Source organism: Lithobates pipiens, unplaced genomic scaffold (genome assembly GCF_037356315.1).
Source record: "Lithobates pipiens isolate NorthernLeopardFrog02 unplaced genomic scaffold, aLitPip1_a1.2 Scaffold_30, whole genome shotgun sequence".
Classification (NCBI taxonomy): domain Eukaryota; kingdom Metazoa; phylum Chordata; class Amphibia; order Anura; family Ranidae; genus Lithobates; species Lithobates pipiens.
Genome location: NW_027507791.1, coordinates 5910653 through 6028463, shown reverse-complemented (window position 1 = coordinate 6028463; position 117811 = coordinate 5910653). Strand labels below are relative to the sequence as shown.

The 117811-nt window shown below is 44.5% G+C and overlaps 2 protein-coding genes and 1 non-coding gene across 8 annotated transcripts; 2 read left to right on the top strand and 1 right to left on the bottom strand.

Moving 5' to 3' along the window:
- Positions 1–15896: 15896 nt before the first annotated feature.
- Positions 15897–40777, bottom strand: DORIP1 (dopamine receptor interacting protein 1). 2 transcript variants are annotated; one of them, XM_077463566.1, is made up of 6 exons: positions 40652–40777; positions 34436–34960; positions 28608–28697; positions 24270–24404; positions 20396–20598; positions 15897–16432 (listed from the first exon to the last, which is right to left on the bottom strand). In XM_077463566.1, the coding sequence occupies exons 1-5, from the start codon at positions 40702–40704 to the stop codon at positions 20415–20417; spliced, it is 987 nt and encodes a 328-aa protein (XP_077319692.1). In that variant the 5' UTR covers positions 40705–40777; the 3' UTR covers positions 15897–16432; positions 20396–20414. The 2 variants fall into 2 exon arrangements, with proteins under 2 accessions (XP_077319692.1, XP_077319693.1); XM_077463567.1 differs by lacking the exon at positions 15897–16432 and having other exon boundaries at positions 19762–20598; positions 40629–40753.
- Positions 40778–40802: 25 nt separating this feature from the next.
- Positions 40803–108584, top strand: PRPF39 (pre-mRNA processing factor 39). 5 transcript variants are annotated; one of them, XM_077463561.1, is made up of 14 exons: positions 40803–40952; positions 44603–44915; positions 52794–52919; positions 53526–53644; positions 54341–54508; positions 60677–60830; positions 66100–66207; positions 73107–73271; positions 73589–73715; positions 81829–82097; positions 85898–86082; positions 86164–86238; positions 101074–101203; positions 107971–108584. In XM_077463561.1, exons 2-14 carry the CDS (start codon positions 44625–44627, stop codon positions 108031–108033), a joined length of 1980 nt encoding a protein of 659 aa, XP_077319687.1. In that variant the 5' UTR covers positions 40803–40952; positions 44603–44624; the 3' UTR covers positions 108034–108584. The 5 variants fall into 5 exon arrangements, with proteins under 5 accessions (XP_077319687.1, XP_077319688.1, XP_077319689.1 ...); XM_077463562.1 differs by lacking the exon at positions 40803–40952 and adding an exon at positions 41101–41119; XM_077463563.1 differs by lacking the exon at positions 40803–40952 and having other exon boundaries at positions 44884–44915; positions 52794–53397.
- On the top strand, positions 85749–85823 carry LOC143950498 (small nucleolar RNA SNORD127). The gene has a single exon (XR_013265860.1). It is a non-coding gene; the product is annotated as a small nucleolar RNA SNORD127 (small nucleolar RNA).
- Positions 108585–117811: the final 9227 nt, after the last annotated feature.

The window sequence follows — 117811 nt, the reverse complement described above, 5'->3', positions numbered from 1 at the left end:
CACTGTCCTAAGTCCCCTTCGGGTGGCAGACAGGGTAGGGTCAGCATGGCTTCAGAAACTGGTGTTTCTTCCCCCGAAGTCCAGGCAGTTGCAACCGGGTCACCTGCGGACTGCGTGATTCCCATGGACACCCTGATGGCAGTCCTCAATTCCTTTTGTTGCCAAGATAGAGGCGGTGCGTGGGAAGAAAGGTGCTAAAAAGCTCTGACACAGACTGGGTCCTGCTGAGGCCTGTGACCCCTGCTCTGTCTTGTCATTCACCTAATGTGCTCCCGTATCTGACTTATTTCCATTCATTTACAAGGAATGTGATCGCCCGCAGCGGACCTTTTCGGTCCCCAAATACATGGCGATGATTTACCCCTTTTGAGGAAAACCTTCTCAAAAAGTGGTCGGCTCCTCCGGTCGTGGACCCCCCAGTATCCATGTTAAATAAAGTAACCACGATCCCGGTTGAGGGGACTCCTGCATTCAAGGATCCCATGGACAGGAAGGCCGAGGCGGTGGCTCGTTCCTTGTTTACGGTCATGGAGTCAGCCGTGCGACCTGTACTGGCATCCGCATTTGTGTCGCAGACACTGAGTGGGCAAAACTTTTGCACCGTGAATTGGGAGAGCAACAGGCTTCCCCTGTCTGCGTGGAACTAACAGACCAACTAGTGCAAGGCCTTAAGTACGTCTGTGATGCGGCCCTGGATACTCTCCCTCTGTTATTCAGGGCTTCAGTGTCAGCTGTGGTGCTGAGGTGCCTAATTTGGCTAAAATGCTGGTCTGCTGACCAGGCATCCACAAAAGCCCTGACGGATCTTCCTTTCCTTGGCGACCAGCTCTTTGGAGCCTCGTTAGAGGACATTATTAAAAATGCCACCGGTGGTAAGAGTACCCTACTCCCACAGGCCAAGAAAGCTAAGGAGCCACGCCGTAGGCAAGGGCCCTCTTTTTCCGCTCACAAACGGCTTTTTCATCCGCCCGGAGCTTCGACTAAACATCCCCAGCCTGACAGGACACCCGCATACGGTCAGAAACGTCCCTGGAATCACAAGCCTGCGAATAAAAGTGCTACCGCATGAAGGTTTGCCCTCACCCTTGTCTCGGGTGGGGGGTTGCCTTTGGGAGTTTGCAGCCCGGTTGTCCTCCTGGTTATCCGACCAATGGGTCTGCGATCTGATTTCCACAGGCTACAAGATAGAGTTTCTATCTTGGCCGCCAAACAGTTTCTTCCCCTCCGGCATACCCGTATCCCCGACTCGCCGGGAGGCCCTTTTGGGGGCAGTAAGGGACCTGCTGAATTGCGGGGTGGTTGTACCGGTTCTGGACTCGGAGCGCTTCCAGGGATTCTACTCAAATCTATTTGTGGTTCCCAAGAAGGAAGGGTACGTCCAATCTTTGACTTAAAAGCCCTCAATCACTTTGTGAAAGTGCAGAGGTTCAGAATGGAATCAGTTCGCTCAGTAGTCGCTGCGCTCCATCAAGGGGACTCCCTGGCGTCTTTAAACATCCAGGATGCGTACCTGCACATACCCATATGCCTTCGGTATCAAAAGTTTCTGCGTTTTGCAGTCGGGGACGACCATTACCAATTTGTGGCTCTTCCCTTTGGTCTGGCATCAGCCCCCCGGGTCTTTACCAAGGTACTGGCTCTAGTATTGGCATTGCTGCGACAATGTGGGATCGCGATCGTGGGCTACCTAGACGATCTCCTCTTAAGAGCATCTTCTGCCTCAGAATTAGAGGAGGATTTGGCGATCGCCATACAGACCCTGCAGGAATTTGGGTGGCTGTTGAACCTAAAGAAGATGGTGATTGTGCCGACCCAGCGTCTAGAGTACCTAGGTTTGCTGTTGGACTCCAGAGAAGCGAGTTTTTCTCCCTTTAGACAAATTGCAGACTCTTAGATCTGCGGTCAAACTACTGATGAACCGCAAGTGGTCGTCGCTCCGGTTTTGCATGCGAGTACAGGGACTCATGGTAGCCTCCTTCGAGGCAGTGCCTTACGCCCAGTTCCACACCAGAGTAATGCAGAAGGAGAGCTTATCAAAATGGGACAAATCTCAGTTGTCCCTGGATCGGCAGATCCAGGTGAGCCAGCCAGTCAGGGACTTGGTGATCTTGTGGTTGAGGTCCCCGCTGATTGAGGCTGGAAAATCGTTCCTTCCTCTGAAACAGGCGGTGATCACTACGGACACCAGTCTATCCGGCTGGGGTGGAGTGATGGGGGTTCAGTTGGCTCAGAGCCTCTGGTCGATGGAAGAATCCGAGCTGCCGATCAATCTGCTCGAATTGAGAGCGATCAGGCTGTGTCTCCACACATGGTCGATGCGTCTTAAAGGGCGCCTGATCAGGATACAGTGGGACAATGCCACGGCTGTGGCGTACGTAAATCACCAAGGGGGAACAAGAAGCTCAGCCGCTGCATGGGAGGTCGCTCACATACTTCGGTGGGCAGAGCGACATGTACCGGCCCTGTCGGCCATTTATATCCAGGGAGTGGAGAACTGGCAGGCGGACTATCTAAGCCGCCAGATGCTGGACCCAGGAGAATGGGCATTGCATCTGGAGACATTCAGGCTGCTGTGCCTGAAGTGGGGCACACCAGATGTGGATCTACTGGCCTCCTGTCTCAATCGGAAGGTGGCAAGATTCATGTCCAGGACAAGAGATCCGTGGGCAGACGTGTCGGACGCATTGGTGGCCCCGTGGGATCAGTACCAGCTGATCTATGCCTTTCCATTGAAACTGTTGCCACGTCTGCTTTGCCGAGTGGAAGCCCAGGGGGTCCCAGTAATACTGGTTGCCCCGGATTGGCCTCAGCATCCTTGGTACGCAGACCTGGTGCGTCTGGTGGCAGACACTTCCTGGCGACTGCCGTTGCGAGAGGACCTCCTATCTCAAGGTCCAATTCTCCATCCTGCTTTACCATCGCTGGCTATTGAGAGCTAGGTGTTGAGGAATCGGGGTCTGTCAGACTCAGTGATTCCAATTATGTTGCGGGCACGGAAATCTTCTTCTCAGAAGATATACCATCGTACCTGGAAGGCCTACATTTCCATGTGTGAGGAGAAAGGATGGCATCCGCGCTCCTTCCCAATATCCAGGATCCTGCTGTTTCTCCAGCAAGGAGTTGACCAGAGATTGTCATTAAGCACCATCAAAGGGCAAATCTCAGCCTTAGCTGTACTTTTTGAATGACCCCTGGCATCGCACTCCTTAGTGAGTACCTTCATTCAGGGGGTACGACACGTAGTCCCTCCGGTGCGTCCACCGTTACCCCCATGGGATTTGAACCTGGTGTTGTCAGTGCTTCAAAAACCGCTGTTTGAGAATATCAGGGAGATTCCCCTTTTCACTCTTTCCCAGAAAGTGGTCTTTCTAGTGGCCATCACCTCAGCCAGGAGGGTTTCGGAATTGGCGGCCTTGTCCTGCAAGTCGCCCTATCTGGTTATCCACAGGGATAAGGTGGTGTTGCACGTGTATTGCCTTGCTACAGAACTAAGATACTCCCAGTAGTGGGGGGGGGGGGGGTTATATAGGGAGGCAACTTCCTGTTTAGGGTGTCCCACTGTCCAGCACCTGAAGTTGGACTATAACCTATATAGTAACTACTATAGCTCTGTGTCCCATGATGTACTTTAAAAAAAAAGGATGTTACAGGTAAGCTGTTATCAAAATCCAATTTTTTTATTTTTTATTTTTTTTTTAGCACAAAAAGGCCTGAAAAAGCATCTCGGTGTAAAAGGGTTCTAAAAAGGAAATTCAATGCAGCCACCACATCTAATGATTGTTAAGCTGCAATATATTATATTATATTTATGGGTTTGGGTTTAATACTGGTTTAACATGGGGGGGGCAAATGTTCAATCTGTGCAATAATTTTCTCTGCACAAATTCATTGAAAAAAAAAAAAAAAAACCCACGTCCTCTCTGCATGCTTGTGGATTAACAAACGATGAAAGTGAAATATGGTAACTGGTACCAGTTTTCATCTATATATTTTTTTTTTTTTTTGTCTTTTCATATGGCTGAATATAAACAAATATATTCACCGGCCCTTATATTAGGTACACCTTGCTAGTAGCGAGTTGGATCCCCTTTTGCCTTCATTCTTCGTGACATAGATAAAACAAGGTGTTGGAAAGATTCCTCAGAGATTTTGCTCCATAGTGACATGATAGCATCACACAGTTGCTGCAGATTTGTCGGCTGCACATCCATGATGACAATCTCCCATTCCTCCACATCACAAAGGTGCTCTATTGGATGAGATCTGGTGAGTGTGGAGGCCATTGGAGTACAGTGACCTCATTGTCCAGTGGTGAGATTATTTTAGCCTTGCGCCATGGTGCATGATCCTGCTGGAAGGAGCCATCAGAAGATGGGTACACTGTAGTCATAAAGAGATGGACGTGGTCACCAACAATACTCGGGTAGGCCGTGGTGATTAAACAATGGGGCACTAAGGGGCCCAACGTGTGGCAAGAAAATGTCCTCTACGCTATTACACCACCGCCAGCCTGAACCGGTGATATAAGGCAGCTTCATGTTTACGCCAAATATTGACCCGACCATCTGAATGTCGCAGCTGAAATCAAGACTCAGACCAGGTAACGTTTTTCCAATCTTCTATTGTCCAATATTGATGAGGAAATTGTAGCCTTCATTTCCTGTTCATAGCTGACAGGAGTGGCTCCCGGTGTGGTCTTCTGCTACTGTAGCCCATCAGCTTCAAGGTTCGTTGTGTTGTGTGTGCAGAGATGGTATTCTGCATACCTTGATTGGAACGGCTGGTTATTTGAGTTACTGTTGTGTTTCTATCATATGGAACCAGTTTTCCCATTCTCCTCTAAACTATGATATCAACAAGGCATTTCTCTCCATACAACTGTCACTCACTGGGTATTTTCTCTTTTTCAGGCCATTCTCTGTAAACCAGAGAGATGGTTGTGTGTGAAAATCCCAGAAAAATTCAGCTGGCGCCAACAACCATGCAACTTTCAAAGTCTCTTAAATCCTCTTTCTTCCCCCATTCTGATGCTCAGTTTGAACTTCAGAAAGTTGTGTGTGTTTATTATAATATTTGTTTATTTTTTTTTAAATATATCTATAGTATAAATACATGTGGTCATGTGACAACACTGAAGAAATGACACTTTGCTACAATGTAAAGTAGTGAGTGTACAGCTTGTATAACAACAGTGTAATTTTGCTGCCCCCTCAAAATAACTCAACCCACAGTCAAGACATAAGGATTACCATATATACTCGAGTATAAGCCAAGGCACCTAATTTTACCACAAAAAACTGGGAAAATGTATTGACTCGAGTATAAGCCTAGGGTGGAAAATGCAGCAGCTACTACTGGGTAAACAATGCCCATTTGCAGCCTCACTGTGCCCATCTGTATCAGTTCCCATTTGCAGTCTCACTGCGCCCACCTGTATCATCAGTGCCCATCTGCAGCCTCACTGTGCCCATCTGTACCTTGGATAACCAAAACAGTGGGTGTCTCCCGCTGTGTCATGCAGTATTAACTGTTCGGCAGCTGTCCACTGTAACAAGGCCCCGTCTCCTCGTCCATGATAGATGGAACACTGATTCAGTTTCCCAGCATTGTATCAAGTGTTCAGTATGTTCTACATATGCTTTTAGTTTAGAGAGAAAAAAAAAAAAGACTAATGATTCTTATATAAAAGTGTGCATGTGTCGTATAAGTTGTGGGTCTTTGATGGTTAATATGGCTGTTTATAGGCACTTTCCTGTAGGCTGTTTTGACAACTTGCTGATCAGGCATCTTCTGGAGCTTGTTTACAAGTTTAAACTAGTATTTTTTGCTAGAAAATTACTTGGAACCTGCAAAAAATTTTATATATATTTATTATATATATAATATCATTTTTAGCACTGATTGTGAACCTTGGCACACCAGATGTTTTGGAACTACATTTCTCATGATGCTCAACTACACTGCAGAGTGGATGAGCATCATGGGAAATGTAGTTCCAAAACATCTGGGGTGGCAAGGCTTGCAATCACTGCCCTAGACAATAAAATGTTTTTTTTTTGTCATGCTGTATTTGCGCAGCTGTCTTTTTGGGGAAAGAAATACACTTTGATGGATTTAAAAAGACAAAAAAAAAAAAAACACGCAATAGTTACCCCATTTTTTTCCATATAATGTGAAAGATGATTTTACGCTGAGAAAAGGGATACCGAACATGTCATGCTTTAAAATTGCACATGCTCGTGGAATGGCGACAAACTATGGTACATAAAAATCTCCTCAGTGGGCAATGCTTTAAACATTTTTTTACAGGTTACCTGTTTAGAGTTAGAGGAGGTCTAGTGCTAGAATTATTCCCGCGCCAACAATCGTAGCAATACATCACATGTGTGGTTTGAACACCGTTTACACATGTGAATGTGCCTTATGTATGCGTTCGCTTCTACGCACTATCATGCAGGAACGGGGCGCTTTTGTATTTTTTTTCTTTTTTTATACTGTCCCTTTTTGTTTTTGATTACTTTTATTCCTACCGGTATTACAAGGAATGTAAACATCCCTTGTAATAGAAATAAGCATGACTGGTGCTCAGGGTCAAAAAGACTCCAAATCTTTCCATTTACCAAGATGGGCCCATCTTGCTCTCACTTGACTTCCTGCCTAGCCATTTTGCGGGAGAGGACGCCCCCCCCCCCCCCCCCCGCTGCGCTACAGTGCCCTCCGCCCCTTACTGGAGCCGTCGGCATTAGCAGAGGTGATGGGATCCTTCTTCTGGCCTGACATGGAGACAAGTTCGAGGAGGATGACCCCCACTCATCTCCATATCATTGCAGGGCAGAAGCGACGTCAAAACGACACTTCCACTCATAGCTCTTAAGGGGCTTTTTGACATTTTTTATTTTTGTGTAAATATGAGTTGTGAGGTCTTTTTGATCCCCAGATCTCATATTTAAGAGGCCCTGTCATGGTTTGTTTCTATTACAAGGGATGTTTACATTCCTTGTAAAAGGAATAAAAGTGACAGTGTAAAAATAAAAGGTAAAATAAATAATTTTTTTGAAAGCGCCTGAAAAACACCTCAGTGTGAAAGGGGTCTAATGCCGCATACACACGATCAGAATTCTCGTCGGAAAAAGCTCACTTGGTTTTCCCGACGGAATTCCGCTCAAGCTGTCTTGCTTACACACGGTCACACCAAATTCGAATAGTTTATAACGCGGTGATGTACAACACGTACGAGGGGACTAGAAAAAGGAAGTTCATTAGCCACTAGCTTCTGTCTCATAGTTGAATCTGAGCATGCGTGATTTTTGGCGTGTCGGAATTGCATACACACGATCGGAATTTCCGATCGAAAGTCTTTCAGTCGGGAAAATTGAGAACATGCTATCAATTTTTGGCTGGTGGAAATTCGGACAGCTAAATTCCGATGGAGCATACACATGCATTTTCCGATGAAAAGCTCTCATCGGTCTTTTTCTGTCTGGAATTCCGATCGTGTGTACGCGGCATAAGAGTTTCAATTTGTATGCAATCAGGAAGGCCCTTGCACTACATGGTTGTAGTAAATATGAAGACAAAAATCCACAGAAAATCTAATAGTGTGTATGGGGTTTTAGTGCGTAGGGTTCAATATTGAGTTGGCCCACCCTTTGCAGCTATAACAGCTTCAACTCTTCTGGGAAGGCTGTCCACAAGGTTTAGGAGTGTGTCTATGGGAAGGTTTGTCCATTCTTCCAGAAGTGCACCTAATCACTGATGTTGAACGAAAAGGCCTGGGTCGCAGTCTCCGCTCTAATTCATCCCAAAGGTTTAATCATGTCTTATATTGTATGCTTTCCACTACAAATGTGTTGGCTGGTAAAGCAATGCCTCTATATGTAGCATTACAGCGGGAGAGAGTGTTGTGTCAAAATCGAGGAGCCCGGAAGAACCACTGGAGAGCGGGAGAAGAGCCCAGAAAGCGGGAGAAGAACCGGAACGTGTGGAGAAAGCGGAAGAAGACCCCCGGAGCTGCCAAATAAATTGCTTTAAAAACCTGTGTAGTGTGTGTTTTTTTTTTTTGTTGACACTTTTTCCCCCAGGTGAATGGGTAGGGGTACGATGTACCCCATACTTATTCGGACGGGTTTCCCGCTAGGAACTGGGTCCGGTGGAAAAATTTAAAACATTTTCTATTTCTAAAGTCTGTCTCATTGTTGGCAAGTAAAGGTCCGATGGAGCCCACCCATGATCGAATTGTCTGACGGATTCGTTCCATCGGACATTTGCTGTCAAAAAGTCCGGTCGTGTGTACGCGGTATAAGGCCCCATATGCACTATTTGATTACCTGCAGATTTTTGTCTTCAGATTTACAAAAACCATATCATATGAGGTCAAACCTTAAGAGTTTTAATTTGTATGCAATCAGGCAGGCCCTTGCACTATGTGGTTTTGGTAAATCTGAAGACAAAAAAATTGTCAGAAAATCTAATAGTGTGTATGGGGTCTAATGCAGACAGATTTAGTTGTTTTGGAAGGAAGTTTAAGTGAGGATGTCTTAGCACGTCAATGTACATGCAGTGATGTACTACAAAGGTCTGAGCGCTGGTTCACGCTGCACACAGCATGTGATTCGCACAAAAATCGCCCCGCATTTTTGTGCAAGTCACATGCGATTCTGTGCGGTGCAATTTGAGCCCATTGATTTTGAATGACTCAAATCACACAGCAATTGTATCAAAAAGGTGCGGGCAGCTTTTTTTCTTTTTTGTTCGCACTGGATTGCATGGGTGTTTAAAGGCAAACGCTCTGCGTTGTGACCTGCTTTTGGGGTGTTGTCACTTTTAATTGACATCTGCAGCAGATCAAATGAACACAGTGCGATTGCTATGTGGTGTGGGAAGCGCATGGCAATTGCTGTGTTTTCTGCACCACATCAGTGTGAACCAGGGCTGAATCTGGACTGATAAAAAAAAAAAAAATAGCACAGTTTGTGTGATTTTCAGCAAATTGATGCAGACAATCGCATCATGATTTCCGTATCAAAAGTTCGATTTTTTTTTTTTTTTTTTTAGCATCCAGTTGACTTCTACAACCCCAATTCACACAAAGTTGGGACGCTGTGTAAAATCTACATAAAAATTATTGGGGGTTATTTACTAAAGGAAAATCCATTTTGCACTGCACGTGCACTTTGAAATAAAGTCACTGTAGATCCAAGGGGGACATGCAAGGAAAATAAACAGCATTTTAGCTTGCACATGATTGGATGATAAAATCAGCAGAGCTTCCCCTCATTTCAGATCTACCCCTTAGATTGAGGCCGCGTACACAGGACCAGACTTTCCGGCAGAAAAGGTCAGACGGTCTTCCTGATGGGCTTTCGACAGACTTCCCCACACACGAACGGACTAAAGTGCATTCAAAAGTCCGTTTGTTTTGAACTTGATAACGTACGACAGCACTAGAAAAGGAAGTTCAATAGCCAGTAGCCAATAGCTGCCCTTGTGTCGTATTTGGTCCGCCGGACCAGCATACAGACGAATGGGTTTTCCCGATAGGAATTGAGTCCGTCAGACAGATTTGAAACATGTTCTATTTCTAGGTCCGTCTGAATTTTTTAACCACTTACAGACCGGACCATTTTGCTGGTCAAAGACCAGACCACTTTTTGCGATTCGGCACTGCGTCGCTTTAACTGACAACTTGCGTGGTCGTGTGACGTGGTTTCCAAACAAAATTTACGCCCTTTTTTTCCCCACAAATAGAGCTTTCTTTTGGTGGTATTTGATCACCCCTGCGGTTTTTATTTTTTGCGTTATAAACAAAAATAGAGTGACAATTTTGAAAAAAACGCATTATTTTTTACTTTGTTATAATAAATATCCCCCAAAAATATATATATATAAAAAATTTTCCCTCAGTTTAGGCCGATACGTATTCTTCTACATATTTTTGGTAAAAAAAAAAAAAATCGCAATAAGCGTTTGATTGGTTTGCGCAAAAGTTATAGCGTTTACAAAATAGGGATAGTTTTATGGCATTTTTATAAATTTTTTATTATTTTTTTTTTTTTTACTAGTAATGGCGGCGATCAGCGATTTTTATTGTGACTGCGACATTATGGCGGACACATCGGACATTTTTGGGACCATTGTCAGTTATACAGCAATCACTGCTATATAAATGCAGTGATTCCTGTGTAAATGACACTGGCAGTGAAGGGGTTAAGTGTTCCTAGGGGTGTGTTACTAACTGTGGGGGGCTGGGCTTTCATTTAGTGAACACTGATCTCTGCTCCAATCACATGGAGCAGAGATTAGCGTCACTAGTTGCTAGGCAGAATGGAGAAATACTGTTTACCGTAAGAGGATTGCGGGTATGCCCGCGGCGATCGGGTCCGCGGGACCCGCGACTGGACTCACGGGGGTCCCGACCGGCATGCAAGCGCGCCGCCGGCGCGCTCACGATGGCAGGGCGGCATTGAAGATTGGACGTACCTGTACGCCAATATGCCTGCCCATGCCATTCTGCCAACGTACATTGGCGTGCGCTGGTCAGGAACCGGTTAAAGAAAACCGATCGGATTATCCCACACACAATCGGAATATCCGACTGAATGATTCCTTCGGACTTATTCTGCCGGAATGTCCGGTCGTGTGTAAGTGGTATTAGAGCGACTGCACTTCTAAGTGCTCTTGCAGTGCAAAGTGGATTTGCTTTTTGTAAATAACCCCCAATGCGATGATTTGCAAGTCTAATAAACATATATTTATTTTTCACAAGAGAAAATAGAAAACATCAAATGTTCAAACTGATAAAATGTGCCTTTTAAAAAAAAATAAAAATATTAAGATAATTCTTAAATTGATGGAAACAACGTGTCCCCAAAAAGTTGTGACAGAGCAACAAAAAGCTGGAAAGCAAATGGTACGAGCAAGGAAGAGCTGGAAGAACGTTTTGCAACTAATTAGGTTAATTGGCAACAGGTCAGTAACTTGATTGGGTATTGTAAGACCATCTGAAAGAGTAAAGCCTCGTACACGCGATCGGATTTTCCAACGGGAATTGTGCGATGACAGGCTGTTGGTGGAAAATCTGACCATTTGTACGCTCCAATCGGACAATTTTTGACTGATTTTCCACAGGTGAATGTTGGATAGCTGGTTCTAAAAAATTTTGCGGACAAATGTCTGTTATCGGATTTTCTAAGCGTGTGTACACAAGTCCGTCAGATAAAAGTCCAAAGTACAAACACGCATGCTCGGAAGCAAGGATGAGCCAGAAGCGATCGGTCTTGTAAACTAGCGTTCGTAATGGAGAATTAACTTTTGTGACGTGGCAAAATATGAAATCTTGAAATGCAGCGCACATCCTCTTCTTTAATGGGATAATAATGAAGCTGCTATGCTGGCGATACTGATGGAATTATTGCAAACTAATTTTCAATGGCTTTTTTTTTTTGTGATATCAAGAATAATGCGGTGTCTGTGTGGGGTGGCTCTCGAAGCACCGACACCAGCCGTAGTCCACTCCCACAAATTCTTGAATGGGCTTTGCTTCACAATCCTTTCAAGGCTTCAAATACATGTTGCTTGTGCACCTTTTTCTACAACACTTTTTTTCTTCCACTCAACTTTCCATGAATATGCTTGGATACAGCACTCTGTCAAAAGCCAGCTTCTTTAGCAATAACCTTTCATGACCCACCTTTTGGAGGGTGTCGATGACTGTCTTCTGAACAAGTCAGCAGTCTTCCCCATGATTGTGATTCCTACTGAACCACACTGAGAGACCATTTGAAGGCTCAGGAAACTTCTACAGGTGTTTTCCGTTAATTATCTGATTAGAGTGCGACAGCCTGAGTCTACAATATTGACCTTTTTCACAATATTCTGAGATACAAAATTTTGGGTTTTCACTAGCTGTAAGCCACGATCATCAAACTTAAAAGAAAGAAATGCTTGAAATAAATATATCACTTTGTGTGTAATAAATCTATATAATACAAGTGAGTAAATTTTGATGATATTCAAATTTTTGAGATGGAATTGTAGAAGTATAAAGGGGGCCAAAAGCCTTCCCAAGGTAGGCCAAAGCCATCATGTTCATAAAAAGGCTAAAGGCCCCTTTCACACATGCGGACGATATGTCCGTATTTCATCCATCCGTTTGCGGATGAAATACGGGCATACATTCATCCCTATGGGATAGCGGGTGTCTGCGCATGAACATTCGCAGACACCCGATTTCATCCGCCTCCGCTACTGTCCGATTCTACAGACGGAGGAAAATCCTATTTTTCTATACGTCTGCAGAGCGGATCGGATGAACACGAACAGACGGTCCGTGCGCATCCGATCCCCATAGAGGAGAGCGGAGAGCTGACAGGGCGGTCCCCGCACAGTGTGCGGAGACCGCCCTGTCCGCAGCCGGCTCAGCGGGGACAACGGAGCGATCCCCGCTGAGCGAGCGGATCATCACGGGGCGGATCATTACTGATCCGCCCCGTGTGAAAGGGGCCAAAGACGTACCTGCTATGAAAAATAGAGCTGGTCCAAGAGCCAAGCAGCATTTCCAACAGCAGCCCAGACAGTCCGCATCATTACCACTGTCACAACTCCTCTTGCATAGTAAAGGATGGCGGGTAAGAAGGTGGCGGGGCGGGATCCAAAACCGCGGCACCCGAATCCGACTGGCCAGAAATCTGAGATGATGCATAAATGGGTGCCACTGGGTGCAAAAGGCAGAGGGGACACCGCAGAACAACAGGCTCAACCCTGCCAAGGTCCAGACTAGAAACCCCAACCTTGAAGGTCCCCCACACACATGCCACCCAAACACACACCTGAACAAAACCAACCCAAATAAACCAACAACCAAGACAAACGCAAAGACATCCACACCACAGCCTACTCCAAGGGGGACCCAGGATGGAGACAGCCAAAAGGTCCGCACCACATACCCAATCACCACAAAAAAAACAAAAAAACAATTATATATATATATATATTTCCTGTGATCATCAGCTCCATCTGGTGGCCATATTGTGATATTTTTCTGACTACAGTTTCACAGGATCAAGGCAAAACGCTGTGAACACTTACAGTATGTACATATACAAATGTACAAATTTGCAAAGATTTAAAACTCATGCTATTTTTGACATACAGTATATGGCAACTCGACCTCCCCTCTTCCTTAATTTTTCATACCTGTAAAGTGTGTACTCTGGTATAGTTATTTCCCGCTCTCCACTCTTCCCCTACTGTTCATCCCAGGTGCTTATATGCGACATCACATGGGATGGACAGTATTGGAGGCAGGGCCAACAGAGAACAATAAGTCAGAAAAGGACTCAGCACAGCCGCTTCCCTGCTTAGCTCTGCATATAAAGCAGACCACTGACCTGCCACATGCCCTGATCCCATGCTCCCTACTGTCCATCCCTTTTGCTTGTATGTAACATCACCTGGGATGGACAGGAGAAACAGGGCCAGCAGAGAACAGCAAGTCAGAAAAGGACTTGTCACAGCCGCTTCCCTGCTTAGCTCTGCATATAAAGCAGACCACTGACCTGATCCCATGTAAAGTGCTCTGGTGTGTGCCCTGATCCCATGTTCCCCGACCCATGTAAGGTGCTCTGCTGTGTCCTCTGATCCCATGCAAGGTGCTCTGATCCCATGTGCCCTAATCCTATGTCAGGTGTCCTGATCCCATGTAAGGTGCTCTGTCGTGTGCTCCGATTCCATGTAAGGTGCCCTTATCACCTGTAAGGTGCCCTGCCGTGTGCCCTGATTCCATGTAAGGTGCCCTTATCTCCTGTAAGGTGCTCTGCTGTGTGCCCTGATTCCATGTAAGGTGCTCTGCTGTGTGCCCTGATCCCATGTAAAGTGCCATGCTCTGTGCCCTGATCTCATATAAGGTGCTCTGCTGTGTGCCCTGATCTCATGTAAGCTGCCCTGATCTCCTGTAAGGTGCTCTTCCATGTGCCCTGATTCCATGTAAGGTGCCCTTATCTCCTGTAAGGTGCTCTGCCATGCGCCCTGATTCCATGTATGGTGCTCTGCCGTGTGCCCTGATCCCATGTAGGGTGACCTGGACCTCCTGTAAGGTGCTCTGCCATGTGCCCTGATTCCATGTAAGGTGCTCTGCTGTGTGCCCTGATCCCATGTAGGGTGCCCTGGACCTCCTGTAAAGCCCCGTACACACTATCAAATTGTCTGCTGAGTTTTTCCTTCAGATTTACCAAAACCATGTAGTAGAAGGGCCTGCCTGATTGCATACACATTGAAACTCCTAAGGTTTGACCTCATATTATATGGTTTTGGTAAATCTGAAGGAAAAACTCAGCAGACAATCTGATAGTGTGTACGGGGCTTAAGGTGCTCTGCCATGTGCCCTGATCCCATGTAAGGTGCTCTGCCATGTGCCCTGATCCCATGTAAGGTGCCCTACTGTGCACTCCATAATGTGCCCTGCCCACATGTAGAGTGCCCTCCTGACCCCCTGTGCTGTGCCCTGTTTATCTCAAGTTTGACCCACAATTTATCTCAAGTTTGACCCACCCATGCAGAAAAAAACAAGAACAGATTTCACAATGAATAGGGAATGTTTTAATATATTATTTAACCACTTGCTTACTGGGCACTTAAACCCCCCTCCTGCCCAGACCAATTTTCAGCGCTGATGCATTTTGAATGACAATTACGCGGCCATACAACACTGTACCCAAATGACATTTTTATCATTTTTTTTCCCACAAATAGAGCTTTCTTTTGGTGGTATTTAATTACAGCTGGGAGTTTTATTTTTTGCTAAACAAACAAAAAAAGATGCAAAAAAAAAAAAAACATGTTTAATAGTTTGTTATAAAATTTTGCAAACAGGTAATTTTTCGCCTTCATTGAAGTGCACTGATGAGGCGGCACTGATAGGCTGCACTGGTGGACACTGATAGGCATAGTTAAGGCGGCACTAATAGGCACAGATAAGGTGGCACCGATAGACACAGATAAGGCGGCACTGATGGGCAAAGATGGGCACAGATAAGATGGCACGGATGGGTGGCACTAAGGGGCACTGATAAGTACCACTGATAGATGGGACTGATGGGCACTGATAGGTGGCACTGCTGGGCACTGGTAGATGACACTGATGGGCATGGATATGTGGCACTAGGGTGCAGCACCGTTGTTGAGGCAGATTGTGGGCACTGATGGGTGGCACTGTGGGCACTGATGGGTGGCACTGTGTGGCACTTTTTAATTACTGAGGTGGCACTGGCAGGGGGCAGGTGGGCACTGGTAAGCTGGCCGTGATCGGGACTGATGTCTCGATCGCGGCCGCCGGTGATCGGCTCTTTTTTTTTTCTCCTCGTGCTGTCAGTGCGAGGAGGAAAAATAGCCGATTACTGGCTCCATTGTATCACATGATCAGCTGTCATTGGCTGACAGCTGATCACGTGGTAAGGGGTCGGGAATCGACCCCCTGCTTCGATCCGTGATCAGGTGAGTCTCATAGACTCGCTGATCACAGAGCGCGCCGCTCGTGCATGGGACGACGTCAATAGACGTAGTCCCGGCAAAGGAGGTCCAAGCTGTAGCCGTCATTTGGCTATAGCGTGGATCTCTAGTGGTGAAAAAGAATTGTTATATCAACAGCTCACTGACCACACCAATGTTCTGTGACCTGTAGGCCTAAACATTATTTCAGGGGTTCCCCGAGAGCTCAAATTTCTTTCAACAGGTTCCTCCAAGGTAAAAAGGTCGAGAAACCCCTGGTGTAGAACAAGGCATATAAGTCAGTAATGGGTTTCAGAGAGCCTTTAGCTTCTACTTTATCCTCCGTTTACCTTTTTGGGCACAATCTTCACATTTCAGGTCCTTTTTAAGTAAAAAAAATAACCAAGACAGCATTTTCATAATAAATTTATTTCTGTAAATAAAAAGTGTACAAAGAATTGCATAGATTTTTTTTTTCCAACCTAATCATCTTTGCCAAGAAAATTATACATTTATATTATACATTGCAGAACTATCATAGTCCAAATATTCTTCTTGGATGCCAAGTGTGAACAAGCAGCAAGCCTTTAAATAAAGCCAGTGAAAGAACTTATTCATTACAGACATTATCGTAAGTAGAGTCGTAGAAAAATAAGCCCAGTGTTGATTGAGAGCCAATCATGTGAACACAATGGAAATTATTAAAGAAAGAAAAAATACTAATACCCTACATGGAACATGGTCATATCTCCAGAAGGAACCCCGGCACTGAGAGAAATACAAGAAAAAAGGCTTCAATTCTTTTATTCACTGTTCTGGGACAAGCATGCGGACCAGGAACGTCAGAGTGACGTCTGAACGCTTATCAATTTTCAAGTCAATGGATCTGCATGTCAGCCAGGGATCTGGTATTTTCATAGGCAATGACAGCTTCTGTATTGCAGATTTCCTTTTAAAAATAAATAAAAATTGTTTACTGTAGCCATTGTTACAAAGATGCATTGATTTTCTGATCTAAAATTTTTATATATGGGCCAGTGTGTGCCATTGTATTTTTGGATACTGTCTCTTGTTCTATTTAGCTAAACTTATAATAGAGATATATATATATATATATATATATATATATATATATCTCTATCTATCTATCTCTGCCATATATAGGAAAATTTTGAAATAAATGTAACACTCATGGCCATCATCCATAATGTACACAGAAAAAAAAGGGGGGGGGGGGGGGTAAAGTATCCGACTGTACAGGCCAGAAAAGGAGCATATACTAAAATAGTAAAAAGAGAATTTTTTTTTTTTTAAAGAATTGTTGATGCCAATGTATACATCTTAAGAACACAAGAGCTAGATGAGGAAATTTCCTCCATATAGTTTAGTAATAAGAATTAGAGTACTAGTAAGGTAGGTCCTAATGTGCCAACACGTTTTGCCAATATTTGCTTCATCAGGGCTTATGAAGACCATATAGTACTCATCTATGAAAGAAAACGATATCATTTACAACAGTATTTGTTGGAGGTGGTGGGACCCACCTCGGTGACAAAGCACACCCGCACACAAAATCTCCCTGGAAGGGAGCAGCAGCAGAAAAGGAGAGATCAACCAGAGAGGCATTGCCCTAAACATTCAGTAAATAAAATAAAAAAATGTATATGTGTGTGTATATATATATATATATATATATATATATATATATATATATATAGTGATTAAATTGTTTACTCTGTATTTTGGCCAGATAGATATAATGAGTTTAGAGCAACACCTCTCCGCTTGATCTCTCCTTTTCTGCTGCAGCCCCCATCCAGGGAGATTTTGTGTGCGGGTTTGGTTTGTCACTGAGGTGGGTTCCACCACCTGCAACAAACACTGTTGTAAATTATATTGTTTTCTTTCATAGATGAATACTATATGGTCTTCATAGGCCCAGATGACGCAAATAGTGGTGAAACGCATCAGCACACGGACATAGCTTACTAGTACTCTAATTCTTGTTACAAAACCAAATGCAGGAAATTGCCTCATCTAACTTTTGTGTTTTTAAGATGTATACGTTGGCATCAACAATTCTTTTTAACCACTTAAGGACCGTCCACTGTTGTTATACGTCGCTAATTTGATATTAATTACCATTGTTATGGCAGCAGCTAGCTGGCATAACCCTGGTATTTTAAAAAACATCTGGCAGTCCTCTTTCAGATAAAAGTGGTCTCGGCAGTGGATTACCCGCGAGATCACTTTTTTTGGGGGTGGGAGAGCCTCCCCCCCGATAAAAGTGAACTCACGGCGGACGTCACTTCCGCCCAAATGCTCTTAAAGGGGAATTTTTTTTTTTCTGTGTAAATATGAGATGTGATGTCTTTTTGACCCAGATCTCATATTTAAGAGGTTCCGTCATGCTTTTTTTTTTTCTATTACAAGGGATGTAATAGGTATAAAAGTGACCCAAACATTTTTTTTAATGGACAGTGTAAAAATAAAAAAATAAAATGTAGAAACTTGTAAACGTTGCCTATGAAGATTAAGGGTAAAAGTTTGTCGCCATTCCGCGAGAGAGCGCAATTTTGAAGCGTAACATGTTGGGTATCAATTTACCCAGTGTAACATTATCTTTCACAATATAAAAAAAAAAAAAAAAAATTGGGCTAACTTTACTGTTGTCTTATTTTTTCAAGTCAAAAAAGTATTTTTTTCAAAATAAGTGCGCTTGTATTGCAACGACCACCATTTTATTCTCTAGGGTGTTAGAAAAAAATATATATATATATAATGTTTGCATGCGTCGGGGCACCTATGCATGACATAAATCAATTGTGATAAACGTTACATATCGCCGTACATGCTGGAATGAGAGCAATACTTCTAGCACCAAACCTCCTTTACTAAGACCCCTTTCACACTAAGGTGTTTTAGTGCTAAAATCAGCGCCTGTAAAACACTTGAAAAACGCCTCCCATGCCTCCCCAGTGTGAAAGCCCGAGTGTTCTCACACTGGGGCGGTGCTCTTGCAGGACATTAGAAAAAGTCCTGCAAGCAGCATCTATGGGGTTCTATATACAGCGCTCCTAAACTGCCCCTGCCCATTCAAATTAATGGGCAGCGCTGCCGAAGCACCTGCAAAGCATTTCGGCAGCGTTGCAACACAGGCGCTTTTAACAGTTTCTTCGGCTGCTAGTGGTACTTAAAAGCACCCTACTAAAGGCCGAGAAGTGCCGCCATAACTAGCGTTTTTTTACCACTGATGCTAGCCGCTTTCAGTGTGAAAGTAGAGTTAATAAAGCTTTGTTTGTTAAAAAAAAAAAAAAAAACTGAGGGGGAATGGTTAAGCGTTAGGGTCAGCCCAAGTGTTGAGTTGTTGATCATGTTGCTCTGTCCAAAGGAACATAGGGGGAGTAAAAGCAACATATGTATGTGCAACTGGAGGGGGACGGGGACTGTTAAGTAAACCCGTTTCTTTGCCCGACATGAGCAATTTGCACAACATTTCTGGATCTCTGAAGAATGATGGTGGCACCATTACCCCCCCCCCCCCCCCACTTCCTTCTCGCCATTTTTGCTATAATTCTCCTTAAAAGTCTATCTTTAGTCAAACTTTTATTTATTTTTTTGCTTTGGATAGCATAGGGCAGTTTTAGAACTCGTTAGATTCTTTAGGGAGATTTCCCTTCATTTCCTGAAAAGGAAATCACTCCAAAATATCAAAATATCCAGAAAAATCCAAAATATCACCAGGACAAATAGAAGAGGAGGAGGTGAATCTCCTCAATGAGGACACAGCAACAAAAACCTGGCAAAGGTTGTAACCCTTCTCCATTCTATCTAAAACTAGAAAAAATATTTTTTTTTTAACTGATTGTTGCACAATTTGTTGTTTTCAGGTGCAAACAGTTTAGTATAAGGCCCCGTTCACACCTGAGCGATTTTCTGCTCTAAGCTTGTAGCTCTAAAATGCCCATTCATTTCAACGGCCCCTGTTCACATGAGTGTTCTGGCAACTAAAGAAAGCCACCTGAGCTTCTTTTTGGCAGATTTCAAGTGTTTTTGGCCCCACAGACTTCAATAGAAATGCCGGACTTGAGCGTTTTAGGTGTTTTGTTGCTCTTTTTCTGCTTAAATAGCAGCTCTCCACCCCTGTTTTCCTCTTTAATTTCTCCCACTAGTGCTTTCTATTGGCTAAACAAAAACTGAAGCTGTAAAATGCTTCTGAAACACTTTATATATAAAAAAAAAAACAAAAAAAAAAAAAACATAAACCCCCCCCCCCCCCCGCCCGAAAGACTCCAGTAAATTGTTACGCTCAGGTGTGAATGGAGCCCGAATATTCAAACTCAAATTTATCAGCACCAACATGATAGAAACCTGTACAGTGGAACCTTGGATTAGGAGCATAATCGGCTCCAGGAGAATGCTTATAATCCAAAGCACTCGCATATCAAAACGAGTTTCCCCATAGAAGTCAATGGCAACTAAGATAATTTGTTCCGCATTGACTTCTATTGCATGCAATACCACATTTGGCCAGAGGTGGGGGGGGGGGGGCAGAGAGTCATGGAAATACTCGGGGACAGCTTGGCTATTTTCGAGGATTTCTGAATAGCTCCGAACCGTTCCGAATGTCACCAGCGCCCCCTGCATCTCTGGCCAAATTCGGTACTGCACACCCCATTAGCTTGAATTCTGCTCGTTTTGCGTGACGACACTCGTAAACCGAGTCAGAATTAGGAAAAAAAAGGTGCTTGTCTTTCAAAACGCTCGTTAACCATGTTACTCGTTAACCAAGGTTCCACTGTAGTTATTATACTTAAGTATATTAAATTATTTTTCTTCAAAAATTTCTTTTTTGCCATCCGTGTTAATAAAAAAAAAAAAAAAAAATGTACATAACTAATTTGAATCATACCACAATCACACTTGGTGGGTTATTTTTCTGCAGCTCTTACGTATACCAGAGAAGACAACAAGAGGAGTTCAGGGGGTTTATTTAATAAGATTAAATTGACGTTCCTCAGGCCGTCGTAATGCATCCAATAACCGTCGATCTGGAAGGCTGCGGAGTAGTGATGCTCCTCTTTGTTGAAGAGAGTGGCACCTTCCAGCAGGTATCTGAAAGCAGGTCACATGACAGGGGTTAGGTCCGGTTCACCATCGCTCCCTGGCTTCAATACTTTGGGGGTGGATTTATCAAAACGGACTGTGGTGCGGCTGCACTCCTTATTCCTGGAGCTTGGAGAATATGGTAAAGCTCTGCTGATTTCCATCATCAAATCAGGTGCAAGTAAAAATTATGTTCTTTTATTTTTCTTGCACCTGATTGGGTATTCTATGGAAGGCGAAGCTTTACCACAATTACTAAGCTCTGGGGAAAATGAGTGCAACTGCACTTTCAAAGTGCACAGTCTATTTGCCTTTAGTAAATCAACCTCTTTGAATTACTTAAGTGCAAGTGCGTATAAGTTTGCAGTTAAAGTGTTACGAAACCCACAACAGTATAATCAGTCTGTATATGCAGTAAAGCATGCTTGTTATAATCACTATGGAACCTAAGGGGTTAATCCTCTGCATTGTGCAAAAAAGGCGGTTTGATCCTGTCTTCTCTGATCCTCCCCTTCTTCCACTGTCTCCAAAACAGGTCCACATAATACAGAGTCATGCTGCACATGCTTTTTTTTTTTCTTGGGAGAGTGCATGTGATCAGCACAGGGCCAATGAGCACTGTCCAGACAGAGGGTCAGGGGCCCTGCATCCTGATAGGACAGCCAATGAAGAATGAAAACTCCTCCTACAAGTTTTAACCAGACACTGATCGAAGTCACAAGACTGCTATTTACTGCTATATTTACTAAAATACTTGCATTTCCATGTTCTGTGTACTGTGTTATAGCAGATATAGTGAATGCAGGGTGCTGGGTTTAGCAACACTGAGGACAATACTTCAGCTTTCCTGAATTTTTGTTCCATATCAGTGACCTAGAAAATGCTGATGCTAGTAAAGCATTATAACAGCCAGGTAACTAGCATTTTCAGATGTAGGTTAGCAACCTCATGCAACCTTTATGGCTACAGTCGCTCTCTGTAAACCAACACAATATGAAAGTTTTCTATAATTTGTTCTAAACTTTATATACAGTGCCTTGAAAAAGTATTCATATCCCTTGAAATTTTCCACATTTTGTCATGTTACAACCAAAAACATAAAATGTATTTTATTGTGATTTTATGTGATAGACCAACACAAAGTGGCACATAATTGTGAAGTGGACGAAAAATGATTTACGAATAAATATGTGATAAGTGTGGGGGGTACATTTGTATGGCGCCCCCCTTGAGTCAATACTTTGTAGAACCCCCTTTCAGTGCAATTACAGCTGCAAGTCTTTTTGGGGATGTCTCTACCAGCTTTGCACATCTAGAGAGGGACATTTTTGTCTCATTCTTCTTTGCAAAAAAGCTCAAGCTCTGTCAGATTGGATGAAGAGATACTGTGAACAGCAATTTTCAGTCCTTGCCACTGATTCTCAATTGGATTTAGGTCTGGACTGTGACTGACATTCTAACACATGAATATGCTTTGATCTAAAACATTCCATTGTAGCTCTGGCTGTATGTTTAGGGTAGTTGTCCTGCTGGAAGGTGAACCTCCACCCCAGTCTCAAGTCTTTTGCAGACTCTAAAGCCCCCATACACACTATCAGATTTTCTGCTGATTTTTTTTCCTTCAGGATTTACCAAAAACATGTAGTGGAAGGGCCTGCCTGATTGCATACACACTGAAACTCCTAAGGTTTGACCTCATATTATATGGTTTTGATAAATCTGAAAGAAAAACTCAGCAGAAAATCTGATCGTGTATAAGGGGCTGACCAGCTTCCCTGTCCCTGCTGAAGAAAAGCATCCCCACAACATGATGCTACCACCTCCATGTTTTACGGTGGGGATGATGTGTTCAGGGTGATGTGCAGTGTTAGTTTTCCACCACACAGAGTTTTGCTTTTAGGCAAAAAAGTTTACTTTTGTTCTCATCTGACCAGAGCACCTTCTTCCACGTTTGCTGTGTCCCCCACATGGCTTCTCCCAAACTACAAACAGGACTTCTTATGACTTTCTTTCAACAATGGCTTTCTTCTTGCCACTTTTCCATAAAAGGTCAGATATGTGGATTGCAGGACTAATAGTTGTCCTGTGGAGAGATTCTCCCACCTGAGCTGTGGATCTCTGCAGCTACTCCAGAGTTACCATGGGCCTCTTGGCTGTTTCACAGATAAATGCTCTCCTTGCCCAGCCTGTCAGTTTAGGTGGACGGCCATGTCTTGGTAGGTTTGCAGTTGTGCCACACGCTTTCCATTTTTGGATGATGGATTGAACAGTGCTCTGTGAGATGTTCAAAGCTTCGGATATTTTTTTTTATAACCCAACCCTGCTTTAAACTTCTCCACAACTTTATCCCTGACCTGTCTGGTGTGTTCCTTGGCCTTCATGATGCTGTTTGTTCAGCAAGGTTCTCTAAGAGCTCTTTCACACGTGCGGGGACCGTTCAGATCCACCTGTCAGTTTTTTCAGGGGATCTGAACGGTCGCTCCATACATCTCTATGGAGCGACGCATGTCAGCGGTGACATGTCTGCTGACGTCCGATCTGCCCCGATACGATCTGCAAAATCCAGATTGATGCAAACCCTATTTTCCATCCGTCTGGCAGATCGGATGAAAATGGACAGGCAGCCCATAATCATCCGACCCCCCCATAGAGGAGAGCAGAGATCGGACAGGTCCGTCCCAACACCGTGTGCAGAGACGGACTTGTCATCCGCCGGATCAGTGGGGATCAACGGAGTGAACCCCGCTGAGCAAGCGGATGGCTGAATATGGATCTGCATTTGTAAGAAAGGGGCCTAACAAACCTCTGAGGGATTCACAGAACAGCTGTATTTATACTGAGATTAAATTACACACAGGTGGACTCCATTTACTAATTAGGTGACTTCTGAAGGCTACTGGTTACACTAGATTTTAGTTAGGGTTCTCAGAGTAAAGGGGCTGAATACAAAAGCATTAATTATTTTCCTTCCACTTCCCAATTATGTGCCACTTTGTGTTGGTGTATCACATGAAATCCCAATAAAATACATTTATGTTTTTTGGTTGTAACTAGAGCTGGCCAATTTTCTCCAAAATAAAATCTGCGATCTTTTAAAAAAAACAAAAATTCAATTCACGGTTCAAATCAAGTTTTTTTTTCTTTGATGGACACTGCACCGTTCCTGAGGAGCTGTGGGCAGGAGTTTTTAGGCAAGGAGGCGGCTTCGGCCTAGTCCGCGGGTCCGGTCTCGCGGACTAGGCTTTTTTTTGTTTATAGCGCAAAAAACAAAACAAAAAAAAACAAAAACGCAGAGGTGATCAAATACCACCCAAAGAAAACTATTTGGGTATAGCATCGCATGACCGCGCAATTGTCAGTTAAGGTATTGAGGTGCCGTTTTCGCAAAAAATTACCTGGTCATGAAGGGAGGGGGGGGTAAATCTTCCTGAGGTCAAGTGGTTAAAGCAGGCACTGATCTTTCCAATGTCTCAGTCGGTTTCACCTTTCTGTGTGCTCAGCTTGTTAGTACATGTCAAAGCATCGGTTATATTGTAGATATGCAATCTATTCTATTATTAGATGTACAATCCATTCTATTATTAGATGTACAATCCATTCTATTATTAGATGTACAATCCATTCTATTATTAGATGTACAATCCATTCTATTATTAAATGTACAGTTACTTTGTACTCACTTGTGATCAGATAAATCCAAATAATAAGGTACATAGGCCAGGTCTTCTGACTTCCACTGTTCCATGTTCAATATAACAAATGGAGGAGGTCCGTAACAGAAAACCCTCTGAGAAAATTCCCTCAAGCATCCACACCTAGACAAGACAGACAGTTGATATCTGTCACCATCCTGTGCAAAAACAAGACAGGCACTGACAGAACGCACAGTAATTTACAGTTACAATAGTATCATTTAAAGTGTACCTGTCACCAACATAAAATGAGCCATCTAGCATAGCTTTCCCATAGCAGGCAACACAAAGGCACTCACATGATTCTGATCATCCTCAGAAATCTGGTCATGTATTCATGTACGTATTCACATGACCCAAAGGACCAGATTACACAGATTACAGGGGAAGCTACATATAAAAGACCTTTTGGTGCCTGCTATTAGGCTATACAGTTATTCTAAAGCTGTTTTTTAATAGACATGTTATTACTTAGCTGCCATGTACAGTTGGTTTTGCACAGAGCAGCTCTGATCCTTCTCTTCTTGAGTCCCCCATCAAGTGCCTACCATAGGAAGCTCCTTGCTATGGGGACACTCATGCAAGAGCGAGGCCCCCTCCCCCCATTATACTCCCCTAACCCCAATCCCGTGATATATACGAAAGCCGAGGCTCTCCCACTTCCCATTGGCTTAGAAACAGCAGCGGGGGGGGCAGTACTGTAGAATGCATTAAAGGTGAAAAAACTTTTACCTTTACAACCCCTTTAAGCCCCTGACCATTTGGCTGGCCAAAGACCAGAGCATTTTTTTTTGCGATTCGGCACTGCGTTGCTTTAAATGACAATTGCGTGGTCGTGCGACGTGGCTCCCAAAAAAAATTGACGTCCTTTTTTTCCTACAAATAGAGCTTTCTTTTGGTGGTATTTGATCACCTTTGCGTTTTTTTTTTTGTATTTTTTACTTTTTGCTATAATAAACATCCCCAAAAAATATATATAAAAACATTTTTTTTCCTCATTTTATGCTGATATGCATTCTTCTACATATTTTTGATAAAAAGCGTTTATGGATTGTTTTGCGCAAAAGTTATAGCATTTATAAAAAGGGATAGTTTTATGCCATTTTTATTAATAATTTCTTTTTTTTTTACTAGTAATGGCATTGATCAACAATTTTTATCGTGACTGCAACATTATGGCAGACAGATCGGATACTTTTGCCACAATTTTGGGACCATTCACATTTATACAGCAATCAGAGCAATTAATAATGAATTGATTACTGTGTAAATGTGACCAGCAGTGAAGGGGTTAACTACTAGGTGGTGCTGTAGGGGTTAAGTGTCTTAGGGAGTGATTCTAACTGGGGGGGGGGGGGCTGTGTGTGACAACACTGATCACCGCTCCCGATTACAGGGAGCGGTGATCAGTGACAGTGTCATTAGGCAGAATGGAGAAATGCTTGTTTACAACAGAATTTCCCCGTTCTTCCTCTCCATGAGATGATCGCGGGTGTCCCCGTGGACATAGAGTTTGCGGGACCCGATATCGCGTTCACACTCCTTCAACCCCTCCTCTTAAAAAGGGAAACATACAGGTAAGCGATTCTGGCTGTATGTGCCTTTCTGACGCAGTATATCTGCATGAGGTGGTTGGGAAGCGGTTAAGGGCAGGTTTACATACACTGTATTACCAAAAGTATTGTGAAGCCTGCCTTTATAAGCACATGAACTTTAACCACTTGTTGACCAGCCGCCGTCTTTATATGGCAGCAGGTCAGCTCTCCTGTGAGAGTCGCCGCACCTGTACGGCAGCCCACGCAGCTGCGGGAGCATGCCCACATGTCGGGCAGACTCTGTGTCTGCCAGCCACCTACGACCGCCTAATACAGAGGCAGAAAGGGGGGGTCTGCCAGTGTGATCTCTGTCATGTCCCAGTGAGCCCACCCCCCCCCCCCCCCCCACAGTGGGAACACTCTTAAAGGGGTTGTAAACCCTCATGGTTTTTCACCTTAATGCATTCTATGCATTAAGGCGAAAAACCTTCTGTAGTGCTGCAGCCCCCCCGCCCCTCCGCTTTACTTACCTGAACGATCTGTCAACCTCCGGCCAGGAACGAGCATAAGCATACAAGCTCTAGCTGGTCTCTCGTGTTCTGATTAGATACATTGATAGCAGCGCAGCCATTGGTTCCTGCTGCTGTCAATCAAATCAAAAGAGTCTTGCATTCTGTGTGAATGGACATAGAGGGAGGACTCGGGAGCACACCCACATCGGTGTCCACCTTAGGAAAGCCTTCTCCGACGTGGACACTCGATGCAAAATGAACGAGCCACCAGCGCCGCTGAGGGACCCCAGAACAGGAGGATTGGGGGTTGATAACCCCCTTCCCTGCCAGTGTCATTTTTAGATTGATCAGTGTATTTTTATAGCACTGATCAATGTAATAATGTCCCCGGTCCCCAAAAAGTGTCATTTGGGGTCAGATTTGTCCTCCGCAATGTCGCAGTCTCGCTAAAAATTGCAGATCGCTGCCATTACTAGTAAAAATAATAAATAAATAAAAGTCTCTAAATAGATCCCATAGTTTGTAGATGCGATAACTTTTGCACAAACCAATCAATATACGGTTATTGCGATTTTTTTAACCAAAAATATGTAGAAGAATACGTATCAGCCTAAACTGATGAATAAATGTGTTTTTTTATATATATATTTTTTGGATATGTATTATAGCAAAAAGTAAAAAAAAAAAATATTTTTTTAAATTGTCACTCTTTGTTTATAGCGCAAAAAATAAAAACCACAGAGGTGATCAAATACCACCAAAAGAAAGCTCTATTTGTGGGGAAAAAAGTACATACATTTTGTTTGGGTGCAGCACAGCACAACCGCACAATTGTTAGTTAAAGCGATGCAGTGCCGTTTAGCAAAAAATGGTCTGGTCATTAAAGGGGTCAATCCTTCTGGTCCTTAAGTTGTTTATGACATCCCAGTATGAGTCCGTAGGGTTCAATATTGAGTTGGCCCACCCTTGCAGGCCAGTCAAGTTCCTCCACCTCAAACTCGATCAAACTCGCTCTGGTCCAAATCCTTTGCTGGAGGGGGGATTATGATGTGGAGTTGTTATGCAGGGGTTGGGTTTGGCCCCTTAGTTCCAGTGAAGGGAACTGTTAAGGCGTCAGCATACCAAGACATTTTGGACAATTTCATGCTCCCAACTTTGTGGGAACAGTTTGGGGATGGCCCCTTCCTGTTCCAACATGACTGTGCACCAGTGCACAAAGCAAGGTGCATAAAGACATGGATGAGCAAGTTTGAGGTGGAGGAACTTGACTGGCTTGCACAGAGTCCTGACCTCAACCCGATAGAACACCTTTTAGGTGAATAAAAGCGGAGCCAAGCCAGCCAGCCAAGCCTTTTCGTCCACATCAGTGCCTGACCTCACAAATGCGCTTTTGGAAGAATGATCAAACATTCCTATAGACACACTCCAGCCAGGTGTCCCAATACTTTTGCTAATATAGTGTATGTGGGGCTGCGGTTTGCAGTTCAGGGTCTGGGGCATTCCCGTTGACCGGTTCAGGTGCAAATTTCTGCCTAAATTCGCACAGGATCCTTTATGAAACCCCACCGCGGCTTCCCCGGACGTGTGTGAACCGGCTCCATTGAGAGCCAGTCACATTCATGTGTCATGCAAATTGGATGCAGTTTCAAATGCATCCAATTTGCATATATATGTGAACCCAGCCTAAGGCTTACTTTATGTCAGTTACATCATTTTTAACGGCATCCCACCCTTCCTTTCAAAGTCAATAAATTAAGACTTCATATACAGACTGCTGGTCATTTTAGCTACTCTGGTCTACCAAGGGCCCAGCAGTGTTCCTCTATATGTTTGCACATACCTGGGAGACAAAATAGAGAATAATGGTAACCATGAGCCCATGCTCCAGGCTGGGCACAGCCAATGTTCGCTATGAGGTCTTCCAACACATGAGCAAGTTTATGGAGGACACCAGATCCCTGCATGAAGATAGACATGACCCAAGCCTGGCCAGGCTGGGGCAGTTCAATGAGCCGTGCGTGTGTACTGGAGGTCTGTAGTATTTAATATGCAGGACAGGGATAAGAGAGAAATGGAATGCTCAATCTAATTTTAATTATGTTCACTTTCCCTTTAATAACAGTGAAAAGTGCACAGTAACTCATAGCAACTGGATTACAACTGTCAGTAGTCAGGATGTGTGTGGTTACACTTTACAGTAAAGTATATGAGAGTGCAGAAAAGTCCATCCTTGCAGTAGGACAGTGTTGCCAATGCCAGTCTTGTAATGGGTTTCTTACCCTTTCTGTTCGCACACTTCAATCCTAGAGCAGAACAGTTCATCCACTGCCATCTGAATGAGGTCTCCATGAGGTATGTCATGAGGGGGGCTGTAATTATGAAAAAAACAGCAAAGTCAGACTCATCTTTTACACATGGAAACCCGACCATCATCATCATCTCTCCTTAGTCAGCTGAGGTAATCTCCTTTTTCCTGGGTCTCCCACTTTATATGGGGGAATCAAAGATCCTATCAGCCAGCAAGAACCTGAATCTGCCCCAGGGCCTCCAGAAGAGACTTCGCAAAAAGTATCAGCCCGAGATAGCTTACAATCTGACCCAGTGACCTTGAAGAGGAATTCCAGGTATGGATATTTTATACAATGTTACATTGGTTCAGCATGGAACTATGTATATACCATACCCTGCTGATGCCCCTGGATAGGGTTGCACCAATACTAGCATTGGTGCTGATACCAGGTATTTGCACAAGTATCGGTATTCGTGCAAATGCACCAATACCTGAAACCGATACTTTCAGGATCGGTTCTTTGAGCGGTCAGTGGGTCTCCCCTGTTGCCAGCTGAAGTGTTAAAGAAACCCGGTAATTGGAACTGTCAAAAAAAAAAAAAAAAAAAAAAAAAAAACAGCTGGCAACGTTTATTAACATTGCTCAGCTTCTGAAACATTAAAATAAAAAGAAACATTATTTATTTTTGGATCTTTCGGTTTCTTCATCTGCAGATTAAAGGGATGAACAGATGTTTCTGTTTAACCCCTTATTAACCCTTAATTTACTCTAAAGCAATATGTTGGATTTGAGACTACCTAGGATTAAGAAAAATTTACTCTAATCAGCCTTAATTAACTAACTCCCCATTCTCCTCCTTTTAATTATTATTTTCCTGCTTTTTTTTTTTTTGTTCACATCTATTTTATAAACAATTAAAACTTTTTGTTTGCTTTGTTAGTGAATATGTTTACACATATATTAACATATATTTTACACATTTCACATTAAAAAAAAATCGCAAAATGAAACAAAAAATCTATTTATTTCATTTGTAAATAACTTTTCAATGCTTTGTACCATTGCTGACAGCTGAAGTGAAGACAAAACAGTTGCAGTAGATATCGGTAATTGGTATCGGCGAGTACTAACAAAAAAAAAGGATCGGTACTCTTGGTAAATAAAATGGTATCGGTGCATCCCTACCCCTGGAAGTTGGAAATCACTGACATACACACCGCTACACCAATGATCTCCACTACCTTCTGGGTCCTGTGCCAAGCGACTGGCATGCTGATGTCCACTGCTCAGCACAGGAACCATTCAGACAGACACAGAGCAGGGAGAACTTGGCAAAACTTCTAAACCTTCCCTGCTGCAAAAATATGTTATTGATGTTGTGTCCCCATTTGTAGATTTTTCCCAACTTCCTGTCCTAAAGACAGTAGAAAAAAAACTGACAGAGGCTCTAATGCCCACCCTCAAGGCTGTCTTTCATTCTAGAATTCTAGCTGTGGGCTTTTTCCTCAGCGGACTCAAAACCTTACTATTAGGGTTGCAGCGATAGTGATATCAGTATCAGTGCTGATACTAAGCATTTGCACGAGTATTGGTGCTTGTGCAAATGCATCGATACCTGAAACCGATACTTAAATGCTCAGTTCTTTGAGCTGTCAGTGGGATTCTCCACTAAAAAAAAAAAAAAAAAAAAGGTGGAGCAGTCATGTCCTTAACAACTGATGACTCATTCAGCTGTCAGTGGGGTTCCCCCTGTTGACAGCTGAAGTGTGAACCAAGTTCCTGCAATTGGAGCTGTCTAAAAGGAAAGAAAAAGCAGCCCAATATTTATCAACAGCATTGCTAAGTTGAAACAGAAAGGTAAAAAGAATTTATTTTTTATTTTTGTATCTTTCCGTTTCTTCATCTACAAATCAAAAGGATGAACTTCAGTCAGTTTAAAGCAACCTTGTTTTTTTGCTTTTTTAAAATTAAATGTACCTCTGTTTTAACCCCTTAATTTGCTCCAATCAGCCTTAATTAACTTCCTATTCTCATTCCCCATTTAATTATTATTTTCCTGCTGTTTTTTTTTTTTGTCCACTACTAGTTTATAAACTATTAATAATTAAAAGGAGAAGTCCAGCTGATCTTTTTAGGCTGGGCTTCTCCTCCAGGGCACAGGAGTACAATTCGTTTTGCACTCCTGTGACCAGTTTTTAGTGGAGAGCGGTCTGAAGTCCACTCTCCACCGACGTCAGTGCCATCAGCCGAGGCACCGCATCATCCCGACTTCCATGTCTTGATCTGCCAGCTGCCTTGATTGATGGCAGTCTCAGAGAGCCGCTGAGACAGCTTCTCCCCGCCCCTCCACAGCTCAGTGCTCCAATGAGGGTGGAGAAGCAGAGCGGAGAGACGCTGATTGACAGCAGCTTTCCTCTCGGGGATCTGAGAGAACCGAGCCATCTGCGATTTTCGGTGGCTCGGTTCTCAGTGCAGAGACAGCGGGAGACAGATGCGGCATTGGTCTGATGCTCCATCCACCGAGGTAAGTATGAATAAAAAAATTAATAAATAAAAAACTTAAATTTTTTTTGTTTCCTTTGTTCGTTAATATTTTTACACCTTTAATATATAATTACACGTTTCACATGGAAAAAAAAGCGCAAAAATTTTATAAAAATAAAATTTATTGAATTTGTAAATAACTTTTCAATGCTTTGTACCTTTGCTGACAGCTGAAACCAAACAGTCGCGGTAGGTATCGGTGAGTACTAAACAAAATGTATTGGTACTCTTGCTGGTAAAAAAAATTGTATCGGTGCATCACTACTTAGTATACAAAATTGGAGGCCACATGCTAAACTCGCATAATAAACTTGCAGTGATAAAGCTTTATTGTTACAGATATCACTCGCCATGTAGAGTTGATGATTAAGCTCGCAGTTGAATGAAATACATTGGCAGAAAGACCTTAGGTGGGTGGAGAGTGTTCACCGGATCAAAACGACTTGGAAGCTTTGTGTGCGGTCTACATTTCTTGCATATTATGATATAGATATATCTTTGCCGCCTGTGGTTTATATTTTTGTATATTTATGGTATATACAGTGGTGTGAAAAAGTGTTTGCCCCCTTCCTCATTTCCTGTTCCTTTGCATGTTTGTCACACTTAAGTGTTTCGGAACATCAAACCAATTTAAACAATAGTCAAGGACAACACAAGTAAACACAAAATGCAATTTGTAAATGAAGGTGTTTATTATTAAAGGTGAAAAAAAATCCAAACCATCATGGCCCTGTGTGAAAAAGTGATTGCCCCCCTTGTTAAAACATACTATAACTGTGGTTGTCCACACCTGAGTTCAATTTCTCTAGCCACACCCAGGCCTGATTATTGCCACACCTGTTCACAATCAAGGCATCACTTAAATAGGAGCTGCTTGACACAGTAAGGTCCACCAGAAGATCCTTAAAAGCTACACATCATGCCGAGACCCAAAGAAATTCAGGAACAATTGAGAAAGAAAGTAATTGAGATCTATCAGTCTGGAAAGGGTTATAAAGCCATTTCCAAAGCTTTGGGAATCCAGCGAACCACAGTGAGAGCCATTATCCACAAATGGCGAAGACATGGAACAGTGGTGAACCTTCCCAGGAGTGGCCGGCCGCCCAAAATTACCCCAAGAGCGCAGCGACGACTCATCCAAGAGGTCACAAAAGACCCCACAACAACGTCCAAGGAACTGCAGGCCTCACTTGCCTCAGTTAAGGTCAGCGTTCATGCCTCCACCATCAGGAAAAGACTGGGCAAAAATGGCCTGCATGGCAGAGTTCCAAGGAGAAAACCACTGCTGAGCAAAAAGAACATCAAAGCTCGTCTCAATTTCTCCACAACACATCTTGATGATCCCCAAGACTTTTGGGACAACATTCTGTGGACCGATGAGACAAAAGTGGAACTCTTTGGAAGGTGTGTGTCCAAGTATATCTGGCGTAGAAGGAACACTGCATTTCATAAAAAGAACATTATACCAACAGTAAAATATGGTGGTGGTAGTGTGATGGTCTGGGGCTGTTTTGCTGCTTCAGGACCTGGAAGACTTGCCGTGATAAAAGGAACTATGAATTCTGCTGTCTACCAAGAGATCCTGAAGGAGAATGTCCGACCATCTGTTCGTGTACTCAAGCTGAAACGAACTTGGGTTCTGCAGCAGGACAATGATCCTAAACACACCAGCAAGTCCACCACCGAATGGCCGAAGAAAAACAAAATGAAGACTTTGGAGTGGCCTAGCCAAAGTCCTGACCTGAATCCTATTGAGATGTTGTGGTATGACCTTAAAAAGGCCGTTCATGCTCGAAAACCCTCTAATGTAACTGAATTAGGACAATTCTGCAAAGATGAGTGGGCCAAAATTCCTCCAGGACGCTGTAAAAGCCTCATTGCACGTTATCGCAAACGCTTGGTTGCAGTTGTTGCTGCTAAGGGTGGCCCAACCAGTTATTAGGTTTAGGGGGCAATCACTTTTTCACACAGGGCCATGATGGTTTGGATTTTTTTTCACCTTTAATAATAAACACCTTCATTTACAAATTGCATTTTGTGTTTACTTGTGTTGTCCTTGACTATTGTTTAAATTGGTTTGATGTTCCGAAACACTTAAGTGTGACAAACATGCAAAGGAACAGGAAATGAGGAAGGGGGCAAACACTTTTTCACACCACTGTACCTGACTAAGGCCACTTTTATTATGCAAACATAGAAATTAATGACTTTATACCTTCCTTTATTGCTCTTATTTATTCATTATTATTTTTTTATATAAGTTAACAATATTTGTTCTCCCCTCCCCTTTTTTCATTCTTTGTGGTAGATTGGAGTGAGTACCCATGTTGTCATTTGATATATAATTTATATTATTAAATCCCCCATATTACTGTATCCTTAATGGGATGGTTAAGTGCAATTATGGGGTGCCCTTCTTTAAAATATATATATTATATATATACACACACACTTACCTAGGAGATATATATATATATCTCTAACTATTTGTTTTTGATTGGATTTTTCAGTGTGCAGCTATGGGCGTTCCCTATTTTTGGATGTGTGTATTATAGTGTTATTAGTTTTTGTTATTCACATCCATATGTACTCACTCTATGGATCCGCTCATTGCTTTGTATGTCCTCGGTCCTTTATTGTTTGGGGACATTTTGGGGTGTGATGTTATACGATTTAAGATTTTACGCCTTGAGAATCATGATCGTTTTATTCTAAGCAAAAACAATTGTGATTCTCATTTTGGCTAGAATTGTGCAGCTCTAATGTTTAGGGGTTCTGAGTAATTTTCTAGTAAAAAAAAAAAAAATTTTTACACGTAGGAGTGAAGTGCCAGAATTGGCCCGGATGGCAAGTGGTTAATACACTGACCTTCTTTTCCTCTTCCAGCTTCTGCTGGCATTGCTCTCTAAGCTGCTAGAAAGGTCCCAGGCAAAGTGCACTTGGTATGACTCTGCCTGGGACAGGAGCTGGCACTACAGAGTTAGTATCTGCCTATGTGGCACCTGCTCCCTCCGCGGCCAGCACTCCGATACTCTGGGATGGCAGGTCGGCATGCCTAGATCACGATCAATTAGTTGCTGACGCTGGGCATGTGCTTCCCTGGTTTGAGGGCGTGGGCCACATCAGCGGGCTCCGAGGGCCACACTTTGCACAGTTGAGCACTCTGCCATGCTGTATGTAGGGTTAGAACCTATTTATTCGTTGGCTTTGTCTTGTAAATTGTGTTGCCCTCAAAATTTTGTGTCCACCCTTGCTTGAAAATGCTTTACTTACTTGATAAGAATAGTCTCCATATTACTCTCCTGCAAACGGATGGGGCACTGCGAGTTGGAGCAGTAACTCTCCTGTATAGTGGCCATCAAACGCTCCAAGTTTCTGGTGAAATTCTCATGTTCATTCCCAAACAAGTCAATTTCCAGAGATGTTTTGTGTATGCCGGATTTGTACTGCCTCTTTTCCATCTTGTCCCATATCCAGAGCAGTTTGACGGAGGTGAAGCTACAGGTGTCCATCAGATGGAGGAAACAATCGACAAACTCTCTGCCCAGGTAGTGGGACAGCTCCCGGGGAAATGTGTTGTTTTCACGCAGGATAACATAAAGAAGCATCAAAAAGCCATCGATCGTGCAGGTGTTTTTCAGGGTGATCTCCACATATAGGGGCATACAAGAGATGGCTTTACGGCCAGCTTTTATGGTGAACACGCCTCCCCACGGAAGTACTGGCCTCCAGAACGAGCGTTCCTGATCAACGTTGTTTTTGATAGAAGCTTTGATTTCCTGAAACAATGTCTTCATCCTAAACAGAGAAAGACATAAAATGTTACTAAACCCAGGAGCCTGCATTCACTATATCTATATATCTGGTCTCCCACAGTACAGTACACAGAACATGGAAATGCAATTATTTTAGTAAATATAAACTGCTAAATATCTTTTCTCATCAGCAGTATAATAGCAGTCTTGTGACTTCAATCAGTGTCTGATAAAGATTGTAGGAGGAGTTATCATTCTACTCTATGAGGCTGCAGGAACCCTGACCCTCTGTCTGGACAGTGCTGATTGGCCCTGTGCTGATCACATTCACCCTTCCAAGAAAAAAAAAAAAAAAACTCTGTAGCAAAACACACCAAACTGAGCGCCCTCAAAGGCTCTGTTCTATCAGGAGATGGATTGGGGACAGTGGAAGGAGGGGAGGATCAGAGAAGACAGGATCAAACAGCCTTTATACACAATGCGCAGGATTAACCCCTTAGGTTCCACAGTGAGTATAACAAACATGCTTTACTGCATATACAGACTGATTTTAATGCTGTGGGTTTAGTAACACTTTAACCGCTTGCCAAGCAGCCGCTGTCAGACTGCGGAAGGTCGGCACGATCCCGCAAACTGTCGTAGCTATACGTCGGCTCGCGGGATTGGGATAGCAGGCACGTGCCCACTGCACTGCGGGGTGCGAATGCTCGTGGCAGATGGTCGCAATGACCGCCGGCCAAGAGCAATCACGAGGCAGAACAGGGACGTGTGTGTGTAAACACATAAATCCCTGTTCTGTTCTGGGAGGAGTGACAGATCATGTATTCCTAATAGCTAGGAACCACGATCTGTCATTTCCTCTAGATCAATCCCCTCCCCCTACAGTTAGAAACACATAATAGGGAACACAGTTAACGCCTTGATCGCCCCCTAGTGTTAACCCCTTCACTGCCAGCGACATTTTTACAGTAATCTGTGCATTTTTATAGAATCGATCGCTGTATAAATGACAATGGTCCCAAAAATGTGTCAAAAGCGTCCGATGTGTCCGCCATAATGTCGCAGTCCCGATAAAAATCGCAGATCGCCACCATTACTAGTTAAAAAAATAAAAATACTATAAATCTATCCCCTATTTTGTAGACGCTATAACTTTTGTGCAAACCAATCAATATGCCCTTACTGAGATTTTTTTTTTTTACCAAGAATATGTAGCCTCAACTGAGAAAAAAATCTCTTTAAAAAAAAAAAAATGGGGATATTTATTATAGCAAAAAGTGGAAGTATGGAGGCTGACGCTGCTGACCTGCTTTTGAGAAATAGTTGTCAGGCTGTCCCACTGACCCAATGTCTTCAGAACTCTACTGATCAGATACCAATATTTGTCACTTACTCCAATATTACTGAAGCTGGAGATCGCAAGCAACCTGCGTTTTCGGAAGGATATCAGCAATGGCAGCCCCCTTGTTTTTACATTTCTTTAAAGAAAGCGATACAAAGGCACGCTGAAAGCCTCTCTCAAGTCCCTGGATATTGACCCCACCTCCTGGGATACCCTGGCACAAGACCGATCGACGTGGCGCATGCTGATCCACCAAGGCTGTCAGACAACTGAATCCAGAAGGACAACCATAGCACAAGAGAAGCGAGCACTCTAATGCCAGAGCTGCAAATGCTGCAACAGTGGTGCCAACACATGTCTGCCCGCTATGTGGCAGAAAATTCCCTGCCCCTATCCGTCTTAACAGCCACCTGCAGACACACCGTGGACAGCCAACAGCCTGTTAGATGTCAAGGTCCTCTTCAAAAACAACGGACGAACATTTCTTTACTGAAAAAATAAAATAAAAATTCATCTGTAAAAAGCTAAAGGAGGAAGGTGGTTAAGTGGGTGATGAGAAGAGTCATGAGACTCTCTAAGGCTCTAACTCAGTTGCCCTGGCACTGCTTAGATGTGCTTCCAGATTCAAATAATTTGGTCACCTATTAACTACTTCTGAGCAAATAGAATTGTCTGGTATGTGGGGGGGAGGGGCTATTCATGGAACTTATTGTATCACCGGGGGGGGGGGTAAAGCAGTCCATTGCCTAAAGTCCCATACACATGGGCTGAATAGCAGGCGACATAAGCCGGTTCAATAAGAAAAAACATTTGACATTTGGCCTGTGTGTATGGCAGCCGATCTGACAGAAGCCAGCCGTTTGGCAAGCTTTTGTCAGACGTACATGCTGGAAAACCATCAGCCGACCGGCTCCCGATCAACGCTTTCAGCCAATCGCTAGAGCGCTGACCAGAGTGGTCTGGCGGGGGGCCGCCCCCCTGTCAGAACGCAACAGCTCAGTGGGGGGAGATCGCTGTAATGACATTGGATAGTTAGTACAGTGGCTCCGATCGATAAACTGATAGTTTGTAATGGGATTAAAGACAGTTTTTCCAGAGAGGTCCTAAAGTTTGTGACGCATTATTGTACTTTTAAACAAGTGTATCCAACTAAAGCCGGCCATAGATGGATCATATCTTGGCTGGTTCAGCAGGGACCGGAAGAGAGCTACAACCAGCATGTCAGATTTTTAGTATGCTATTATTGCCAGTGGCCTATACCTGCTAGAAATAATCATTGTCTTCTCCCAGCAGGGATGGCTCCTCACGTATCCCCCCCCCGCTGGGAGATAATCAAAAGCTCCATGTGAAGGATTCAAATTGTAGACCCCCCCCCACCCCCCGCACAGCTTTTCACTGGGAAGACCGGTGTACTGCTGTTTCTCCACCCTCACTTCTCTATGTAGTTAAGAAGAGGGAGAATGTGATCACTTATAAAAAAAAAAAAGGAAGAAGAAACACATACATACATATACATATATATAACAACTATACACAAATATTTTAACTTTCTTTTCTATTTTATGGCAAGGATATGCAATTAGCGGACCTCCAGCTGTTGCAAAACTACAAGTCCCATTGTGCCTCTGGGTGTCATGCTTGTGGCTGTCAGAGACTTGTAGTTCTGCAACAGCTGGAGGTCCTCTATTTGCATATCCCTGGTATATAGGTTGTGAGGGTTTACATATGCTTTAAACAAGAGGGAAGCACAGGGGTCATATGAGGGAAGTTTTATATCAAAGGGAAAGTTCTTAACCCTTGTATAGACAGCCCGAAGCTGGTCACAAAAGCTTCAAATTCTGCACTCTCGAATTTTTATTTAAAGTGGTTGTAAAGCAGAAGGCCTTTTGTCTTAATTAATTTTATGCATTAAGATAAAAAGCCTTCTTGTGTGCAGCAGCCCCCCTAATACTTTCCCGAGGTCCCTCTCTATCCAGCGATGTCCACTAGTGTCTCAGCTGTCTGAGATCCTCCCTGATTGGCTGCCACCAATGTCAATGTCAGCTAGCCAATCAGGAGAGAGAGGCGGCTCGGCGTCTGAATGGATACACAGAGCTGTAACTCGGGTGCCCTCATAGTAAGCTGCTTGCTGTGGTGGCACTGAACAGGAGGGAGGGACCAAGATCACAGCAGAGGGAACCGAGAAGAGAAGGATTGGGGCTCTTCTGTGCAACAGAGCAGGTAAGTTTAACATGCTTGTTACTTTTATAGGGGAATAAAAATTGACTCCCCAATCACTTCAAGCCAAACTTTTCTGGAAATATTATTCTTTCAAAGTTTTCTTTGCACTGTTTAGTTTTAAAGCAAACCTTTATTTTCTCATGCAAGGCAATGCTACAATTTGCTTTAATTCCCCAAAGTGAGGATTGCACTTTGGGGGAAACCTGTATGAGGGGTATGTAAACAAAGTGGAGAGAAAAGCTGTATGGGAATGTATATAAACAATGTGGGAGATAAGTGGTTTATAAATAAATGATTAGATAAATTTACAGTGGGGGTGATAAGCTGTATGGAAGAATGAGTTGTGTAAACAGAAGGGGGTGATATGCTGTATGGGGGGGGGGGGTATGTAAATGGGGGGGGGTGATAAGCTGTATGGGGGTGGTGGGATGTAAACAGAGGGGGTAATGTGCTCTATGGGGGGGTGTAAACAGAGGGGGTGATGTGCTGTGTTGGGGGGGTGTAAACGGGGGGGGGGGGTGATGTGCTTTATGGGGGAGGTGGGATGTAAACGGGAGGGGGGTGATGTGCTGTATGGGGAGGTGGGATGTAAACGGGAGGGGGGGTGATGTGCTGTACGGGGGTGTGTGTAAACAAAGGGGGTGATGTGCTGTATTGGGGGGGGGGTGATGTGCTGTATTGGGGGGGGGTGTAAACAGGGGGGGTGATGTGCTGTATGGGGGGGGGGATGTGCTCTATGGGGGTGGGTGTAAACAGAGGGGCATGATGCTCTGTATGGGGGAGGTGGGATGTAAACAGGGGGGGCGATGTGCTGTATGGGGGAGGTGGGATGTAAACGGGAGGGGGGTGATGTGGTGTATGGGGGGGGGTGTGTAAACAGAGGGGGTGATGTGCTGTATTGGGAGGGTGTAAACAGAGGGGGGGGGGGTGATGTGCTGTATTGGGGGGTGATGTGCTGTATTGGGGGGGAGTGATGTGCTTTATTGGGGGGTGTAAACAGAGGGGGGGGGGGGTGATGTGCTGTATTGGGGGCGTAAACAGGGGGGGGGAGATGTGCTGTATTGGGGAAGGTGGGATATAAACAGGGGGAGGGGTGATGTGCTGTATTGGAGGAGGTGGGATATAAACAGGGGGGGGGGGTGATGTACTATATGGGGGGGTGTAAACATAGGGGGGGGGTGATGTACTGTATGGGGGAGGTGGTATGTAAACAGGGGGAGGGGTAATGTGCTGTATCGGGGAGGTGGGATGTAAACAGAGGGGGGGGGTGATGTGCTGTATTGGGGGAGGTGGGATGTAAACAGAGGTTGGTGATGTGCTGTATTGGGGGAGGTGGGATGTAAACAGAGGGGGGTGATGTGCTGTATTGGGGGAGGTGGGATGTAAACAGAGGTTGGTGATGTGCTGTATTGGGGGAGGTGGGATGTAAACAGGGGGGGGGGGTGTGCTGTATTGGGAGAGGTGGGATGTAAACAGAGGTTGGTGATGTGCTGTATTGGGGGAGGTGGGATGTAAACAGAGGGGGGTGATGTGCTGTATTGGGGGAGGTGGGATGTAAACAGGGGGGGGGTGTGCTGTATTGGGGGAGGTGGGATGTAAACAGAGGTTGGTGATGTGCTGTATTGGGGGAGGTGGGATGTAAACAGAGGTTGGTGATGTGCTGTATTGGGGGAGGTGGGATGTAAACAGAGGGGGTGATGTGCTGTATTGGGGAGGTGGGATATAAACAGGGGGGGTGATGTGCTGTATTGGGGGAGGTGGGATGTAAACAGAGGTTGGTGATGTGCTGTATTGGGGAGGTGGGATGTAAACAGAGGGGGTGATGTGCTGTATTGGGGGAGGTGGGATGTAAACAGAGGGGGGTGATGTGCTGTATTGGGGGAGGTGGGATGTAAACAGAGTGAGTTGATGTGCTGTATTGGGGGTGTAAACGGGGGGGGGGGGGTGGTGAGATGTAAACAGAGAGGGGGGGGGTGATGCGCGCACACAATGGGCGGAGCTTCATCTTGATGGGGGGGGTGTCATGTCAGGAGAACAGATGTACACTGTTGATGCTGGGGGGGCATCACACATATTGGCTCAGCGTCCAGCCAATAGTATCCCGGGAAAGCCCCCCGCACACAGATTGCCCCCTGCCCGAGCCTCTCACCCGCTGCAGTGGAGCGCGCTCACCCCAGAAGAACGCCCGCAGGGCCCCGAGGGGCGGCTCTGGCACCCTCCAACATGAACTCCAGTCCGTCCACGTCCTCCTCCCTACGTGCATAAACAAGCGCAACGTCAACGCGCCCATGCGTAAGTTTTACGGGCGCGTCCTCGTTGGTGACGTCAGACGTAACGTGCGAGGGCGCGCTGGGCGGAGCGGCCGTGTGGTGTTGGCGCGTGTAGTACGGACGGTGTTTGCCGAGGAGATAGACGGAGAGGAGGAGGCCGCCGGTGTAACGAAGGAGAAGCGGGACGGGGCGCTTGGTTGCCGGTAGGTGCGGGGGGTGGGCGGCGCTGTGTACATACAGGCCTTACACTCGGGTATATGGGGCCTCACTGAAGTGATTGTGCGGCCTACCGCCAGCTGTGCCCGGATGGAAGATTCTCCACACATTGGCGCTCAACAACAATCCTCCGCCTGGTTTCTGATTTGAGGAGGTGTGCAGTCACGTGTTCCCTCCTACAGACCCAATGATTGGAATAGCAACAATACTCCGCATAGCACTCTGTATATGGGGGGGGTCTCTAGGTAAATGTGTGATGAGGTTGGTGGGTGGCGGGAGGTGGGGGTGTCTAGGTTGGTGGGAGGGAGGTGTGTCTAGGTGGGAGGGGGGTGTGTCTAGGTGGGAGGGGGGTGTGTCTAGGTGGGAGGGGGGTGTGTCTAGGTGGGAGGGGGGTGTGTCTAGGTGGGAGGGGGGTGTGTCTAGGTGGGAGGGGGGTGTGTCTAGGTGGGAGGGAGGGGGTGTGTCTAGGTTGGTGGGAGGGGAGGTGTCTAGGTTGGTGGGAGGGGAGGTGTCTAGGTTGGTGGGAGGGGAGGTGTCTAGGTTGGTGGGCGGCGGGAGGGGAGGTGTCTAGGAAGGTGGGTGGCGGGAGGGAGGGGGGGATGGTGTCTAGGTTGGTTGGTGGGTGGCGGGAGGGGGGGGTGTCTAGGTTGGTGGATGGAGGGAGGGGGGTGTCTAGGCGGGAGGGGGGGTGTCTAGGTTGGTGGAGGGAGGGGGGTGTCTAGGCGGGAGGGGGGGTGTCTAGGTTGGTGGGTGGAGGGAGGGGGGTGTCTAGGCGGGAGGGGGGGTGTCTAGGTTGGTGGGTGGAGGGAGGGGGGTGTCTAGGCGGGAGGGGAGGTGTCTAGGTTGGTGGGTGGAGGGAGGGGGGTGTCTAGGCGGGAGGGGGGGTGTCTAGGTTGGTGGGTGGAGGGAGGGGGTGTCTAGGCGGGAGGGGGGGTGTCTAGGTTGGTGGGTGGAGGGAGGGGGGTGTCTAGGCGGGAGGGGGTTGTGTTTTGGTTGGTGGGTGGAGGGAGGGGGGTGCCTAGGCGGGAGGGCGGTGTGTCTAGGTTGGTGGGTGGCGGGAGGGGGGTGTCTAGGTTGGTGGGTGGAGGGAGGGGGTGTCTAGGCGGGAGGGGGTGTGTCTAGGTTGGTGGAGGGAGGGGGTGTCTAGGCGGGAGGGGGTTGTGTCTAGGTTGGTGGGTGGAGGGAGGGGGGTGTCTAGGCGGGAGGGGGGTGTGTCTAGGTTGGTGGGTGGAGGGAGGGGGTGTCTAGGCGGGAGGGGGGGTGTCTAGGTTGGTGAGTGGCGGGAGTAGGGTGTGTCTAGGGTGGTGGGAGGGGGTGTGTCTAGGTGGGTGGTGGGAGGGGGGGTGTCTAGCTTGGTGGGTGGCGGGAGTAGGGTGTGTCTAGGTAGGAGGGGGGTGTTTCTAGGTTGGTGGGCGGCGGGAGGGGAGGTGTGTCTAGGTTGGTGGGCGACGGGAGGGGAGGTGTGTCTAGGTTGGTGGGCGGCGGGAGGGGAGGTGTGTCTAGGAAGGTGGGCGGCGGGAGGGGGGTGTGTCTAGGTTGGTGGGTGGCGGGAGGGGGGTGTGTCTAGGTGGGTGGCGGGAGGGGGTGTGTCTAGGTTGGTGGGTGGCGGGAGGGGGGTGTGTCTAGGTTGGTGGGTGGCGGGAGGGGGGTGTGTCTAGGTTGGTGGGTGGCGGGAGGGGGATGTGTCTGGGTTGGTGGGTGGCGGGAGGGGGGTGTGTCTGGGTTGGTGGGTGGCGGGAGGGGGGTGTGTCTGGGTTGGTGGGTGGCGGGAGGGGGGTGTGTCTGGGTAGGTGGGTGGCGGGAGGGGGTGTGTGTCTAGGTAGGTGGGTGGCGGGAGGGGGGTTGATGGAATGCAGGGATATTGCAGACCCCATTATCAGTCTGCTGCGCTCACACTGCACCCACGAATTGGTCCTCTTCAGCTGGGAGGTCAGTCCGGCGTATGATGGGGGGTGTATAACTATGACAGGTGTGGACTGCACCAGCAGTGTCAGTAGGACAGATATAGGAAGTCATGTTGTGTTTTCTCGGTTCCTGTTGGGCTGATCGCACCAGTTCACACCAGTACAAGCAACACAAGTAGAATCTGCTGCATTGTTTCTGTATAGAATACATCTGGAGTGCAGTCGGTGCGATTCACACCGGAAAGCAGTGCGGGGAAACCCGCCATCCAGGCACGTTTCTGCGCCGTGTTTGTAAAGCACTACTGTTGCGATCTGCAGGGGGTGTCAATGTAAAGTAATGACGCACCAAATGAAGGTCGGAAATGCAGTGCGTTTGCATGTAACCAACTTTTGTAGCATGCGATGTGGTTGCAGTAAGTTTGTAAAAGTAGCGCCTGCATTACTTTAACTTTTGGTGCAATTTCATCCCGTTCAAAGACTAGGTTCACCGCGTGAGTCGCAGGAATGCATGGCACATTCCTGTGCACTTCCCATGCGATTAGGTATGGTGGAATTTAAGCCCCTTCATTTTGAATGGGTTCAAGTCGCACAGCGTCGAACCTAAGTAGTGCATGCAGTACTTTTGGAAATTCACTGCGACCAGATTGCATGGTAGTTTGTTTTACGTGCTGTCCGGTGCAGGCAAACGCATGTTAACATTGCAGCGACACCCCCTGCAGATCACAAGGGCAGTGCATTATAAATGCAGTGCGGGAAACAAGTATGGATCGCAGGTTTCCCACACCATGTTCTGGTGTGAACTGGGGAAAAAAATCGCACTACACAGACAAGCATGTGAATCTGCTCTAAAATGCCTAGAAAATGCACCTGAATGCATGTAAAAGCACCATTACCCACCTGCCGACCATAACACACATGTATATGTAGGTTGCAGTGTGCTAGTGGCTTACCAGGGTTATAGCTGAAGCCATCGGCCATAACCCTGGTATATTTTATTTTGCAGTGGCTCATAAGTTGCTGGATCACTTTCCGAAGCAGCAAGAGGGGGCGTAAATGGGGCACCCCCCCCCTCACTGGATCGCTTTCTGAAGCAACATTAGGGAACATGTCCCCTCGCTCACCGCGTTCCTCAGGCTTATCGTTTATACTGGTATGCCCAAGAAATAATCAGATGGTGCGCTAGCTGGACACAGAGCCTGTCTGAGACCTGATCACCTCTATGGCCTTGGAGGACTGCAGCGGCGTCATGACATCACTTTCAGTATGGAGTGAAAGTAAACAATTTTATTTTTTACCACTTTCCGTCTGCATTATACCCGAAAGATAGCTACAGTGCGGGGAGGGCGTCAATAGACGTCCACCCGTGATCGCGATGCCGAAAGAAGGCTATTTGGGTACAGTGTTGCATGACCGCGCAATTGCCATTCAAAGTGTGAAGGCGCTGAAAATTGGCTTTTGCAGGAAGGGGGTGAAAATGCCCGGTAGGCAAGTGGTTAAAGCAAAGCGGTAAGTGCACCCTGTGCCATTCTGTTTTTACAGTCACTTGATGTTGCTGCTTCCCTACAGGCAATGAGGGAAATGCCCATGTGTGGCACTGCTTATAGGTAATGCTTTTTGCATGTGTGCTCCGGGACATCTTTTAAAATTCACAGACTGTTTTTAAGAGTTATAAAATGGTATGATAATTGTGTTATTGGCTAACATTTTTTTTTCTTTCTTTTTTTTTTCTTAAGTCTGCAGTATTAAACTGCCAAGATGCAGGATTCAAAGTCGGATCACAGTCTTGTGACGAAGGAATCGGAAGACAATGTAGCGGCCTCAGCGGAGACCCCAGACGCCAGTAAAGACATTCTAGAAGTCACAGCAATGGAGCAGTCTCCGGAACAGGATTCATTACCTGATGTGGAGGAGGCGGCGGAACCCCCTCCAAGAATAGAGCCGGAGCCACCACTCCCCCCAGAGTTTGACAAGTACTGGAAGGCTGTGGAAGCCAATCCTGAGGAGTTCACAACTTGGACTTATCTGCTGCATTATATTGAGCAAGAGGTTTGTCGTAATTTGTCTTTTGGGAAAGCTGAACCTATTTTGCTTGCTGCATTTTGCCTTTCACTATAAAACAGTGGATGCTTTCATATAGAAATAGGCAAATTGTAGTCTCTGTCTAGAACAAAAATGAATTTCTCCAATTACTGGTTAAATATTTCATCATAATAGCTGCTTCTGTCTACAGTGCATCCAGAAAGTATTCAAAGTGCTTCACTTTTTCCACATTTTATGTTACAGCCTTATTACAAAATGGATTAAATTAATTTTCCGCTACAAAACTCAACAAACAATACCACATAATGACAACGTGAAACAAGTTTGTTTGAAATCTATTATTTTATTAAAAATAAAGAAGGAAAACCATCCCATATATATGTATTCACAGCCTTTGCTCGATACTTTGTTGAAGCACCTTTGACACCAATTACAGCCTCAAGTCTTTTTGAGTATGATGCTACAAGCCTGGCACACTTATCTTTGGGCAGTTTCTCCCATTCTTCTTCGCAGGACCTCCCAAGCTCCATAAGATTGGATGGGGAGTGTCTGTGCACAGCCATTTTCTGATCTCTCCGGAGATGTTCAATCGGTTTTGAGTCTGGGCTCTGGCTGGACCACTGAAGGACATTGAGGTGTCCCATAGCCACTCCTTTATCTTGGCTGTGTGCTTAGGGTCGTTCTTCTGTGGGAAGATGAACCTTTTACCGCAGTCTGAGGTCCGGAGCGCTCTGGAGCAGGCTTTCATCAAGGATGTCTCTGTACATTGCTGCATTCATCTTTCCCTCGCTCCTGACTAGTCTCCCACTATCTGCCGCTGAAAAACATCCCCACAGCATGATGCTGCTGAAACCAGCATGCTTCGCTGTAAGGGTGGTATTGGCCAGGTGATGAGCGGTCAGGCTAATTTGCTTCATCAAACCAAATAATTTTGTTTCTGTTGATCTGAGAGTCCTTCAGGTGCCTTTTGCCAGACTGTCATGTTCCTTTTACTGAGTAGTGGCTTCTGTCTGGCCGCTCTACCATACAGGCCTGATTGGTGGAGTGCTGAAGAGATGGTGGTTCTTCTGGAAGCTTCTCCAATCTCCACAGAGAAATGCTGGAGCTCTATGAGAGTGTCTATCTGATTCTTGGTCACCACCCTGACTAAGGCCCTTGTCCCTCGATCCCTTCGTTTGGCAGGGTGACCCACACTAGGAAGAGTTCCGGTGGTTACAAACATTTCCATTTTACGGATGACGGAGGCCACTGCTCATTGGGACCTTCAGTGCTGCTTAAGTTTTTCTGTACCCTTCCCCAGGTCTGTGCCACAATACAATCCTGTCTCTGAGGTCCTCAGACAATTCCTTGGACTCAATGGCTTGGTTTGTGCTCTGACATGCACGGTTCCGGGTCGGTTCACACTGAGGCAGCGCGACTGCCTCAGGCGATCTGGACATGACAGCAGCAGCAACTTGCAAAATGACTATAGAAGTCAATGCAAGTCGCCCCCGAACTTGTACAGGAACCTTTTTCTAAGTTGGAGCGACTTTAGTCGCTCTGATTAGAACGGTTCCATTGTACAGAACGAGACACGACTTGTCAAGTCGTCTGACAAGTCGTCAGTGTGAACCAGCTCTAACTGTGGGACCTTATATAGATGTGTGTGTGCCTTTCCAAATCATGTCCAATCAACTGAATTCACCACAAGTGGACTCCAGTAAAGTTGTAGAAACATCTCAAGGATGATCAGTGAAAACAAGATGCACCTGAGCTCAGTTGTCATATGACAAAAACTGTGAATAATTATGTACGTGGTGTGTTTTTTTTTTTTTTTTTTTTTAAGTTTGCAAAGATTTCAAACTTCTTTCACATTGTCATTATGGGGTGTTGTTTGTAGAATTTTGTGGAAAATTTATTTAAAGTGGAAGTAAACCCATCCATAAAACGGCTTAATTTCCGGCACGTGCCGGAAATGTAACACTACCATTGGTTGTGCTCTCAACTAAACTGTCAAGCCATCCAATGGCTAGTGTCTAAACTGATCTCATGCAGCATCATGGCAGTTGTAGATGAACAGAGGCAAATATGGCAGCTTCTTTGGCTGAAAATGATAGGGGGGTTTACTTACACTTTAATACATTTTGGATTAAGGCTGTAACATAACAAAATGTGGAAAAGTGAAGTGCTGTGAATACTTTCTGGAAGCACTGTATCGGCGGTCAACCCTTTTTTTTTTTTTTTTTTTTTTGTAGTCACTTTTGCGCCTGTACCGGAAGTAGTGTGTGGTGTGTGTTTATTTTTATTTTTTATTTTTTTCCTTTTGCGCCTCTGGGAATCTGCCATCACAATGTATAGTCGTCTGAAACTGTACTTTCACCATGAGCAAACGCCTACTGTGCAAACAAAGTGGGGTGTGCCCTCTCTGATAAAAAAAAAAAAAAAAAATCTCACATTTCTTTATAATGTTCAGAGAGAGTGTGCCTGTTTACATTGAAGTGCTGTGTATACTTTCTGGATGGATGCATTGTCAGTGGTGTTCAACCTTATTTTTTTTTGTAGTCAAGGAACCCTTTAGAATTGTGCACAATTTTGGGGCACACCAGTTTGAGGGCTTGTTCACACCAGGGTGAGTGTCTGAGTCCACGCACCCTATATATATATATATATATATATATAATTTATTTATTACACACACATTCTCACATGTCACATTTTTCAATATACTTTCCTGTGTGGTGGTGTGAAACAAAGTCTCAGCATAATTTAGAAAATTGTGCTACACCAAAATGCTTGATACTGTAGTACCGTGAGTTTTAGCAGGTGTGAGCGCTAGATGCGTGGGCATGCCATTCAGAATTAACATCATGGAGGGTGATTCTCCAGGGATGAACGATTGGAGCTAATAAAGTAGAGGCATCGGTTTACATTAACCCTTACGCACACTAACAAGGATCCATGAAACAGAGGGACTGGCAGTGAATTAACGTAAAAGGATGTTGGCAGGGCTGTCCCGGTGTTCTGTCAAATACTTTCCCCGTCGGATAGTGTCCGCTGTGTACTGCTCATGCGCAGTACACATGACAAGCAGATTCCGAAAATACCGAAGATAAATGGCACCTGCGCCGTGAGTCCAGGTTCAAGCCCCACCATCCAAGTGGACGTAGAGTCAGAATAAAAAAGAGCCAAGCGAGGCCGTGCCCGAAGCGCGGCGAGCGAAGAGAGCCCGTGAGGGTCCCTCTATGTGCAGCCCTATGTCCACTTGGATGGTGTGGCTTACACCTGGACTCACAGTGCAGGTGCTGTTCATCTTCGGAGATTTTCCAAATCTCCTTGTGCTCAGTATTGCGCTGCACCTGTGCAGTACGGGGCAGACACTATCTGATAGGCAGACATTTTTGGACATAACACCAGGAGATTCAGGAGGACGTCATCAGTGCAGTTATCTGCATCGATGCACCAACAAAAGGCAGTGTGAAGCAGCATTTATATGTATCCATATACAGTTAAAGTGGAAGTAAACTCCCCTATCGTTTTCATCCACAGAAGCTGCCATCTTTGCCTCAGTTTAATCTACAGCTGCCACGGTGCTGCACATGTGATCCGTTATGACACCAGCCATTGGGTGGTTTGATAGTTTGGTTGAGAGCACAGCCAATGTGCAGTCAGCATTCCCGGCATGCTGTTTTTTGAAACTGTTTAAATCGATGGGTTTACTTCCACTTTAACCAGCTAATATTCAATGTTAAAGAGCTGAGGACTCAAACTCTGTAGCTGCTGGGAGACTGTAGACTGTCAACACTGCTGCTGGCTTGTATAGAGGAGAGAACAAGAGTAGAAAGTGTGCAATAACTAGTAGGCTCTTCTGAGCTGCTGACCAAGCTTGCTGCACACCCTGCTGCTGACACAAGGCAACGAAAGAGTTGGGATGGCACAGGTTTTAGAGAGATGAGGTGCTGGGGCTCAAATCACAGGATAACTTATTGCAGGCACTGCCACTGGTATGGCAGCAAGCCCCGGAGATTAGGAGACATTCATCAGCCTCGGATTTTACACACAGAGGAGCTTGGAGCTTTGTCTCTATCCGCCTGTCGCTTTTCTGCCTGAACCGGAAGCGGTGTGTGTTTATTTTTCTATACTTTTGAGCCTTTGGGACTCGCAATGCCATCACAATGTATAGTTGTCTGAAACTGTACTTTCACCAGGAGTAAACGCCTGCTATGCAAACAAAGTGGGGTGTGCCCTGTCCGATACAAAGATCATTTCTTTTCTTTATCATGTTCAGGGACTTGAGTATGTGCCTATATATATTAACAACATATAGAGCACCAGGGGATATAAGAACTACACAGCGCATGTCAAATGTGCATTCTTGATTTGTTAGAAATCTAAATGTCTCGGGGTGGGGGTGTGAAAATATATATATTATATTATATTTTATTTTTTATTAAAAAAATTGAATTGTTTACATACCCTGGCAGAATTTGACATCGTTGTTCAGAGAATGAATAACACAGACTTTTCTTTCACTCTTGGTTAGTGTTTGGCTGAAGCCATTTATTATCCATCAACTGTTTAGTCTTTTTAAATCATAATGGCAACAGAAACTACCCAAATGACCCTCATCAAAAGTTTACATACCCCAGTTCTTAATACCATGTATTTCCCCCTTTAACATCAATGACAGCTTGAAGTCTTTTGTGGTATTTGTGGATGAGGCTCTTTATCTTCTCAGATGGTAAAGCTGCCCATTCCTCTTGGAAAAAAGCCTCCAGTTCCTGTAAATTCTTGGGCTGTCTTGCATGAACTGCATATTTGAGATCTCCCCAGAGTGGTTCAATGATATTGAGATCTGGAGACTGGGATGGCCACTCCAGAACCTTCACTTTATTCTTTTGTAGTCAATGACAGGCCATCTTGGCCTTGTGTATTGGATCATTGGAATGTACAACTACTTCCCATGGACAGCTTCGTGGCTGATGAATGCAAATGTTCCTCCAGTATTTTTTAATGATATACTGCATTCATCTTGCCATCATTTTTGACCAAATTTCCTGTGCCTTTTGTAGCTCACACATCCCCAAAACATCAGCAATCCACCTCCGTGTTTCACAGTAGGAATGGTGAACCTTTCATCATAGGCCTTGTTGACGACTCCTCCTCCAAATGTAGCGTTTATGGTCAAAAAGCTTCATTTTCTTCTCATCACTCCAAATGACTGTGCCAGAAGGTTTGAGACTTGTCTCTGTTTTGTTTGGCGTATTGTAAGCGGGATACTTTGTGGCATTTGTGTAGTAATGGCTTTCTTCTGGCAACGCGACCATGTAGCCCATCTTTCTTCAAGTGCCTCCTTATTGTGCATCTTGAAACGGCCACACCAGGTGTTTTCAGAGAGTCCTGTATTCCACCTGAAGTTATTTGTGGGTTTTTCTTTGCATCCCAAATTTCCCTGGTAGTTGTGGCTGACATTTTAGTTTGTCTACCTGACCGTGGTTTGGTTTCATGAGAACCTTCATTTTCCACTTCTTGATTAGAGTTTGAACACTGCTGATTGGCATTCTCAATTCCTTGGATATCTTTTTATATGTTTTTATACAGTTCAACTACCTTTTCCTGCAGAATCTCTGCCAATTCTTTTGCCAGCAGCTATGTTTAGGTTGGTGGTTTGTGTCAAAGTAACATCCACATTAGTGGCAGGAGCCAAGGTTTCCAGCAGAACATTCCTCAAAGAATCACACTACCTCCTCCTTCCCATACTGCATCCTGGTGCCATCTCCTCCCCAGGTAAACGCACACACCTGGCCATCCACATAATGTAAAAGGAAAATGTGATTTCATCAGACCACCTCTTTCCGTTGCTCTGTGGTCCAGTTCTGATGCTCATGTGCTCATTGTAGGTGCTTTTGACCATGGACACGGGTCAGCATGGGCACCCAGACCAGTCGGCAGCTGGGCAGCCCCCCCCCCCCCCCCCCCCCATGCATAACAATCTGCAATGCTCATTTTTTTTTTTTTCTGCTTTCAACATCAACTTCATGGACAACATGTTTACTTGCTGCCTAATTTATCCCACCCACTTTCAAATGCCATTGTCGTGAGATAATCTGGTTATTCACCTAACCTGTCAGTGGTCATAGTTATATATCTATCTATCTATCTATATATATATATATATATATAATCTATATATCCTTTATGTGCATAGGATTGTTCTATTTCTAACAGTAGGTATGCTTTTTAAATTCACGTTCTTAAAGTGGTTGTAAACCCTTACAACACACTTTGACCTACAGGTAAGCCTAGATTAAGGCTTACCTGTAGGTCCAAGAAATCTCCTAAACCTATACGGTTTAGGAGATAGTTGCCCGAAGACAGGAACCGCTGTCTACGGCGCATACGCCGTAGACAGCGGCGCGCAGGCGCACTGAGCGCGGCATCGTCAACGACGAAGATGTCGCGTGTGTCGGCTCCTGTGCGCATGCGCAGGAGTGACGTCATCGCAGCTTCGCCGAATGACAGCGGCGGAGCTGCGAGACCCACCGAGAAGATGGCTGCGCCGGACTACAGGGGACAGCGGTGACATCGCTGGCTCCTGTGTCAGGTAAGTGACACATAATGGACTACTATGCGATGCATATTAGTCCATTATGCTTTGCCTTTGCAGGGAATGAGAGGAAGTAAACCCATTAGGGTTTACTTCCTCTTTAAGTGAGTGTTTGATGATTAGACTCTTAAATAACTTGAGTCTCGGTAAACTTTAAAGAAATATCATTTTAAAGTGGTTGTAAAGGCGGATGGTGTATGTGTGTTTCTTTTTATTTTAATGCATAAGATATAAAAAGCCTTCTGTGTGCAGCAGCCCCCATAATACTTGAGGCCCCTCTCTATCCAGCGATGTCCACAAGTGTCTTAGCCATCCGAGATTCTTCTTCCTGATTGGCTGAGATGCAGCAGCGCCATTGGCTCTCGCTGCTGTCAATCAGTGTCAACTACCCAATGAAGAGCGGGGCAGGTGGTGCCATGTTGGGGCTCTGCGTCTGAATGGACACAGGGAGCTGTCACTCGGCTCGGTTGCCCCCATAGCAAGCTGCTTGTTGTGGGAGTACTCAGCAGGAAGGAGGGCCGGGATCAGAGTCCTGCTGTGCCTTGCCAATAGCAGGCTGAGGAAACTTCCATTTTGGTTGTGCAGCAGTGAAGGGGGCGGACACTACCGACCAAAGGTGTGCCCCCTACTTTCCCTCATCCTGCTGCTGTATCGCCTGCAATCACCAGTGATGCCCTGTGCTTTACACCAATCTTGTGCCTGCAAACCTCCTTGCCTGGGCCAACATGGCTTTTGGGGGCCATGTTCCTTGCACTTGGCCCCATGTATGCGCTATAATTTGTAGTTTAACGTGGTTGTAATGTCAAAAGCCTTCTGTGCTCATCAGATTCCCATGATTACTTACCTGAGCCCATCTCTATCCAGCGATGTTGCAGGAGTGTCCTGGCTGCCTGAGACTCTCCCTCATTGGCTGAGATGGCAGGGTGGCGCCATTGTCTCTAGCTACTGTTTAATCAAATTTAGTGAGCCAATGAGAGGGGGTGGGGCCAGACTGGGGCTCCGTTTCTGGTCACAGGCAGCTCAGCTTGGGTGCCCCACATAGCAAGCTGCTTGCTTTGGAGGCACTCAACAGGAGGGAGGGACCCAGGAAAAGGAAGATCAGGGCTGCTCTGTGCAAAACCATTACACAGAGCAGGTAAGTATCACCTTTGGGCATTAAAAAGAACAATCATTTTACCATTTTATGTGTGTTTCCATTTTACCGGCCTCAAAAGGAGTTGTTCATGTATCATACAAGGGATAATCCTCTATCTTTTTTTTGTCTCCTAATGTAAAATGTGTGTATTTTTTTTTTTCCACAGAATCACATCTATGCTGCCCGAAGAGTGTTTGACATGTTTCTTGCTCATTATCCATACTGTTACGGTTACTGGAAAAAATATGCCGATCTAGAGAGGCGCAATAACAACATCATGGAAGCTGATGAGGTAATTTTGATGTTGAGTAGGCATTAGATGGGGAAGACTGGACTTTAGTCGTGTTGGAGACTGCTTCAGGCCCTACATAAGGTCATAGCAGGATTATTACTGCAACATTTGTCACTCAGCGTGACATTTGTGCTAATATCTCCTTTCTTTGTTGACAGGTGCATTAAATCTCTACAGCTTGTCAAGCTGTGCAGTGCAAGCCTCTATTACACTGCAGCTTAACACATAGGACAGGGCTTTTCTGCCAGTCGTTGTGTGGTGGCGTAGATTTAACCATGCAGTTATACTTTTGATACATGTAACTGAATATATGTTCAGACGCTGCCAATGAGATTCTAATGGGTCTGTGCCTTATGGTCTGTACCCCCAAAGCCAGCCCTCTGCTCCTGCTAAGAATACAGCCGCGCATTGAAGACCAAGAACTCTGCAAGTGGAGCTCAGAACATGAGCCATGTTCTATCCAACCTCCACTTCAATGGTAATGGCAGATTTTCAATGAAATTCCACATTTTTAGCATTTGTAAGGTTGACCGGATACGTGTGTTTGTTATGGAGCATTATCTGTATCATTCTCTTCGGTGTGTTTTTTTTTTTTTTGCTCTGTAGGTCTACCGGAGAGGAATTCAGGCTATCACTTTAAGTGTTGACCTTTGGATACATTATCTTCAGTTCTTAAAAGAAACTTTAGATCCTGCAGATCCCGAGACCTGTAATACTTTAAGAGGGTGAGATACTTTTGCTCATTTGAGGAATATTTATATACTAAGAGTTGCTGTACGTTTAGGCTCTCACAAAAAATCGCAAACCATGTTAGAGAAGTTCTAGTCTGGGGGGGGGGGGGGAATTAAGTCAGCAACTACAAATACTAGGGATGCACCGAAATTTTGGCTGCTGAAACGTATCGGCTGAAAATGGCCCTTTTGGCAAAAAGCCGAAGGAGAATTTTCGTCGATACTGGTGCCGAAAATGGGGCGGGCCTGCTGGGCTTGGCCCCACCCCTGGTGCCGCCCATCACGGGGTGTCATTCCGTCTTTACCTCTCCCCTCCCTCCCTCACCCATGCTGCAGGCTGCCTGTGGGGTCTCGATGTAAAGTCCCCCTCTCCCCAGCGGTGGCGGCATATGACTCCTCAGCCGATGTGTAAATCGGCTGTGCAGGAACTCGGTCGCACTGTTTACTGTGAAAGCAAGGGAGAGATGTCTAGCAGTGTGTGCTGTGCTCTCTGCCTCCCCCTACAGTGCAGTACCCTGCATGGAGATTGAAGGTACAGAGCTGCAGCTGGCAATTTTTTAAAAGTATGACTTCCTTTGTCACGCAAATCGGTCTTAAAACCATAAGGAGGTTAGCGTGAGGCTAATATAATTTTCTTGTAAACATTTCCTACACACTTTTTTTTTCTCACCAGATATGTTTCTCTTTCAGGACATTTGAGCATTCAATCATGTCTGCAGGCTTAGATTTTCGATCTGACAAGCTGTGGGAGATGTATATTGCCTATGAGACTGAGCAGGGAAATCTAAGTGGTGTCACATCCATTTACAGTCGCCTGCTTAGTATTCCGACACAACTCTATGCTCACCATTCACAGAGGTAAGTGACGATTGCCCAGCAGTCTTGTGCATTACTGCTTGCTTTTGCTCGCCTCATTTGTTTAGCCGTGTGATATAGGTGCTATTTGGGATAGAAAAACGAAATGGCTTCTCCCAGTGTTTTTTTCTTGTCAGTAAAACTCTTACTACTCTTTCTTTGGGGGAACAAGACGGTCATCCTAAGACAAAGTATGTCTACAGACCTCCCCCCCCCCCCCCCCCCCCCCTCCTCTAGATCATGGAGGGAGTGGGGAATAATGCAAACTGATGACTGTTAAAAGCAAGCAGCACAGGTTTCACACTTATGTGCAAATACCAGTTAGAAATCTAGTGATCCTATCAGATATAACTGCTTTCAAATGTATATTTAAGAGAGGTATGACTTTTTTTTTTCTCAATCTTACTTGCCTAGATGGCTGAAGCATCGGTCCCCTGCCGGATCGAAGGCTGAGAACCAATCGTTAAAACACTCACTGGAGTGCTGGGCTTTGGAGGGAGGTGGGAGCAGCTGGCTTAGGCTCTCAGCAGCTCACCTGACAGGCTGTGCCAGGTGATCGGTCCAGGCATGTGGGCAGATTCCAACTTCATTGTTGCAATCTTGCCCGAGCCTGGAGTTGGCTCTAAGACATCAGCGGACTTTGGCCTGCTGTCTGCTGAAAACATGAGTGCAGAACAAACTGGCTGCTTTGGCTGTACTTCTCCTTTTATAGAATAAGTTCACCTTTTGTAACATGTTACACCCTTTTAAAAAGGTGAGCATATCCTTTAACTGACCAAAAGGCAGCAAATTGGATGATTTATTTTTACATTCACTTTGTGGAAGTCCTAAGTTTTGCAAGCACGGTTTAGCTATAGCTATTGAAGTAGTATACGTTTTACCTTTGTTCATAATAGTCCTCTGCCAGACAACCGCATTATACAAATATGGTGCAGCCCCTATTGTACTGACAGCGTGTACTTGCCTGTTGTGTTATAATGTTGCTTGTGACCCTTCTTTCCGAAGTGCTTGTATTGTGCCATGGAGCATGTCGCCTAACATTTTTTTATGTGACATTTGCACAGTTTTGAATGACCGATGCAAAGGTGGTTTACCTTTCCTTACCTTTGTTTTTTTTTGACATTTAAAATGATTGTAAACAATTGCCTTGTAAAAGAACGCATTCAGTTTAAAATGAAAGCCAAAACCTTTTTGTATAGATTTAAAAAAAAAAAAAGTATTTAGAATTATCTTTTTTTTTTTTTTTTTTTATCACGTTCCCTCTGTTCTCAGCTGCATAAGAGCTAGGAGGAGGAGAAGCATCAGCATGCTGAACTTCCCAGTGAATCGCCCAGCCCTACAGCTTAGCTAGAGAACTGACCACAGCGTGGTCAGTTTTTAACCTTTTCATGCGGAGCACGTTCAGCTATGTGGCCTCTCGGCACCGATCAGCCACATATTTGCACGCATTAGCGCCCAACAGTGCACGCCTTGCACATTCCTGGCGCAGTGGTAGATTCTTTAATCTATTTCTGCCTACATTATAGACTAAAGGACAGCTAGAGCGCTGCTCTCTGGTTCTGGGAGGCTATCCATGGACGTCCGATGTGTGTGCCTTGGCCCTGCTCTGTGACCACTATATCCTTTCTGATCGCAGTAAAGGGTCCATCAAAGTGGCCCTTTACCATATGACCAGCTGTGTCCAATCATGGCTGGTCACATGTAAACAGACTTATCGGCGTTCCTTTCTCTGTGGAAGTCAGTAAGCGGAAAGGAGATCCCATAACCGACCAGTCTTGACAGGGCGCAGTGAGTACATTGTTTACAACACTGTTACACTGAGGGCACTGGTATCTTGATGATTGGTGCAGCTGAAAAATTATTTATTTGCAACATTTTATAACACATCCTAATTTTTGTGTTTCCTACATTTTTTTTAATTTTTTTTTTTATATATTTTTTTTTTTTTTTGCATTTAGCAAAAACCCCACTCCTGATTAAATGCCACGAATGAAAGCTGTATCGGTCTTAAAATACAATTTCATATAGGTACAGTGTTGCATGACAGAAGAATTGCCATTCATAGTGCAACAGTGCTGAAAATTGTCCTGGGCAGGAAGAGGGTGAAAGTACCCTGTATTGAAGGGGTTAAAGCATTTTACATCAGATTGCAGAGCATAGTGTAAACGGCTGGTACTCACAAAATTTGAAGACTTGGCAGTGTTTTTATTAGTTTGCTGGACTTTGTAAAACTGAAATAGCTTCTACATCTTTATTTGGCTGTTCCTTATGTTCGGATTGCACCTGTTCCATATTGATATGGCATCTGTAACTGCTAAGAACCTGTTTGAAGCTGAAAATAAATATGTGTAATATGAGGCAAAGGCTGTTCCCATCATGATGCCACTTCTTGCAACCATCCTGTAATCTTCTGAAAGTTTGTTGTTCTTCTGATCCTTGATTTTATTTTATAATTTTGAAAATACTAGTTTTTATATTCAATTTTTTTTCCTCTTTTTCTTCATGGTTTTTCAAGTTGCTAAGCATTGCTTTCTTTAATGCTTTTTCTAAACCTAAGAAAAGTCATTTTTCATCTGTTCCTTAACAGACTTAAGAAGTTTTTAAAGTGGTTGTAAACACTTATACCCAATGAAGTGACCGGCCTCAAATGATAGAGATGCAACAAATCCTACATAAGTTGTACCAGTTTATCTGCAGCCCTCTCATCGACAGCCATTTCGAGTGCGGAATTTGTAAAGCTTGTTTGAGCTTCCAGAATGCAGGGGCGAGCAGCTGAAGTTGCTCTGTAGCATTCAGTGAGACTTGATTGGTGGGAAGGGACATAACCCCAGCACACAGCCTGTGATTGACAGCCTCTCTGTTCCTGTGTGCTGGGACTCCCTCCCCTGTCACCTTTTCATCAGGGAAACGATTGCTGCTATTCCAGGGGAGTAAATGAGCGGCCTCAGCCTACATTTCTCCATCAAACCACACACCCTGATGCATTTTTTCCTGCCCACCTGGACTTAGTCAGAGTCCCTCTGACTAAGCCCCAGTGGGTGTGGTGAAATGTACCAAGGTGTGTGGCTGGTGGAGCCAAGTGTGCTGAGGCTGCTCCTTATTTATAAACCTGGGCTGGTTGTGTGTAGTGGCGATACTTTTCCTAACTAAATTTGCTAGCCCTCTGGATTGAAATTGGGACAAGCCTTGGACCCCATGCTCTGTGACACAGGGGTATGCTATCGCTCTACTTTGTGCTAAAAGCAATATAACCAGTCACAGACAAATGACACTTGGTGCTCTGGATTGAGACCAGTACACCCTAGATTAGGATATACTTTCTTCATATTTCACGTCAGAAGTAAAGTTATACTGCTGCTTCCAGGAGGATTGCATAAGGGCAAACAAAGTAACCCAGATTTACCCTTTCGACCAGCGTGCCCCACTTTTTTGCTGGTGCCCTTGGAAGATGGTTGCCTAATCTTCAGTTCTGCTTTTATACCAATGGCTTTGCTACAGAGGACAATGACTCCAGCTCTGGAATTGGGAAGTCCTTCCTTCCCATGTTATGTAAGATTCAAGGGACAGATGCCAGTTTGTTGGGTTGGGAGACTGTTAACAAAGGAGTCTTCTCTGTCAACATCAAATTTTTGGGCATTTTGGCTGTCTCTGCAGCATTGGACCATCCTAGAGGATCATCTGAAAGCCACATTGGTGGCCATTGCAGCGATGTACATCAAACGGGGAGGACCCAGCAGTCTCCCTGCAGCAAAAGTGGTTGATTGTAACCTGTTCTGGGCAGAAGTTCATGTTCCAGCCTTGTCCACTGTCTACATTCATACAAAATAGGCAGAACAGCTAAATCTATGAATTGTGGTCAACAGCAGTGATGTCATTGGCCTATGCCCACTGCTCCAGTTTTTGGAGGGGATGCTAGTTCCCGCACCAGAAGTATTTGGGGGGGTCGAAGCTTTGCAGGGATGTGATGGCATAGAAATAACGCTAAAGGGTATTTGCATTGAGATTTGTGTAAGCCCGGTCCATGTAGAGGAGAAAACATGTTAAATATAGCTTTTTATTACGTATCCTTTTCTTCTACTTTAAATACACAAACTGCTAAAGCAAGCTTGTGAGACTGTTTTGTGTATGGGGCCTTTTTGCTTCCTGCTTGCAGGCCTCGTCGGTTTAGGATTACAACTTGAGCCCCCAGCTGTTCTCCATATGATATAGGCTCAATTCCTAATGTATTTGTGTAGCTCAGTACTTTAGGAAATGCTCCATAGCTTCTTTCTCTTGGATAAAATATCGTTGGTTGCACTGTTTACTATAGGGTTGATTACCAAAGTACTCTGGCCTTTCTGAAATGTCAGTGTGGCCGGTTGGAAAATTTATTTCACTGAGTTTGGCCCACTGTTTCATTTAAAAGTGTGTGTGTGTGTGTGTGTGTGTGTGTGTGTGTGTTTTTTTTTTTTTTTGTTTTTTTTTTTAAGATTCATTCTTGCCTAGGTGGATGCTGCATCGGCGATGTTCGGTGGCTCGGTGCAGAGGCGGCAGGGGACAGATGCAGCATCGGTCTGATGCTGCATCTGTCCCCCGCTGTCTCTGTACATTGTTGCATGACCACAATTGTAATTCAAAATTTGACAGCGTTGAAAATTGGCCTGGGCTGGAAGGATGTGAAAGTGGCCAGTGCTTAAAGGTGGTTAACACACATTATGAAATTAATTTGTTCTAGGGTGAGGCTTTAAAATTTACTTGCCTTTACCGAAGAGTTTGCAGTTCTTTAGCGCCAGTCTTTTGGGGCCTTAACACACTGCACTCCAATTTCTCTGGTTCAGCTTTACAGCTTCCTGTGGTACTTTTCTATCTTCTGTTTTAATTTATTAGGTTATGATTTAGTATCGAACTACAGTTGCATGTTTTTTGCTGGCAGCTAATACAGGAAGCTATGACACGGTCAGGAATTATGGCTATACCCTGCTTGGCATTGTGAAAGTAGTACCGTATGTAATGGCAGAAAGGCAAAGTCCTTAACAAGAAAAAGGTGTTTTTTTTTTTTTTGTTTGTTTTTTTTTCTCAAATGTGTTTAGAGGTTTGTTTGGAGTTCCTTTTCAACAACGTCACGTTTTGATCAACTGCCACGAGCACAGCACGCCTTGGCTTGCCAGACACACAATGGGGAGGCTTTACCTAAACCAGAATTAAAAATCTGGCGCAGCTGTCCGTGGAAACCAGTTGGCTTCTAAGGCCTCTTTCACACGGGGCCGATCTTTGATGATCTGCCCTATGAACATCTGCTTGCTCAGCGGGATCCCTGCTGAGCAGGAAGATGACAGGTCAGTCTCTGCACACTGTGCATGGACAGGCCTGTCAGAGCGCCGATCTCCCCTATGGGAGATTGGAGGACAATGGACCGCAGAGTCCATCATCTGATCCTCAGACGGATGGAAAAGTAGGTTTCTCCTCAGTCACTTTTTCAGAGCGGGTCGCATGTCAGGGGACATGTCACCGCTGACATCCGACGCGCCGTATAGTCTATGGAGCATCCATTCAGGTCCACCTAAAAAAAAAAAAAAACTGACTGGCGGACCTTAACGGATCGTTCGTGTGAAAGAGGCCTAATTTTTATTTTATTTTTCTTGAAGCTTAATTGAAAAAGCTTGAGTTAGAAACTGGCTAATATGCACACCTGCAGCAGATTTTGCACTCTCCAGTTTTGGTAAATCCACCCCAATGGGACGAAGCACATCACCTGGCATGGACCTCTGTTTTGGGTATTGGTTGGTTTAGAAGAGCCAACTGGTGCTTGACTCATTGGCAGGGTAAACGTCTGGAATAATGCTAATAGTTAGAGATCCCAAAAAAAAAAAAAAATACAGAACAGAGAGCTTGACATTACTAGGCCTACCACCTAGATTTGTGGACATCTATCTTTTTACCTGCTTGAAAAGAATGTTTGTTTTAGAGAACTGTGCTTGCGCTGAGCTTGCTGGCAATCTAACTGTGCACTCCGCTGTCATTAACAGATTGCAGAGTTCATTTTCATGGGGGGTGAAGGAGAGTCCCCTGGACATGAAATGCTGCTTTACAGATTGAGTGAATAGTAGGTTGTATAAACCTTCCTTCCTTTATTCGATATGTATAATTGGTTTGTATAGACTCAAACACTGCACTGAATTGTTCTCCATCTAGGTTTAAAGAACACATTCAAAGTAATCTTCCAAGAGATTTCCTTACGTCTGAAAAGTTTATTGAAATGCGAAAAGAGCTGGCTGATATGAGCCAGCAATGTGGAGTAAAAATTGAATATCCAACTGGCCTGGAAGAGATAACTGACCCAGCAAAGGTGAGCCTTGACATTTCATATGTGACTTGAAAGTGTGGTTCTGGTTGGAATTAAATGGTGGTGGGCCAAATCGGAAATGCTTTCAGTTGCTCATTAAGTTATGTAAAATACTGTATACTTAAAGTGCAGATCCATGCAAAAGTAGAACTTCTCGTTTGGCACCTTTCTGGGGGGTTTTGGTACCCTGTCCCCACTTCTGGGAGACCAGGATGTGATGGATTACATCAGCAGCTCGGTCCTCCTCCTCCCTTCTGCCGTGCCAGTGAGAGCACAGCGCACTTCGCGCATGCACAGTTGGAACCCAGCTGTTCCCTTACCTGCAGCAGCACCCGACCAGCCGACATCGCATGTGGTGCCGACATCGCTGGACTGCAGGACAGGTAAGTGTCCCAATGTTAAGTCAGCAGCTATAGTATGTGTAGCTGCTGACGTCAATTTTTTTTTTTAAAGGGGGCGGGTGGAACTCCACTTTAACAGTTTTCTTAAGTCGGAAAATTGATCATTTATAATGGAGTTATGAAGCCAAAACCTGTTTTTATCTTGCAGTCCAGCCAAAGCTTGTTTCTGGATCACAGGCATGCAGTTCGTTTTAAACTCATGTGACCCGTTTTCAGCAGAGCGAATGTCAGTTGGTCCAGGCTCCATGACATCACCATCAGTGTCTGGATCCACCTAGATCCCTGGACTGACACTTGGCTCAGCCTCTCAGTGAGCTGCTGAGATCCTGAGTCGGCCGCTTCCACCCTAAGCGCTCTTGGGGGGGGGGGGGGGGGTGTGAGGAGAGCAGAGAGCTGCAACTGACAGTCTCCAGCTCTCTGCTCGGGGAGCTGTGAAAACTGAGCGATCAGCAGCGTTTGATCACTTAGTTCTCTGTGTAAGAGGCGCTGCATCCACCTAGGCAAGTATGAAAAAAAAAAAAAATACATCTTTTAATGCAGCCTTTTTCAACCAGGGTGCCTTCATGTGTCTTCAGGGGAGCCTTTGCAAAATACCTTGAAATTGCCCACAAAAAAAATGCATGTGAGCGGATGGATCAAGCCTGCCTGTTACACAAAGCCACAGTTTTTTGTTGTGCACCATTACAGCCTTCCAGCCACCAGTGTCCAAACAACCAATGATATCATTGGTTAAGTGGATGTTGGGCACCTTCCCCTTTTTACCTGCCCCTCTCCTTCAGCACCAGGATCGCATTGGCTGAGTGAGGGAGATAAACCGTGGGATAAGCAAAACATTGGATTACTAATTGGTACCAGTGTGCAAAGGTATATTTGCTTTGGAAGAATAAATCACTGCTAATGTTGGGTGTCCTACACATGTGGATGTTATGTAAAACTATTTAGTTTCAGTTTGTGTTGGAGTGGTCTGCCTTTATTGTGTGTAATTTGATTTAAAAGGGTACCTTAACTGAAAGTTTGAGAGACGCTGCCTTAATGCATGCCCTGCATTAAGGTAAAAAAAAATAGCCCACTACTTGTATTTCCCCTTCATTTTCCTAAATGCTTACCTTGCTCCAGTGCTATGCCCATCTGCAGTGGCACTGGTCTTTTTTTCCTCTCCACACAAGACAGAGGCAACAGCAGGATTTCATTGGCTCTTGCTGTCAATCAAATCATGTGAGTAGGGGGGTAAGGCCGAGCCACGCTGTGTCTATAAATGCATAGAGCCCAGCTAAGGAGCAAGCCTGCACATCTTCTCGCATAGCAAGCGGTTTGCTATGGGGGCAGATATAGAAGAGAGGAGCGAACAGGGGATCTCCATAGAGGTTTGAGGCCACTCTGTCCAATACCATTGCACCAAGCAGGTATGAATAACTTTTTACATGTTAAATACCTTTTCCAGCGGCTTTACCGTATGTGTTAAGTTTTTGTTTCGCTTATGTATAGTGATCTCCCTGTAGCAGAAACTTAATGAGACTTGAGGAACTCCTACCTGGAAAGTGTATCCTAATATCCTAAGCTCTCTATATGGAGAAAGGGATGTTGTGTAAATGTAGAGATTTTTAAGGTTTGTAAAGTGGACAAAGTCATTCTTACCCTGAACCCACTGTTCACTTTCTTCAACCTCCCCTGTTGATCCAAAGTCAGAGAGCATCAAACTCTGTGTAAGCTTTGAAATCGGATGGCGCTTGTACTTGTGTAGGCTTAAAGTTAAGTCTCAAGTTTTTTCACCTTCATGCATTCTATGCAATAAGGTGAAAATCCTGTGCTGCAGCTGCCCCCAGAGTCCCCCTTTTTCTTACCTGAACCTGTTTGTTTCAGGAATGAGCCCAGCGCCTCCAGCCGCTGTCTGTCCTCACTGGATAGATTGACAGCTGCAGGAGCCATTGGCCTCTGCTGCTGTCAATTAAATCCAGTGACACAAGAGCCGGGGGCCGAGGCCTGTCGGTCAGTGGACGCAACAGCGAGCACTCATGAACAAGTCCGAATGGGTGCCCCCATGCCAAGTGGCTCTCTGTGGAGGGGCCAGGAGAGCTGCTGAGGAACCCCAGAGGACGATCAGGGCTGCTTTGTGCAGAACCCTTGGACAGAGCTCGTAAGTATGACATGTTTGTTATAAAACAAAAAAAAAAAAAAAAAAACCTTTACAATCGCTTTAATAACTTTGTCATGGCAATTGACCTCTAGTAACAAACTGGCCACTGCCGCTGTCCTTCACAGCAAGGGCAACACAAAACGAAAAATTCCCAGCTCAACTCGCCAGCCAGTCTGAAACTAACAAAGTTTTCCTGTCCCAACAGTATGAATTAAAAACAGGGTTTTAGTTGGCACACATTTGCATTTTTTAGCAATTGATCTCTAGGCCTGAGCGCTGCATTGTGGGATAAACTGAGGAAGCTGGCTACACCCCAATGAGTAACAAAAACTGTATTGCCAAGGACAAAATCATAGAATCCACCCAGACCCTCCATACTTTGATGTTTTACCTGAACAGGGCTGAATCAGATGAGGCTAAGCAGGGCGTAAGGAATATTTATGTAGCATACATAAAAATTCGCAGATCACAAACATGTCTGTGTTGAAAACGCACAATATAACCCAATAAAAATGTAATAAGCTGCATTGGGTACTCTCACTTTACTTTCACTAGGGCTGCTTGCAATATTACCTGCTGATGTCTTCATTCTGGAATTGTGCTGCCCTCTCCTGAAAGCCCATTTAATCATGTGAGTCGTCTTTTTTTTTATTTTTTTTTTATTTTTTCCCTCCCTTTTTTGGGTTTAGACTCTTCTCTCTCAGCTGAGGTTTCTCCTTCAGTCATGCGGGGGCCACAAGCACTCCTGCACTTTTCCCTGCAGGTGATGTGATTTACTCATTGCCCTTGAGGCTTCTGATCCATTGTCTGCAAAGACTTGTCCAATTTTGAATTACTCCAGTCTTTAACCTTGCCCCCGAGGAGTCCATCTACTCTTGAGGCCGCGTACACACGCGGGGACTGTTCGCTGAAACTGTCCGCTGAAACCAAGTTTCAGTGGACAGTCCGCTCGTGTGTGGGCTTTCAGCGGACAGTTTCAGCGAACAGTCCCGAAATTCCGAAAAACTGTCCGCTGAAACCTTGTTTCAGCGGACAGTCCCCTCGTGTGTAGGCTTGTTCGTCAAACAAAGTTGCGCCCATGCTCAGAAAGGATTTTCACGCCGAAAGTTATAATGCAGTGTATAGGACGTCGTATTTTTCGTCCCGTCGTACGTGCCGTTCACGTCATCGCACATGGTTTCGTGTGTGGCCATGTCCGTCCATGCTAATTTTGAGCGGACTGTTTGCCGAAACTGTTTGACGGACAAAGTTGGGCGAACAGTCCCCGCGTGTGTACGCGGCCTAACACTTCCAAATTAAGGCCCCTTTCACACTGAGCTGCCCTGGGCATTGGCGTTTAAAGCTGCGTTTTTAGCAGTGTTATTCGGCCACGAGCAGGGTGCTTTTAACCCCTCCACTAGTGCCCAAAAAGTGGTTAAATCTGCCCACAACGCTGCCGTGGTGTTTTGCCGGCAGTATCACGACAAGTCTACTGAGCCAAGGTGGATTTCTTGACCCATTTCTTGAGGCATAGCGCTTTAAAGTATTGCATTGCCTCCTGTTCACTTGCACAGTTTTGTATCCTGAAGCTCTGAATGTCTTTTTGAGCCCAGACATTTTTTGGTTTCCACCAGGTCTGTCATCACCCCCCCCCTTCACCATAGAGACTTTCTGGCTTCTGTGACCATCTTGCATTTTGCTATGGCATCCCTCGACTACCAGTTTCTGGTCCTGCCCTGCAGCCTAGCCCCTGCAGCCTAGCCCCTGCATCCTGGGTGTTTACGGTTTACCTGTTACACTCTTGGCATCCCCATTGTGGGATATTTAGATGACCTATTGTGGAAACAGTGTATTTTACTGTGCAGACATTGGAGTGGTTTGAGTGAATTCCATAGAACAATGCTATAGTAGTGGCGCACACAACCATCAGCGAAGAACCAAAAGTCTGGTTAGCAGCAAGAAAACTATATCGGTTTTTGTCTTTGCCAAAACTGTTCCAATGGGCAGTTCTAGTTAGCCAGCAACCTCTGTACCTTGGAGAATTGTCCCTAGAGATCCTGGCACACCTCCAGGTTTTTCAGGTGGGGGGCACTGGATGTGGATCTTCTGGTTCAGCCACAAATTGGGTAGGTTTGTCTTCAGATACATGGATCCTGGTGCAGAAGCAGTGGATGTTCTCATGGCTCCGTTTTGGATAAGTACACCCTGATCTATGACTTTCCACTGCTAATGTTTCTTTGTCTGCTTCACTGAATTGTAATAGAGGACATTCCAGACTTAAACATATGTGATACCCCAATCTGGTAATAGAGTTCTGGCACATGCTCAGTGGGCTCTGTTGAATCGATCAATTTGCCGTCCCCTTTTATAGTCCCTGGCTTTAATGGCATGGCTGTTGAAGCCCAGGTTTTGAGTTGGCTGTGTCTGAATCTGTGATTCTTGTGATATTAAGAGCTAGGAAGGCTTCTTGGAAGGTCAAACAAAGCCACAGAAAATTCCCAGCTCAACTTTCCAACCAGCTTGAAACCAAATTATCCTAACAGTTTGTTAAAAACGGGTTGTTTTTTTTTGCACCCATTTGCAAATGTGTAAGCTGCAGAACCACTTATAATCGTAATGTTGACGTCTAACCATGTGTCCCAATCCGAGAGGATTTTCAAGTGAGTGCTTTTGGGTGAACTAACTTTTAGGCCAGCTTTTTTGTTACTTTTTAAGTTTGAGGTTTTCATTTGTATTAAGATATGTTTTGGTTTCTTAGCGCACAACAGAAGTCGAAAACATGCGACATAGGATTATTGAGGTGCATCAAGAAATATTTAACCTCAATGAAAATGAAGTCCATAAGAGGTGGACCTTTGAGGAAGGAGTAAGTATCGATTTTTAAATTTTAATACATTTTTGTTTTAAGAATGAACTTTAACGTTATACTAAACACACACAGTTTCTTGTTCAATATTTTGAAGTTTTCAGGAAGAACAGAAAAATGTGGGGTGGGTGGTGTACAATGTCAACCGTATAGTTGGAAGTAGTCTTATGTATGGGTACATATGGAAAAAACAATAAAACGCTTAGACATTGAGATCCATTTCAGTGGTTGACATCAAGGTTAAGCGGGTCATTTGACACCCTCGGATACCCCATCTGGGAACAAGCTGTATCATGAGGGGAAGACAATTCAGCCAACCTCGAGGCTGCCTTCGCACCTGAGCGTTTTCAGCTCATAAAACTCCCAACAAGCAAAATCCCATTAATTTCAGTGGCACCTGTTCATCTGAACATTTTGTCACCTGAAGCAAAGAAAAAAAGAACATGGGCTTCTTTGAGGCAGATTACAGGTGTTTTTCTGCCTTTTACTTTGTGGCCTGTACAAAATCGCTGTAAAAACGCGGCAAAACGTTCAGGTGTGAATGCAGCCCAAATCTCGTTTAATGGGGTTGTAAAGGCAGAAGGTTTTTTCTTTTATTAATGCGTTCTATGCATTAAAATAAAACTTCTGTGTGCAGCAGCTCCCCTAAAACTTATCTGAGGTCCCTCTCTGTCCAGCGATGTCCACGATTGTCTCAGCCGTCCCAGATTATCTTTCCCGATTGGCTGAGAAACAGCAGTGGTGCCATTGGTTCCCGCTGCTGTCAAAGTCAGCTAGCCAATCGGGAGAGATGGATCGGGGCTCTGTGTCTTAATGGACACAGGGAGCTGCGACGTGGGGCACTGAACAGGAGGGAGGGGCCAGGATCACATAAGAGGGACCCGAGAAGAGGATCTGGACTTCTCTGTGCAAATTCACTGCAATAGAGCAGGCAAGTATAATTCATTTATAGGGGGGGGGGGACGACACAAGACTTTACAATCAATAAGTATTTTGTAGCTCAGTAAAGAACAAAAGCTAGTCAAACAGTGGTCCTTAAATGGACAGAAAAGTAAACTGGTAGCACAACAGTAACCATGTATTAACAAAACCCACATTGTTTAAATGGTTTATTAACCCACATGTCTTGATATAATCTAATCGGTCATCTAAGGATGTGTGTGTGGGGGGGGGGGGGGGGGGGGGGTAGTGCAGCACTAAAAACGTTTAATGTGCCCTAGGTATACACCTAGGGCAAAGGTGAGCACAATAAATGGTTGTGCTGAAAAGTGCAAAATTACTCAGATATTTAAGTGTTTTTGTGACGGTGAATATTAAGTGCACCAAAAATGAACCTAATTAGATCACAAATGTCAAAAGGTCAGATGATCTATTAATACTTTTGAGAGAATATATATATATATATATATATATATATATATATATATATATATATATATATATATATATATATATATATATATATATATATATATACTAATCACGGGTGTGATATATATATATCAGGAATATGCATATGAACTCAATGAGATAATGAGTCCATCAAAAAGTAAACGGCATAGTGGATTCATCCAACATGAATCACAGATATTGGTAAGTCTCTAAAGCATGCAAGTTGATATTCATACACAGCACCCAGGACTGTGCTTCCAACACTCAGGTAAGGGATGGGTACTCTTAACCTAAGATGCGGATACACACAACAGCGGCGTTGGGTCAAACGGCATGGACAGAGGTTGGCATCACAAGCCACAAACTCCTGTAGTTGGACTGATGTGAGCGTACACTTGCAGCAATCTGATCGGACCACAATCCAGGGAACAAGGACTCAACCACGATATTCCTGGTACATGTAGTTCTTCTCCTTTAATGTAAAAATAAGGATCCTAAAAGAAAAAAAGGAAGGCTGCCACATAGCGCAGATCAAAACGTGTTATATTTAATAATGGAAAATTGGTAGAAACATCACTCAAGATGCGTACATAACATGTGATCACAGGAACTGGTTTAATAGGCGCAGTGTATGGTGCTTAACAGGCTGTGTACCGTACGCGCTTTGTCCAATGGGACTTCGACTGGGGTATGAGCCTGCTGTCGCAGACTGCGCTATAAATTTAACAATGACTTAAATGGACAAAAATTCAAATGCCTGATTATTAGCCCAACTCAACAGGTGGTGTACGTTACTCCCCTTGCTTTGACTACCCAGTCCTAGGAGCATGGTGTGCGTTTCAAGCCTCGCTTCTGCTCGCCTATAACGTGTGCGTTGGTCTAGGCAATCATGGGACTCTTGGTGTCTTTTACTGTACCATGATAGTCCAATCGCCCTCTCTATATTTTTGTGGTAGCCTTTTCTAATAATCAATGGGAGTCTAGCATTGAGGTCACGTTATCATGAAAATCTGCTCACAATCATGCATGCGTTGGTCGAGGCTACGCATTCCTTGTCGTAGAATCACATGACCAGCGTCCTTGCCTGGGCGTCGGTATACAACATCCAAATCGAATAATGGCTATGTGTGTGAATGGCAATACACCAAGGGGACACATGCTGGAGCATGATACGTCGTTAACTACGTCGTGACGCAAATCAAAAATAGCCCAGCTCGTGTGCATCTCCAACTAGCAAATGGCTATATGGCAAAACTCGCAACCGTCATAGCCACATCAAATAACGACCAGTAATGCAACTCGAGGAGAGATTATAAGCAATGATTATACAATTGGTCATGCCCCGCAAAGAAAAAACAAATATTCGTAATGTCTACTATTATACAGTATCGTCATGGCCACAAACGATTTGAAACATGCAAATATATAAAAATGTCAATAGATAGAAAATCATAAGACATTGATAAAGGGCTAAAAAAGTAATCTAGAATTCAAAAAAAATCTAGGCTTTGTTAATAAAAGCATTAATGTCCCAGTCAATATTCATTCCATAAGGTGAATAAGATCTAAGCCGGTGTATCTAGAATGTCGTGAAACAACTCATGGACAATACTCGCATCTCCAATAAGAGAAGAATTTGTCTGTTTTGGAATTTTGTACCTAATGCGTTCTTGTGGTGATGGAGGTAATGTCTGGGTATACTGTCAGAGTGGCTCAGGTGGTAAAATGTTTCAACTGGTAAATTACAGAAGTGGACTCAAACGACTCAACTTCCTTCTCCCACATGCATTATGCATACTAACATTGCATTTGCGTCAAGGATAGTATCCTTTGAGATTGTGGGGGGAAAAAGGTCTGGTTGGGGGATCAATGACTTTTGGGGCAATCTGGCCCCTCAAAGATGGGGCTCCCCTATAAATAACTCCAGCACGATCGGGAAAGGCAGGGCCTAACACCTGGTCGTTCTTAAAGTATCTTCCAATGGTGATAAAAAATATATTTTGTGTTGTACAGAAAATTCGGCCACAAGACCATTTGAACTTGGTATCTAAACACGTTTGGGTTGTTCAGTGGTCAGTGTGCACTTATCCATTAAAGAAACCTTGCCAATCTCCTCGTTTATGGTTGTTGGATGTGGTAAACTTTTATCCACAAACCTAGACTTAAGAATTAAAGCCTGATGATGAAAATCTGATAAGTTGGTACAGTTGTCTAATACGCAATAGTTGGCTATGCTGGACTGATTCAACCATGAGCCATGATGGCAGTTATCGACCAGAATGTACACATTCCTGTCGATAGGTTTGAAAAAAGTCCTGGTAACTAATTGGTGGTCAATAATGGAAATTTCCAAATCTAGAAAGTGTATTGAGGTAAAACTAGTCTCATAACTAAGTGTGATGCCTCTCTCCTTGTTAAGAGCAACCATGAAATCCTGCAAAGACACCTCATCACCCTTCCATAGGAGGAGGACATTGTCTGTACACCTAGCCCATAGTTTGGGTCCATTAAGGGCATAGACTACATCCTCCTCCCACTGGGCCTTAAAAAGATTAGTGAGACTGGGGGCAAATTTACATGGCTACTCCTGTTGTAAATAGTACTGGTTATTAAACCAGAAGTAATTGTTTCGTTGTGAATTGCAGTAGTTTCATAATGTGCTTTTGTTGGATAATGGGTATTTTGTCACTTTGAGACAAATAATCTACAGCTGAAAGTCCCAGCTCATGTGATATAGAGCACTGCAACGTCTAAAAGACTAATGGTATCCCTAGTGCCTTTTGAGATGGGAGGGAATGGAGTACACTGGAAATCAATATAGTGTCCTATATGAGATTTCACAGAATCGATCCCACTGACAGTGGATCGGGAGGGTGTACATGGTCTTTATGGACTTTAGGGAGGTAGTACATTATGGGTATACGAAGGGCCATGGATACCAAATACTCCTCTTTATCCAAAATCCCTAGCTGAAATCCCCTATCAACCAGTCCGATCAATACCTTTTTAAAGTCTAAGGTGGGATCCTTTGGCAATAGTCTCTAGGTGCAATTAGTCTTACTGCTGGTGCTGGCAGCTCACTTTTTTCCTTATGAGTACTGCAATAATTTTCTATATCGCATCTGACATGTCCCCCTGTTTGTGTGTTGTATAAAAAAAAAAAAGCTGGACATACTTTATTTGTGAGTGCTGATCATCAGTGGCCATGTGACGTGGCACCTTTCTCCTCTCCCTGTCTGACATGAGAGGAAGAGAGAGCCGGTGCGTCGTGTGCTCAAAGTATAAACCATTTCTTCCTTTTGTATAAAAAAAACATATACAAGGGGACATATCATTAGAAGAAAGAATAGATTTAAAGGCAAGACTTGTTGCAGCAGCAGGAGTGGCGGGCCCCGACACAGGAGCTGACGTGCAGGGAGGGGCGAGGAGGGCAGAGGAGAGACTGCAGGGCTGTGGATGACTAAGGCACGTAAAACTGATCACGGTTTTAGGGCTCAGCAGCCAGGATACACTGATACACATCGGTTTACATAAGGGAGGGCAGGATCGGTCAGGTAAAAAAAAAAAAAAATCGAAATACCTTTTTACTAATGGATATACTGTTGTCACATGACCCAGATCTTTCCCAGCCTGTTTGCAGGGAAATACAAGCAGGAGGGGCTTCTTGTCTGCTGCTGATCGCATGTTCACAATGAGTGAAAATAAAATAAAAATCACCAGATTGTTTTAAATTGTTAAGCAAATGTATATTTGGTATAAATAAAATGGTGTGGGTGGATTTCTGCCAGTCAGACTGTGCCACGCCAGCCTGTGTCTTAGAATAAGAGGGAGGTGATGCCTCCATTAATCTACATGTAATATACCGCCCCTATTGTATTTAGCTGGTTACTGGACTTGTAAGAGAAACCACTGTGTATATGCCCACATGTGACGCTATAGTCTTATGGGCTGCTCAGATGTGATGGGGAGAAAATGTTAAGGGTAGAATTAAACAATGAAAACCTGAGCATATGCAGAGTTGCCACCACAGCTGCAAAATCCCTAGCTGAATTGGGGACAAGAACAGAGGGGTCGGGGAGGGAGAGCAGCAGGATCACGAGGGTGTTTTTTTTTTGCAGAATACAGAAAACAAATCTGAAAGTGACTTGAGTGTGAACAGCATGTACTACACCATTTATCAATAGTTTTTTTTACAATGTGACTTTAGTGACATTTTAATGTTGGTGCGCTTCCCTGTGTAAGGGGGGTTGGGGGGTGGTTTTGTTCTAGTAGCTCACATTTCAGGGTAAAAAAAAAAGCACAAAGGTCTTTTGCTCAGTCATACAAAGTTTTTTCAAATGATACACTAGATTGTCAAAAGTATTGACACCTGCCTTTACGTGCACATAAACTTTAATGACATCTTAGTCCGTAGGGTTCAATATTGAGTTGGCCCACCCTTTGCAGCCATAACGGCTTCAACTCTTCTGGGAAGGCTGTCCACAAGGTTTAGGAGTGTCTATGGGATGCTTGGACCATTCTTCCAGAAGCGCATTTGTGAGGTCAGGGACTGATGTGGACGAGAAGTCCCGGGTCACAATCTCCACTCAAATTCATTCCAAAGATGTTCTGTTAGAGATCAGGACTCTGTGCAGGCCAGTCAAGTTTCTCCACCATAAACTCTCTCATCCATGTCTTTATGGACCTTGCTTTGTGCACTGGTCCAAATCATTGGGTGGGGGTGGATTATAGTGTGGGGTTGTTTTTCAGGGCTTGGCCCCTTAGTTCCAGTGATGGGAACTCTTTAAGGCGTCGGCATACCCAGACATTTTGGACAATTTCATGCTCCCAACTTTGTGGGAATAGTTTGGGGATGGCCCCTTCCTGTTCCAACATGACTGCACACCAGTGCACAAAGCAAAGTCCATAAAGACATGGATGAACGAGTTTGTGGTGGAGGGACTTGACTGACCTGCACAGAATCCTGACCTCAACCAAATAGAACACCTTTGGGATGAGTTGGGCGGAGACTGGGAGCCAGGCCTTCTCGTCCAACATCAGTGCCTGACCTCACAAATGTGCTTCTGGAAGAATGGTTAAACATTCCCATAGACACGCTCCTAAACCTTGTCTACAGCCTTCCCAGAAGATTTTTTTTTTTTGTTTTGTTTTTTTTGTGAACCGGGGCATTTAGGGCCAGTTCTCACCACATGCAGTCCGGTGCACTTTTGTTAGTTTTTTTTTTTCTGCATTAAAAATACATGGTTTCCAATGGCATAGTTCACACCGGTGCGGTCAGTTCCAGGGTGTTACAGACCAATTATTTATTTATTTTTTCCCTGAACTAGACTACTGGAAAAAGATAACGCATAAATGCGCTGGGAAGCAGCAAAGCACCAGACCCCAGTAGAGAGGGGGAAAAGGTGTAGGGGGTGGGGCAGTCAGTAGGATCTCCAGAGTGTACATCTACCACTTTTTTTTTTTTTTTTTTTTTTCCTTTTATAACTTTTCTTCTTTCTTTTTTGTAGATTAAGCGTCCCTACTTCCATGTGAAAGCTTTAGAGAAAATCCAGCTGAATAACTGGAAAGAATATTTGGAATTTGAGATGGAGAATGGGTCACATGAGCGTGTGGTGATCTTGTTTGAGAGATGCGTCATTGCCTGCGCCCTCTATGAGGAGTTTTGGATAAAGGTATGCCCCCCTGCCATCCTCTCCTCTGTTATTGCCTTCCAATTTTGACACATTGAATTCCTGCCTAACCCTGTATTTTCTTTGAATTTTGTTTATCTATAACTGTATCTATTGCATTAGGGGGATGGTCTGCTTGCAACCAGATTTGACCGCTACATATGCCAACAGCGTTGCCTCCCTTCGCCCTTCCTTACAGAGTCTAGTCTAGTGGTTCAATAAAGGTGCTGAATGGGTTTAAAACAAGAATTCTATTGTTCACGTTTTACATTTCTTTTGTTCTTGGTGAAATTAACAGTGTGTGTCCATCTCTTGTCTAGTACGCCAAGTATATGGAACGTCACAGTGCCGAAGGAGTAAGACATGTCTACACCCGGGCCTGCACCATCCACCTACGGAAGAAGCCTTTAGCTCATTTACTTTGGGCTGCATTTGAGGAGCAACAAGGTAAGATGCTAGTAACACACATAAACAGCATGTTTGGAAGCTATGTCTATGGAGCCATCTCCTATACATTCTCTAAAGCATTATGGTCTCGGGTCATGGGATTTCTAGATATTTAGCAGTAAACTGCCAGAACCATTTTTGCATGGGTGTTTTTATTTTTGTATTTTATTTTCTTTATTTTTCTTTTCCCCTTTTTTTTTTTTTTTTTTTTTTTTAATTACACGAATGCTTAAGTAATTTTAGTCCTGAAGATTCCATTAGAAAAAGTAACTTACGTTTTTTTTTAGTGTTTAATTTAAAAAAAATGATTATCACATGGGGACAAAAAGTCACCCGAATGCTTCCTGATGGAATCTGATGGGAGTAGTCTGCTTGTCAGATGTGTACACCACTGGGAATGTGTGTAGGGGGGGAGAGAGAAACACTGGCAAGTCTGTATGATTGGACCTGGCAGCGAAAGGGTAAAAGAAATATGCTTCCACCTCAGTTGGGTTTCCTTAAAGGCTAAATCCAGGATAAAAATGCATAAATTGCAGCCTATTTTTCCTTAGATGTGTGGTTTAACTTTTTATTTTTTTTACCTAGTAACACATTTTCTATTCTAGGGTGATTGTTTACTGTATTGTTTCTACAGAGTTGTTACCTTAGGAATGATGTAACTGGTAATAGCCAGCACATGTGGATAACACGGGGTTTTAGCATACATGATTTCTGGCAGAATCGGCAGACTTTTTTTGTGTGTGGTGTGTTTTTGTTTTATTTTTTTTATAGCTCTGCTGTTGTAAAGGATTACCATACACTGGCGTCCTCAGCCTAGTTTTTGATCCAACTGCTTTTGAACGGGATTAAACAATGTGGGTCTAACCTGCTTTCCAGACTTGGTTCTGGTTAAATTGTCTGCAAGTGCTTTTCGGGTCCTGAGCCCCGCTGGCATTGTTGTTCGGTCCTTAAAGAAATGGAGTCAGGCTGGTTGGGTTCAGCACTTCCCTCAGTGGTTAACAGTGGAACTGTCATCAATGACAACAGCTGAATGGCTCTTGTAGGAAGTGTTTGATCCACATGCCCTTAGATGGACAATGCCTCTCTGGCCTAGCCTTAGATGTTCTTGTTAAAGATGTTATTGGTAATAAGATCACTCATCTTCCCCAACAGAAGAAGCCTAAGTTGCTGACTGCAAAAAGCAGTCCCCCTCTGACCATCAAGTGACCTTTTCATTTCTAAACTAAACTTCGATGCCAAGATTCTCCCCTTACTGATGCATGACACCCCTGTCTACATGCAGTCTGCCAGATCCTTAGACAGGCATTCCTTGGTATGAGGGTGTTTCCTCACTTGGCCTTTTGCAAATGCTTGGGTATCCTTTGTGTTCCAAGTGCTCGGGTGTGAATGTTGGTGTCGTAGAGTTGCAAACCAGAGTTTTGTTCCCTTCCTTTTTTCTCAATTTTTTTTCTCCTTTCTGACCTTCCCTTGTCTCTCCTCACTGTCAGCTTTCCATTAGACTCTCAGGCCTTCTGGACCAAGGTGTCAAAGCTCCCTATCTGCCTGCAGAGCAGTTTTAAGGAGAATTTACCCCAACTTTCCCAAAACACAGAGGGCATTTACCACATCCTTGATTTCAAAGCCTTGAACTGTTCCCTTTAAATCTACAAGCACCTTGTCCATGCGGTGATTGCTGTAGCTGGAGGAGTTCTAAAACTGCATTACAGGTGGGGGGGGACACTGGTTATTGACTGCTAGGTTCCACAGCCAGCTGGACATGCTTGTTTTTAGGTGCAGGGATCCACTGGTAAAAGCGGTACAACCTGATCTTTGCCTCTGTTCCCTCTGGGACCTTTTTTTGTTTGCATGTTTCAAAGGATTGCGATGAAGGGCATTCTGAAGATTCCCATTGCTATTGATTGGCCTAGGTGAATGTAATTTACCAACCTTTTAGGAATTCTGGCAGGTCCAGTGTGCCTTGCCAAAGACTGATTTGCGATCGTGCTGCATGGTTGTTGGCTTTAATAGTTTGGCGGTTGAAGACAAGGTTCTAAGGGACAGAATCATCTGTGATTTCTATGGTACTCAGACTTGGAAGTCCACTTCCCGCAAGGGCTATCATTGGATTTTGAAGGCTTACTTCTCTTGGTATATAATTTTCTCCAGGGGATGATTCCTCTCCTTCCTAAGACTGGATCTGCACCTGCATTTGACTTGTCGACACCATCAAATGGTCAAGTCTCGGCTATTTTTGTTCTGTTTTAGAGACTGCTTGCCTGTCGTTCTTTAAGACCATAGTGTGGGAGTTCTCCCATGTGATGTCTTTGTCAGCCACTGCTTTATTCAGAAAGACTAGTTCCCTTGTTTTGAAAGGGCCCTGAAAAGGTGCCCCGGCTTCTCATTTAACCATCTCTAGGTGGGCTCATATTGTCTATCACTCAAGATTATGGTTTTATGGATCAGATTCCCCCTTTCCTGTTAGTTTTCTCGACTTCACCTGTGAGCTGCTCCTAGGCTTTTTAGATTCAGGCAACCATTTTCCCCAGATTTGTAAGAACACCAACTGATCTCATGTCCTTATCGTATGCCAGCTTTGGGTGTAAGGTATCCACAAATGTATTGTCTGTCTCAATGCACATGAAAGGAAAATGGTATTTCTGTACCCACTGCAAAATCATTGTATTAAAGTGATTCTGATGTCTGGGTATGTGTGTATATATTTATATGTAGATATCATACCTGCTCTGTGCAATGGTTTTTTCAGAGTAGCCCCAAACCACCTCTTCTGCAGCCCCCAGCCAGCACTTTCGACTCCTCCTCTTACCTCATGACAAACTGTATATGGGAGCACCTATGCAAGCTCAATCAGTGGCGTAGAGGCACTGGAGGGGAAAAAATCAGCAATGTAGAGAAGAGCCTTGATTTTAAGGGAAAAAAAATGCTAGAACAGCAGAAAAGGAAAAAAAAAAATGCTAGAACCGCAGAAGAGAAAAAAAATCCTTCAGACACTAGCAAAAAAGCAACAGGAGGTGCTATATCCCGGGCTGGCCTACATTTGTTTGCTAATTCTTCTGCAGGTGGCAGCATAAACCAACACTTTAAGACTCAATTCACACCTATGCATTTTTTTAAAGATTTTTGCAGAAACGCACTACAGTCCATGTCACATGGTTCCCTATGGGACACGTTCATGTCTGCATTTTTCAGCCACTGTGTTTTTGGAAATAGTCAGGGGCTGTTTTAAAAAAGCAAAACGTGTTTTGCATGAGCCATACTGAACAGAATGGAGACACTAACATGTCTACCTCCCCTCCAGCCATCCCTCACTGGACCCTCTGATTTTTGAACCAATGGACCATATTACCTATGGGATCGCGATTGGGATACAATAGACTACTTCCCACTTAGCTTGATACTTTGATATTCTAAAAGTCGTGTGGGCTACACCATCGGGCCGGAAGGTTGGCAGCAGCTGTTTACAGGATGACCATTTTATTTATTTTTACTCTGTTCTTGATCATGTATTTAGAGAGCTCTACTGTAGTGCATCTCCCTGATGATGCGGGTCATTACCCGTGAAACGCACCTGCGCTGAAGTCACAGCGAGCCACTCGTTCGCTGACTGCAGTGGGGTTAATGAAGAAAAGAGTATTTTATTATTGTCGTGTTCATGTCTATGGTATTTCTATATATGTCCATGTTATACTATTTAGTCTATACTAAAGTCTAATTTATACTTTTTAAATTCTGTTTATATATTAATTTCTTTTTATATTTTACCCAATTGCTACCATCAAAGTCCTTGATCTAATGGGCTAGGGTGTTTTTTGGTTCGATAGACAATGGTGAAACTGCAAAAAAGAATGTAGTGCGTTCTAGACATGATTTGGGTCCCTTCTTTTTTTTTTTTTTTTTTCCACCCAACAACAAATTGACAAAAAAAGCATAAGAAAATTGCAAAACACAGCAAAAAACGTGTGGGGAAAAATGAATCAACAACGCATGTGCAAAACCACCAGAAAGGGAGTGCCAAAAAGCTAATTGCATGTGTGAGACCCAAGCCTTAGGGTCCTTTCACACGGGGCGGATCAGTTCTGATCCGCCCCGTGGATGTCCGTTTGCTCAGCGGGGATCACTCCGCCGATCCCCGCTGAGCAGGGAGATGACAGCTACGTCTCTGCACACTGCGCAGGGACGGACCTGTCACAGCGCCGCTCTCCCCTATGGGAGATCGGATGGCGACGGACCGCAGTGCCCGTCATCACCCGATCCCATCCGCAGACAGATGGAAAAATAGCTTTTTCCTCCGTTACACTTTTTCGGAGCGGGTCGGATGTCAGCGGACATGTCACCGCTGACATCCGACGCTCCATAGACCTCTATGGAGCACCCGTTCAGGTCCGCCTGAAAAACTGACAGGCGGGCCTGAACGGGACGTCAGTGTGAAAGAGGCCTTAGACTTTGTCCCTCAAAGGAGTCCAAGACATTTTTATTTATTTTTTTTCTGCTGGGCCTTAACAGACTTATCTGCACACCACTGACACAAACAATGGAGGCTTTTTTGGAGGTAAATGATAACCCAAATGCTATATAAATTGGCACCCTTCATTAGCAGTTCAAGAGAAAAGGTCTATTTCAGGTTATGCAAGTTGCAATATCTTTACCCCCCTCCTGTTCTGCAGAAATGAATTCAATAATCAGCCTCATGCCCTCTGGAAGATTAATACCCCCCACACACACTTCCTGGATTACTGGAATCTTAAAGGCGCCAGTTTTAACCACATCAGCCCCAGAAGATTTTACCCCCTTCCTGACCAGAGCACTTTTTACTTTTTTTATTTTTTTTGTCACTGCGTCGCTTTAACTGACAATTGCGCAATCATGCAATGCTGTACCCAAACTAAATTTGCGTCTTTTTCCCACAAATAGAGCTTTCTTTTGGTGGTATTTGATCATCTCCTGCGGTTTTTATTTTTTGCGAGATAAACAGAACAGCAATTTTGAAAAAATAAACTTTTTTTACTTTTTGCTATAATAAATACACTATAAACAAATTTAATCAGTTTAGGCCGATTTTTATATAGTCTACATATTTTTATTAAAAACAAAAATCCCAATAAGCGTATATTCATTGGTTTTCACAAAAGTTATAACGTCTACATACAAACTATGGGAAAGTTGTGTGTGTGTGTGTGTATTTTTTTTTTTTTTTTTTTCACCCTAGAAATGATGGTTATCTGTGATTTTTAGTGGTATTGCAGCAGACAGGGCAGTTTTGACACATTTTTGGGACCATTGACATTTTATACAGCGATCAGTGCTATAAAAATGCACTGCTTACTGTGTAAATGTCACTGGCAGGGAAGGGGTTCACACTAGGGGTGATCAAGGGGTTAAATGTGTGTTCCCTCAGCATGTTATAACAGTATGGGGAGGTGAGGAGACATATTGATGTTGCTACTTGTTAGGAACAAACGACATGTCTCCTCTGCCCTGACAGCACAGGGGTTTGTTTTTTCACACAAATCCTCAGGCTGGTGCTCCTGCGTGTGATCGCACGCTGGTCACGTGAATCGGGTCCCCTGCCGTGTAGTGTCCTCTGGTGGCCACTAAGGGGAAGGACGTACCCATACGGGATTTTGCCCAGGAGAGCCATTGTGCCGCAGTATATCTGCGTAAGCTGGTCGGGAACCGGTTAAAAATGATAAAGTATTCAACGCCGATGTTGACGTTTTGAATACTTTCAAGTGGAGGGGTTTGGGGCCTTATAAACCTCTGATCCCTACATAAATGGTGCCTATTACTGTCACAAGGGATGTCTGCATTCCTTGTGACGGCAATAACAGTGATAAAGTGTAAAACCTTTTTTTTTGTTAAACGTACAGAATATCTGCAGACAATTTCTGCCTGAGAGGTGGTCTCTGTATCGTATTGGCACCAAAAAACTATCGGTCTATTCCCTAATTTGATGACCTGTTTTTTGTTTTGTTTTTTGTTATGGTCTGTATAGAGCGCAAAAAAAAAACAAAAAAAAAAAAACGTTCGGCTATAAGACCTATCCATTAAAAATCTATTTCTTCCCAAATTTAGGCCAATGTGTATTCTGCTATGCTTATGTTTGGTTAAAAAAAAATATATATATTTGCTAATAGTGGCAATCGGCAATTATTGCTGGTTGACAAATTGGGCACTGACATCTTTTGGGGACCAGTGACTCCAGTAGTGATCGGCGCTAAAAAAAAAATCCACTGTCACTGTACTAATGACACTGGCTGGAAAGGGGTTAACATCAGGGGCTCTCAAAGGGTGAACTGTGTGCCTTACTAGTGCTTTACCACTGTGGGGAAGGTGCCTGTACTATTAGGGGGGGGGGGGGGGAGAAGGCTTGGCTCGGTGCCCCTGCTTTGCGGACACAGGATCTGTCTTTACTGACAGAACGGTGATCTTCCTTACTTGCAGGCAGATTGCCATTCTCCCTCTGTACCCGCAGCATCAGTGGGTGCCAACGGACATGGTTGTATCCGTCAATCAGCTCACGCTGTGTATAACCACAGCGCGGACAGGCCCGGAAGGGGTCAGATCACACATACCTGATCTGGCATAGAGCGGCCGAATTATATCTACGGTGGCTGAGGTCTGCAATTGGTTAAACTGTATCCTTTCTGAAACTGATAGCTCAGCAAGGGGATCAGCTTGTCACCACCTAAACAGCCGGTGTTTAAAAGAGTAACATTTTATTATTTTTTTCTTCCCTGTAGCAGTAAACTGCCCATTCCCTATTTTGGTAATTTTTGAAGTTTTTCATCGGCTTTTGATAAAAGGGGAAAAAGAAATTGCATTTAATGAACAGTCAACAGGAAACTGTCCCTTGTTACGAATATTACTTTCTTTCAAAAGAGGACAAGAAATAAAATTACAATTGAAGCAATCACTAAACCATTTGAAAGGAATTGTCAGTTAGTTTGTTCTCCAATTTCGATCATATATTGTTTGAAACCTGAAAATAATTTTAAAGTGGAATGTCCGAAAATTCAGCCCTGCTATGACATTATGCTGACCCCCTTTTTTTGCAGGTATAGCTATGCAAGACATTAAGTGTCTACACTGTCTCATTGACTCACTTTGTAGCGGTCGATCTGCTGACCGCCTTAAAGTGGTTGTAAACCCTTACAAATCACTTTGACCTACAGGTAAGCCTAGATTAAGGCTTACCTGTAGGTCCAAGAAATCTCCTAAACCTACACGCTTTTGGAGATATTTACAAAAAGACAGGCACCGCTGTCTACGGTTCATGCGCCATAGACAGCGGCACACATGCCTCTGCTAATGGCAATATGCCGTTAGTGTTGGATCCCGTGCGCTTGCGCGGGAGTGGCGTCATTGCTGCTCCGGCGTGTGAGTGGCCGGAGCAGCTATACCCAGAAGAAGATGGATGCTTTGTGCTACAGGGGACAGCGGTGACATCGATGGCTCCTGTGCCAGGTAAGTGACACATAATGGTCTACTATGCTTTAAGCGGAATTAAACCTTCCTATCCTTTTACAGCTAAGGAAGCTGCTTCTGTTTGATCTGCAGCTGCCATGGTGCTGCACATGTGATCAGTTATGTCACCAGGCTTTGGATGGTTTGGTTGAGAACACAAGCAAATGTGACCGCAATCCTGCCATTCCAGGAATGTAACTGTTTTTTTGAAACTTAAATTGATGGGTTTAGGTCCACTTTGATGATTCCGGAGCTCTGGGCTTCAGCAAAATAGTCAACTCGGACATGAAGAGACAGGAGAAATATTGGAGGCTATTTACAGCACACACTAATTTGGGTACCATAATTATTAATGTGGAATGTATGTACCTTTTTCTAAAGAACATTATTTTTTTAAGCTGTTATGGGTAAAGTTCTGCTTAAAATTTCTGTGGGCAATTTATGTAAAAGATTTTAAGCTTTATGGCAAAAGCAGAAGTTAAAATTGCAACAGAATTGTCCAGTGTAAAACCTTCATAAGAGGCTCTAAAAGGTATCTCACCAGAAATGGAATGGCTTTTGTGGGGTATGGCATCGATTTGAGCGATTTGTGGGTTTATTTTTGATGCAAGACCAAGTTCAGTTTTGATTTTGAATGTCCTTGATTCCCTAGGTAACATTGATGAAGCCAAGGCTATTTTGAAAACCTTAGAAGAGTGTGTAGAAGGTCTGGCGATGGTTCGGCTGAGGAGAGTCAACCTTGAAAGGAGACACGGAAACTTAATCGAAGCAGAAAATCTGTTGACAGATGCCATGAACAATGCTAAATCCAACAGTGAATTATCGTTTTATGCAATAAAGCTTTCCCGCTATTATTCCAAAATTCTGAAGAATATTGGGAAGGCAAAGAAAGTATTATGTGATGCCATTCAGAGAGATAAAGTGAGTTGAAATTTGAAACTAGAAGGTATTACGTTTTTAAATCAAAGTTGTTTGTAGCAGCCTGATAAGTCTGTGTAGTTGTGATAAGAATTGGAAAGGGGAGATTGAGGATGACAAACTTCTTCTTTCTTGGGGTTTGCAGTTTTAGGCTAATTGTGATCTTGGAGGTTTGGCAACTTGACTACGGGAATAGTTGTCATTTGGAAGAACTAACGTCTGATGGTATTACTGCTTAGCACAAAAGGCAGAGATGACCAAATGCAGTCAAATTGAGGAAATGTCCACCTTTTTAAAGAAGAATCTGTAAGGTGGACTTACACAGGACCCTGATTATCGGCAGCTGATACCCTTTTTTGTATTTTTTTTTAATCTGGCACAAACATACCCGGTATTGCTCCAAGGGGTTTTACCGGGGTGATTCTTGCAGTGGCAGGCATCACCCCGGTACCATTCTTTAGAGCAGACGGTCAGCTTTATTGTAATAAGCTGAATTTTCACATTCACTCAAACGCAGATCTTGATGATTTGAATACTTTCAGGTGCAGATGAGGGATTTTGGGGTCTTATAGACCACTGATCCCTCCATAAAGAGTACCTGTCACAAGGGATGTTTACATTCCTTTTGACAGCAATAACAGTGATAAATAAATTACAGAATCTCGGCTATCGCCCTGGGAGGTGGCCGACATATTGGTATTGTATCTGCTCCAAAAAAGATATCGGTAGATTCCCTGTTGTATGGTATGTTGTGGGGTTAACATGTATTGCGTTGAGGTAGCCCATTTGTTTTTATGGGACTACAAAACGTGGACAGGCACCTTTGCATTAATGCAGCACACCACAACGCACTGTTGATATTACTGCAACATGCAGTATGAATTTGCCCCTCAGAAATGTGGTCATAAACTGTGCTTAAAGGTGTTAAAAACCTTCTGACTTTACATCTTAATGGGTTCTATGCATTAAGCTAAACCTTCTGTGTGTAGCAACCTCCACAGCACCCCCTAATACTTACCTGAGCCCCCGCTGTCCAGTTATATCCACGAGTCCCTCAGCCGCCCAAGACTCTCCCTCATGATTTTCTCCCACGGCTGTCAAGTCAGCCAATCGGAAGTGATAGGGGGAGGGCCTGGAGAAGAAAATTCAGGCTGCTCTGTGCAAATCCACAACGGAGCAGATAAGTATAACATTATTTTAATAATAAAAAAAGTGCCTTTAGTAACACTTTAAAGTGATTTGTAAGGGTTTTTTTTTTTTTTTTTTAATAAACCACTATCTTACAATCGCTTTAATAAAAAATAAAAAAAAACGTAATCACTTTAAAGTGTTACTAAAGGCAATTTTTTTTTTTTTTTTTTAACTAAAATAACAAACGTGTTATACTTGCCTGCTTTGTGCAGAGGTATTGCTTAGAGCAGCCAAGATCCTCCTCTTCTCGGCTTCCCCATGGCCAGCTGCTGGCTATGTGGGGAAATTTGGTCCCTGCGCTCCCGACCTGTGTCTCTACGGAGCTGCCCTCCATAGACCTACAAGATGGGGCTTTGACCCGCTTCTTCATCACTGCATTTGATTGACAGCAGCAAGAGCCAATAGCTCCTGCTGCTCGATTGGTGTGTAAAGAGGGGAGAATAGATGCAGCTGTGCACAGCGCTGATCTCTTCTTCCCTTTCTTCCCCTTCACACAGGCAGAGAGAGACTGAAATACATTTTTTTACCTTTAATGCAACCCAAAAAAAATACTAAATACTGCAGCTGCTGGCTTTTAATAGGACATTTAGCTGTCCTGGAGTCCAGCGATGTCGACACCACAGCTGATGTTTCCATCAGCTGACGGGTGCTGCGTACCGTAAGGGTACCCGGCAGTGTAGCCTTACGGCTTCACGCCGTGAACCCTTCTGCGCATGCGAGAGGCCCTGCTCCTCTCTCCTACTGGCCCGGAGAGGAGGAGGGAGCCCTGCGGGGGATTCGTGGGCTGTGTCCTGGACTCCCAGGATTGGGAACAGGATACCTGTCAAACTGCACTCTTGGGTGGAACTCCGCTTTAAGGTAAACTTTTTATTTATTTTATTTTTTTTTTTACGTTTAGTAACACTTTAAGGCATATCTTAACCCAATAATAATTCTATACATTTCAGCTTAGCTGTTCTTAGATGTGGCTGTGGTTTTTATTTTTTTAAACCTAGGTTTCCTGCCAGTAACAAATTTTCTGCCCTAGAGTGATAATACTAATACTACTGTATCTGTGAAGGAGCAATATTGTCACTCCTAGGACAAGACTAGGAACACCTCTCTACCTCCAACATACCAGGGAGGTTTTTTGCAGTGCTCAGGGGGGTAGCTGGTAACAATACTAACTGATCAGTCAGCAGAGAGCACAGAAGGTCAGGCCAGCCATACATGACACTTTTTTTTTTTTTTGGGTTGAAATAAAAAAATAAAATAAAAAAAAGACAGTTGCAGCAGGAGGGGCTGAGATTCCTCTACTGGCATTAGTCGGGAGGGGAGAAGGGAGCCAGTTGGTCATGTGCGTCGATTGCCACTCTGAAATCTCCCCCCTCCCCCCTTTTTTTTTTTTTTTTTTTTTTTTCCTATAAGGCACAGTCACTGAGGCAGATTACATTAATAAACAAGAAGGGTGAATTGCGAACTGCATTTTTATCAGCAGGGTGGGAGGGGGCGGAGACTGAGCTGACAGGAGGGTAGAAGACAGAGGTGGACAGGGGACGCAGCGGATGATGGAGGCATGTAAACTGACTAGTGTCAGGGCTCAACCACCATGATTAACCGTGGTCAGTTTACAAAGGGGAGGGCAGGATCAGTTAAATATTTCAGGTGGCCATAGTCGCAAAGCACAAACATTGTGCTGCATAACATGCTTTAAAAAAACAGGGTCTTTTTTTTTTTTTTTTTTTTTCTAATTAGGTTAACGCACGCTTTAAAATGGTATAACAGACCAAATATGAGATGTTCATTGTGAGGGTTTACATATAATGTCCAACAAGGACAGTTAGACCCCCTAGTATTGGCCATGGCAACTTGTGAAGCCATTCGAATGCAAGTGCAGAAAATTTAACCTGTCCCCAAAAATACAAGATGCCGTTAGCTGGTTTAGATCTACCATCTGTGATTGCAACCTTTTATTGGTCACTCAAAAAATGGCAATGTATTGAAGAGGTGTACTGGGTTTTTTTTTTTTTTTTTCTCCTCTGCTCTGACATGCACTTTAAATGACTTCTCCCTTTAAAGTGAAGTCAACTTGTCAGATTCCTGTAAATGTTGTGTTTTTACAGCACTATAGATGAGCAAATCTTTCAGTGCATCCAATCACACAAATGAACAGCGATTTGACTTTGCTGCTTGTGGTCAATGTTTAGCACATAGAAAAGGGGCACACAGCGTTGTCACCTTAGGACAGGAAATGCCTGTAAATCCACCTTGTTAGTCATTTTATCGAAGACCAGCCATATAAAAAGAATCAGATTTCAGGAATGTGCAGCAAATTTGATTTAAATGGTTAGGTTATATGTACTTTTACAAAAAACAACCCACAGCTGAATCATTGAGGTTCCATAAGTGTAATTGGCATATCACAGAATACCCGCTTCCACTGTCACTGATGGGTTCAAGTTGGTCTCTGCGGACACAGCATTCAGGCAATAATGATGACAAATAAGACTTCTGTATGTTATTTCTGTAGACAACAGTCCCTCTAAGCTGACATTGCCTCTAGTACTGTACTTGTAAATGTTTTTTTATCTTGGAGAGTGTCTCACTAGATCTTTTTTACTGTGTCTGAGCAGGAAAATACCAAGTTACACCTCAATCTAATTGATTTGGAGTTCAGTGGAGATGTGAAACAAAATGAAGCCAGCATCCTGTCACATTTTGACAAAGTCATTAAGAGCTCAATGCCAATAGCTACACGAGTTGTATTTTCACAGAGGAAAGTAGAGTTCTTAGAGGACTTTGGATCAGATATCAACAAGTGAGTAAATAAAGATGATCTTTGCCTCTTTTTAATAGCAATTTTATAAATAAATGTGACCATTTCATTGCTTTGTTTTAGATTGCTGACCACCTACGATGAACATCAGAAACTTTTAAGGGAACAAGAAAATCTGAAGAGGAAATCTGAAAATGGGTATATTATGGCTTTTCATAGTTTTCATGCACACACCTTGGGTGGTTTGCAATAATAACTTGCGCATAGTAAACTTGAGTCTAGGGCATTTAAATTAATATAGTACCGTGCTACGTTAACCTATATATATATATATATATATGTATATGTATGTGTTATTATATATAATATATAATTTTACAATAAAGAGTATAGACATGAAGATGCGGCCTCCTTCTGGCAGCTGCAATATCCAGACCTGCATCGCCAGGACTATGTCTATTGTCGTCCCGTGCACGAGCGGCCTGCGCGCCCCCTGAAGGGCATGCGTGGCGTGCTCTGATCAGCGAGTCTGAGCGTCACTGGATCACAGATCGGAGTAAGGGGTCGATCCAACTCCTTAACACGTGATCAGCTGTCCTCCAATGATGGCTGATCACGTGATGTCAACACTGCCGGTGATAGATTATTTTTACTCCTCACGCTAACAGCGCGGGGGGAGAAAAAAAAGCAGATCCACCGCGGCAGTGAACAGGACATCAGTCCCAATCACTGCAGTGTGCTGTCTTAGCTGTGCCCATTAGTGCAGCCCACCAGTGCCCCCTCAGCTGTCCCTATTAGTTCCCATCAGTGCAGCCCACCAGTGCCACCTTATCAGTGCATATCAATGAAGCAGAAAAATTATTGGTTTGCAAAATTTTCTAACTATTAACCACTTAAGGACCGCCGCATGTAGATATACGTCGGCAGAATGGCATGTACGTGCACAAGCACGTACCCGCTTGCCTTCCAGCGGGTGGGGGGTCCGATCGGACCCCCTCACACTGGCTGCGGCGGTCCGTTTCGCTTCGGGAGCAAACCGGGATGAGGTAATGGCCGTTGGTTTCTGGCCATCCCCTCTCGATCGCTCCTGGCGAATGAGAAGCTTCCCCTGCCTGTGTAGTGTAAACAAAGGCAGGGAGGAAGTGATGTCATTCTCCTCGGGGCGGTCTTTTTGACCGGACTGCGAGGAGAACACATAGTAAGTGCATCAAACACTACACTGAAATGTAGGTACACATAGGCACACAAATCGCTGTATAGCCAGTTAGTTATTTAGGTTCCCCGTCAGGTTTTTATATAGCGTCCGGGACCCCCATATACTACCTAATAAAGGTTTTAACCCCCTGATTGCCCCTAGTTAACCCTTTCACCCCCTTTTGCCACTGTCACTAAGCGATCGTTTTTCTGATCGCTGCATTAGTGTCACTGGTGCCGCTAGGTAGCTAGTTATTTTTTTTAGGTTCACCACTAGTTTTTATAGCGTTGGGTACCCCCATATACTACCTAATAGAGATTTTAACCCCCTGATTGCCCCTAGTTAACCCTTTCACCAGTGATCACTGTATAAGTGTTACGGGTGACTCTGGTTAGTTTGCTTTTTATAGCATCAGGGCACACACCATTTATTAACCAATAAAGGTTTAACCCCCTGATCACCCAGCGGGTGATATCAATTAGGTTTTAGGGTCAGGGTCTGCGTCACCCCAGGCAGCGCTAGGTTAGTGCCAGTACCGCTAACACCCACGCATAAAGCATACACCTCCCGTAGTGGTATAGTGTCTGAACAGATCAATATCTGATCTGATCAGATCTATACTAGCGTCCCCAGCAGTTTAGGGTTCCAAAAAACGCACTGTTAGCAGGATCAGCCCAGATACCTGCTAGCACCTGCGTTTTGCCCCTCCGCCCACTCCACCCAAGTGCAGTATCAATCGATCACTGTCACTTACAAAACTCTAAACACATAACTGCAGCGTTCGCAGAGTCAAGCCTGATCCCTGCGATCGCTAACAGTTTTTTTGGTACAGTTTTATATTTAAATCCTGAAGGCGGTGCTTGGTTTTCGGGGCCCTGTACGCGGCTAGGCTCCAAAAAGTCCCCCACATGTGGTATCCCCGTACTCAGGAGAAGCAGCAGATTTTATTTTGGGGTGTAATTTCACTTAAGCCCATAGCATGTGTGAGCAATATATAATTTAGTGACAACTTTGTGAAAAAAAATAAGTTTGTAATATTTCCGCAACTTGTGGCAAAATATAAAATATTTCATGGACTCAACATGCCTCTCAGTAAATAGCTTGGGGTGTCTACTTTCCAAAATTGGGTCATTTGGGGGGGGGGGGTGTTTGTGCCATTTTGGCATTTTATGGTCTTCGAAACTGTGATAGGTAGTGAGGAGTGAAATCAAAAATTGGCACCCTTAGAAATCCTGAAGGCAGTGATTGGTTTTCGGGATGCTGTACGCGGCTAGGCTCCCAAAAAGTGGTATCCCCGTACTCAGGAGAAGCAGCAGAATATATTTTGTGGTGCAATTCCACATAACTATGGTATGTGTGAGCAATATATCATTTAGTGACAACTTTTTGTAAACTTTATTTTTTTGTCATTCAATAACTTGGGACAAAAAAAAAAATTCAATAGGCTCAACATGCCCCTCAGCAATTTTCTTGGGGTGTCTACTTTCCAAAATGGGGTAATTTGGGGGGGGGGGGTTGTACTGCCCTTCCATTTTAGCACCTCAAGAAATAGGCTGTCATAAATTAAAAGCTGTGTAGATTCCAGAAAATGTACTCTAGTTTGTAGACGCTATAACTTTTGCGCAAACCAATAAATATATGCTTATTGACTTTTTTTTTTTTTTTTTTTTTTTTACTAAAGACGTGGCTGAATACATTTTGGCCTAAATGTATGATTAAAATTTAGTTTATTAGATTTTTCTTATAACAAAAAGTAGAATTATTTTTTTTTTTTTTTTTAATTTTCAGTCTTTTTTTCCTTTTATACCGTAAAAAATAAATATCGCAGAGGCAATCAAATACCATCAAAAGAAAGCTCTATTTGTGGGAAGAAAAGGATGCAAATTTCATTTGGGTACAACATTGCATGACCGCGCTATTACCAGTTAAAGCAGTGCAGTGCGAAATTGTAAAAAGACCTCTGGTCCTTAGGCTTACAATTGGTCCGGGGCTTAAGTGGTTTAATGTTTGTGTGTATATGAGACTTTTTATTTTTAATTTTTCCACTTTTTATTATAAGTCTGGTTCAAATTCATCCCTTTATTTAAGTGTGGTTGCACAGATCTCCCACTTCTGACAACACTGGTAAGAGGGAGGAGATGGATTTGTGAGAGCTGTGGGCTCAAAAGACCAGTGCTGCCATTCACAAAAACAGATCGCACATCGGCTTCCTCTTAGTGAGTTGTCAATTTTATCAATAAGTGATTAGTGATGATTTGCTGTTATACACCGCACTGACCGAACATTGCTGACTACTCATTCAGCTCTGTATCATCCATCGGCTGGGCTGTTTACATGTAAATGCAGCCCTAAGATGCACAGAAAGCCACAGCTCTGAGTGATCTGTCATGGTTATGAATGTACAACCAGTGCTGCTTGTTGATGAATAAGATGATTCAGAGTTGTAGCCCTGTAATGTGTCTGTACACACAGGGCCAAAGCTCTGAATGATCTTTCGCTATTATGAACATGCAGCATTGATCATTCATATTGGCAACAGAACACTCTAAAGGAGAGTGGGCTGACACTGTACCCCCCATAGGAACACCCATAATTTGGGCTGCCAAAGGGGTTGAGCTACAGCTATCACATAGAGTAATTTCTCTTATGTTCACGGACTGACACAGCTCCTTTATTCTTGACCATTTGGTTGTTTCGCCACCTTCAGGAGAGGACTAGGCAGAACATGTTAACATGTACAAAAAAACAAACTTTCTAGTTCTGCCCAAGGGGTGGTCCCTTCAGTAACAACCCTCCAGCCTGCTTCCTGCAGCCTCAGTTTTTTTTTTCTTTCTTCCTAGTGAGGGACAAGGACCTAGGAACCCTGCGAGCCCATCGGTCCGTGGATTTTTTCTGCAGAAGTTTGCCTTTTGTGCAAGATTAAGATCCTGTGATCTATAAACAGCCGGCTGGGTGACAGGCTGGATACACCCTTATCCTTGTAGTCTCCCCAGCCTGACCAGCGATCGTGTGCAGACCAGAGCTCCGCACTGGGTCAGCCACGACATGCCCCCCAGGTTCCAGGGGTGTCCGGTGAGCGAGGCACACATATGACTGGGCTACTGATGTCTGCGTCAGTGTGCCGGACCAGCAGCCACCCTGTACTGATCGGAGAGTGGGTCTGTGATGGAATGTTCCCCAGCTTGCCAGGACTGGCAAATACAGCTCTCCCTGCCTCGGTGGGGCTGAGCAGCTGGGCATTCCCTGGGAGGTCGATTCGGGGGTCCCTCTCCTCTCTCCCTGTCCCTATCCCCCCTGTGGGGGATGCTGCATGGGCTGCTGAGCGGTGTGTGTGCCACAGACGGGGGCTCTCACCTTGGGTGGGGGGCCAGCGCTGGGTGGCTGTGCCCTGGGTGTCTGGAGGTCTGTGTCTGCTGATCGCTGTAGCGCTGTTTGCCTCAATTTCCTCTGCCTGTGTTTTACTGTCCCTCTGCATACAGTGTTTGGCAATTTTTGGTGTGACCAGGGAGAAGCATGGTCAGTAAACCTCTTTCTGTAGTTCGGCAGCCATTTTCCCTGTGATTATGTCCCTTGTACTGGACGCTCAGTGGCCATTTTGTTGTAGCTTAATCACGTTTTTCATGCCTCAGCGCTGTTCCCTGAGGCTCAGCACAGCGTGGTTTTCTCTCACAAGCACCTGGGAGCCGACACAGGACACGGGCACACCTAGCTGCACAGCGCAGAACTCGAACAGAATGGTGAGTCCTGCGGTGGGGGCCCCTCAGCCTGCAACAGGAGGGTGGGACCATCACTGTCCTAAGTCCCCAACAGGTGGCAGACAGGGTAGGGTCAGCATGGCTTCAGAAACTGGTGTTTCTCATATCGTCTTCCAGGACAGCCTTTGAGATATAGGGCTCCTCCCTCCGGGACAGGAAACACGTCAAGCCAATTAAATAAAAGGTGTGGTCCTCCAGGCCCTCCTCAGTTTTTGTGTTTCCTGCCGGACGGGAAGGAGCACGTCTTGGAACTGGTAAGGGGAGCTCCTTCTCAGGGGTTTTACCTGGGGAGAGCGCCTTGATGGACCTGGCCCTTAGCACCCCTCGGTCCGAACGAAGGGAGGAGAGGGTAGCTTTCAGTCCCCGCTGCCATTTAAACGTTCGGAGAGAACGGGACCCCGATACGCGGCAATCTCCCCCTCGGAGCGCTAACCGCTCGTACCTGTCGGTCGGAGGCGGCGGGAGACGTTCGCTCTACCGACCGGCGTTCGGGTACTGTGAGCGGTACGTTCGTAAGAACGCACGGCGTCGGGGCGGAGTTTTTGCGCTCTGGCGTACGGAAGTGGGAGAGACGCACTTCCGCCGGATTCGCGTCATCAGGGGGCGCCGCAGGACCCGTTCCAGTCCTTTGGGCGCGGCGGTGTGACTACAGGGTTGCCTGGAGCAGTGTGAAGGCTCAGAGAGACTGAGTGATACACAGGAACCATGGAGAGTGCGGTTGTGCAGGTGGACTCCGGTTCAACAGGCTCCAGTACCTCTCAGGTAAGCTTGGTGAGGGCAGACCAGGACTTACACTGGGGGGTGGGGGGTCACTCTGACCCGTAGCACCTTCCCGGGGTGGAGAACCTGCTGGTGAAGGGGGGCACTTCCTAAACAGACCCTAGAAGCACAGTGGTGTGGTCAGGGGTGGTATTTTAATGGGACCCTGTTTTTCTTTGTTTTTAGGTTAAACAGGACAGAGCCCAGATACCTTTACCCAGAAGGAAATGTGCCGTGTGTGGGGCTAAGTTAGGCACCGGTTGGGAGAAGCCGCTTTGCCCAGATTGTGTCAGTAGCCTGGTAAAAGAGGACTCGGTGGCAGCTTGTCACAATGTTTTAACATCCGTAAAGGATGAGATTGCATCCACCTTCCAATCTTTTAAAAACATGATGGATAGGATGCAGGGTCCTTCTGTCTCTTTACCCAGAGCCGTGAGTATGCCTTCCTTATCCGAACCAAGTCAGGAGGAGGAGGTGGATAGGGAGAGGTTATCCAGGTCATTAGCCTCCTCTAGGACAGAGTCTACTTCAGAATCTGAGGGGGAGGAAGAGGCCATTAGATCAGCCAGATACAAGCTGTCTTTGGATGATGTGGGTGACCTCCTCAAGGCTATATATGACACCTTAGAGATCAGAGAAGAACAGGTCCAGCTTTCAAAACACGACATGATGTATCAAGGGTCGAGTGTAATGAAAGACAGGGTATTCCCCGTCCATAAGTCGCTAGTGGAGGCGATTCTGCTGGAGTGGGAACAACCGGAAAAAAGGCCATTTTTTTCAGGTAGCCTTAGAAGGAGGTTCCCTTTTGAATCGGATGCGGTGCATCCCTGGAACAAGGTTCCCAAATTAGACGCTCCCTTGGCTAAGGTCTCTAAGAAGACAGATTTGGCCTTTGATGATATGGGTTCACTCAGGGACCCTATGGATAAGAGGGGAGATCTGCTGCTCAAGAGAGCCTGGGATGCCTCTTCCATTGGGCTTAAACCGGCCCTAGCAGCTACCTGTGTGGCCAGAAACTTGGAGTGTTGGCTTACACAGTTACAATCACATATTTCTGCAGGTACTTCTAGGCAACAGCTGTTGAAGTCCTTTCCGCTACTGTTTAAAGCGGTGGGCTTTTTAGCGGATGCCTCTGCAGAATCAGTCAAACTGGCTGCTAGATCAGCAGCACTAGTGAACGCTGCCAGAAGGGCCGTTTGGCTTAAGACCTGGTCAGGAGACACAGCTTCAAAACTAAAGTTGTGTGGATTACCCTTTTCAGGGGACCATTTGTTTGGGCCCGGCCTGCAAGAGGCGTTAGAGCGCACGCAGGATAGGAAGAAAGCTTTCCCAGAAAGGAAAAAGAGACCTGAAGGGAAACGCCTTTTTCGAAGCCCCAGGCAGCAAAACCTGCAGGAAAGGGAGGTTCGCCCCAAAAAGCATTGGACGGGTCACAAGGGAAGAGGCAGAGGAGGTATCTTATTCAATCCTCCTCAACCCTCCCCTAAAACCCAGTGACTCCTGCGTCCCGGTGGGAGGAAGACTGGGGAAGTTCCTCCCACAGTGGGAAGCTTCAACCGAAAGTCCGTTCATTCGAGATCTTGTAAGGAACGGCTACAGGTTGGAGTTTGGTTCAGTTCCCCTCCCGAACTTTCAAGTAACAAGGTTACCAAGGGACCAAGAGAAAGCAGAGGCTTTGGCTCTTCTTCTGGGGGATCTGGTGGACCAAGAAGTAATGGTGCAGGTACCTCAGGAGGAGCGAGGCTTGGGGGTTTACTCCCACGTATTCGTGGTAAAGAAACCTTCGGGGAAGTTCAGGTTAATACTGAATCTCCGTCCCCTGAACAGATTTATAAAATACAAGCGGTTCCGGATGGAGTCAATCTTCTCGGTAACCAAATTCCTGTTTCAGGGCTGTCACATGGCCACAGTGGATCTCAGGGATGCATATTTGCATATCCCGATTCATCCGGAATCTCAGAGATTTCTCAGGTTGGCGGTGAGGTTGAACACGGGGGTGTTACACCTCCAGTTTCGAGCTCTCCCCTTCGGGCTTTCAGCCTCACCAAGAGTCTTTACAAAAGTTCTGGCAGAGGCACTGGCCCCATTAAGGCTCAAGGCTATAACAGTGATCCCATATCTGGACGATCTACTGTTCATAGCCCAGTCGGCCCAACAGCTGCAGAGGGACATACAGGAGGCCTTGGTTTTCCTGCGCTCACTGGGGTGGCTGATAAACCAGGAAAAATCCCAGCTGACCCCCTCACAGGAGGTCCTGTATTTAGGATACAGGATTTCTTCAGTGGAAATGAGAGTATTTCTTCCGGAGGAGAAGATCGGCAAGCTAGAGCAGGCGGTAGCCCAGCTTCAATCTGGTCGGGAAGCCCAGATCAGGGAGGTGATGAGAGTCCTAGGGTTGATGACATCATGCTTTCCAGCGGTGGCCTGGGCAAGACATCATCAGCGTCCTTTACAAAGACTCATGCTCCGTTATTGGGATGGCAGGCAGGAGAGCCTGGATCAGGTTATGCCCCTATCCTCGGCAGTCAGGAGGTCTCTTTGGTGGTGGCGGGCCCAGGTCAACCTAGACAGGGGTCTTCCCTGGTCCCCACAAGCTACGGTGGTGGTCACGACCGATGCCAGTGCGCTGGGTTGGGGTGCCCACCTAGAGGGAACCTTAGCCCAGGGTTCCTGGTCGAACCTAGAGACAGGTCGTTCCTCAAACCAGAAGGAACTTCTGGCAGTCTGGAAAGCTATAGAAACATTCCAGTCCCGGTTACATGGCAGGGATCTGCAAGTTCGCTCAGACAATGTGACAGCAGTAGCCTACCTGAACAAGCAAGGGGGAACCAGAAGCCCTGCACTGCAGGTAATTGCGGACAAAATCTTCTGCTGGGCAGAGAAGAATTTGTCCTCAATATCAGCCATTCACCTAAAGGGAACCCAGAATTTCCTGGCCGACTTTCTCAGTCGCCAGAAGATAGGTCAGGACGAGTGGGCCCTCAACAAGGAAGTGTTCGAGGAGATCGTGTCATGCTGGGGAAGGCCAGAAATAGACCTATTTGCAACAGAAGGCAACAGGAAGGTGACACAATTTTTTTCGGTTCACCCACAGGATCGGGCCAGGGGGATAGACGCCCTTGCCAATCCATGGATGTTTGGCCTGTGTTACGCCTTTCCTCCCGTAAGGATGGTGGCGGAGGTTCTGCAGAAGTTCCGTTCGGAAACTACGGACCTCATTTTAGTAGCTCCTTTTTGGCCAAGGAGACCCTGGTTTGCCAGCATAAAGAGATTGGCCGTACATCCTCCGCTGTTTCTACCAGTCAGGGAGGACTTACTTTCCCAGGGGCCGATCCTGTGCCCTCAGATAGAGAGGCTCAAGCTTGCGGCCTGGTATCTGAGGAACAAATCTTAAGGTCACAGGGTTTCTCAGAGAGAGTGATTAAGACCTTGTTAGAATGCCGTAAACCTGTTACTAGGGCAATTTACGCCAAGGTAGGAAAGAGGTTTAATTCCTGGTTGCGAGAACAGGGGATTGCAAGTCCCGGGGTCCCGGCAGTCCTAGATTTTCTACAGGCAGGGGTAGAACTGGGCCTATCTATCAGCACTCTAAAGGTACAGGTGGCGGCCTTAAGTGTTTTCCTTCAGTCCTCCCTTCAGCAGAATCCATTTGTCAGGAACTTCTTCAAGGCTCTATCTAGATCCAGGCCTGTGAGAATGAAGTCCTGTCCTACTTGGGATTTGGCCTTGGTTCTTAGAGCTCTGACCCAAGATCCATTTGAACCATTAGAGGGGGCTTCACTTAAGTGGATTGTACTAAAGACTGTATTTTTGATAGCGATCACGTCAGCTAGAAGGGTCAGTGATCTACAAGCGCTCTCGGTCAGAGAGCCATTTCTGTTAATCTTAGAGGACAGGGTAGTACTTAAGACTGATCCTAGTTTTCTTCCTAAAGTGGTGTCCACTTTTCATAGGACACAGGATATTATTTTGCCAACTTTTTTCTCAACCTCAGACAAGGATGAGGCGAGATCTTTAAGTTTGTTAGACGTCAGGAGAAGTCTATTGATTTTTTTAGAAGCCACTAAGGTCTTCAGGAAGTCAGACTCACTTTTTGTTAATTTTTCGGGCGCCCGCAAGGGCTGCAAGGCGTCCAAAGCGTCTATCGCCAGGTGGATACGAATGGCGATAGTTAAAGCCTATGAGTTAGAGGGGAAGCAGGCACCCTTAGTTAAGGCACACTCTACAAGGGCGGTTTCCGCATCATGGGCAGAGAGGGCTGGAGCCTCTCCGGAGGAGATCTGCAAAGCAGCAACGTGGTCCAGCTACTCAACGTTCGCAAGACATTACCGTCTGGATTTATGGTCTGATAAAGAGCAGACTTTTGGACGTAAGGTCCTCCAGGCAGTGGTCCCGCCCTGACAAGGTGAGCTCCTTGCTTATCATCTCAAAGGCTGTCCTGGAAGACGATATGAGAAAACCGGAGTTAGACTTACCGGTAACTCTTTTTCTAGGAGTCTTCCAGGACAGCCTGGCTTCCCACCCAAAGTTGTTTAAATTGGACTAAGTGGTGAGGATGTGTATTAACATGATTGTTAGTGTGTTATGTCTTTCAGAGCCTCCCGGCGGTTCTTGGAGTAAAACTGAGGAGGGCCTGGAGGACCACACCTTTTATTTAATTGGCTTGACGTGTTTCCTGTCCCGGAGGGAGGAGCCCTATATCTCAAAGGCTGTCCTGGAAGACTCCTAGAAAAAGAGTTACCGGTAAGTCTAACTCCGGTTTTCTTCCCCCGAAATCCAGGCATTTGCAACCAGTTCGCCTGCAGACAGCGTAGTGTCTCTGGGCGCTTGTGGGCGGTCCTAACGCGTGGGAGCAAGGGCGGTAAAATGCGCTCTGAAGCTGGTGACCCCTCCTCTGTTTCAGATGACGCTGCCCAGGACCGATCGGACAGTGAGGATGAGTCCACGTCCGGGTGCACGCTCAACAAAAACGCTTGTTGGAGCACTTATCACAGCTGGCTTGATACCCTGAAAATTCAGGTCACAGCAGATTCCTCTGCAGAGGTAGCGGTCCCTTTTGGGTCCCGTAAGCCAGCCCGTACATCCTAGGTGTTTCCGTATCTGACTTATTTCGATAAGTTAATTTACGGGAATGGTGGGCGACTGCAACAGACCTTTTTAGGTCCCAAAATGCATGGCTGTGCGTTCCCCCCTGAGGAGAGCCTTCCTAAATAATGGTCAGCTCCTCCGGTCGTGGACCCCCCAGTATCCAGGCTAAACAAAATTAACCACGAACCCAGTAGAAGAGGTTCATGTGTTTTTAGGACCCCATGGGCAGGAACCGAGGCAGTGGCCCGTTCCTTATTTACGGTTGCGGGGTCAGCAATATGACCAGTAATGACCACAGCACTTGTGTCGCAGACACTTACTGAATGGGCAAAACTTTGCTCCACAAAATGGAGAAGCAGCAGGCTACTCCCATCTGCGTGGAACTAGCAGACCAATTGTTGCATGGTCGTAAGTACGTTGGAACGTGGCTCTGGATACGTTTCCCCTATTATCTAGGGTTTCAGTGTCAGCAGTGGTGCTGAGGCGCCTGATTTGGCTCAACGACTGGCAGGCATTAAAAAAAAGCCTTGATGGATTTACCATTCCTTGGTGAGCGGCTCTTTCGAGTCTCGTTGAATGACATATTAAGAATGTCACAGGTGGGAAGAGTACATTGCGCTCACAGGCCAGGAAGACTAAGGAGCCACGCTGCAGGTAAAGGCCCTCATTTTCCACTCAAAAGAGGCTTTTGCGTCTGTTTGGGACTTCTGCAAAATGATCCCAGTCCAACAGGACGACCCTTGGGGATGAAAGCGTCACTGGATCCGCAAGCCTAACATGCCTGCGAGAAAGGTGTTACCGCATGAAGGTTTGCCCCTGCCCGTCATACGGGTGGGGAGGTTGCCTTCGGGAGTTTGCAGCCTGGTGGGCCTCTCGGCTCTCTGGCCAATGGGTCTGCAAACTGATTTCCTTGGCTACAAGATAGTGTTCCTCTCTTGGCCAAATAACGGATCTTTCCTTCCAGCATACCCTTACTGCCGGCTCGCTGGGAGGCCCCATGGAGGAAGTATGGGACCTGCTAAACCTCAGGGTGATGGCGTCTGTTCCGGTGTCGGAAAGTTTTTAGGGGTTCTACTCCAATCTATTTGTAGTCCCCAAAGAAGGAAGGGGTACGGGAAACCTAATGCTAAACCGCAGGTGGTCATTGCTGCATTTTTCTGCATGCGAGTTCTAGGCCTCTTGGAGACCTCCTTCGAGGCAGTACCGAATGCCTATTTTCCACCAGTGTCTTGCAAAAGGAGATATTGACACAATGGGACATATCTCTGTTATCCCTGGATCGGCAGATTCAAGTGAGCCATTCAGACTCCCTGCTCTGCTGAGGTCCCCGGAACTTCGGTCTGGGAAGTCGTTCCTACCTCTGCATTGGGCTGTGATCACAACCAACACCAGCCTGACCGGCTGGGGTGGAGTACTGGGAGTACAGTTGACCCAGGGTCTCTGGTCGGGTGAGGAACCCAAGTTGTCGATCAATATACTTGAACTCTGGGCGATCAGACTTGCCTCTCCACATAGCCGTTGAGACTACGAGGGCGTTCGATCAGGATCCAGTCAGACAATGCCACGGCGGTGGCATATATGTTAACCATCAAGGAGGAACAAGTGGCTCGGCTGCAGCATGGGAGATCACCTACATCCTTCAGTGGACAGAGTGACAAGTACCGGCCTTGTCGGCCATTACATCCCAGGAGGAAGAAACTGGCAGGCGGACTACCGAAGTCGCCAGATGCTGGGCCCAGGAGAATGGGCATTGCATCCAGACATGTTCAGGCTATTGTGCCTGTGGTGGGGCACACCAGATGTGGATCTCCTGGCTGCCGTCTCAATCAGAAGAGGGGCCAAGGTTCATATCCAGGATAATAGATCTGTGGACTGACATGTCAATCGTGCTGGTGGCTCCATGAGATCAGTACCGGCTGATCTACGACTTTACTTCGCAAAAGCTACTACCATGTCTGCCCTGCAGAGTGGAGGCCGAGGGGTTTCCAGTAATACTAATAGCCCGGATTGGCCTTGGCGTCCCTGACGCGCTGACCTAGTACATCTGGTTGCGAAGGCTCCCTGGCAACAGCTGTTGCAAGAGATCACGGAAATCATCTCGGAAGATATACCGTCGTGCCTGGAAGACATACATCTCTGTGTGAGGAGAATAGGTGCATGGATGTCATCCTTTCAGTTCCCAGGATCCTGCTGTTTCTACAGCAAGTAGACTAGAAGTTGGTTTCAAGCACCATTAGGGGACAAATCGGCCTTGGCTGTCCCTTGGGTCCGACTTGTAGTCCCTCCGGTGCATCCGTTACCCCGTGGAATCTGAACCTTGTTGACTTTCTCAGAAAAGGGTTCTTTCTAGGGTTCATTCATTACAGCGGCCAGGAGGGTTTCGGAACTGGCGGCCTTGTCTTCCAAGTCGCCCTATATGGTTAACCACAAGCATAAGGTGGTGGTGTGTTCGCAACCTTCCTTTCTGCCAAAGGTGGTTTCGGCGTTCCGCATCAATGACATTGTGTTACCATTTCTGTGTCCTAAAACCGACACACATCCTAAGAGGTGGCCCTTTATTCCCTGGATGTAATCAGGGCTATAAGGATGTATTTGTCTGCCACGGCTCCTCTTCGGGAGTTAGATCTCTGTTCTTTACAGTAGCTGGTCCGTAAAAGCGGTATGGTGGTCTAGTCGATCACCATTTCCGCGTGGGTCAGACAGATGTGGTACAGGCCTACGCCTTGAAGGGGCAGGTTCCCCCCTTTCCTGCTATGGCCCATTCCACCAGGACAAATGGGGCTTCTCGGGCTTCTGACATCGTTTCAGTCGCTCGGGTGTGTAAGGCGGCGATTGTCGTCCGTTCACACTTTTACCAAATTCTACTGTGTATGTAAGCGAATTGTCTGCCTGCTTGGCCACAGGTTTTTTCCACAGTGGATGTAAGTGCATCGTCTGATGCCTGCTTGGCTGCAAGTTTGTGGGTGGCCGTGTGATGTTGCAATTCTGCACTACTTTTTCTATTTTAAAGAAAAAAGTTACTTTTGAGTATAATGCATTGTTACCGCACGTTCTGATGCGGTTAGATAAGGTGGTGACTCCCTTGTTCAGGAGCACTTCTAAAATGTGGGTGAAGTCTTCTTTTTTTTTTTTTTTTTTTTTTTTTTTTATATGCTGCTTCCCACCCCTCGTTATACTGCTAGGGGACGTCCCAATGGTCAAGAATAAAGGAGCTGTGTCAGTCGTGAACTACAGAGAAGGATTTTACGGTGAGTACAAAAATCCTATTTTTAAGGGGATAACTGGTCCCCTGGAAAGTTAACTGTCAACCCCTCGCCCTGAGGGGTTACAGTTTGCATAGGTATCACTATATACAAGTTCATTCATTGTTGGCTTGGCATTTACAAACGCTGTAAACTGTGTCCCCTCAACCCACCCACCTCCTGCTGCTGATATGACATATTGTGGTCAGTAAAAAAATGGTATGAAGCATGGTAAAGGGTTGCTTTTGGGGGCTGCTTAATTTTTACATTAGTTCCTCTGGATGCTTTGGTAAATTATCGATCTTATCTCTGTGACATCAATACTGAAATCTTTGCACTTAAGTATTTTAAATATCTAACATCTCCCACCTAAATCTGACATTGTGGGGGCTTGTTGTCTCTCCTGTGTTTGCACCTGTTATATTACAGAATTTATATAGGATGGATCTAGACTCTCTACCTAAAAGGGTACTTTGTATAGGATCCTCACTACTGCTGTTCTGAAAGAAGCGAACAAAAGATTCTGCTGTGTCCAGTGATCACAATTGATTACATTTACATTTTTAATTAAGTACTCCATGCAGCTTAATTCTGAGACTGAAAAGGGAATGGAAATGTTTTGACGTGGTCAACATGTAACATAATGCTGCCGTTTCCCTATTGTAGTTTTATTACCACCTCTTGAATTCATGATGCATAGCTGCTTGGCTGTCTAATATTTTTTAATCCCGTCAAACTTGTTCTTTGTAATCTTTTTCTAATTACATTTGTGATCTGCCCAGTGATGTTTTCTATTGACTGCAAGCTTGTCTATTCATTTCAGGAAAAAAGTTGCTTGTAAAGCTTGGTACTCTGTCAATATTAACATTTTTATTCATCCACAGTGACTCCGTTCTAATGACTGCACGTTATGATTGCACTGCCCGATTGACAATGTATACGTTTTAGTTATTAAAAAAAAAAACTGACTTCAAATCATATATTTTATTTTTAGGTTAGAACAGCCAGATGCTAAGAGGTTGCAGACTGAGGATACCGCAGTGGTGTCTGCTGCTCCAGTGGCGGCTGCAGCAACAGCAACAGGGACAGTGCCATCAGCATATAACTATAACAATTGGTACCAGGTATGAGCCTTAGAGTATTTTATTTGGCACCAGGGCAGTATGAAATGTTTAAACTGAGAAAATGTATAATTATAAGGGAATATATATATTTTTTTCAGTTTTGAAATTGATGGCAACGTGTTTCAAAGTTGGGACAGGGCAACAAAAAGCTGCATCCTCCCAACTAAAGAGGAAAGGGACCTTCCAGCTTTTCAGCTGGTATCTCTTATGGTATGGGGTGCATTAGTGTGTATAAATAGGCAGTTTACACATCTGAAAAAGCACCATCAATGCTGACAGGTCTAGCCAGGTTTTAGAGCAGCATATGATCCCACACACAGGATTGACTTTTTCAGGGAAGGCCTTGTATATTTCAGCAGGACAATAGTAGATTGCATGGCCTCATAGTAGAAGAGTCCGGATGCTTAACTGGCCTGCCTGCAGTCCAGACCTTTCATCAACTGAAAATATTTGCCAATTCACAAAACAGAAAATGCAACTAAGAAGAACCAGGACTGTTGAGCAGGCAAGAATGGGATTATATTCCCAAACTCCAGCAACTGGTTTCAGTTCCCAGATGTTGACAGAAAAGGAGATGCTACACTGTGCTTAACATGGCCCTGTCACAACTTTTTTGAAATGTTTTGCGGTCATCAGTTTCAAAACTCCCTCATGTTATCTTAACTCCATCAGGCATATATGCAGCCTCACTACACTGTTTGTTTGTTTTTTACATTGGGCTGCATATGTTTTATTTATTTTTTGGGTGCTGGGAGACTTGGGGTATCACCGAGGGTCCCGTACTAACAATCGGGACCTGACTCTGCCGATTCCATGTCACTTGATCGTCATGGTAGCCTATGATTGGCTACCACAGTGATCAGACGCTGTGAAGCCTGCCCCGTGTTTATTTTTAATTTTTATTTTTTTCCCTGTGAATGGAACAGAAGCATACAATGTATCTTTCTCGTTCTTTGCAGAAAAAAAAAAGTGTAAAAAAAAATAAATACCTAGATTAAAGTTTGATCTAGGTCAGGGTTAGGGTCCTTTCACACGGGGCGGATCAGTTCTGATCCGCCCCGTGGATATCCGTTTGCTCAGCGGTGATCACTCCGCCGATCCCCGCTGAGCAGGGAAATTACAGCTCCATCTCTGCACACTGCGCAGGGACAGACCTGTCACAGCGCCGCTCTCCCCTATGGGAGATCGGATGACGACGGACCGCAGTGCCCGTCGTCACCCGATCCGATCCGCAGACGGATGGAAAAATAGCTTTTTCCTCCGTTACACTTTTTCGGAGCGGGTCGGATGTCGGCGGACATGTCACCGCTGACATCCGACGCTCCATAGAGCTCTATGGAGCAGCCGTTCAGGTCCGCCTGAAAAACTGACAGGCGGGCCTGAACGGCACGTCGGTGTGAAAGAGGCCTTAGTGTTTGGGTCAAGTAAAGGTCAAGACAGGTGTGTTTTTTTTTTTTTTTTTTTTTTATTTTTTTTTATTTTTTTTTTTTTTTGGTTTAAATTGGCATCATTGTCGGTGTGTGTTTTAAGACAAAAAAAACAAAATGTGCACTATTGCTTCTGGGCTTTACTACGGGTACAAACTACTAACATACACATATGTGTATATACACTGCGATCATCAGAAGTAGGAGACTTTATTTTTGGTTGTCCAAGAAATGTACAGGCGGTCCCCAGGTTACAAATATCTGACTTACAGAGGTAAACAGGAAGTGGGAAGAAATCTACCCCTAGGAAGGGAAATTCAGTCCTGTAAGAGCTATGGGGGGAAAGGTGTCTCCACCGAAGCTTTATCATCAATCTTTGCTTCCACAACAACCCAGAATTTTCAAAATCTAATTGTCACAGGGATAGGAGGTGAGGTAAAATCTTCTGAACAAATATTTCCCTGGTACAGGACTATACCGTTTCTCTACATTGGGGCGCCCTCCAGCCCCCCCCCACCTCTGGCTAATATTTCCTATTGCACCATGATGGTTACATTGGTCCAACCAGGAATCTATATTGGTTTTTAGTATGTGCTGCACCAGGGCGGGAAAGATGTTACATGTACATGCCTAAATTGCCTGCCTTAATATTTAGTATTTCCCTGCCTGATATCGCAATGCTAGTCTTCTTTCTTCTTCTAGTGGGGTGAGTTATGTCAGCCATCAATGTTGCCTAGTAGTCCTACGTGGCATGTTCAGTCTGCTGGCCATTGGGGTTTACATCCCACCACCCTTGTGCCCTGAAATTGACGTATAACCCCTCCCCTGATGTCTGAAACGAGTGCCGATGGATAGGGCCCTACCTTCTCCAGGCTCCCGCCCAATCCGATGGCAGTCACGTTTTTCTGAGCAGAGTGCCATGGTCCTGCATAAAGTCCATTACAGATTCTGGAGGTCGCTTCCTTTTTTTCGAAAGGCATGATTGGCAGTCTGTTACCCTGGCAAATCTCTACGTACCCAATGACCACCAAGATGTCTTCTTGAGTAAGGCTTTAGCTCAAAGGATTTTGCGGAAGGGCATTTGATTGTGGGGGGGGGGGGACCTGAACATCCCCTTAATCCCATCTGAGGATACTTCCTTAGGTGTGTGTCCTCTATCTCCTCTGGCTCCTGTAAACATATTGCCCATTCTTTACAGAGAGTCAACTAATTGACGTGTAGTGCCTTTTACATCCCTCAGAAAGATTTCACTTTGTTCCCTGCCCCACAAGGTATAAGCGCACATTGACTCATTTTTGATAACTCACGCTCAATTACACAGTATGCGCTTCCACCATAGGTCTTGCCATTACCTGGTTTTCCTGTCCTATGCTCTCACTGACTTCATGACATCCAGGTCCAAAAGCTGGAGGCAAAATGAAAGCCTTCTGCAAGACCATGAGGTGCTTGCAGATGTCACTAAGGAACTTTTACTCTACTTCAAGACCGACACACCAGACTGTGATCCCAGTATTGTTTAAGAGGCACCCAAAGTGGTCATTCACGGTGTGCTTATCAAGCATGGGGCGAGGCTGAAGCGACGATGCACCAAACAGTTTTTGTTGTAGGATTTGAAGGCCCTGGAAGCCTGACATAAACATGCACCCTCTCCCTCCCTGGAAAAAGACCTCCTCACCTGGCGCACACAAATTAGACCTCTTGCAATTCAAAGCCAAAGCAGCGCTACAGATCTGTTGGAAAGTTTTGTACGAATCTGGAAATTTGGCAAGATGCTATAGCTAGATCCCTGAGAGAACAAACTGGTCACCTATGTCCCATAATCTGACACCGCCACGCGGACCAAAGGTCACAATGCCTGGAGATATTTCAAGGGAGTTTCAGAAATTTTATAACGCTATACAACCTGACAAATAGGTCTCCACTACAGGAACACATACCTCCTACTTGACCTCCTTCCATATGCCCCAACTATCGAATGCGGATAGGGAAGCGTTGGAAGACTCCATCACTACAGAGGAACTCCAGGGAGCCATAGGGGCCACTAAACCGGGGAAGGTGCCAGGCCCAGGTGGCCTTACTATCCAATATTATAAGGTCTTACTACCTTCTCTTGCCCCATTCATGACCATATTGTTTAACGCAATAGGCTCTACCGCAGCATTTTCCATCGACGGCTATCGGCCGATTTTTGCTGCCAAGTCTAGACCTCAAACTCTTTATGACAATTTTGGCGAATGGGATTCAACATCTTCCGAAACTTGTCCATTTAGATCAAGTAAGCTTTGTTCCAACCCGAAGCTAGAGACGATACCACCAAGGTCCTAAATTTATTACATGTAGCCAACAAATCCCACACCCAATGTATGTTCCTTAATACCGACACGGAAAAGGCCTTTGACAGGGTAAATTGGAGCTTAATGCTTTCAGTTTTAAAGTATGCTGACTTCGGCACCAATATGCTTCAGTGGATTTCCACAATTTACTCTTGCCCCAAGTTTGAGCCAATGGGGTTCTGTCGGAACCCTTTAAAATCAGAAATGGAACACAAGGATGCCCATTGATGCCCCTCCTCTTTACCCTGTCATTGGAACCTTTTTTATGTTCTGTATGTCTAAACCTGGCTGTAACTGGCATAAAGGTCGGAGATACTCAACACAATATCTCAGCCTACGCTGACGACATGTTCTCCCTCACGGCTCCTCTGATCTCACTCCCAAACCTGATGAAAGAATTGGAGATATGGAGCCCTCTCCAATCTCCAAATTGATTCCCATTGCCTCAGACTTGGAGAAATGAATCTCCCGCTGCAGACTCACAACTCCAAAGCAATTTTAAATTAAAATGTAACAGCACAGCATATCCAGAATATTCAAACTAAATTTTCCCCCACTACTGAAAAGTCAAAGCTCTTCTGGACAAATGTAACAGCGGACTCCACTTGTGGTTTGACCACTGCAACATTCTTAAAATGAGTATGCTTCTTAAGTTCCTTTTTTATCTTCTACAAACTCTACCAATCCATATCCCATCCAACTATTTCAAACAGATTCAAGAAGCATTTTTTGTATTCACATGGGCCCGTAAACAACCACGATTGAAACGCAGACAGTTCACACTACCAAAACAATGTGGGGGTCTGGCAGTACCAGATATAGGCAAATACTACCAGGCTATTCACCTAAGCAGACTCCTGGACTGCAATAGACATGGCAACCTCAAATTTTGGGTTTGGATTGAACAAGCTCAAAGTGTGATACTCCTTGGTAAAGCACCTTGGTGCTATGTCTCTACCAAGAGAAGTGGAAAAACTACTCTCTGATTGGCCAAACATGCAGAACTCTGTTCAACCTTATACACACCTTTCCCTCTCTCATCCCCGACCTTGCCTTTATTCCCAATATAGGAGGAACCCATTTTTCACCCTGGGATTTCGGGATCCAACTTTTCAGAACTTGATGGGGACAGGACGTTCACAAACCTCTCACTACTTGATTGGGGGGAGCTGGCCATCGGTCTCGGCTCTTGCCAGTCCTGCTGGTGCCTTCTATTTGGGATTTTGGAGGGCTCTTCAACTCACTAATTTTCTTAGATCCCTCTCGAGCAGCTTTAGTAGACCCCTCACAACTTTTGAGGCGTACCGCTTGGATTTGGTAGCGTTGCCCCACACGCTCTCTGCCAAATACAACCTACTGATCACACCTTCGAGAAAAAAAAAACATTCCCTAGGTTGCATTTGTGAATGGGAGCAAGCTCTTGGTGCATCGTTCAGTAGTCAAAAAAGACAACATAGTCTCCTGTACCTTTGTGAAGAATGGAGGATAACTTTAAAAGTTTAACTAGCTGGTATAGAACGCCAATGAGATTGCATACAATTTTTCCTGCAACTTCTGATTATTGCTGGGGATGCCAGAAAGAACGGGGCACCAGTCTCCATATTTTTTTTGGACCTGTCCCAAATTAGAACACTATTGGAAGGAAGGCAAACGCATTGCCCAAAAATTCCCGACACGCCAGATACCGGATGACACAGCCCTTTTCCTCCTCCATGCCTCTAATGCCCCTGGGGGAATCTACAAAAAAATCAATCATTCACCATCTCCTTGACGCTGCCAAGGCATGCATTCCTCTTGAATGGAAATCCCCACAAACTGCCCCTTAAGGATGTGGCTTACAAAAGTAGGGTAAATTAAGAATAACCTGGAAGAAGACCTCATTCTTTCGGCACGCCACTAACAGGAACGCTACTCCAAGACTTGGTCACTTTGGAATATGTTCGTCTTCTCTGAAGGTAGAGCCCTCCTTTACACTGACCCTGCCAACTAAACCTATCTTACTTGGACCTGGACCCCACTTTGTATTCTTGATATACCAAACGTGCTCCCCGTCTGCCATCTATGCAGTCTCTACGACCACACATTTCGTATCGCTCCATTCCCTCCTTGACCCTCCTTTTCCCATCTCATCCCCCATTCTTCTCCCTCCCTTAGTACTCTTCTTCCTACTCTTAGGCTCCTTTTTGTTTTGCATTTTTCTCTTAAGCTACGCTGCTCCTTTTTTAAGGACCAGTGTCTTTGTGGCTCCATGCTACTCCTTTTCTATATAGAATCAAAAATTGATTTGGGCTGGTTCTGAGGTCGCCTCTGACCAGAAGATATTGGAGTTTTGGTTATGACTTGCCTTAATTATACCCGACTCCGAGGTCCTATCCTTCCCACCTTTAACCTGGCATATACAAGACACCTCGGGTAGCCAATGCACACAATGTCACCCTGGGTTTAGAGTTTAATTTTATGTAATATGCATATGTTATGTATGGTATACCAAAACTGTTCATATGGTGTATGTCCTTGAACCATGCCCTTTGACTAAATAAAAAATTTGAAAAAAGAAAAAACAATCTGAACAAAGGCACAGACAGAAAAATAAATATTTCAGGGGTGTTAACCCTTCCCTATGCTATCCAAAAAATGTAAATTCTTTTTTGGCTGGAGCTACACTTAAAAAAAAAAAAAAAAAAAAAAAAAAAAAAAAATGTACCTGTTCCAACTTGCATATAAATTTAACTTAAGAACAAACCTACAGATCCTGTCTTGTTTGTAACATGGGGGACTTGCCTGTATAGCAAAATAAAAAAAACATGTTTGTTTTTTTGTTTTGTTTTTTTACTATTTTGGGACAGTTTTCCTTATTAAAAGAAAAATCATGTGATATCCCCAACTATTTACTATCAAATGAAAGGCTCATTCGGGAGAGGTTGGGGGGTGTGGACTTATGATTAGTGATGGTAGTAGTGGCTCCTTCACATTGCTGATAATGTTTTTGTATTTTCTATTTCTGCAGTACAACTACCAGAACGCTGGAGCCTGGAACTATGGACAGTATTACCATCCTCCTTCCACCTGATGCCTTACCATTTCATCTACGAATCCCTTTTCACAACAGAAGTTGATCTAAGTTATAAAGTGTGCTAATTTTGTCTTTCACTTTGGGGGAAGGTTTATGGTACCTGAGAGTATCCAGGTTCTGAGCACTGTTCGTGATCTGTTTCTGAAATTTACAGAAAAAAGAAATTTCTCCCTTTTAATAACCTTCTCTGTTCATTTTCCACTTGCTGGAAAATATTCAGTACATATGATTTTTGTTTTCCCTCAGTCTTTATATTTTATGTAAATTGGACAGAGACAACTTTGTGCTGGAAAAAAGTCTTTCTGTTAGAAGCCTTTCTACAAAGAAGTATTAAGGAAGGGACATCCCTGCACAATTGAAATATACGGCTAACATTGGGGACATTTTCCAGTTAAATGTTTGCAGATTATTTTTTGTTTTTGTTTTGTTTTTTTAGAAGCATCTGGATTTTTAGAAGCTTTTCTGTATTGCTATTCATCTGTATGTATCTTCTTTTTACCACAGTTGGTCATGTTTTGTTGCCAATAAACAGTTGGATAATACATCAACCTTTTGCTTCTGTAAGCTATATTAAAGGTTATTGCAAGCTGGAAACAATGACTATGAATTGACTATTAAAAGCCAAAGTATCAAAACCATCCTTTACTACAATATTCACCTTTAAAGCATAACTTCACTTTTGTTGAAAAAAAACATTCCCCTCTGGGTGATCAATGTACATTGTAAGGGTTATAACAAACTTTATTGCAGATTCCTACCTTTTTTGTTCTGAAGAAATCCCTGTTTCTATGTCCGTGTGTTTCGTTCTCAATTAGCTGCTGCTGTGCCTGAACCTCTTTAGACATGTTCCTATTGGAAGTATCTCACCAAAAATACAATTTTTGTTGCAGGGGGTGCCTGAAATCTGACTTGTATCTTAGTGCAGACTTCTGGGAAAATTGGCCAATCGCACAAGGAGAAAGTTTTTTTCTGAGGGAGATTCTGTGTACAGAACACCTCCAGGTAGCCATATTGGATTTTTAGAAAATTACAGAGCTGCAGATTGAGTGTCGGTTCACACTGCAGTGATGCGGGAACCCTGCAAATCCAATGTGGGTTCCCACATCGCATATCTCCCGGTGATAGTTCCCACTGCCCTATGCGAACTGCTGGGAGTGTCAATTTAAAAGTTAATGACGCCCTCAAATCAGTTTGCATATCTCATTGTGAACTGCATATTTGAACAGGAATTAGATCGCATGGTTGTGAACACCCATGCGATCTGATACTGCTGCCGAACAAAAAAGGTCCTGTGCGAGTTTGGTCGGAATGCAACCCAAGTTTAGCCATAATATCTGGCTGAAATCGCAGTGAGAATCACATCCGATGTCTGAGATCGCTGCAGTGTGAACCAGCACTCAAACTATTTTTTACAACATTCAATTACAATATGATTTGTCACAATTGTATATGCTATATAGTTGTGTGTTTTTTTATTTTTATTTTTTTTATTTCAGTACAGCTCAATACAAAAGTACAGGAGGGCCCGGCTCGTAGAGCTTACATTCTAAAGGGAGGGGATGGTGGTACAAAAGGTAATGGCTGCAGAGAATGATTAGACTTGGGGGTGGTGTACAGGTATGTTGCCCTTTATGAGCCGAGCCGTGGGTCGTGCGCGGCAGCAAGCTTGCGACCTGGTCCTGAGCTCCGTGACTGCACCAGCGGACCTGATCGCCGCCGGTGTCCTGCGATCAGGTCACAGCTGAAGAACATGGAGAGGTAAGTGTAAACAAACCTCTCCACATACTTCCTAGTGAGCCAGTCACTGATTGTCTGTTCCCTGTCAGGGACACATTAGGTCACACTTAACCCCTTCACTGCCCCCTGGTGTTAACCCCTTCACTGCCGGTGACATTTTTACAGTAATTATGCATTTTTAATCGCACTGATTGCTGTATTAATGCCATTGGTCCCAAAAATGTGTCAAAATTGTCTGTCATAATGTCGCAGTCACAATAAAAATTGCTGATCACCACCATTACTAGTAAAAAAAAAAAAAAAAAAAAAAGCCATCAAACTATGCCCTATTTTGTAGATGCTATAACTTTTGCGCAAACCAATCAAAGGCTTATTACGATTTTTTTTTTTTTTTTAACCAAAAATATGTAGAAGAATATGTATTGGCCTAAACTGAGGAAAAATGTTTTTATATATATTTTTTGGGCATATTATAGCAAAAAGTAAAAAATATTGCATTTTTAAAAATTGTCGCACTATTTTTGTTTATAGCGCAAAAAATAAAAACCTCAGAGGTGATCAAATACCACCAAAAGAAAGCTCTATTTGTGGGGAAAAAAGGATGGCAGTTTTGTTTGGGAGCCACGTCGCACAACGCAATTGTCAGTTAAAGCGACGCAGTGTCGAACTGCAAAAAGGGCCTGGTCCTTTAGCTGAAAAATTATCTGGGGTTTAAGTGGTTAATGGGATAATGAGGCTGCTTTGCTGGTGATACTGATGGAATTATTGCAATTACATTTTCAAAGACTGTGTTTTTTTTTTTTTTTTTTTTTTTCAAGTGATATCAAGAATGTGTTTTTTTTTGGTCAAGTTAAAACAACACCATTAGCCTGTAATTTTTAAGATCAAAGATGCAACTATGTTTGTGTCCCTTGTCAATTTTACATTGTATTTTTTTTAAAATGTAACTGGCTACTCCCAAACTGTAATTTGAAGTAAAACACACAGCCAAGTATAGTTTTATTGTGAAATAGAGAACAAATAAAATTAGACATGCTATCCGCCAATAGAACTTAACTAAAAAGTGCATTCTATGCATCCAAAAATTTTCCATATCAAATCATTCAACCAAAAAAATGTCAAAGCAATAACTCCAAGGCCAATAACACGTTATTGCCTTTGATTCCGCAACATGCCTGGTTGACAAACGGCCGTTCAGAATCGAACTGAAAAGCGCGAATCAGCCCTCGCCAAACTTCGAACGTGAAATTAGCAGAAGGAAAAAACGTAGTACGTCGCGTTTGTTGGGCAACAATTTTGTGCCGTGTGCATCTGGGCCTGATCCTAGACATGACCCTGTCCAAGGTTATCCTTCCCCTTGTCAAATGCCAGCATCTGCAGTCCAACATCTGGACTCTGCAGTCCAGGACCCTCTGTCTTTACAGACAAGTTTTGGGCCTAAAGGTGGCCTCCTTAAAGGCTGTTTCATGTGCCTGATTTTACACCAACCTGTTACAAGTCTGTTCTGGCAGCATGCTAAGCGGAAGTAGTCTGGTTAGTCCCATATGCCTAATCAGCATGAACAGGTGTGCTCTGGCATGGAGACTCACAAGCTGAGCACTTGGTCACACCATTCTGACTTGGGCAGAACTTCACGATCCAGACCTCACTGCTGTGCATCTTCCACGTGTGGAAAACTGACAGACTTCTTCGATCATCCCTTAACTCTGGACAATAGTATCTTCACCCTTGCAGTTATTAAAGGGTGGAGAGTTGGGGTTCATGGTCTTCCTGGTTTCCGGGTTCAACGCTTGGCAGGTTTGTCTCCAGGTTCATGGATTCTCTAGCTTGCATGGGTCAGGCTCTAGTGACTCAAGGATTAGTTCTTCCTCTGAAGCTTCCTCATAGCTTACACTCAGCCTTTAGTGGTTCAACCTTAGTTGAAGGCCTTTATACAGGGTATCGCGTTGTTCCTTGTGTGTTTCGCAGTGACTTTGTGCTATATCAACCTGGTTCTGTTGGTTTGTTAAAGACCCATTGAACCTATTGGTGCCATTTCTTTGAATATCCTTTACTGCAAGATTACCTTTTTCATAATTTAATTGAGGCTTGTTTTGGCGTTGGTGACATTCATCTGTAAAGAACCTTTTCTTGCACTACACAGAGGTTTTGTTGTGCAGTGCTTTTTTTCCACTAAGTTTCTTCCTTTCAACTTAATGTTCCACCATTGTTTTCTAAACATTCTAAGTAGAGTTCCCTTAATCTTGACCTCACTCAGGCAATGATCAACTACAAGATCCTTTTTCAACAGTCTGACTCTGTTGTTATTCCTGAAGGTCCCTGTAGGGGAACAGCCTGCTTTTTGTTCCTTTCATCTATTAGTCTAGCTTACCTACCTTGAGGGTAAGTTTCCCCTTTCCAATTAAAGCAGACTTGACTAGATTAGTATAGAAGAATAGGTCTTCTATTCACGTTTTAAGTTCTGCCAGGTGGTGTGTTCAGGCCTCCTCTGCTGGCTTCGGTGGTATGATTCTTTAGGTGTCTTTGTAGGCTCTGTTGAACCATGTCTTAGGCCCCAAAAAAAACAATGGTTTATTAGCCTTTTGCTTGCTCAGTTGCCCATCTCTCGTTTGGACTTTTGAGTATACTTGGCTTCTCATCCGATCTTCCTGTAATCTATGCTTAGGAAAATAAGATTTTTTTTTTTGATTTGCTTTTTTTTTTTTTTTTTTTTTTTTTTTTTAATACTTTACAGAAGACAGGTCCTCTGTGCTTAATGATTCACTCCTATTATTGCTTGCTAACAAAACCTGAGGCATAGCTGGGGGCCGCAGCATTACCCAATGTAACAGAATACAAGACCTTTTTATTACTAGACATCGGAAGGTACACCAAATATCAGTTCGATTACATATACAGTGCTTTGCAAAAGTATTCACCAACCACCCCCTCCCCCCAAAAAATTGGATTTTTACCTATTTTGTTACATTACAGCCTTTAGTTCAATGTTTTTTTTTTTTTTTTTTTTTATCTGAATATGTGAGGGATCAGAACACAATAGTCAACTTGGTGAAGTAAAATTAGAAAAATGATATACATAAAACTATTTTTCAGAAATAAAAAAAAAAAATGGCATGTGCTTATGTATTCACCCTTTTGTCATGAAGCCCATAAAAAGCTCTGGCGCAACCTTCAGTAGTCGCATAATTAGTGAAATGATGTTGACCTGTTTGCAATCTAAGTGTCACATGATCTTTCATTACATATACACACCTTTTTTGAAAGGCCCCAGAGGCTGCAACACCTAAGCAAGAGGTACCACTAACCAAACACTGCCATGAAGACCAAGGAACTCTCCAAACAAGTAAGGGACAATGTTGTTGAGAAGTAAAAGTTAGGGTTAGGTTATTTAAAAAAAAAAATCCAAATCTTTGATCCCTAGAATTGATGGTGCTCATAACCAAATGGAAAGAACAACAAACCTGCCAAGAGACGACTGTACACCAAAACTTGCAGACCGGAAAGGAGGACATTAATCAGAGAGGCAGCACAGAGACCTAAGGTAATCCTGGAGGAGCTGCAGAGTTCCACAGCAGAGCCTGGAGTATCTGTACATAGGACGACAAGCTGTACACTCCATAGTGTTGGGCTTTATGGCAGAGTGGCCAGAAGAAAGCCATTACTTTCAACAAAAAAAAACAAAATGGCATGTTTTGATTTTGTGAAAAGGCATGTGAGAGATTCCCAAAATATATGGAGGAAGGTGCTCTGGTCTGCTAAAATTGAACTTTTTGGCCATCAAAGAAAAAACTATGGTGCAAACGCATCACATCACCCAAAGAACACCATTCCCACAGTGAAACATGGGGATGGCAGCATCATACTGTGGGGATGTTTTTCAGCAGTCGGGACTGGGAAACTGGTCAGCCTTTAGGGAAAGTTGGATGGTGCTAAATCTAGGGATATTTTTGAGCAAAACCTGGACCACTCTGTGTGATTTGTGGCTACGACGGAGGTTCACCTTCCAGCAGGACACCAAACACACTGCTAAAACAACACTTGAGTGGTTTAAAGGGAAACCTGTAAATGTGTTGTAATGGCCTAGTCAAAGCCCAGACCTCAATCCAATAGGAAATCTGTGGTCAGGCTTAAAGATTGCTGTTCACAAGCGCAAACCATCCAACTTGAAGGAACTGGAGCAGTTTTATGAGGAGGAATGGGCACAAATCCCAGTGGTAAGATGTGGCAAGCTCATAGAGACTTATCCAAAGCAACGTGGAGCTGTGATAGCCGCAAAAGGTGGTTCTACAAAGTATTGACTTTAGGGGGGTGAATAGTTATGCATGTTGACCTTTTCTGTTACTTTGTCCTATTTGTTTGCTTCACAATAAAAAAAAATAAAAACAATCTTCAACGTTGTGGTCATGTTCTGTAAATTGAAATGATGCAAATCCTCAAACAATCCATGTTAATTCCAGGTTGTGAGACAACAAAACAGGAAAAATGCCAAGAGAGGTGAATACTTTTGCAAGGCGTTGTTATAAGGCTTACCTGTAGGTACAGTGAATATCTCCTAAACTTGCACAGTTTAGGACAGAGCTCTTCAAACAATGGCCCTCCAGTTACTACAATTCTCATCATGCCTAATCATGTTTGTGAATGTCAGTTTTACAGTGCCTCATTGGATGTGTAGCTCCGCAACAACTTGGAGGGTCAAAGTTTGAGGATCCCTGGTTTGGGAGATATTCACACTATATGCAGCCGGTGGCGTCACCACGAAATGCGATCTGAAGCTCCCGGGGTACTGTGCAGGACCTTCAGAGCCTGTGTCGTAAACAAGGGCGCATGTGCAGAATTGATGTCATCGTGGCTCCGGCCTCTCCTTTAGCTGGAGGCCGCGCACCCAGGAGGAAGACCAGGTGAATATGGAAGCCCTGTCAGTGGTGACAGCATGCAGCTGGAGGGCTTTGTTTTAGAGTAAGTCTCACATAATGTGCTAGTATGCAATGCATACTAGCACATTATGCATTTGTCTTACAGGGGAATTTTTTTTTCTTTTTGCAGTGGTTTACTACTGCTTTAAGTAGATAATTTCCATATTCTTCATGAAGCTCCTCAGCCAGGTTTTATATGCGAGTGCTCTCTGTAGAAGTGATAAGGGGACATATAGTAAACCCCTATTCTTGGAGCTGCTAGTGAATTATCTACTACTTTCACAATCCCAGTGGCTCTTGGTTTTCTATTTGGCTATAGCTAACGGTAAATTGTATCAAATACTTAGTGTAATTTTCCTGGCGCCAATCCATGGCAACATTCATGTCGAATTCTGCCATGTTGGCACCGGGAAAGTCACAGTGGAGCCTGAACAGCGGGGCACCTAATTTACAAGTTCACTTGTTGGGTGTGATTTTCCACTTTTGCAGTAAATTTTGGGTAAACCCCATCATATGTTGTGTATTCCCTTTCCCAGCATATCTAAAAAAAAAAAAAAAAATTATTAAAAATAAGACATTTCGAAATTTCAAGAGACCAGAGCCCACAAACACGGCAGGAAGACCGGTGATAGCGTGCCGTTCGAAGGCTTGAGCCTTTTGCAGTAAATTTTGGGTAAACCCCATCATATGTTGTGTATTCCCTTTCCCAGCATATCTAAAAAAAAAAAAAATTATTAAAAATAAGACATTTCGAAATTTCAAGAGACCAGAGCCCACAAACACGGCAGGAAGACCGGTGATAGCGTGCCGTTCGAAGGCTTTGGTTCAATGTAAGTTTTTTTTTTTTATTATTTTTTTTTTTTTTTTAACCACTTCCCACCCGGCCAATGCACATATACGGCCGGGTGGGAGCCGTCTACTCTTGATAGGACGTTCAGGAACGTCCTATCAGGAGGAGCGGGATCGCGCACGCGTGCCCGCGTAGCGGCGCGATCCCGATGCGCCCGTGTCACCGGGACACGGCGCATCTCAGATCGGCAGGAGGGCTCTGTGATTGGCCCTCCTGATCACATGATGGCCGTGTCCAATCACGACCGTCATATGATGTAAACAGCCGGTTGCTAGGCTATCGGCTCCTCCTCTCCTCACACAGAAGTCATCGCTGAGGAGAGGAGAGCAGATTGCTGCAGCCGGCTGATGATCAGTGAGTATGAGCTGTTTTTTTTACAGCTTTTTACTCACTGATCTTCAGTCTAGTGTAAACGCACAACACACCACACAGTGTAAACACAGTCCCCACATATGTCCCCATAACACACATGTCCCCAAAAAATAAAAACACATGTCCCTAATAATAAAAACATGTCCCCCACATATGTCCCACTAAAATCACTTGTCCCAATGATTATGTGCGTGATCACCTGCACACATATGTACATGATCATTTGCGTACATATGTCCGTGATCACACAAACCAATTATTATACACTTAACGGAATTTTTTTTACCAAAAACATGTAGCAGAATACATTTTGGCTTAAATTTATGACAAAATTTGATTTTATTGGATTTCTTTTAAAATAAAAAAAAGAAAATATTGTTTTTTTTCCAAATTTCCGCTTTTTTGCGCTTATATCGCAAAAAATAAAAAACGGAGTCGTGAATAAATACCACCAAAATAAATCTCTATTTGTGCGAACAAAATGATAAAAATGTAATTTGGGTACAGCGTAGCATGACCGCGCAATTGTCACTGAAAGCGCTAGAGTGATGAAAGCTGAAAATTGGGCTGGGAAGGAAGGGGGCGAAAGTGCCCTGTATTGAAGTGGTTAAATATGTCCTAGTATGCAATGCATACTAGCACATTCTGGCATTACCTTGCTGGTAGATTTTTTAATTTTTTTTTTCATATGCACGTTTACTACCGCTTTAGGCTGGGTTCACACTAGTGCGAATTGGATGCAGGTTTCCCCACATCCAAGTCGCATGACATGATAGGAGATTGCGTCCAGCTCTCAATGGAACAAAAATATTACAGTGCACACATGCAAAACTGACATTTACCTCCAGCAAGGCTTTTTTTAACCACTTCGCACCCAGGCCAATTCTGACATTTCTCCCCTTACATGTAAAATTCCTAATTAGAAAATTACATAGAACCCCCAAACATATATGTTTTTTTTTTAGCAAAGACCCTAGAGCAGTGATGGCGAACCTTGGCACCCCAGATGTTTTGGAACTACATTTCCCATAATGCTCACCTACACTGCAGAGTGCATGAGCATCATGGGAAATGTAGTTCCAAAACATCTGGGGTGCCAAGGTTCGCCATCACTGCCCTAGAGAATACAATGGCGCTCATTGCAACTTTTTATGTCGCACGGTATTTGCGCAGCAATTTTTCGAATGCGTTTTTTTCAGAAAAAAAACAGTTTCATGCTTAAAAACAGTAAAGTTAGCCCAATTTTTTTGCATAATGTGAAAGAGGATACGCCGAGTAAATAGATACCCAACATGTCACGCTTCAAAATTGCATGCGCTCGTGGAATGGCACCAAACTTTGGTATTTAAAAATCCCCATAGGCGACGCTTTAATTTTTTTTACTGGTTACATATTTTGGGTTACAGAGGAGGTCTAGGGCTAGAATTATTGCTCTCGCTCTAACGTTCGTGGCGATACCTCACATGTGTGGTTTGAACACAGTTTTCATATGTGGGCGGGACTTGCGTATGCGTTCGCTTCTGTGTGCGAGCTCACGGGGACAGGGGCGCTTTAAATTTTTTTTTTTTTTTTTTTTTTTTTTTATATTGTTAATTTTATTTTTATTTTTTTAGTTTTACACTTAAAAAAAAAAATTGATGACTTTTATTCCTATTACAAGGAATGTAAACATCCCTTGTAATAGGAATATGGCACGATTGGACCTATTTACAGTGAAATATGGGGTCAATAAGACCCCATATCTCACCTCTAGGCTGGGAAGAATAAAAAAAAAAAAAACGATCCTGGCTTCCTAGCCAGATCGACGCTGTTAATTTGAATACCGAGGCCGGGCGTGACGTCATAACATCGCGCCTGGCCTCCGAATGATCATAGAGACTCCGGGGACAATCTAGTCCGCCGG

What these genes read in the sequence shown, in the direction of transcription:
- DORIP1 (XM_077463566.1), bottom strand. Translation starts at nt 40,704, where the DNA reads ATGTTGGAGGGTGCCAGAGCCGCCCCTCGGGGCCCTGCGGGCGTTCTT. An exon ending in CCTGCGGGCGTTCTTCTGGG is followed by an intron (nt 34,961 to 40,651) that starts GTGAGCGCGCTC and finishes TTCTCTGTTTAG; the next exon opens with GATGAAGACATTGTTTCAGG. An exon ending in TTGGATTTATCTGATCACAA is followed by an intron (nt 20,599 to 24,269) that starts GTGAGTACAAAG and finishes ACCTGCTTTCAG; the next exon opens with ATACCTGCTGGAAGGTGCCA.
- PRPF39 (XM_077463561.1), top strand. Translation starts at nt 44,625, where the DNA reads ATGCAGGATTCAAAGTCGGATCACAGTCTTGTGACGAAGGAATCGGAA. An exon ending in ACCTGTAATACTTTAAGAGG is followed by an intron (nt 53,645 to 54,340) that starts GTGAGATACTTT and finishes TTTCTCTTTCAG; the next exon opens with GACATTTGAGCATTCAATCA. An exon ending in GGTGGACCTTTGAGGAAGGA is followed by an intron (nt 66,208 to 73,106) that starts GTAAGTATCGAT and finishes TCTTTTTTGTAG; the next exon opens with ATTAAGCGTCCCTACTTCCA.